At 38.3% G+C, this 144,179-nt stretch overlaps 1 protein-coding gene across 1 annotated transcript; it reads right to left on the reverse strand.

Moving 5' to 3' along the window:
* Positions 1-19,462: 19,462 nt before the first annotated feature.
* Positions 19,463-20,026, reverse strand: LOC133800036 (uncharacterized). Its single transcript, XM_062238015.1, has one exon. It carries the CDS (start codon positions 20,024-20,026, stop codon positions 19,463-19,465), a length of 564 nt encoding a protein of 187 aa, XP_062093999.1.
* Positions 20,027-144,179: the final 124,153 nt, after the last annotated feature.

Below are 144,179 nucleotides of genomic sequence, written 5' to 3' on the forward strand. Positions count from 1 at the left end.
GCAATGCATTGCAATACGTTTAAATAGATATACACAAGCATAATCATAATCATGCGCATTTATAGGGCCAACGCCCAAATCAAGATTGTGTTCAGTATTCGGGCCAAGCCCTAATCATGTACATCATATTCTGGGTGCAGTTTTCTTACCTTTGGTCCAAGTGCAAGCTACAAACAAACAACCCTTGAGTACGATCTCAGATCCGAGCCCTTAGCGATGATCTAGTCACAATCATGATAAAGAATCCCATCATAATGAGTGAATAAAGGCTTTCGGATCAAGTCCTAGCCTCCGGGACATCGAATTCCACTAAACTGGGTAGTAGGATCGATCCCGAGCCCTTAGGGTTGAGTTCCCGCACTTAAAAACCCTCTTGGGGTTCAAAACCCCTTAAGCACTGTGACCCCATGCCCTCACGCCGTGGCCTGCCCTAAGTCAGAGGCTTAGCCCCCCTATTTTACTAAACACACGCCGCGGCGCTGCCTAAGAGGCACCGCGGTGCGCCCTCGCAACAGTGCCTCCCTGGCTCCCTGGGTTCAAGAGGGCCGTGACACCCCAAGAACAGGGTCATGGCCCGACCCCTTTGAACCCATAATTCTTGGGTTTTTCCCTTAGCTGAACCCAATCAAAATCAACCCAATCACACTTAAAACTTTAATTCAATTTCCATAACCAATTTAACACTCTTCCAGCAACAAAACCTAGCTAAATACTTGATTGAAAACCCATCAAAATCCAAAATTCAATCTTCAACCCTCTCACATGCACACTCTAAACTTCCTACAGAAATTAACAGAATTGAAATGGAAATACTAAGTTTAAACCCTTACCTCTGAGATATGCACAACCCTGAATCGAATCCCCAGCTCAGCCAGTCCAATCCTTCACTTTCCTAAGCTTTGTTCCTCCAATTTCTCAAAGTCCTCAATTCACTAAGGAGAGAGAGAGCTATGTGAGAGAGAGATTTTTCCTTCTTTCTTTCTTTCTGAATGGTTCTAAGGTTCCAGCTGCCTAAACCAACATATCTCTTTTTGCCAAAAATCCAAAATGCCCTGATAACTAACTTAGATCCTTTAGTGACCTAAAGGACAATTTTGTCAATTGCCACTTCCCATAAATCCTCGAGTGTTCCTCTAAATCCCCTACTACCTCAAAATAATAATAATTTTATCTCCCATTACCCGATAAATCCCAGTAATGTACTAAATTACCAAAATACCCCTAGGCTCACCCCGAGCGAGGTATTTAATCCCCGTTGTGACTTTTCCGCTAACTTTCTCACCAGGATCGCCTCGCGTCGAGTAACCCAAATATATCCACATAATAATGTGGTCTCAATAACACACACGCATATTTACAATTATACCCTCAACGAGCCAAATTACTAAAATACCCTTCTTATAAGAAACGTGCTCACATGCATATTTAATATTTCTAAACATGCAAGCATAGTTATATTATAATATAATTCACATAATGACATGCTCATACTATATTAGCACATAATTAAAACAATTATTGCCTCCTGGCCCCCCTAATCTAGGTACTAAGTCGTATTAAGGAATTTGGGATGTTATAGTTATTATTGCTAGGCATTCTTATTATGATTTGGTAACATGTTATTAATTACTTATGAGCATGTTTAAGTTTTCTTGCTAAGCCCCGAATCACAGGTGCTATGTGGTGCAGGTAAAGGGAAAAGAAAGCTAGATCATCCTTGAGTTGGAGAGCTTAGGTGACGATGTGTACATATGCGACTGCTTGACCACCACGACCGAGTGTTTAAAGAGGAACTAGGGTCAAACCCTATTTTGCCGCTTAGGTCGGCAGGTTGTAACTCTTTTATTATAATTAACATTTTAAATGTATTTTTGGATCCCATGTATACAGTAAATATTTTAGTGAAACGTTTGTTTCTTTGACCAAAATTTTTAAACGTAAACTGTTAATCACGTTTAGTTACACGATTATGGCCAAATGACTCATTTAGCGAGTTTAGCACTATTTAAAATACACAGTGTAACGATCCCTGGGTAGTAGGGCGTTACAACTTGGTATCAGAGCGTGCCAAGGTTAAGGGTTCCTGAAGACAAGTTGGGCATGTACACTCGTCTCTAAAGACAAGCTCCACTCAGGGTATGGTGATTATTTATGTGGTTATGTGTTTAACTGCTTAAATAAGATATAAATTCTTTACCTGCATACCTTATTAGGAAGCATGAGATTCTGATAAGACCTGGCCCTTGACTATTGATATGATTATGTGATTACCTTTTTAGTGAATATATGAATGTGTTATTTGCATGCTGAAGTTAAGAGCATGATATTTTGTTGGCAAAAGCAGGGGTTATTGATTGATGCATGAATGTTGTGGGCATGCATTTTAGTACCGCAGTAGTATGTGAATGTGGTGATGTGTGATTGTTCCCGTGGGGGAAGGCTTTTGAATGTCCTCATCATGCTTAATGGGTCAAGTTATTGACTGCAGACTAATAAGAGGTTATGTACCCAAGGCAGTTAATGGGACCAGGTGGTGTTTATACTGAGGCTGGGAATTTTAGCCAAGGCCTGAGCCCTCTGCCTGCCCCTCAGAATTGGCAGTAGATGTTTACATACATGCAATTAAGATTGCAGAAGCAAGAGGAAGAGATCAGATGTTTAAAACAACAAGTTCTATTAGGGAACACATCTTCCTTTCCTTTGCTAGTTGTGGCACTAGTATTGGCTGAGCCTAGGGTTGAGAACAGATGGAAATTTCTGTGTGGGAGATTTCAGGAATATTACCCTCCAGTTTTTAAGGGAGACCTAGATCCATTTAGAGCTGAACAATGGATCGATTCCATCCTCGATAGTATGGAGGTAGTAGGTCACGATAGGGTGACCTGTGCTACATATATGTTGCGAGAAGATGCCCAGATGCAGTGGGAAGTGATATCCCAGACACGAGATACAACTGCAATGAACTGGAAAGAGTTTAAGCAGTTGTTTAATGAGAGATATTACTGTGATGCAGTTAAGATTGCTAAGACAAATGAATTTATAAACCTGGTTTAGGGAAATGCAATAATAATAGAGTATCTTAACAAATTCGATGGGTTGGCCAAGTTTGATATTGATATGGTACCCACAGATGTGACTCATAAGGAGTGATTTATCCAGGGATTCAATTCTAGAATTGCTTAGGGAGTTGGAATCACCCTAGTACATGAGATCTCTCCCTATGTGATGCGTGTCGATGCCGTATCAAATTTAAATACATTTATTCCTTATTACTCACTAAATTATTAGTAAAATGGTAGTATTGGTCGAACCCACGAGGACTATTATTCAATTTATCATTCAAAATAAAAACAAGAATTAAATAGGGGATTTTGTTTCAAGATTTAATAACACAAAATAAAGTAATAAACAAAGAACAATGGATAATAAGATTTTAAAGAAACAGTTAAGAATTATTTCCCAGCTTCGACAATCAATCTATCAACAATGACGAATAATATTTCCTATTCCCAATTAAACTATTAACCCTGAAGATAACACTTAAGCAGTCAATTATCTCAATTTTCCTATTATAATTGATTAAATCTATGCACTCTTAATTAACCCTTTTTACCAAGCAATAAACCTATTAAGCATGCGATCTATTTAAACCAGGAAAAATATTGCATTAAATGGAAACAAGTTAATCTAGGCAACAAATTCATTAAGCATGCAATTCATTTAACCTAGGTTCTATTCTTCATCACAATTAAAATACCTGTCACAATACTCTAATTGCAATTTATCACTTTACTTAGAATCCTAAACTATTAGGTGAATAGAAATCCTAAGATGATAGTAGAATAATGCAAAACCCTAATTAGTGGCCATCTAAACAAGATTTTACAAGATTCATAACATTCAAATAGAAAAATATAAGCAATTTAATATAAGGGAATAGAAGGAATAAAATTCATCAATGCATTCAAGATCTCATGTCTAGGGTTTTGAAATAACCCTCAACTACAAAGAAAACTACTCCATAATCACATTCATATTCACAAACATAAATATTCAATGAAAATAAATGAGTTATGAGAAGAAAGAAAAACTAGATTGAAGAATGTAGATGATGATGTCTTTTTTCCTCCTCTGCTGCTCTAGCTTCTAAAATTCGCAATCCAAAGTTGTATTCAAAGTTAACCCTAATCCCTTTTATATCCCACCAAAAATTACATTTAAAAATTAAAATTTAAGGAAAAATCGATCGCCGGCCGCAACCAATGTTTCTTGGCGGCCGCATCCACTAGAAAATGTATTTTCCAGAAAATCAGGCTTCAGCCGCGGCCTGGGAAATTTCTTGCCGTGGCCACTACGTTCTGTCCACCAAGTCGCGGTTGTAGCAATTTTTCTCGTTTTTTGGTTTTCTTCTACTGTAGTGACTGAAAGTATTTTAAGCATAACTTCCTTGATATAACTTGGGATTGGACGATTAAAAAAGATATGGAAAAATAAAAAAAATATCTAAAACTTGTATTTCTAGGTATATTTCCAAAATTGTATTAGAAAATTATCAAAATAAAGTGTAAAGTTTCTAACTTGTAATTCCGAGCTTAACCATTGCTTGTAAAACATCCCAAATTCATTAATTTTCATCCAAATGTCTTGAAAATCCTAAAAACAAAAAACAAACTAATTAAACATATATAAATAAATAATCAAGTGCATAATCATAGAAGAATAATGAATTAAAAATAGATAAATTCGGTACTTATCAAATTCCCCCACACTTGACGTTTGCTCGTCCTCGAGCAAACAAAATAAAAACTAAACACATAAGCAATTGTTTTGTCAAAATCGTTAGTTGTCTCAAAAATTGATCAAACAAATACTTCATAAGAAAAATTCGAATTCCACATTCCTCAAAATTTAAACTCAATGCTTGTTACCACTTAAACTTGATCTCTTATGATTATACACAATCAAACTTACCAAAACACAAACATTCGAATCAATTTATACATGCCAAAGTATGTTTTAAAGTCTCTTACGTATATTAAATATACACAAGCTTGTATATTAAATATTTTCATGAAAAACATCTACTCCATAGACATTAATCAATTATTCTCCACTAATGTAAACACACATAATCAAGAATCAAAAGGTCTTTAAAAGCTTGTAATGTAAGGCTAAGGTTAAAGGCAGATGAAAAATGAATATTTAAGCTTAAATCACACCATAGCCTATATTTTGTCTATTCTCTAGATCTTCCCACAAATTTCCCATACAATTCAAGAAAATACATAATCTTTCCATTTTTTCTTTCCACATTGAACTTACTATTTTCCCCACACTTATACTTTTGCAATACTTTTTTTTTTTTTTCATATTTCTCAGTGCATATTTTTTCTCTGTTTTTTTTTTCTTTTAATTTAACTTCATTGGGAGAAAAAGTAGATAAAACTTCCCCTTCTTACAATACATAACCTAACTCACCAAATCAAACAATCATATAAAACTATGGTGTAATGGGTCACAGAAAAAGATAAAATTTTCAAGCTACAAATGTTTAGATATTGGCTTATAAAAGAAAAAGATTAGTCATTATGGCTCAAAAATGGGAAACTAGGATATTCAATTTCATAAGTAAACTTGAAAGCCTCAAACGATCCAAAGAACATGCCTTAAGCATCTTCCTAATCATGTGTACTTAGGATTTCGCCTCAAACAATTATTCAATGATTTCTAGAGTGGTCGAGACTATATATATAGATGATAGCATGCATAAATATCTCCAAACAATAGTGAAAAAGTAAATCTAATTGTACACACATTTTGTTTAAAAAATTAAGATCAAGCTTAAGTAACAACCACACAAGAGTTAAGCACACAATTCATGCAAAATTCATCAATTTCCTAGGAGTAGTCTAATCTCAATCAGAAGTTTTATCATCGACAAAAGTCTTTCAACACAACGATGGTTATGAAAACCTAAAAAAACTATAAAAAAAAAACTAAAAACAACTAAACAAAACAAACACAAATAACAACTAAAGAAGTGACAAATAAAAATAAAACAGACAGTTTTCCCTTCCCCCATACTTAATTTAAGCATTGCCCTCAAGGCATATACTAAATAAAAAATCAATGCAAAATAAAAAGATAAGGGTAAGAAAAATCCCTCAAGTACGCTTTGTTTAACGTCTTTAGCTTGACTGAATGATGTGGTCATGATTATCATGGTGGGTCATTTAATATTAACTTTCTTCATCTTGTACTTATTTTATTAATAGAATTCAACAAATCAAACTCTATAACTTCACCATCAAATTTCATTGTAAGTACCCATGCTTTGACATCCAACTTTCTACTTGTAATTAGTAGGAATGGCCTCCCAAATTGAACCTGCACCATAACATCTTTAACTACCCTTAGGGGATAAGCATTAGTGCGATCAACTAATCGAATAATAACACTAGTTTATTTTAATAATCCTAGATTTAAAGAAGCAAAAATAGAATAAGATATAACATTAATAGATGCTCCTAAATCTATCATACAATGATCAAACCTGGTTTTACCGATGGTGTATGGATTTGTAAACATCCCAAGGTCTTGACACTAGGGTAGTAACTTCCTTTGGAGAATAGCATAACATCCCCCCCCCCCCCCCCCCCCCCCCCCCTCCCCCCCACACACACACTTATCTTTTTATCACCCTTAAGTTTCCTTTTATTTGTGCACAACTCCTTAAGAAGTTTAACATAACGTGGTACTTGATTACTGGTTTTAAGAAGCAAAATATTGATTTTAAGGATCACCTTATTTTCTTCCTCATTCTTAAATTTTGTCAATCTGCTCGGAAAAGGAGGAGTAGGGACATACGATTTGACAGTTGGTTTGTGTAGCATGTTCTGTGATGATGGACCAACTGACGTGAAAGTTTCAATCTCCGGTGGAGAAGATGCTTCTGAGGTTGAATTGTTGACTTTTTGAGTTAGAATTAGATCAAACGTTATGTTTGGATAAGGTGGCGTGTCAAGTTGTGGACCACTTTGAAGAGTTAGGGTACCATCATTCTTTATTGGATTGCTCTCTAATTCTGCGGGTAATTGTTCAATATTCTCAACCTCAAGATTATTCAATGATGTAGCAATTTGTCCCATAGTACTCTCCAAATTCTTGAGGGACGCTTCTGTACTCTGAAGAATAACTTGGGTCTGTATAGTTGAAGCCACCAAAGTTTTTAGCATATCTGAAATTGATGGTTCCTGATCATGTGACATTCTTGTAGGAGGTTGTTGAGGATGAGACACATAAGCCTGCTCTGACATCTGTTGAAGTAGGAGATTGTTGGCATTGATGAGATCTGTAATTGATGGATCTGAATATTGTGGCGTGAACTCATTATATTCTGATTGATAGTAGTAATTTGGCTCAACATATTGATTTCCACCATAGAAAGTATTAGAATATTCCTCCCATTGTGAATTGTAATTGTTAGAATATGGGTCATATCTATTCATTTGTGGATCATAGCAGTGTTGATGGTATGTTTCCATGTCTCAAACCAAGTTTTATGAAATCCCTGAAAAACATCAACCACAACTAATAGACCAAGTTAGTAAAAAGAAAAATTAAATAAAATAGTCCTTGGCAACGACGCCAAAAATTTGATGCATGTCGTATGCCGTATCATATTGAAATATATTTATTCCTTATTACTCACTAAATTATTAGTAAAATGGTAGTAAGGGTCGAACCCACGAGGACTATTAATCAATTTATCATTCAAAATAAAAACAAGAATTAAATAGGGGATTTTGTTTCAAGATTTAATAACACAAAATATAGTAATAAACAAAGAACAATGGATAATAAGATTTTAAAGAAGCAGTTACGAATTATTCTCCACCTTCAACAATCAATCTATCAACAATGACGAATAATATTTCCTATTCCCAATTAAACTATTAACCCTGAAGATAACACTTAAGCAGTCAATTATCTCAATTTTCCTATTATAATTGATTAAATCTATGCACTCTTAATTAACCCTTTTTACCAAGCAATAAACCTATTAAGCATGCGATCTATTTAACCCAGGAAAGGCATTACATTCAATGGAAACAAGTTAGTCCAGGCAACAAATTCATTAAGCATGCAATTCATTTAACCTAGGTTCTATTCTTCATCACAATTAAAATACCTGTCACAATACTCTAATTACAATTTATCACTCTACTTAGAATCCTAAAGTATTAGGTGAATAGAAATCCTAAGATGATAGTAGAATAATGAAAAACCCTAATTAGTGACCATCTAAACAAGATTTTACAAGATTCATAACATTCAAATAAAAAAATAGAAGCAATTTAATATAAGGAAATAAAAGGAATAAAATTCATCAATGCATTCAAGATCTCATGTCTAGGGTTTTGAAATAACCCTCAACTACAAAGAAAACTACCCCATAATCACATTCATATTCACAAACATAAATATTCAATGAAAATAAATGTGTTTTGAGAAGAAAGAAAAACTAGATTGAAGAATGTAGATGATGATGTCTTTTCTCCTCCTCTACTGATCTAGCTTCTAAAATTCGCAATCCAAAGTTGTATTCAAAGTTAATCCTAATCCCTTTTATATCCCACAAAAAATTACATTTAAAAATTGAAATTTAAGGAAAAATCGATCGCCGACCGCTGCCAGTGTTTCTTGGCGGCCGTGGCCACTAGAAAATGTATTTTCTAGAAAATCAGGCTGGGGCTGCGGCGTGGATCATTGCTGGCCGCGGCCACTACATTCTGTCCACCAGGCCGCGCCCTGGAATAAGGCTGGCCGCGGCTATAACAATTTTTCCCGCTTTTCGATTTTCTTCTGTTGCAGCTACTGAAAGTATTTTAAGGATAACTTCCTCGATATAAATCAGAATTGGATGAATAAATATGATATGTAAAGATAAGAAAAATATATAAAACATGTATTTCTATGTATATTTCTAGAAGAGTAATGGAAAATTATCAAAATCAAGTGTAAAGTTTCAGATTTGTAATTCCGAGCATAACCATTGCTTGTAAAACATCCCAAATTCATTTGTTTTCATCCAAATGTCTTGAAAATCCTAAAAACAAAAAATAAACTAATTAAACATATATAAATAAATAATTAAGTGCATAATTATAGAAGAATAATGAATTAAAAATAGAAAAATTCGGTACTTATCACTATGCTCACGTGGTAGGGAGGGCCCTTGTTGCTGAGGGCACATGGAATGAGATTTGGAGGGAGAGTGCTAGAGAGCGCGGAGCTCAGGCAGTGATACCTCTGTTTATTGGATCAGGCAGGGGCGAAGGCCCCAATGATCAGGAAAGAAGAGTTATCAATGTATTCAGTACCTCTGGACTAGAAAAAGGGGCTCTGAAATGTTCAAATAGGCCATTAGGGCGAGGACGAGGATTGAAAACTAAACCCGAAATGCGCTCGGTGTAAGAGACATCATCTGGGGGAATGCCAAGCAAAAGCATGTTTCTTATGTAGGATGATTGGGCACCTCAAGAGAGATTTCCCGGAGCTAAGGAAGGATGAGCCAAAGGGGGCGGACAACTCGACTCTAACTCGAGTGTTCGCTCTGACGTAGTCAGGGTCAGAGACTGAGACTGGTTCCTCAGTAGTGGTAGGTCATCTTCCTAGTTCTGATTTTTGTATTATGTTGATTGGTTTTGGTGCCATGTTGCTCTTTATTTTGTTGCATTTGAGAGTGATATAGACTTGATATGCAGATTACATGGTTATGTTGTGATGAGAATTTGGTACTCTATTGGTAATTTTAAGAGATGAGTTAAATTATTATGGGAAGGGACTCATCAGTTGACTTGATAGAGTTGGTTATGATCGATTTCGATATGATCCTGGATATGGATTGGTTAGCCAAGTATGGGGCAATGGTAGATTGTAAGGAAAGGATGGTAACCCTTGGGCTAGAGGGTGAGAAACCCTTGTACTTGTTGGCACTGTGCATGGACCCCATATACTTATGACATATGTACTTAGAGCTAGAGATCTATTGCAGGAAGATGCATGGGACTCTTAGCTAGTGTGGTGGATAGCACTCAGGTCGTGCCAGTTGGACTAGGACATACTGGATTAGTCTATGAGTTTCTGGATGTGTTTCCAGGGGTTTGTTAGGGTTACCTCTACACCTAGAGATAGAATGATGTTTATGTGATGCCAGGGATGGAACCAGGTCTAGAGCACTGTATTGAATGACTTCAACAGAGCTGTAAGAACTAAAGGTTCAGTTATTGAGTAAGATGGTATTCTCTAAGGTAGATCTTCGATCTGGTTATTACCAACTGAGGATCCTAGATAGGATCGACTAGGTGACCTATAGATTGGCCTTATCTTCAACACTTTCGGCTGTATACAATGTATTCATATTTCTATGTGGAGGAAACATGTATTAGATGAGACTCATGTGTTGAGTTATGAGGATTTGGAAATGGAAGCAGAGTTATCTTATGAGGAATAGCCAATTCAGATTTTAACAGAAAGAATAGGGTTTTGAGGAACAAAACTATACCTTTGGTTAAGGTATTATACAAAAACAGTAAGGTCGAGGGAGTGACCTGGGAACTGGAATCAGATATGCGGGATCTATATCACGGGCTATTCAGGTAAAATTTCGAGGATGAAATTTCTGTAAGGAGGGGATGGTTGTAACGTCCCAAATTACCTAATAAGGATTGGGCCTTGATTAGGAGGGCAGGATGGCAAATTATGGAAATTATGTGATTTTGTGATATATATGTGTATCAATATGTGATTATGTGAGTTATATTATAATATGACTTGATATGCATGTTTAGGTGTATTAAATATGCATGTGGGCCCATTTTTGATTAAAATGACAATTTTCGTAATTTGGCCCGTTATGGGTATATTTGGCATATATGTGTTATATGTGTGGGACCATATTATTATGTGGATATATTTGGGTTACTCGGCATGAGACAATCCTAGGGACCAAGCTAGTGGGAAAGTCACAACGGGACCCATACTTGACTCGGTGTGAGTCAAGGGGTATATTGGGTATTTAGTACATTACTGGGTATTGGGTAATGGGAATGAGTATTTGATGATATATTGGGAGTTAGTGAGACCAGGAGGGAGTTTTGTGAATTTTGACTATTTTTACTCTCGAGGGAGTTTTTAGGACCCCGAGCATTGGGATTTTTTTGGGGTTAATTAAGCTCGAAGTAACCTGTCCGAAATATAAAAAGAATGTTCAGTACATTCTCTTTCTCTCTCTTGTTATCCCTTTTCATCGTTCGTCGCATTTTAGAAGGAAACTCAAGTTTTAGGACTCAGATTCAATCAAGGATCGAGTCATAACGATTCTAGGAAAGATTAAAAGCTTATTAGCTGGATGATTTAGCGAGAAACGACATAATCAGAGGTAATTTAAACTTTGAATTTCCGAGTTTCTGTTCCTTGAAATTTCTTAAGTTTTGAATTTGGATTTTATGTTTTGAGGAGTTTTTGAATGGTTTGAAGCTTGGGTTTTGATGGTTTTGGGCCATTGAGATGATTGAGAACTTTGTTTTTGAGATTTGGGTATGTTTGGATAGGTTTTTGGAAGGATTTGAAATGAGAAAATGGAGGTTTTTGGGCTGTGTTTGTGGTTGGGCTGCGACCCTTTTCTTGTGTGTCGCGACCTAGGCTTGAAAAAAAAGGAAGAATTGGCTATTGGGAGCACCTTGGACCGCGACACCTTTTAGGCAGACCGCGGCCTGCGACACAGGCAGAGAGGGGTTTAGCCCCTGTTCTTGAGCAGGACGCGACCCAAAAGGGAAGTTTTGGCCGAAATGGGTTTTTAATCATGGGAACTTAAACCTAAGGGCTTGGGATCGATCTTACTACCTGGTTTGGTAGGATTCGACATCTTGGAGGCTAGGACTCAGTTCGGAAGCCTATGTTTACTTGCTTTGATGAGATTCTATATTATGGTTGTGACTAGGTTATCGCTAGGGGCTCAGAATCAGGATCCCGCTCGAGGGTCGTTTATTGGTAACCTGTGCTTGGACCAAAGGTAAGAAAACCGCACCCAGTATATGATACATGTGATTATGGCATGGCCTAAATGTTGAATAAAGAATTGATCAAAGCTTGAGTCTCTGTAAATGTGCATGATTATTATTATGCTTGTGATTCCGAATTGTTGAGCAGGAACATGAATAGGGCATGAACACCTGAGTATGTGCATGATTATGATTATGCTTATGATTTTTGATTAAGCATGTTGAATGCTTTGTATCTGGAAATTTGACATATGATATATGCCTGTTTGCATTATCTTATTGAGAAAGGCTTGAATTATTAGTCAAGGAAGGAAATAGCGCGCTGAGCGCTGATCGTTATGGTTATGCTTAACCAGGAGCGCATCATACGCTTGACCGACCTATTGGTCGGGGAAAACTCAATGCCAGGTACGCAGGATTAGCTCCAAAGATGGTTATACAGAGGATAGGGCTAAGGGACCCGGGGTGACTTATTAGTCTCATATTCTAGCATTGGCTTATTAGTCAAGGACAACATTAGCACAGTGAGTGCTGGTTGTAAAACATTGACTTACTAGTCCAGGATGGCATTAGCACGGGGAGTGCTGGTTGTAAAGCATTGACTTATTAGTCAAGGATGACATTAGCATGCTGAGTGCTGGTCGTAAGGCATTGACTTATTAGTCAAGCATGGAAATAGCACGAAGTGCTGGTACATATGGTTTAACCTAACCAAAAGCGCATCAAACGCTTGACCGATCTATTGGTCGGAGAAAACTTAGCGCGACAGGGCAAAGGACTCCAGGTTGACTCTACGGTCATCTATTCAGGGCAGAGGACCCCAGGTTGACTCTATGGTCATCTATTTAGGGCAGAGGACCCCGGGTTGACTCTATGGTCATCTGATTAGGGCTGCAAGCCCTATAATGATTTCAAAATCATTTATTTGTACCTGTACGCATGCATGAGTAGGGTTATTACTTCTAGGCATGCTTATTATGATTTGATAACATGTTATTAACTGCTTATGAGCATGTTTAAATTTTCTCGTTGAGCCTCGACTCACGGGTGCTATGTGGTCCAGGTAAAGGGAAAATAAAGCTTGACCATCCTTGAGGGTGAGAGCTTAGGTGAAGATGTGTACATATGCAACTGTTCGACCACCACGACCGAGGGATTAAAGAGGAACTAGGGTCAAACCCTATTTTGTCGCTTAGGTCGGAAGGTTGTAACTCTTTTATTGTAATTAACCTTTTAAATGTATTTTTGGATCCCATGTATACAGTAAACATTTTAGTGAAACGTTTGTATCTTTGACCAAAATTTTTAACCTTATACCGTTAATCACGTTTAGTTACACGATTATGGCCAAATGAATCGTTTAACGAGTTTAGCACTATTTAAAATACACAGTGTAATAGTCCCTGGGTAGGAGGGAGTTACAATTTAGCCAGCCAAAAAACATCACTGAGATTGGACGGTGGATGAGCCTTGAATGTTGGCCTTAGTGTTGGCCATGCAATTTATAAGTTTCTTCAAGAATGTGTTTGGGATGAGTGATGTCATTGTCAACGTACGATGGCATCTACGCAGTGGTGCATCAGTTGGCGAGCGTACTCTCCTGCGTCGACGCCTATTCTGGCCCAGTCGCCGACTCAGTCTGCAACTCCGATGATCTACTGGTCTTCGTAAACGAAGTGAGCATCATCTCCAATAATTTCATCTTTACGAATGTAGTGATATTCACAAACCATCTTACGTTAACATTTCTTATGCACTCAAATAACATGAACAAACAATAATCTCCAATATATAATCCAAAACATGTCACTATAAATGCATATATGAGAAATCCTAAATCATAACTCTATAGATCCTTTGCTAGATTGAAGTAGATGAACACAAGAGCAGAAACACTAACCTGAAGCCATTGTTGGTGATGATACAGAGAGGGTTTGATCTTCCAATAAAGCAGTTTCTCTCTGTGATGGGGAAGGAAAGAATAAGAGTTGTATTGTTTCTTGTGGATCACAACCGTATATATTAACTGATATTATTATCAATTTTGCATATTTAGAATTTGACCCCTCATCAAATTATAAATTTAACTTATGGTTTCTACACATTTAATCCATAACATATTAATACCCTATGATACTTATAACATAATTTGTCACTTTATTTTGTATCAAACTTTATAATAGCATCATACATTAATACATATGTGCCCATAATAGGATTTTAATCTAACAATCCTTTTGGCTGCTATCCAATGGTCCATACCAGGGTTGCTCAAATATTTGCCTAACATGCCAACAATATACGCAATATCCGGGCACGTACATACTTGAGCATACATTAGACTCCCAAAAACTGATGCATAGGGAATCTTTTGTATTTCTTGAATTTCAAGGTTACTTTTAGGGCACTGACTAAGACTGAATTTATGTCCTTTAGCAACAGGGGTATCTCCTGGTCTACAATCTTGCATGCCAAACCTTTTGAGTAACTTATCAATATAGCTCTTTTGTGATAATCCAAGAATACCCCGAGAACGATCTCGATGTATCTAAATTCCTAATACAAAAGAGGCGTCACCAAGATCTTTCATTTCAAAATGTTTAGATAAAAATCTATTGGTTTCGTGCAATAAGCCTATATCATTAGTGGCAAGCAATATGTCATTGATATATAGTTCAGGAATATATGCTTACTCCCATTGAACTTGTGATACACACAATCATCAACAACATTCATCTCAAAACCGAATGAGATAATTACTTGATGAAACTTGTGGTACCATTGACGAGAAGCTTGCTTGAGTCCATAGATGGATTTAGTGAGTTTGCAAACCATATTCTTTGGGTCTCCCAACACAAAGTTTTCTAGCTGCACCATATAAATTTTCTCATCAATATCGCCATTAAGAAACGTTGTCTTAACAACGATTTGATGTAACTCAAGGTCAAGATGAGCAAAAAGTGCCATAATTGTCCTAAAAGAGTCTTTCGACGAAACTGGAGAGAAAGTCTCAGTAAAATTGATGCCTTCTTTTTGAGTATAGCCTTTTCCTACAAGACGTGCCTTATACCTCTCCACAGTACCCTTTGCATCCCTCTTGGTTTTAAATATCCATTTACAACCAATTGGTTTTGCACCGTCTGGTAATGGGACAAATTCCCAAACTTTATTGTCTTGCATGGACTTGTACTCCTCATTCATGGCATCCATCCACTTTTGAGAGTTAGAACTTTTCATGGCCTGATGAAAGTTGATTGGGTCATCTTCCATCATTCCATTGTCATCCTCATGTTCTCGGAGATATAATATAATCATCCAAAATAGCACTTCTCCTTTCTCTCGTGGACCTCCTTAATGACACTGGTTCTTGAGGTTGTTGAGTTTGTTCTTCTAAAACAATTGCCTCATTTTGAATAAGGATTGTTCAACATTGTCTTGTTGAGGTTCTTGATTCACTTCTTGATGAGTGATAGGTGTAGGAACCTGAATATTATCAAAAGTGATAGTAGAAATCAGGTTTGAATTCAATTCCTCCTCAAAAGAAATGTCTCTAACCTTATTTCTCTCCCCCCCCCCCCCCCCCCCCAAACTCAACATCCTAAAAGAATGTTGCAGTTCCCATCTAAAAAATATTCCTAAGTGTGGGATCATAAAACTTATAGCCCCTCGATCACTTAGAATAACCAATAAAGTAGCTGTTCACTGTTCTGGAGTCCAATTTATTTTCGTGTGGCCTATAAGGCCTTGCCTCAGCTGGACATCCCCATATGTAGAAGTGCTTTAGACTAGGCTTTCGACCTGTCCAAATCTCATAAGGTGTTTTTTCAGGTGCTTTAGTTGGTACTCTATTGAAAATGTAAGCTATTGTCTTTAAAGCCTCTCCCTAGAGGGGCTCAAGTAAGGTGGAATGAGCAATCATACTCCTTACCATATCCTTAAGAGTCCTATTTTGTCGTTTAGCAACACCATTCAAGCTAGGTGATCCTGGCCATTCCTCTAGGAATTTAGCAAATGGTCCTGGACGTTGTTCACCTGAGCCATCATATCTATCGTAGTACTTGCCACCACGATTAGATTTGACGTTTTTAATCCTTTTGTTGAGTTGATTCTCAACTTTAGCTTTATAAGCTTTGAATACATCCAGTGACTGTGATTTTTCATGAATGAGATATAGGTACCCATAACGTGAGTAATCGTCTACGAATGTTATGAAATATTGTTGACCATTCCAAGATGCCGTAGGGAATGACCCACAAATATCTGTATGAATCAATTCTAAGGCATCTGTAGATCTATTGGCACCTAATATTTTAGTTTTGGTCTGTTTTCCCTTGATGCAATCTACACAGACATCAAAGTCTGTGAAGTCAAGGGACTCTAAAATTCCATCAGACACTAGGCGCTCAACTCTACCTTTTGAGATATGACCTAAGCACTTATGCCATAATGACATTGAATTTTCCTTATTTAATTTACGTCGAGTACCACGTTATTCCACATGCAAGGTTTCATTATAGGATGCAACTTTTTCTAGCAAATAAAGGTTGTCATAAGCATTTAAATATCTAGTTCCAACAACATTTGAATTTAAAGACAAACTAAACTGATTGTTTCCAAATGAACAACAATATCCAAATTTGTCCAACAAAGAAACAAAAACTAAATTCCATCTAAAAGATGGTACAACAAAAGTGTAACGCCTTGGTTAGCCAAGACCGTCACACTGTGTACTTTAAATAGTGCTTAACTCGCTAAATGAGTCATTAGGCCATAAATCTGCATCTAAGTGTTATTAATGGACCAGGGTTAAAATTTCGGTCAAAAGGAATGGATATATTTTATTTAAAACGCTTAACTATTCATGGGATCCCATAAAAGTCTTTACAAAGTATTTTACAATCCAAAATTGTCATTACAATTCAAAAGTTACAATCCGCCGACCTAAGCGGAAAAAATAGGGTTAAACCCTAGTTCCCCTAAGAAACGCCTTGATCGTGGTGATCAAGCGGTCGCATATGTACACGTCACCACCTAAGCTCTCCACTCAAGAATGGGCAAGCTTTTCTTTCCCTTTACCTGCACCACATAGCACTCGTGAAGGAAGGCTCAACAAGAAAACTTATTACTGCATGTATACAAGTATTAATAAATGATCATTCTGGGGCTTGCAACCTTAATAAGATGATGACTATTAAGTCATTCCGGGGTCCTGCGCCATGGATTAATGACTATTAAATCATTCTGGGGTCCTACGTCCTGAATAGATGACTGATAAGACATCCTGGGGCCCTGCGCCCTAAATAGATGACTAATAAGATATCCTGGGGTCCTGCGCCCTAAGCCATGTGACCACCAAGTCACCTGAGCCTTTTAGCCTTGGCTCTGAGTAACTAGCCATAGACTAGCCAAGAGCTTTAATTTTCTTTGACCAATAGGTCAGACGAGTATATAATGCTCTTGTTGATTAGATCTAATCATATCGACCAGCGTTCAATGCGCTATTGCCGCTCTTGACTTATAAGTCAATTCCATAAGACTAGCGCTCAGTACTATTGCTGATCCTGACTGATAAGTCAGAGCTTCACGACCAACACTTAACACCATTGCCGTTTCTGACTGATAAGTGAGTGCGTTGCTCAAATAAACAATGCATTCAAGCATTCATAATGCAATAGATATCCAAATATAGAGCAATCAACATGCTTAAAAAATAATCATGTATGTCACATAATGGGTGCAGTTTTCTTACCTCAGACTTGAGCGTAAAATAAGTTAAGAACGACCCTTGAGAACGATCCTGACCTTAGGCCCTTAGCAGTCACCTAATCATAACCAAATATGAAATCCCATCAATAAAATGAGTAATAAAAGATTCTCGGACCAAGTCCTAGCCACCGAGACCTCGAATCCTACTAAAATGGGTAGTAGATTCGATCTTAAGCCTTAAGGTTTGAAAACCCGCGCTCAAAACTAAGTCTAGCCAAAAACAGACAGGGGGGCCACAACCTGCACCCAAGGGCCACGATGCACCTCCCAGACAGACAACCCCCTATCTGGATGCCAAGGGCGGGCCACAATTTTCCCTTGAGGGTCGCGGCGCGCCTGCTAGACAAAGCCCAGTGAAGGCTCTGGGGTTCACTCAAGTCGCAACACCCATGAACTTGGTCGCGACTTAACCCCGCGAACCCAGCTCCCCTGCATTTTCCTCAATTCAAACTCAGCCAAAAACACAACCCAACAATCCCAATATCAAAACCAAACCCTGACACAACATAACCATCAATTCAACAATAAAAACCAAGCTTAGAAACACTCAAAACACCATCAAATACCCAATTCTAAGATCAAATTCCCAAGATTATAAACAACCTTAAAAGCAGAGTAAAAATCAAGGTTTAAGCTTAGAATCCTTACCTTAGTTATGAATTGAATCCCTTCAGTTGCTGCAACTCAATCCTAAACTCTCAAACCTTAAATCTTCAAGCTTTAATCTTCTAGTTTTGCCTCAAAAATTCAATCGAGTAAGAGAGAAGAAGAAGCGATCGAGAGAGAGAGAAGAGGAAAAACTATGTTTTTCTACCTTGGTTCCTTCTACAGCCAACCTTGGTTAAGTATATCTAAAGTCTAAATGACCAAAAGGCCCCTAGGGCCATTCTACTTCCTCAAAGCCACCCAAGGGAAATTTTTTCATTCCCACCTACTTCGTTAATCATAATTGACATCCTCTAATTCCCGTTACTCCCAATATCCTCAAATAATTATTAAATCATTTCCTATTACCCATTCATTCCCGGTAATGTACTAAGCACCAAATTACCCCTAGGCTCACCCCGAGCTTGGTAATTAACCTCGTTATGACCAAACCGCTAATTTGCTTCCTAGGATCATCTCATGCCGAATAGCTCAAATATATCCACATAATAATGTGGTCTTACCCATATATCACATACATGCAAATAAATATACAAATACAACCATATAATAATACAATGCACATAATCATGCATATAATCACATAATAACACATTAAATCAATTATGACCCTCCTGCCCCCCTAATCCAACCATAATAAGGAATTTGAGACATTACAAAAAGTGTCTTTCAAATCCAAATAAAATCCAGTTCCTAATAACAACCTAAAATGTCCAATTGCTTCCACTTCTACCGATTGTCCATCGCCCACAAAGATGTGTCTTTCACCATCACTTGGCTTTTGGTAGCTCAGATAACACTGCATAGAAACACTTATGTGAGTAGTAGCACCAGAATCTATCCACCAAGTATTTCTAGGTACTGAAGATAAATTAACCTCATAATAGACCAAAGTAAGAAACATACCTTTATTTGCACACCATGTGTGATATTTGGTACATTGTTTCTTCATATGTCCAAGCTTGTCATAAAAGAAACAACCTTCTGATTCCTTCTTTTTGTTTCTTTTGCGTTGGACCCTTAGCAGCTTCATTCTCATATTTCCTTTTATTGTCATTTTCCTTAGAGGCACTGGCCAAGTGAGCACTTTCAGTCTTATCTTGCTTCAACCTTTCTTCCTCTTGCACATAGTGAGAAATGAGCTCATTTAGAGTCGATTTATCCCTTTGACAGTTATAACTAATTTTGAATTGGTTAAGCTGTGCAGGAAGCGATACCAAAACCATAAGAACAAGCGAATCCTCAGAAAGCTCGATCTTAAGTGCCTTAAGTTTTGAAGCAATATAGTACATTTCCATAATGTACTCCCTAACATTTCCTCGAACCTTATACTTCATGGACATTAAGGAAGCCAGAAGTGAAGTCAATTGAGCCTTATCGTTTCTAGAGAAACATTTCTCAATTGCATTGAGGAAATTCTTGGCCTTAGTGATCTCTTTAGATTTTGTGCCTCTGAAGGCTTCTGGAATGCATTGTTGCATGATCATTAGACTCATGCAATTAGAACGACCCCATCTCTCAAACTCCATCTTTTCATCAGGAGTGATTTATGCAGTAAGAGGTGAAAGTTGTTCTTGCCTTAATGCATAGTCTAATTCTATGCAACCAAGGTTTACAAGTAATTTCCCTTTCCAATCCTTGAAATTTGTCCCATTAAGCATGGGAATAGAGTTATTGTTGGCAGTTATTGTGGCAGGATTAGATGAATTAACTGAATATAGAACAAAATAACAAAACAAGCTCACATAAGAATCCATATAAAACAATAAATTCAAATAATGGTTAATCCCATCTCAAGATACCAAACACAACATCAATATCAAGTCTTTGGAAAGTAATATTAACTATAAGCGGTACTCTTGTTGTAGCAATCAAACATTGACAATAAATCATGTTAAACAATATGTCAATCTTTGGATAAACATATTACTCATATGGAATACCTAACAATTGTCACACATTTATCACCACAGGTATACATGAAACCTGACCAATTATTAACTTACCTTTGGGTCAGTTAATAAATGCATGAATAACAGACAATTATCTTGATATTTTAATTAAATTAATTTACACAAAAGAGGTCACTTTGGTGACATATTGTTTCAATTAACTCATTTTAAATAATATTAAACATCCTTAAGAAAATTCCCAAACACCAAAATTTGAATTTAATTGTCACTGCAAAATATATATATAATACCAAATCCATATATATATATATATACCAATGATAACAATTCAATAATGTTACATCCAAATTTCAAGAATAGAAATTTTCATCTTGAAAGTCAGGCTCGTAAAGTGTAAGCTCGAAATATGCAAACTAGCCACGAGGTCAACATTAATGAGAATAAAGTTTGACAGTCTTGTTCAATATTAAAATAACGACGTCGTAGGTGGTAAGCTCAGAACCACATGATCTTGAAGGTTTGAGCCAAGCTCAAAGTTACAGTGACAGGGGTTCAACAATTTATTAATTTTCCTAGTCTGTTTGTATTAGCATCAGTTAAGAAGGTTTGAGCCTGGATATTGCAAGCTCGGAGGGGACGACCTCGATAAAGATACTTAATGAAACTGAGGGAAGCCGAGCTAGAAAACTTGTGATGACTTCCTGATCTCGAAGATATGTAAGTCGAATGTGTGAGATCTATGGCCAAGTGTGGACACGGTTACTGTTTAAAAATCCCTATATCTAAGGGATTTGTTGTAATCTATTAATGAATCCCGAATGTCATGGGACTTATACGCGTATTATATATTCATATGCATTTAATTGTATTTATTTTGAGATTTTAATCATAACTCCCCAAAATGTGAGGGGAGATATTTTGTAAACCAGTCTATAAATAGATTGGAGAAATTCTTTTGTAGACAGACTGAAATGGACATTGGGAATACTCTGTTGAATTGCTTTCTAAAAGCTTTGAGAGAATTCCATAGTTGAATAACATTGACTCGGGGACTACGCAGATTTTAACTGCAGAACCACATAAAAAATTGTGTGTTTCCTATTTATTTTTCTGATTTTGTGTTTAGGGCTTTTCATTTCTAAGTTGACGAAAAACGGCGTCAATAGTTTTGTGCTTTCATTGAGAGCCATTAAACGAGATGTTAGCCGGTTTAATAAGAAAACCTCCTGAATCATCAATGGCCGCCACAAACAGTCCCAGCACTGGTGGGCGACCATTGCCCCAAATACCAGAGGAGCAAACTCCTCGTACCAAAGACTATCCGTGATGACCTGGAAAGCAGCCCATGGCTGACCCAGGCCTGAGGAGAGAAGTGATTCATCCGATTCTCAGGGGCAGCCAGCTCCCAGGCCTGATGAAGTACTACAATCCTGAAAGGTATGTTCCTATCGTGGAACTTGAAAATCGCCAACTGCAAAAGCATTTGGCAGAGGTGACAAAACACAATGAGGAATTAGCCAGGAAGGCTGCGGAAGTCCAGGCACCTCCCCGGAGGCCTAGAGGACGTCCCCGTGGGAGCACAACCGCCAGGAGGGCGAAACAAGTGCCACAGCTGAATCAGCCGAGGCCCCGGAGAATTACACAGACTGAGGCCACTACCAACCCGACTGCAGAATTATCAACAGGAACGGGTAATAACCGAGCCTCTCCAGTGGCTCGGAGCCCGAATCTTGAAGTTGCAAGAAACAACCAGGAGCCTGTCTGGGCAAATTCAGGGCCATCAAGGCCCAACAATGGGAGACAACCGTCATTGCCCATAAAGCATCCACCGTCGCCAATAAGGGATCCCTCACCAGTACGAGAGGTCCCTCGACTTGCACCACGAAGACCATCTCCCAGTGGCAGTCGGGATCGAAACCGACAGGCCAGACCTAGACGAGGAAATGAAAGGGAGGCTACTTGAGAGCATAGAGCTCCTCAACCTTCGGGAAGCCAACTTTCAAGATCACAATCTGCTGGGGTAGGGAGACCGGTTGGGGACCCACCCCATAGTTATCGAGCCTCACAGCCAGAAAGGGCTGCAAGCTACGCAAGCAGGAACTCAGACTACACTCGATCCGTAAGCATTTATAATGCTGAACCTAGGCAAATAGGGAATCGGGGGAATCACCCTGATCTGCGGGATCACCTGAACCATAACCGGGGATGAGATAATCCCCCAAACCCTGATCTGCGAGACCATCTGAATGGTCGTAAGCAGTCGGCACATAACCCTATGCCAAGACCAGGAGCTGGAATTTTTATTAACGAAAACCAGCCTCATCAAGTCCAGGATCGACCCCCAGTGGATCTGGTCAAGGAAAGGATTGGTCAGTTGGAAAGAGCATTCAGGCTCCTGCAAGACGAGCGGAGCAGGGATAAGGCTGAAGAGTCCGACGAGGAGCTCGAGCCTTTTGCCCCACATATTTCTAGCACTTCATTTCTCCAAGGATTCAGAATACCTCATGTAGCACCATTCAATGGAAACTCAGACCTGTACAGTCATTTGAGCACCTTTAATACCATCATGCGAGCCAGCAATGTTGGCTACGAGCTCAGGTGTATGTTGTTCCAGCAACTCTTACGAGACCAGCAAAAAACTGGTTTGAAAATTTTTGGAGACACTCGATCTCGTTCTGAGATCAATTAACAAGAGAATTTAAAAAATGATTCAAGGTTATGGTTGGCGTCAGGCCTCAAGCTTCGGCCTTAACCAATGTTCGATAGCAGCAGGACGAGTCACTAAAGAGTTACCTTACGAGGTTTAATCTAGAAGTGGCTCGAGCCCAATGTCGATGATAGTGGCCACCTGATGGCCGTTAGAGCTTGTATTTTACTAGGGAGTCCCCTTTGGGAAGATTTACAAAGAAAGCCCATTAGGTCACTAACTGAGTTCAATCGAAGGGCCCAGTGGTTTGTCAATGTAGAAGAGGTGAGGATAGCACTGAACCTAACCTCTCAGCCCATAAATACAACGACAAACATTAACTCTGCCTCAACCTCAGCGGCCCCATCAACTTCAAAACCCTCCGGGGATAACCCTTCTAAAAGGAAGAAGAACGAAGGGAATAACCCCAAGGCTGATGGAGGGAAAAAGAAGAAATGAGATAAATATTTCTCCATTTACACAATATATACCGAGCTCAATGAGGCTCGGGAAAAAATATTTTTGACCAATGAAAATTAGGTCCCGTTTAGACGACCTGATCCCATGCGAAATTAGAAGGTGAATAAGGACTCAAACAAATACTGTAGGTTCCACAAAGACATCAGACATACAACTGATGAGTGCCGAAAACTGAAGGACGTGATCGAGGGCTTGATTTCAAGAGGATATCTCAGGCAGTATGTTAGAAACTGAAATTCCAATCAAGCCTCAACAAGTCAGAGGGCAGCAACTGCACAACTTGCCCAAAATCATAACTCCTGAGTTCGGGAGGATGAGTGACCCCCTCCGATTGATGGAGAGGATGTAGTAACCATCTTGGGGGGACCTCATATTGTAGGTTCGGGCAGGAATGCCCAAAAGAGATATGTAAACAAGCTCAAGACCGGAGACGGTTCTCCCTATGAACCCAAACCATGAGCTCCAAAACAGCAGAGGGTTGAGACTCAGCCCATTACATTTACGGAAAAGGACGCGTCACACATCCAATTTCCTCACAACGACCCCCTAGTCATTACTCTCCAGATCATGAACAAGAGAGCACTCCGAGTCCTAATTAATAATGAAAGCTCGGTGAATATCCTTTACAAAGCCACTCTACAAAAGATGGGACTCGCGCTTCATGATTCGAAAGCATGTGCAACAACATTGTACAATTTTTTAGGAGAAGGGATTGCCTATATGGGATCCATTGAACTCCCCGTAACCTTGGGAGACTATCCAGTCTCAGTAACCAAGGTGATGGAGTTTGTAGTGGTGGACCTCCCGTCGGCCTACAACGTACTGCTCTGGATACTTGCCCTGATTGGGCTGGGGGCAGTGTTGTGTGTCAGGCACTTGGCCATCAAGTTCCCAACTTCTAGTGGCATCGGGACATTGAAGGGAGACCAGCTCACGATAAGGGAGTGTTACAACATTTCCATAAGAGGAAAAAATCAAACAAGTGCGCAGACACTGGTAGCTGTTCATGAGACAGATGGGCCCATCTTTGAGATAGATGAGGAAATTGACCCTAGAGTGGATGAAAGGGCCTATCTCGAACCTCTGGAAGAGCTTGAGGAAGTGATGCTCGAGGGAACGGATGCCACAAAGATGGTAAAAGTGGGAAAGAATCTTTCCGAAAAGGCGAAATAGCAATTAATTTGCTTCTGAAAGAAAACCAGGACGTGTTCGTATGGTCACACTTGGACATGGTAGGAATCAATTCAAATGTCATAAGCCATGCATTGAACATTGACAAGAGCTTCCCCCCAAAGCAGCAAAAATGAAGGATCCTGGACGATGACGGAAAGAAAGCCCTCAAAGAAGAAGTCGATAGGTTAAAAGCCAATCGATTTATACGAGATGCCTTTTATTCGGATTGGATCGCCAACCCAGTGTTGGTTCTAAAGCCCAACGAAAAATGGCGAATCTGCGTCGACTACTCAGATCTTAACAAGGCATGCCAAAAAGACTATTTTCCCTTACCTCAGATAGATCAACTCGTAGACACCACTGTAGGTCATGGCATCATGTCATTCATGGATGCTTATTCTGGATATAACTAGACCGCCATGCATGCACCAGATCAGGAACATAAGAGCTTCGTAATTGACAAAGGGTTATACTGCTACAACGTCATGCTTTTCGGGCTAAAAAATGTTGGAGCCACGTACCAAAGGCTGGTGAACAAGATGTTTGCCGAGCAGATAGGAAATAACATGGGAGTTTATGTTGATGACATGTTGGTAGCCATGTGGATGATCTTGCTGAATGTTTTGCTGTGCTTCAGAAATACAACATGAAACTTAACCCACAAAAGTGCTCATTTGGAGTGTCTTCGAGAAAGTTTCTTGGATTCATAGTAAATGCACGGGGAATAGAGGTGAATCCAGACAATATTAAGGCATTAATTGATATGCCTTCACCTCGAAAGCATAAGGATGTCCAGAGCCTAACTGGACGAATGGCGGCTTTAAGTAGATTTATCTCGAAATCTACAGATCGATGCCTCCCATTCTTTAATCTTTTGAGAGGGAGTAAAAAATTCGAATGGACAAGGGAGTGCAAGATCGCGTTTAAGAATCTTAAGAAGAACCTTGTCGAGCCACCAATCTTGTCCAAGCCAATCAAATGAGAGATTTTGTACATATACCTCGCTACAACTGAGCACGCCATTAGTGCAGTACTAGTGCGAGAAGAGAAAAAAGTACAAAAACCTGTGTATTACGATAGCAAAAGATTACTGGGGGCAGAATTGAGATATCCGTTAATGGAAAAACTGGCTCTGAGCCTGATACATGCATCTCGAAAGCTCCGACCTTACTTCCAGGCACACCCTATTCACCGACCAGCCATTGCGACAAGTTTTGTCCAAGCCAGAAGCATTAGGATGATTGTTAAATTGGGCTGTCGAGCTTGGGCAATTCAAGATCACATATCACCCAAGAACAACTATCAAAGGGTAGGCCTTGGCATATTTCATTGAAGAATGTATCGGGATCTCAGATGACGAAGTAGTAACCCCAGCCCACGAGCTGTGGAAAATTTATGTCGATGGATCCTCTAATGAAAATGGATCAGGGGCAGGTATCATCTTAATTACCCTGACGGGAAACCGATTCCACTTGGCCTTAAGGTTTGGCTTCGAAGCATCAAACAACAAGGCTGAATACGAGGCATTGCTAGCAGGACTTCGAATAGCCAGAGAGCTCAAAGCAAAGGCTATACATTGTTATAGTGACTCGTAGCTAGTGGTTAACCAAGTTTTGGGCGAATATCAGGCTTGCGGCATAAAGATGGCTACGTACTTGGAAAAGGCAAAAAATGCACTCGAATAGTTCAAATTCTACGCTATAGAACAGGCTCGCCTCAACTAACGAGGCTGATACACTGAATGTTGTCCCAGTAGAGTTTCTACCAACTCTGAGTATTAGCGATCCTGACGATGAAGACGTATGCATGATTGACTCATAACCAACCTGGATGACCCCAATAATTGACTACCTCAAAACTAGAAGTCTCCGAGCAGACCTGAACGAGGCTAGAAAGTTGATGTATCAGATTCCAAGATACACTATTTTGGAAGGAAAGTTGTATAGAAGAGGGTACTATATGCCATTACTTCGATGTGTCACTCCTCCTGAGGCAAAGAAAATCTTGGAAGAAATCCATGAAGGATTTTGCGGAGACAACATTGGGGGGCATAGTCTGTCCAGAAAGGTGATAAGACAGGGTTCACGGTCAAAGCAAACTCATTCGAATATGTCAAATGATGTGATAAATGCCAATAGTTTGCCATAGTTCCACGAGCCCCACCTATCGAACTAACCATGATGAGCTCCCCATGGCCATTCGTAGAATGGGGAATTGACCTCAAAGGATCATTGCCAACAGGAAAGGGCGGAGTAAGATACGCTGTAGTCGCAGTTGACTACTTCACACAATGGACCGAAGCTGAACCATTGGCCACTATTACCTCGAAAAAAGTCTTAGATTTCATTGTAAAAAACATCATTTGTCGATGTGGGATGCCCAGAAAAATAGTATCAAATAATGGAACCCAGTTAGAAAGTGACCTTTTTACCCATTTCTGTGAGAATAATGGGATAATAAAAAGTTTCTCCTCCGTGGCCCATCCCCAGTCAAACGACCAGGTCGAAGCGGTAAATAAAACCTTAAAGAGCTCCATAAAGAAAAGGTTGGAGGAGGCAAAAGGGAAGTGGCCTGAAGAATTGCCTCAAGTCTTGTGGGCTTATAGAAACACAGCACAAACTTCAATAGGGCATACTCCCTTCTCCCTAGCTTATGGATGCGAGTCCTGTTGCCTATTGAGATCGAAATCCCTACAATACGGAGCCATGCGTATAATCAGGCCTCGAATAAATCTCAGCTCGAAGAAAGTCTAGACCTCATTGAAGAAAGACGGAATGAAGCCTAATTAAAAAATGCTGCATACCAGCAACGAGCTATTAGATACTTTAACAAGAGGGTTTGAGATAGAATTTTTGGATTAGGAGACCTAGTACTAAGGCGTGTATTTCTAGCTACGCGAGATCTGTCTGCAGGGGTACTTGGACCTAACTGGGAAGGACCCTACCAGATTGAATCTATTATTCGACTTGGAGTGTACAAACTGGCAAGGTTAAACGGAGGATCGGTACCGCGAGCTTGGAATGGAGAATATCTACGACCTTATTATCAATAATGTAGGAATGATGTTTTCGTTGTAACCAAGCATTATTATTTTGTTTGCCTTTTATCAATAAAGTTTAAGTTTTGCTCAAAAGGTTGTATTCTCTTTTAATGTTGTATTTTTTGCAAACCCTCTTAATTTAATAACCTATGATCACACTCATAGGATATTAAGGGGGGCATAAGTGGTATATGATCATACCATCGGTTTGAAAAAATAAATAACATAAAATAAAATGTCTAGATCATTAACCCAACATGAAAATTTATAAGTGTACACATGAGCTAAGAATGTCTGGACCATTAACCCTACATGAAAGTTTATAAGTATACACACGAGCTAAAATTGTATGGACTTAACCCGACAATAAAATTTTCAATTGTATGGATCACTAACCAAACAAGAGCTAAATTAGTTTGGAGCAAACCAACCTAAACGACAGACAATAAAAGTTGGAATTTAAAACCAACTACGAATTAAAAGTCGATTCTAAGGTTGGAAAATTTTGCAAGATAAGTGTCGACCTCGTAATCTCGAGGACATACTCGAGGATGAGAAAAAGGGGCTAAAAGAGCAAGATATAACTAAACTACCAAAATTACATGCCAATTATGTACTTTCGAGTACATGGTAAAAGTAAGGTTCGACCTTGACATTAACGAAGTCGTACATGGATGTCTCGAATAAACTGTGCATGAATGCATTGAAATTCGAGCCTAAATCCAATAGATGTATTTGTACAAATAAACAAATATAAAAGAAAGTCTTTAATATAACATGCTCAAAAATTTCCGACCTAGAAATGTAAAGCATATATTAAGGCAAAAAGCTGAAGATAAAATCAAATGCATAAAAGATTTTCGAGCCAAAAAACTGTATGCATAAAGATTAAAGATAATACTTAATAAAAATAGCTCTAAATTGAGCTATATATTGTTTTCACCCCAAGGGCACATATAAAATAAATAATATATTACAAAAATTTAATGGGACGCAACCCATGATCTTGCCCTCACGAGGCAGACGCCTCCCCACCAGCAGCACTGGGTGCCTCCGCCGTCTTCTCAGCCTCGAGCTTGTCCTCCTCTTCCTCCATCCGAGCTTGTCGTTTTTCAATGAACTCGGCCTCTAATTTTTCCAAGAAGCTATTGTCGAGGTCGGGTTTGTTGACCCATATTCGATACATTGCCATATCTACGACGTGATCTTTCTTGGTCTTGAACTCCTCAAGAAGGCGGGATTTTTCACCTTTGATTATCTTGAATGTTGCCTTCTTTTCCTGCTCCAACTTGGCATTTAGCTCCTGAATTTCTTTGATTTTGGAGTCCTTTTCCTTGATCTCGGAATTCTTGGCCTCGACTTCTTTCAAAGCCACTACCATCGTTGACTCGAGGTTAGACACTTTTTGGGCAGACTCCAGGGTAGCCTCCAACTTCGATTGAAGTTCGAAAACCTTCAACATCGCTGCTTTGAGCTCGTTTGCAAGCTTTAACTGGAGGTTCTTGGCTTCTTGAGCATGGGCCTGGCTCGCAAAGACCTCATTGTTCAACTTGAAATTATGTTGAACAAATGAAATGAGTGCATGTACACAAAAACAAATGGGAGTTATCAAACATACATGGTAAGTCTGTATAGCAAGGTTTTAGTACAAAATGACCTACTGAAGTTAGAAGCTCGCTACCCTTGTCGAAGATAGTATTTGTGTCGCGACAGGAGGTGAGGAACTCCCATTGAGGGGTGCCAAGATTGTTGAGACTTTGGCCAACTCAGGATTGGACATCCAAGCCCAGACTGACTCCATGTGACCCCACAACATTATCGAGCACGTACTCAGGGACGTGAGTTGAGATCGACAAAAGAAGTTCCCATGTGGGGACTTGTCTTTTTGGGGCAACATCAGGTTGTTGGGAGACTCGGCTTGAAGAGGGAGACAGGGGATCAATGGGCGCCACTGGCTTGATCTTAGTAGTGAGCTTGATCACAGGGGCAGGGTCGGCGTCCTGGCTCGGGCCCTAAATAGTCGAGACTGGGAGGGCCGCCTCAGATTTCTTGGATACTTTAGAGGGACGCCCCCCTCTTTGAGACGCCCTTGTGCGTTTGCTTCCCTTGGCCACCGAGGGACGGTTGATCACGTTATCGAGGTCAGAGTCCATATTGCCTGTGAAAAAAACAAGTCACTTTAGTGATCAAGCTAAGGTTACTAAAAGAAGCAAGACTAAGGATAAAATAAACCTAACTGGTACTCTTAGCCGAGCTTGAGCTCAGAAACCAAGAGATTCCCCTATCTTCTGAGGATGATGGGGGAGTCCCATCTCTATAAGTAGGAGATAGCCTCGAGGGGTCTCTATAAATGTTGGTTCCGTACTAAATGACAACCCCATCCCAGACCTCATTCAAACTAAACATGGTTTGGTATTGGCCTAACCAGCTATCAAACCTACACACCCTATAATCTACCCAAGACCAAACATAAAAATTATTCCCAGGATCTGGAAAGAGGATCAGTACGTCGGGTTTGTGCTTAAGCAAAGAGGGAGACCACATGGAGGAGCTGAGCACTATTTTACCTCCATCACCCGAGCTTGGTGAGGCTTCGTCTTGGGCTTCATTGCCTGAGGCGGGCTGATCGTGATGGCGGACCACAGGGGCACGAACCCGCGAGCTTGAAGACCTCCACCTGGGAGGAGTTAGTCACCAGGAAGTGGCATGTGGTCCCACCTCAGGTACTTGCGATAAGCCGAGTCATCCGTAGATAGGCCATCCTCTAAGAGGCCGCAAACTTGGAGCCAGTCTTCGTGCAGAAGGTAGGACACGGACCTTCGACCATAGGGCAGTTGGAGCAAGGCTTCCCTATGCTCCACCATCGTTTCTGAGGGGGTGGGGCGATGGTAATTGGATGTAGGAACAAATAAGTATCAATATCCCGAGCCTAATTTTTTTTTTAAAAAACAGAAAAGAAAAGGGGAAGAAAAGGGAGGATAAGTATGGAAAGATACTTACAGATACATTGAAAGGAGTAGAATATGGAAGGGGTGAGGCCGTCTGTCTAGAAGAAGGCGAGCTTGAATTTTGGGGATGGTTTAGCATATCCTTGAAGAGCCTTTTCTCCTTCGGGTAGCTCGTTAAGTAATAAAAGTCATTCCCTACGCGAGCCCGAGATGGGTTTCTTTTAAGGCAAAAGAGATATAGTATCTCTTGAGGCGATGGCCCTTCCCACTTTAGCTCGTGGTAGAGTGACCTAAGGGCTGATAACACCCTGAAAGAATTTTTCTGGAGTTGGAAGGGGGTGAGCCCCACAATATCCTGAAAATCTTTGAAGTACGATTTCAGGGGTAGCAGCACCCCTGCCCTCATATGCTCGCGACTCCATAAGATGAGCCTGATTTTGCATCGAGATTTATGTTTCTAGGGGAGAAGCAGCTTCGATCGTTCGAAGTCGTAGGATGGTACATAAAGGGTGCTAGAAAGCTTGAGTCTATGGTAGGCGACCAGCTCAGATATCTGGCTAGTGGAAGTGAATGAGCTCCAATAATGCTTAGCCTCGAAGAATTCCTCTCTTGAGGTAGGGATGGAAGCGGCTTGAGAGGTGCAAGGATGGTGTGAAAGGTCTTCCATCAGTGAGAAAGAAAGTGCACCAGGCTCGAAGGCGACAGTGACTCTGAGCTTGGGGTCTAGTGGGATTGGTATGATTTTGGGATCCGGATCTGGATAAACTGTGACCTGGATTATTCTTATCTTTCTTTCCTCAACCTCGTCAATTTGACGTCGAAACCGATCTCGGATGTCTTCTTGTTCACACTTTTCTCTATGCTTGCGTATCAGGCGCTGGTTTCGTGTGAAAGGTGATTCAGGACTGGGAGTTAACGGGGAGTAAGGAATAGCGAGCTTGGGCCCCCACCGAGTCTCAGAGTACTGCGACATCTAACAAGAAATAAAAGGGTGAAGGCCCAGTAAAAGGGAAATCACAAAGAAAGCGTAATTTTGGTGATCCATGCTCAAAAGTTCAAGATCACGAATTTACCTCAATCGAGACTGAAGTCTCGAAAGGGTAAGATGAATTTGAAGGTGAGCCCTGAACTATTGTAAAGTTCGGGCTTCAAGCATGTAGGGTGGGAAAGTGGATATCAGTTTTAAAGATCCCGGATTTTCAGGGATAAAGCTGACAGTTACCTAAAAAGGTGTAATTTTTGGGATTTGTGCAGTTAAAACCCTAAATCAATACCCTATTTCTCGGCTTACACGAAACACTATTCATAATCAGAATATTCCCATTTTTACATATTTACACTAGAAATTTTGGGGTCTAAAACAGTGACTATAACTACAACAACATCATTCAGATCAAAAGTTTGCCTAAGCATCGACGTAAAAGCCTAAGTAAAACTTGAAAAAACTAGTAAATGTTTTCTCAGACAGAAAGAAGAAAAAAAATACACATACCAAAGGAAATGATTAAGAACGCAAACTTACACAAAGTTGTTCATGGGAATGATGAAATCATCGATTGGAATGTTGGTAGAAGGAAGGACTTCACAGAATCGAGTGTGTTGGTGGTATATTATTTCTGTGGTTTGGAAAACATGCAAAGAAATCTCTGATTTTTCTTTTTTTTTTCTTTCTCTGGTGTGAGTTTTTTCTGTAAAGAGACTAAAAGTAAAATAAGTAAGACGAAGTGGGCATATTTATTGACCCCAGGGGATGTCAAGGGTCGGGCTAATCTGGTTCGTTGGTTTGATTTGGAGTCTGATCCAATGGTTGGGGTGTAAATATGGTAATGGTGGCAAAAAGGAGATACAAAAAGATGTGGCCAGATGTAAAAGGTACTCAAGTACTCTGACTGCACAATCCTTGGCTGACGTGTGTCCACACTCGAGTGTGGTAGGTGGCTCGATTTTTGAAAGTATCAGTTCAAAAGCTTCCTTCTCTTAGGATTCGAACTAATACTTTTGAGGGGGAAAGATGTTACACCCAAATTTCGAAAATAGAAATTTTCATCTCAAAAGTCAGGCTTGTAAAGTGTAAGCTCGAAATATGCAAACTGGCCATGAGATCAACATTAATGAGAGTCGAGTTTGACAATTTTGTTCAATATTAAAACGACGACGTCGTAGGTGGTAAGCTCGGAACCACATGATCTTGAAGGTTCGACCCAAGCTCGTAGTTACAGTAACAAGGGTTCAACACTTATTTAATTTTCTTGGTCTGTTTGTATTAGCATCAATCAAGAAGGTTCGAGCCTGGATATGGCAAGCTTGGAGGGGACGACCTCGATAAAGATACTTAATGAGATCGAGGGAAGCCAAGCTAGCAAACTCGTGATGATTTGCTGATCTCGAAGATATGTAAGTCGAATGTGTGAGATCAATGGCCAAGTGTGGACGCAGTTCTTGTTTAAAAATCCCTATATCTAAAGGATTTGTTGTAATCTGTTAATGAATCCCGAATGTCATGGGATTTATATGCGTATTATATATTTATATGCATTTAATTGTATTTATTTTGAGATTTGAATCATAACTCCCCGAAATGTGAGGAGAGATATTCTGAAACCAGTCTATAAATAGATTGGGGAAATTCATTTGTAGACAAACTGGAATGGGCATTGGGAATACTCTGTTGAATTTCTTTCTAAAAGCTTTGAGAAAATTCCATAGTTGAATAACATCGACTCATGGACTAGGCAGATTTTAACTGCTGAACCACGTAAAAAATTGTGTGTTTCCTATTTATTTTTCTGATTTTGTGTTTAGTGCTCTTCATTTCTAAGTTGACAAAAAACGACGTCAATAAATAAGAATTCAAAACATGTAAAATTGAAAAACATGCTATTTGGTTAACATGTATATACATATACGACTAAATAAGGAAGAAAACTAAATTGGGCCAAAGCATAAATTGGCCATAAATGACTACAGTAGCAAATATATATCTCTTCTATATAAAAAGTGTGTAGATAACAAAAATTCTTGGTTTTAACAATTTTTTATTTTTCCGTTAATTTTAACGAAATATTCTTATATTTAACAGAATAATCTTCAATTTAATGGTAGATTGTAAACATGACTTAAACTTAAATAAAATTTAATAAATAATAATTAAACAAATTAAAATATGCCATTTTTGAGATATCGACTTAAACTTAAATAAAATTAAAGAAATAAATAATTAAACAAATTAAAATAGGATATTTTTGAGATATTTTACAATGATAATTATCTAAAAATAATAAAACCATATATTTTATAACTTAAATAAAATTTAATTAAATTTAAACTTCACATATTATAATAATATCACATTAAACATATAATATAATATAATATAATGTAACAAACTTAACTTTAAGATTCATGTATAATATTTATATTATATTAAACATATAATATATGATCTCTTATTGTCACTGCCAAATTTAAAAACTAAAACAAACATAAACTTAAACAAAAATTAATTAAAATAGTTGATTCATGTATACTACTATACACTATGACTTTTTATATTCTTATTTTATTTATATTATTAATTTATTTTTAAATATTATTGTAATTTTTATACATATGTCATGTAGCAATGTAAATATATATCTATGTCAATGTTGTATTTAAATGTCATATATATGCGGAGATTATTGATATAAATATTTATATATACTATATAATTATAATTCATTCTATTATATATATATATTTTAAGAAGTGAACCAATTTTTATTAAAATTATAGGCAATATTTTGCCTTAATTTTTTTTAATACATTTATGTGATACATTATATTAAACATCTTTTATTTATTTTTATGATATTATTTATTTATTTAAATTTTATATGATAATTAAAAAATATAATAAAAATAAATGCATATTTGAATAAGTTACAACTTTAAAATTAAGCTATGCTTCTACCAAGTATATATGTATATATATATTTATACACTAGATAAAAGCAACGTGTAATGCACGTTTGCTTAGTTTTATTTATAGAATTTATTAATTATGTTTATTAAATCTGTATCACTGTCATATAATTTTCAAATAAATAAACAATATTATATATATATAAGAATGACATAAACATATTAAATGAAAAATTAAACAAATATTGTTTATGATTTTTATATATATATATAATATGATAATTTTTTAATAAATATTAAGATTTTATATTATGTATTATTATAATGATATTTTATAATATTTAAATTTATATTGATATAAGTATTAAATATCTAGTCTTGTTGTTGACTGTGTTTTTAGCCAACGACGTGAGAACGTCAAAAACAATAAACCTTCAAGAGAATTTAAACGACACAGACAGTTTTATCAAGAAAAGTAAATAACACACAAGATTTTTATAGTGGTTCAGCCCCGATCAGTCGGTAATAGCCTAATCCACTTAGAGTTGTGATTATAGATCTGTACTCAAGATCAGATGGACTGAGCCAACTGAGTTTCTTCAGTACAGATTGCAAAAATACAAGAATCCTTTCAAATACCAGCACTTTCTCTCTCTAGAATACTCAGACCCAAATTTTCCCAAAAGTCCAGAAAGAAGAAGCCGAACCCCTCTCTAATCCCATAAGCTCTCTATTTATAGGCTTAGGGTCATACATCTGATATCCCCTAGAATCGGAATATTTTATTATATTTATTACATTTAAATTACAAAAAACATTCAAAATGTAACAAAACCCCCCATTTGTGGGAAGACTGAGAGATTCCCGCGTATCTTGTTGAAGTTGTTTCTGTGAATCTTGACTTAGTCCTCCTCTAGCTAGTTGATCCACCTCACCTCCACTCTGGTCGATCATACACATGTTGGTCGGACATACACTTGCTGGTAGGACATGCAAGTGCTGGACATGCACTTCTCTCCTCTAACATGACACTCTCCTCTAGCATGCCATTTCTTTATTTGGACAACCATGCACTGGTTGGACATATGCGTAAAGACCAAATTCTTGGTCTCTCCTCGGACCACATCCTTGGGGTCTCCTAGGACCACTCTCTTGGAGTCTCCTAGGATCACTCTCTTGGTTCTCCTCGGACCAAAGTCCCTTGGGCTCTCCTCAGACCACATCCTTGGGATCTCGTAGGATGCACTCTCCTTAGTTCTCCTAGGATGCACTCTCCTTAGCTCTCCTAGGACCACCCCCTTGGGGTCTCCTCGGACCACACCCTTGGGATCTCCTAGGATGCACTCTCCTTAGCTCTCCTAGGACCACCCCCTTGGGGTCTCCTCGGACCACACCCTTGGGATCTCCTAGGATGCACTTAGCTTGGTTATGACATCTTTCAAGCAGTCCAAATTCTTCGTCAGTCTACCGGGTCACTTTATCACAACTCTGAGGAGTCAATGTATTTATTGACTATTAATATGTCTTTTACTGACCATGCACTGCCACTCGTCACCTTTATTGCCACGTCATTGATCTCCAATTTTTGGGGATAACACTTGTATTAAATATTATTATAATATAATATTTTAGAATATTTGAATTCATATAAATATAATTAGTAAAAATTAGGATTAAATATTATTATCATAATAATATTTTATAACATTTAAATATATATTAATATTATTTTTAAATATCTAGTCTTATATTATATATTTGTTGACCCTTGATTTAGCCAACGACACGGAGTCGAAATAACGAAGAACAAAAAGAAATCAAGAAGGGAATCAAATGGGAAGAAAGTGACACAAGCGATTTATAGTGGTTCGTTCCCAACTGTGTGGTAATTACCTACGTCCACTTAGTGTTCTTATTGATATTGAATCATAATGATGTGATCAAAGAACTAGGGTTCTTGAGTTTCACTAGCCTTAGGAGAATTACCACTTTCGGTGGGTAATCACACTATGCTTTTCTCTCAAAAATACAAAGATTAAAAGTCTAAGAGTTCAAAAAGTCCCTTTCTTGAACCTTCTCATTCTTATTTATAGGCTCAAGGAGGTTACATGGGCCGATGGGCCTTAATTATCATTAATATCAGCGTATCAAGGTAATAAAAAGAAAATATAATAAATGTAGTTATTATAAGATTATGTATCTTCAAGGAAGTAAATAGAAGCATGCGACCAGACTGGTCACATCTAAATGCAAGATTTGATGAAGCAATAATCATCTGGTCGATAGGCGAACAACATCCTTCACTTTAGAACTGTCACGTGCCAACCATGTGTAAGAAATTCTTGCCACGTCATCAAGAGCCATTTTTGGGTAAACATTTGCACCCCAAGTTTATTTTACTGCGAGCAGCATAAAGTAAACTTAGGAGACTGACCCTTCGCATGCCCCATCAAATCTATCAGAGTCGTCCACGCCTTCTCGAAAAAGGCAACCAATCATGTCTTTTCAGTTTCCCAAAAGTTGTCTGACGGCTATTGCATTTCCCCATGTCTTGAAAAGTTACCCAAAATGATTACCTAGGTAACTGCTCTTCGGCTAATATAAATAATCCCTCAGAGTCAATTTTCACTTTTTACATTTTACCTTTACCCTCAAGAAAACCGAAGAACAAGGCGCAAAAACTCCAGAAACTCAGGCGGTTCTTGACGATTCACGAAGCCTCTGCCCAGCCAAAGCGTCTCAGAACTCTACTCCATCCTCTCTACAAGTAAGTTCCTCAAACTTTTCAGTTGTTGATATGCCATGCAATATCTATTTTATCTCCATTTTTTATTCTGAGTTTCTGAGTTCTTGAATATTTTTTATTGTTCTTCAAAAAATGCTCTGGGGTACACGGGCACGTAGACTTGAGCTTGAAATAATACTTGGGAGGGGTTAAGGATCAGTTTGGTAGTTAGGATCATGAATTTCAGGCGTAAAATCGAAGTAAAAATTCAATTTTTAAGCTAGTAGAAAAACTGGGGTTTTCCCGCCTCTTCAGAGTCGAAAAAGATTTTCCCGAAATTTTTTTTACTTCTGCTTTTTGATCCGTTTTCCAAACTACTCGTATGTAATTTAGTGTTTTTGCTAGAATGCTGCTGGTTGTATAAAAGCCTAACTTTTATACACGAGCAACGTTATCCTAGCTTTTTTTTACACCTCTTGATCTTTTGGGCCATAGATTCTCATCTCCCCTTCTCTGTTCGCAGATTTTCATGCACGGTTTGTGGGGAGGTGAGAGGCCAATCGACGATGAGTTGCTCGCTCAGCTACTCGAGGACGAAGAACAGTCGTTGTCACTTATTTTGAGTATTCCTTTTTCCCATACCCCATCCAACAGACCTTCGACCAGTCCATCAAACATGGGTAGAGTAAAATCCACCGCCCATAAAAAGAAACCAACCAGACCTTCCGTAAATCAGCATGCTCCTCAGGCTAGAATTCCTTTGACCAGTGGTCGAGCTAAAAATACTCCTGAGCTAGGGATCCAAACACAAGACAAACCCTGAGATGTCCTTCGACCAGACGTCGAGTGGTACGTTGCACCCCTAGAAACATTACTGCTAGGATGCTAACCAATTACCTTAGGAAGTACGGACTTCTTGGGGTGACTTTATTCAAACCCACCATCGACCAGCGGGCAAACCTGCCTGGCGGTGCCTTCAGCGCTTGGTCGAGATACCACATCAAGGTAGGAACAATCTTGCCTCTCCATCCTTTCTACCAGGGAGTGGCCAATTATTTTGGGGTCGCTCCCTTTCAAATAACTCCAAATGGGTATAGAACGCTTTCTGCTCTCTATATCCTCTACAGCCATAAAAAGTGGCATGTTCCCACGCCACATGAGATCAACTACTTGTTTGATCTCAAGTCCAACCTCAACCAAAACAACACGGGGTTCTTTTATTTTTGCCACCAGGAATTGGCTTGCGTCTTCTTGAGTGAAACCTCCTACAAATCCAATGTAGGAAAGTATTTCCAGGAGTACTTTTTAACCATATACCTAGTCGCCAACAACCTGGCCTTTACTGAAGGAGGTAAATTCTTTACTCACTGGTCACTTAAATTCCTCTTAGCATTCCCACACATTTATTAGAACTTTTATGCCATTCAAGACCATGGCTACGACCAGCTCCTACTCCAGAGATGGAGATACGAGCGTCACTCTTGGCCAGCATGACCGACGTGGAAAAAAGCGTCAAAGAGCTGGTCACAGAGGCCAATCTGAGGCTGGTCGGCCTTCTAGCGCCTCACCAGGATATGAGGGAATCCACAGCGGGGAGTGCCACTGGCACAGAAGTCCCTGAAAAACAATAAGATGTGTCACAACCCCCGACCAGGAGGGCAACAGGAGTGACCATCAATGAACCATCTGGCGCCTCGTGACCTGCTGCTGCTTCGGTCCCTTTAGGGAAGGGCAAGAAGAAGGCCTCCGAGCCTATTCTTGAATCATCAGACGAGAACGGTACTGATTTCTCGCTTTTCGATAGTCTGCCTATTCCCTGTCACTTATTTGACAGGGATGACAACTTTAAATACACCTCTTCTTTAAATCCAGACTACTTCAGGCCAGAGAGTGAGTGTAGCACTAGTAAAGTAAATAGTGTAGCGACCAGTAATTATAGCTCGGGTATTATAATTTTAATTTCTTTGCCCTTGTTTCCTTAACTTAGCAAGCTCCTTTTATTATATTGCTGGATTGTTAGTTTTATATCCCTTGTAGACATGCCTGCTGACTGAGCCTTTGACTTGTATGCCAAATCGGCGAGCAAGAAAAAGTCCAGAAAGCGCCAGCCTGGGGAAGGTTGCAGCAACCCCTCCGCGAAGAAGGCTCGAACAGAGGATCATCCTGCACCTACTCCCACAAAAGAGACAACTCCTCCACCAACTCCTACCAAATAGACAACCTCGTCAACTCCAATGAATCAATATCCCTCAGCTCCAGTTGAACAGACTTCTCCTATGGCTCCTGTGGACCTCACTCCTCCAGCTTCCATTGACCTGACGCCTGCTGGTCGCCGAGAAGACCTCACGAGCGCGGTGCTTAATTAAGCCAAAGACAGGCTGAACAAAATAACAAAGCACCGTCGTAGTCGAGAGGCAATCTAAGAGACTAGCTCTATGGCGGTCGACCAGGTCTTCAACCGTGCATTGAACGAAGTGCTTGCTGTAAGTTGCCGTTTTCACCATACTTTACTAATTTTCTTCGTCAATTTGTTCCTACTAACATCTTTACATTTCTCTAATCGTAGGGAGTTCTCACCATGAGTTCCGGCTGGCGGAGCTCGAGGACACTGGCGACTCAGTTCGAGAAGAAGCTTAGCGATCAGCTTGGCATAGCTAAGGCCCAACATGCTGATCATCTTGACACTGCAACTTAGTTCGAGAAGAAGCTTAGCGATCAACTTGGCATAGCTGAGGCCCAACATGCTGAGTAGCTCAAGGCGACTGAAGCCAAGCATGCCGAGTAGCTTAAAACGACTGAAGCTAAACATGCCGAGCAGCTCAAGGAAGTTGAGGCAAAGCATACTGAGGCACTCAAGGAGGCTGAGGCAAAGAACATCGAGGCATTGCAAACGACTGAGGCCAAACTCGCCTCCCTCGAAGAGGAGCTGAAGAAGAAGGAAGCAAGCATTGCCAAGATCCTCACTTCTAAGCAGTAGTACAAGGAGGTCTCGCTCATTAACTACCGGGAAGCCGAAAAGCTCCAAGCAGAGCTAGAGATAAGCCGTAAGGAGACTGCTACTCTTGAGGAGGCGAACGCCCGCAACCTTGAAGACTATGAAGGGGCAGCGTTTGAATGTTTCTATATGTTCTAGAAAAGCAACCCCAACGCCAATTTTTCCTATCTTCCAAATCATATAAGGGAGGCGGAGCTGGCGAGGTGTGCTGCTCACTTGGAAGAAGAAAAGACTCCAGGGTCTCCCGAGATCTCTTTAGCAACTGGCATTGAGGGTGTTCAAGAAGACGCTGGAGTTTCTGTCGACCAGCAGCCACAAGAGCCTCAGCAGGATCCTCCGGCCGCCTCATAATTTGATATGCTTTTTCTTTAACTTTTATTTTTGAGATACACGACCTACGGGTCATGATGTAAAGACAATTTTTATCTTTATTGCTGCATGGGCAGCTTTTTCCTTTTAACAAACAATTACATCCGAGCAGTAACTGCTCGTGGTGTAAAGGATTTCATTTTTGGTATTATATAATATTTGCGTCTTATTATAACACCTGTTCGCGTGATTGAACTTAGCATAGTACTTTGGTTTGATTTAACAAAATAACAAAATTTTGAAAAATACTCTAAGTACCCTAGCATGCTTTCACTTATTTTGCTCGTGTGTTTACATACCTTTTGATATGCTTTGCTTACTAGATACCTTATATGCCCCCAAGTGATTGAGGAGCTTTAGGTCCTTGGTCACTTGCCTTGACTAGGACCTGTTCGAACATTTCTGCTCGTAGCAAAACAAAACACGTAGTGAGAATATAGCAAAACAACACACGTAATGAGCAAATATTTGTAATAAATACAATAGTTTGGCAAGATTGACTGGCTGCGCATAGTCCCTTTTATTTCTCATAATAAATGGACAATCGTGTCTGTACGAGTGATCAACAAAATGATCTTACACTTATAAGCGACCAGTCACAAAAATGACTAACCCTTGTTCATAAACTTGTAAAAAGTAGAATTAATTCAAGCTAATTCTTTAAGAAGAATTGTTTATTGATAGTACTTGCACAGGTGTTCTCCATTCCAATAGCGAGGAATAAGATCTCCATTTAAGCGAGCAAGTTTGTAAGTGCCTGGATGGAGGACTTCTTCGATTTGGTATGGTCCTTCCCAGTTAGGTCTGAGGACGCCAGCGGCCGGATCGCGGGTGCTGAGGAAAACTCTTCTAAGTACTAGATATCCTACATTAAATTTCCTTTCACGTACTTTAGTATTGAAATACCGGGTGACCTATTACTGGTAAGATGCTACTCAGAGTTGGGCTTGCTCGCACTTTTCGTCGACCAAATCTAACGATTCCATCAACAACTGGCTATTAGAGCCTTGATCGTACGTCATTCTCCGATGCGATGGCAGATCTAACTCGACAGGCAACATAGCTTCGTATCCATAGGCTAAGGAGAATGGAGTATGGCCTGTTGCTGTGCGATGGGATGTTCTGTACGACTAAAGGACTTCATGCAATTTCTCCGGCCATGCCCCCTTTGCTTCCTCAAGCCTTTTCTTCAGAGTATCTTTTAGCGTTTTATTGATTGCCTCGACTTGTCCATTTGCCTGAGGGTGAGCAACTGAAGAAAAGCTCTTGATAATTCCATGCCGCTTGCAAAAATCTGTAAACAAATCACTATCGAACTGTGTTCCGTTGTCTGAGATAATTTTTCTTGGAAATCCATAGCGACACACTATGTTTCTGACCACAAAGTCCAACACTTTCTTGGTCGTTATGGTTGCAAGTGGCTCAGCTTCGGCCCACTTTGTAAAGTAATCGACGACAACTATGGCGTACTTGTTGATGCCTTTCACTGTGGGCAAAGATCCGATTAGGTCTATTCCCCAGACTGCGAATGGCCACAGACTTTGCATCTATTTCAGTTCATGAGGGGCTGCTCATGGAATCTTGGAGAATCTCTAGCACTTGTTGTATCTTCACACAAATTCCATCGAGTCTTCATTCATCGTTGGACAGAAGTATGTTTGCCTTAGGATCTTTTTTGATAAACTCTGCCCCCCACTGTGATCTCCGCAGAACCCTTCATGGACCTCTCGCATTAACTCTTTGCCCTTCTCTTTTGAAATACACCTGAGGAGTGGCACCGAGTACCCCTTTCGATATAGAATTCCATCAACTAGGATGAATCTAGTGGCTTGTCGCTGAAGAGTCCTGGCTTTGTTTCTGTTCGTAGGTAACACTCCATGCGTCAGGTACTCTATGAATGGTGCCATCCATGTATCCGCCGCCTGAATCACCAAAGAGGTTTATTCTGCTTGGATGCTTGGTGCAGACATCCATTCAACTGGTACTATATTCAAGGTGTCAACATCCTTGGCACTTGCTAACTTGGCCAAAGCATCAGCGTTTGAATTCTGGTCGTGAGGTACTTGCTGGAGGGTATACTTTTCGAACTGGGCCAACAAATCTTTTGCTTTATTTAGGTAGGCAACCATCTTTAGACCTCGGGCCTGGTATTCTCCAATGATCTGATTGACCACTAACTGAGAGTCACTGTAGATTTCAAGTGACTTTATGTTCATGTCTCTGGCTAATCGTAACCCTGTGAGCAATGCTTCGTACTCTGCTTCGTTGTTGGACGTTGTGAAGTCGAATCTAATTGCGCAGTGAAATCGATGCCCTTCAGGCGTTATCAAAATCACTCTGGCTCCAGCGTGATGCTCATTAGAAGAGCCGTATGTGAACAAATTCCATGAGGGAGCTTGGCTTCAAGGTTCAGGATCTTCTGTCCTTTCTGGCTGCTCGCTGTCTGGGAGCCCAGTGAGTTATGTGACAAAGTCGGCCAGAACTTGTCCTTTCATCGCTGCTTGTGGTAAGTAAGAGGTATCAAACTGCCCAAGTTCGACCGCCCATTTCAATAATCGACCAGCGGCTTCTGGCTTCTGCAGAACTTGCAGTAGAGGTTGGTCGGTCAAAAATGTGATCGAGTGAGCTTGGAAGTATGGCTGCAGCTTTCTGGAGGCTAAGATCAGGCAGTAGGCTAATTTTTCAATAGGAGGATACCTCAGTTTTGCTCCTATTAGCCTTTTGCTTACATAATACACGACTTTTTGCACATTCTCCTCCTCTCTTACGAGAACAGCACTAGCAGCGTATTCTGTGATCGCCAAGTAGATGAACAAAGTCTCTTTATCAACCGGCTTTGATAGAATCGGTGGTTGTGACATGTGCGTCTTTAAAGCTTGAAAAGCCTACTCACACTCCTCCGTCCATTTGAACTTCTTGTTGCCTCTCAGCAGATTAAAAAATGGGACGCATTTGTCCATAGATTTGGATAAATCTACTTAGAGAAACAATCCTTCTGGTTAGACTTTGAACATCCTTGATCTTCATTGGCAATTTCATATCAACCAGGGCTTTGATCTTCTCGGGATTGGCCTCAATTCCCCGCGAGTTTACTATAAATCCCAAGAATTTCCCTGATCCAACTCCGAAGGAACACTTGAGAGGATTCAGCTTCATCTGATATTTATTCAAGACATTGAAGCACTCTTGCAAGTCCCCTATATGTCCGTCTCCCCTTTTCGACTTAACTAGCATGTCATCAACATATACTTCCATGTTTGTACCGATCAGCTCCTTGAACATGTGATTGACCAGTCGCACCAGCGTTTTTCAAACCGAAGGGCATTACTTTGTAACAGTAAAGACCTGTATCAGTCTGAAAGCTAGTGTGATCCTCGTCAGGTGGATGCATACTAATCTGATTGTACTTGGAGTAGGCATCCATGAATGAGAGGATCTCGTGCCCTGCAGTGGCATCGACCAGCTGGTCAATTCTAGGGAGTGGGAAACAATCTTTAGGGCAGGCTTTATTAATGTCTGTGAAATCCATGCATGTTCTCCACTTACCATTCAGCTTGGGAACCAGTACGAGATTAGAGACCCAGGATGGATAAAATGCTACCCTGATGAATCCATTCTCCTTTAGCTTATTGACTTCTTCCTTTAGAGCTTTTGATCTGTCTTTGTCGAGCAGCCTCATTTTCTGTTGTACTGGTGGAAAATTCTTGTCTACGTTCAGGACATGGCTAATGACCGCAGGGTTTATTCCAACCATGTCTTTATGCGACCAGGCAAAGACTTCCTGGTTTTTCCTTAAAAAATTCCACCAGTTCTCGTTTTGTTGTTGTCTCTAAGTTTTTACCGACTTTCACAACCTTGGTCGGATCTGCTTCATTGAGTTGGACCTCTTCAAGGTCCTCGATGGGTCCTATCTCTTCATCAAAATCCCCAAAGCGAGGATCCAAATCCCTGTCCTCACTTTGGGCAACACCTTATTTGGTGACACAATCACCTGATTGGGCTTGTACATCACTGGCCGTTTGCAGCTCCTTCCTGGTAGCTTCCCTCGATACACCTTTCTTCACCTTAGATATTGAGGCGTTGTAGCACTCCCTCGATTCTCGTTGGTTTCCCAACATGCGCAAGGTGCCAAACCGAGGTAATGGCTCGCAGGTCGACCAAAATTGGCCTCCCAATTACAACATTATATGCTGAAGGACAATCAACTACTATGAAAGTAGTGAGTATTTTCCTGTTTGCAGGTGCAGTTCCTGCTATAATTGGGAGCTTAATCAACCCTGTCGGGGCGAGCCCTTCGCTAGAAAAACCATATATGGTTTGGTTGCACGGTTCCAAGTCCTTGACGAACAACTTCATCCTTTCCAGTGAAGACTTATACAAGATGTTGACTGAGATTCTTGTGTTAACCAACACCCTCTTAACCATCATGTTGGCAGTTTGTACGTTAACTACCAGCAAATCGGAGTGTGGGAATCAGACGTGCTGAGCATCGTCTTCAGAGAAGGTTATTAACTCCTCCTCTGTTCGAGCTTTCTTTGGTGCTCGATCCTCCACACTCATAATCTCGATGTCCTGGTCGTGGCGTAAGGTCCGAGCGTATCGCTCCCTTGCTTTCCCATTATCCCCTGCAAGGTGTGAGCCGCCAGAGTGGTGAGTAACGTACCTGCCACAAGAGCTGGCTATAAAGGTGGAGAGCGTAGGCGTGCAGGCGCCTGCTCGTTGCCACATGCGGCTCGTACGTATCTCCTTAGGTGTCCTTGTCTGATCAGGAACTCAATCTCGTCCTTCAACTTGTTACACTCATTGGTGTCATCCGTAGTTGTTGTGAAAATGATAGAATTTTGTTGTATCTCTCTTGGAGATATCCTTCCTTATAGGTGCATGTCGCTTATATGGGACATTAGAGTTGGTCGCCTGGTAAACCTCTGCTCTACCCTCGACAAGGGTCGTATAGTTGGTGAATCTCGGCTCATATCTATTGCCTTTGGGGCGTTTATTTTAAGATGATGATGGCTCATTGCCCACCCTTTTTCCACCATTTTTGCCATTTCCGTTCCCGTTGCCTTTGTCGTTGCCATTGGGTTTATCCGACCCGTTGGTGGCTTTGGCGGGATCTTCCTTTGGTCCCTTGTCTTTCGTAGCGACTTCCCCTCATTGGCGATCGCATCTTTGAGCTTGATGTATCGATCAGCTCGATCTAGAAACTCTTGGGTACTCTTTACCCCATTCTTTCTTAGGTTGTTCCAGAGGGGAGAATGGCGTCTAATCCCAACAGTTAGGGCCATCATCTTTCCCTCGTCGCCCACTATTTTGGCTCCAGCTGCTGCTCGCATAAAGCGCTGGACATACTCCTTTAAGGGCTCTCCCTCTTTTTGGTGTGTCTCCACCAGCTGGTTGGCCTTAGTGGGGTGTACGCGACCTGCGTAGAATTGTCCGTAAAATTTCTTTACGAACATTTCCCACAATACTATACTAGTCGGAGGGAACTTAAAGAACCACTCCTGGGTAGTGTCGGATAGGGTGGCGCGGAATATCCTGCAGCGGGCATCATCCAACACCTTCTGAATATCCATTTGTATCACAAACTTGTTCACATGAGATATTGGGTCCCCGTACCCATCAAAGTTCGGCAGTACTGGAATTTTGAATTTGCTGGGGGTTTCTGCCACATCAATCCTTTGCACAAACAGAGTGCCTCTCCTCTGGTCATACTCTATGTGGGATGTCCGACTCTCAACCAGTTATTGTACCGCCTGCTGCAGAGCATCAATTTGAGCCTGAACCGCGTCTGGGATCGCTGGGGCGACTGGTGCCGGAGGAGCGTACTCATCGTTCCTCTCACGTCTGTCGTTGAGTATGTCCCTCAAGTCATCATCCCTGTGCCTTTATTCACTAGCGCCCAACCGATCAAAGACGTTATGCTGTCGGGGTTGCCCCCCAGCGTTATGGCTTGCAGGCCTATTTTCTCTCAGTGGGGGGTTTCTGTCTCCACCTCCCTCCTCATGCCCACGACCAGCATTCCTCCTGCCGAAATCGGCCTCATTATAGTCATGGCCATCTCTAAACTGCGGCCGACTATGGCGCGGCGGTTGGTCACGTTGTTTCCTCATCTGGCTGGCATCTCCCGAGCGTCAGGGGGAGGCCTACGTTGGTCAGTGGGTCCCCGTGCATTATTATGCAGTGGGGGGCCCCTGGCCGCAGAGCCCGACTCGTTGTGCCTTCTGTTGGTAGAAGGACGCTGCCCTTGCTTGGTGGATTTGGCTCATCGTCCCCTAGGCATCTAGGGTAGCGGGGAGGCTACCCAGCCCTATTCTGCCTCTGGCGCTGGGGATTGCCGCGACCAACTTAAGAGGGTGGCTGTTGCTCAGGATCCCGAATTGGGACCTCATCCTGAGCAATAGGCGGCTGCTCCAGCCTTTGAGGGCTTGCTGGCTGGAGCGGAGGACTTGGATTAGGGGCCCATTGCGGTGGTGCATTTGGTGGCTGATCTGGTTGAGAGGCCGACACAGCTTGTCCTCAAGCTAACTGAATGGCTGCTTCAAGAGCGGCCATGGCATCTCTCTGCCGATGGTCCATGTCCGCTTGCTGCTCATTCAGCTCCTGACGCTGACGCTCAATCTCCCTCCGCTGCAGCGCCGGGGTCTCTGCTGCATTCTCCTGATTGGCCCTCAGATTGGCTAACTCATCTTGCCACATCCTCAGTGTTGCCCTCAGCATCTCAGAATCCATTTCCTCCTCTTCAAAATCCAAGTGAGGTTCATTTTTAGCCACATTTGGAGGAGGAGGTTGAGATGCCGCAGCGCTAGCAGCCTGTCCAGCTCTCTTGGATGTCTTCGCCATTTTATCTTCTTAAAGCTTCTTGAGTTCAACTCTCAATGAAAGCACCAAAATTTTGACCCTTGATTTATCCAACGACACGGAGTCAAAATAACTGTTGGTTTTTATAGATCAAATCATAGATTATACGCAGCAGAAAAACAATCAAATTGTTAATTTAATCCCACAAGATTTCTAGATCTACTTCTTCACATGCATATATATATTGAATCAAAGACATGAACAGAAAATTACCTCAGGTCCTTCCTTGCTGATATCTTTTTGTATGGAAAAATCCTTGAGATCTCACACCAAGATCTTCCAAAATGTTCTCAGCACACAAAGAACGAGTGTGGGCTCGCTATACAAAATAATAGGCAAAATCTATTTATCACATGTTCTCAACAAATGAGATCTGATAAAATTTGGACCTAGGTTTTGTGAAGAACAGTGACTTTTGTTTGTATCACTGTTCTCTTTCTCTAAGAGAGATTTCAAGATATTTTTCTATCCCTGAAAAGTTACGTTCTGAAAAACTGATATCCTATATTGTTGACGCCGTTTTTCGTCAAACAGTGAAAGAAGAGCACATAAACAATGAATGGCAATGGCCAGATGAAATAAAACAAATCAAACACACGATTTTTACGTGGTTCAGCAGTTAAATCTGCCTAGTCCACGAGTCTCTGTTATTAATCTTAAGATTATCTCTGAAAATTCTTAAGCATGAATTCTTCAGAGTTCTCTCTCCAGGATCAGAATTTCGGTCCCTTACAATGGTGCATGGCCTCTCTATTTATAGAGAAGGATGCAGAATACTATCCCACATATTTTGGGTAGTTACTCTTTTGTGAATAAAATAAATGGCTTTAAATGCCTATAATCAGATATAAAAGGAAACGTCCCTGAAGACCAGGAAACGCATAACTGACCAAATAATATCCCACGATTCTAGGGGATTTACATTAATAAATGAGGATTACATCTCATATTTATAATACTTGTAGATATTCAAGGTGGTTATCACATATCTCTAAGACTTTAGCTTCCCAGGTTTCCCGTCGTCGTCCGAGCTAACGACATCTCCCGAGTTCACGTGGCTTTCGAGATCGTACGTACATCGAGCTCGAGACCCCTGATCCGAAGTCGTCCCTGAAGATGAGTGTGATCTCGGAGCTACCTTTCGAGATCGCGATCGTTTCGAGGTCACCATATTCGAGGTCATATATCGTACTTTGCAGGCTCGATATACCATCCTGGAGCATACTCTAATCCTTACGAGACCATTTGTTGCGAATCCAACTTTCGAGGTCACATTTACCATGACTCGAAATCTGGGTATAACATATATTTAATATATCCAATATATTAAAAATAAAATATTAGTTATTTTAAACAATTTGAAAATAACTAATCAGTTATCAGATTTTGTTTAAATAATAATATTTTAATCATATTACAATATCTCATTATTTATTTAATATTTAAATAACTAAAATTGTGGAACCAAGAAACTGCTCAGAGTCTCTTATGCGTGTAGCACAGTGACTGTGCACTGTGCTACACGTGTACCACATGTCAGGGATGGCATGTGATTTTTCCCAATTTTTATTATTATTTAAATACCAAAAATCCCAAAAATAAATTAATTCAAAATTAATTATATTTTTGTTAAATCAAATAATTAATTAATTACACATAATCATACAATAATTATGTTTGATGCATAGAAAAATATTTTACTTATCAAATAAGTCATTTTGCCAATTTTTGTATTTACCTTTGTCAGTGTTTGTTTGAGCCATTTCGGGGACCATGGACCTATAACATTATGCTCCAATAAATTGAAACTAAATAATTAAACTCTTTAATTATAATAGTTAATTTATTAATTCTGATATTTCTCCACTATAAATTCAGAATTGCACTCTTTATGTTATAGATACACTTTTACAGAAATCTTATCTTAAGTCGTCAATTGATATAACCATCTTACAATAGTTCAACCCTCTAATTAATTAGTTCATAAATTAGAATGGAAGAATTACCATTTTACCTTTCTAATTTACTTCTTATTCCTTAAGTACCATTAATTCACTAGTGAATAATTAATCTATAATCTAATTATAGATTTGAGCTCAAAATCATTCAGTTCCAGAATTAACCCTTAAGGGAACTAATATATGATCCATTAGGAAAGATTAGATTCTGTATTGTAGATACGTGTTCCCAGCCATCCATGATATTAAATCTCCAAAACAAAAGTCATTAGCCTCATTCTTTGAAGAGACCTTAACGAGTGAATCAAAAGATTTAATAAACATGAACAGGAGTTCATGAACACTCAGGATTTAGGTTGATCTAAATATAACAATAATAATAAACCATTGTATTTATTTATTCACAGAAAAAACAAATGTCTTTTACATGCTTTTAGGACACACTCCTAAGAATCTCCCACTTGTACTTAAAGCAAGTGAGGCATTTCTCTCAATCCCATATTTTGTACATGACCCTTGAATTGCTTTGCAGGAAACGTCTTCGTGAACGGGTCTGCCAGGTTGTGTTCTTATGCGATTTTCAGAATGGACACATCTCCTCTATGTACTATTTCTCTGACTAAGTGGTATTTGCGCTCTATATGTTTTCCCCTCTTGTGGCTTCTTGGTTCTTTAGAATTAGGCACTACTCCACTGTTGTTACAGTGAAGAACAAGTGGTTTCTCCACTTCTGGAACAACTTTCAGATCGGAGTAGAACTTTTTGAGCCACTCAGCCTCCTTCGCTGCTTCATAAGCCGCTATATACTCGGCTTCCATGGTGGAGTCTGCAATGCTGGTTTTCTTAATGCTTCTCTAGACTAATGCTCCTCCTCCAACAATAAACACTGATCCAGAAGTCGATTTCCGACTATCTCTGTCTGATTGAAGATCAGAATCAGTGTAACCAGTGGGGTTCAGGTCTCCACCTGAATATACAAGCATATAATTTCTAGTATTTCTACGATACTTGAGAATATTCTTCACTGCAATCCAATGACTCAATCCAGGATTAGATTGATAATAGCTGACTATCCCTACTGCATAACAAATGTCAGGTCTTGTACACACATGGCGTACATCAGACTGCCTACTTCTGAGGCATAGGGATACTGTCTCATGTCTTCCTTTTCCTGAGGTGTTTTGGGACACTCCTCCTTGGAAAGGAATACTCTAGAACGGGTTGGCATATCACCCTTTTTGAAGTTTTGCATATTAAAGCATTCTAGCACCTTATCAGTATAAGGTACTTGAGACAGTTCCTAAGTATTTGTTCTGTCTATCTCTAAGAATCTTAATGCCCATAACATACTTGGCTTCTCCCAAATCTTACATTTGGAATTGTTCAGCTAACTAGTTCTTTATGATGTTACGTCATTTCCAATCAGTAATATATCATCAACGTAAAGAATGAGGAATACTACTATACCATCTTTGATTTGTATATAGACACAAGGTTCGTCAACATTTTGTTCAACAACCAAATGTTTTACTTGTGTCATCAAATCTAAGATTCCAAGATCTAGAAGCTTGTTTGAGTCCATGAATGGACCTAAGAAGCTCGCAAACATTTTTCTCTTGACCTTTTAATTTGAACCCTTCTGGTTGAGACATGTAAATGGTTTCGTCAAGGTAGCCATTCAGAAAAGCTGTTTTGACATCCATTTGCCAGATCTCGTAATCCATGCACGCAACTATGGACAAGAGTATACAAATGGATTTTTAGCATAGCTAATGGAGAAAAGGTTTCTTCATAGTCAACCCCTTCTTACAGGATGTAACCTTTGGCTACAAGCCTTGCTTTGAAAGTCTCTACTTTCCCATCCGCTCCTCTTTTATTCTTGAATATCCACTTGCAACCAATGGGTTTGATATTCTCAGGTGGATCTTTAAGAACCCAGACAGAATTGGAATACATCGATTCCATTTCTTGGTTCATGGCTTCTTGCCATTTTTCCTTGTCAGAATCATTCATTGCATCTTCAAATGTCAATGGATCATCTTTGTTTGTGTCAAACACAAGCATTTGAACTTCGTGTTCATAGTGCGTGGGTTACTTACTAACCCTCCCACTACGACAAAGTTCTCTACTATTCTGACTAGAACTAGCAGTTTTCTTTTGTCGTTTTTCATTGGTTATTGCTGGTGACTTTGCAACTTCATTCGAGACCATCTCCTCCAGTACAACCTTACTGCGAGGTTTGTGGTTATTAACATAGTCATATTAAAGAAAAGTTGCATTTGTCAATACAAATGTTTTATTTTCTTTTGGACTATAGAAAATTCCACCTCTAGTCTCTTTGGAATATCCCACAAACATGCACACTTTAGAGCATGATTCCAACTTCCTGGTCTTTCCTTTTAAGTGCGTGTGCAGGACATCCCCAAATTTGAAAATGGTGTAAACTAGGTTTATAACCATTCCAAAATTCTATGGGTGTCTTTTGGATAGACTTATATGGAACATCATTCAATATGTATAGAACACACTGAATCGAATAGCCCTTGAATGACAGTGGTAATGATGAGAAAGTCATCATTCATCTAATCATATCTAATAACGTTTTATTCCGTCTTAGTGAAACACCATTTTACTGTGGCGTTTCAGGTGTAGTGAGTTGGGATTGAATGCCATGCTCACGCAAATGGTCCTCGAATTCAAAATCTAAGTACTCTCCTCCTTGATCAGATCGAAGAGCTTTTAGTGATTTACCTAATTGCTTTTCAGCCTCTGCTTGAAATTCTTTGAACTTTCCAAAAGTTTCAGATTTTCTTTGCATCAAGTATAGGTAATCATATCTTGAATAATCGTCAATGAAAGTGGCGAAATATTCATAACCTCCTTTTGCTTGTACATTAAGTGGATTGCAACATCCGTATGTACTAGCTGAAGTGGTTCTGTGGCTCTTGAACCTTTAGCAGAGAAAGGTCTCTTGGTCATTTTTCCTTCTAGACAGGATTCACAAATAGGGAGAGATCCAATAGATGGTTCTCTTTAAAGGACTATCCTTTACAAGCCTATTTATTTAGTCTAGACCAATATGGCCTAATCTCAAGTGTTACAGATATGTTTCACTATCGGAATCATTTTAATAGATTTAGGATTAGCTGTTTTAAATAATTCAGAATTATAAAAAAATTTCATTCTGATAAGTATGTAAACTTTGTTTATCCCAAAGCATTTGCATAACAAGTAAATAGATAATTTCTTTATATAATAACTACTTTATTAATAAAAGAAATAAATATTATGCAAAAAATTATAAATAAGTTTCCAAACACTAATAATCAAAATTATTAATAATAAACTAGGTTTCTAAGCTGTAGTTTTCTTTGTTTAAAGAAATCTAAAATATCTAAAACAAAATAAAGAAATTTAAATTGTTTAACTAACAATAAAATTACTAAATAAAAACTACTCTCCAACTTCTCCAGCTCTTTACTCGCTACCAAAATCCTCATCAGTCTCTTCCTCCTTTTCAGGGTTCTGATTCTGCAAAAGGAAAAAAAAAAAAATACATTAGTGGCATTTACTATCCAAAAATTTGAATATGATATTCATTGTATTTGAATCTATTATTTAAAGTTGCAAAAATATATGTAAATCTTATATACATTTTTTGTTTGATATAAACGATGACACTCAGCAAAGACTTCCTCTGTCATTGCTCGCCACATCTCATGTGCTGAGTCATAGTGTATATATTTTTCCTTTGTTTCGCCAAGCATGGTTGAAAGCATGCAATAACGTGCCAACCGATCAGATTTCATCCAATTTGCATATTTTTCTTCTGCTTCATAACTAGTAGCCAGAGGTGGTTCTATTGGAGGTTTTTCACAGACTGTTGACATCATCTTCTTATAAGAAAAAATGGTCAACATGCCTCGAAACCAGTGTTGCATATTTTCAGGTTCAAAAACCAAGGATTTGAGAAAAGCATTGGTGTGTAATTCACCAATAGACATTTTTGCTGGCAATAAATAAATACAAATAAATATTATTATATTTAGAAAAATAAATATCAAAGTTTCAGAAATTAAACGTGATGCATGAGCACAATTAAAACACATAAAATAAAGGTTAATTTCCACGATAAAATTTTCTAACAATTAAAGTGCTGCCTTAGGGTCGGTCAAATTAATTTTAGAGAATTTATAAGACATTCTTATCTTTATTGTTTAAAACTTAAAATAACTCTTTATTTTATCTTTTAAACATTAAAGTACCGCTTAGTTTGATCAAGTTATGATTATCCACTGCAAAAGCTTAATCATAGCTTTGTGAGTGTAACCCATTATTTCGGAGTTCATGACTTAACTTAGGACATGCCGCCTTAGGGTTGGTCAAACCTAAAATACATCATTAGTTCCTATCTTTGTAAGAAATACAACCTTGCTATTGATATGTCTAGACACCTTCCTTAGGGGGACAAAAACAAAGTCGTCGCGAGCTATTCATATCTCATGGTGTTATATTAATAATGGAGACCATGGATTATGTTTGAGATATCAACCCTCTCCCACTCACTATTTTGAAATAAGTGTTTTTAACCTAATTAATTCCAAATTAATTATAACATCTTTAAACCTTATGAACATAATTAAAATTGGAAAGAAAGCGAGTTTCTAGGTCCATATCCAATTTTAAATTACCAATTATGTTCATTTAAACTTTACTAAAAAAAAACAATTTTAAAATAAAGTTGGTTTAAAAAAATTAAGTCATAAAGAGTTAAAAATTGGTGTGATATTTTACCAAGTTTTCAAAAATAAAACTAAGTAATTTACATGCAATTGATTTCGCAAAATAATTCATATAAACATATAGGACAATCCTAATAATCATGTTTCTACTAATGAGATGCATGATTATGACTGTGTGAGTTTTTATGTATGGCATAAAATGCATGAACATGTTATCTATCACATCAATCACATGAAAATAATTATTTAAATAAATAAATAAATAAACAATAAATGTTGAACCAGGTGCTTTTGGGTATTTCTACTTTTACAACCACTTTATAAAATTAAAAAAAAAAAAAAAACTGCCTTGATCTCCATCGGGCTTCTTTACTTTACTGTCGGTAGGATATGTGTCGTTGTTGGTCCAGAATAATAATAAGAAAACAATTTTCTAATTATTTTGATTAATTAAAACAAACTTTTAAATAATCATTATTTTTATTTTTATTTTTAATTAAAACAACTTTTAATTAAAATTAGAAACTAAAATATTTAATTAAAATCTGTTATTTTTAAAATTACATTTTGAAATAAGATTTTCAAAAAAGTTTGTTAGGATAACAAAATTATCACATTATTTAAATATCAAATTTCTAATAAATAGGATATTTAACATTTTAAAAATAAAAAAAATAACAGAATAATTTCAGAAAAAAAAAAAAAATTGGACCAGCAGGATGGGGACACATGGCGTCAAACGGGGCTGCCGAGACAGAACTGTACGGAACTGTACGGACCCGTCCGTACGACGTCCCAGCAGCAGCCTCGGAGGAGCGGTGGCTGAATTCTGAATCCCGAGCTCCGTTCTGACTTTTGTGTGATCGGAATTACAATTTTATGGTGTCAAAAACTAAATAAAATTACATAAATCCTATACCCTTTAATGGCTTACACAATGATCTAATCATAAACAAATCCTAACCCAAAAACACCATATAATTAACGATTTAACATTCCCATGCATTCAATTATATTAAGTTATCCATTCATTCGTCAAAATAAATAAATGCCTAAAAGTAAACCCACATAGATTCATTATATATATAAATGTGTGTGAAGATGACTTTGGTACCATTTGTTAGTTTTTATAGATCAAATCAGAGATTATACACAGCGAAACAACAATTAAATTGTTAATTTAATCCCACAAGATTTCTAGATTTACTTGTGGGAGCCCGGAGAGCGTGATGGAGTCTTCACTAGGAATGGCTCTAACGGTAAGCTGGCTTTACATTTTGTACTCTTTGGTTATCATGCATTGCACGTTCTCTTTTTTTTTTTTCTAAGGCAGTCGCCTCTTTGTTTTGTGGGGTGCCTTGGCTATTCACATGAGCATATCCAGGTCCAAGGCTCGGCTCGAGGACATGAGGGGCGAGCATCAGGCTGTTTTGGCCGCCTAGCAGACTACCTTGGCCGCCCTGAAGACCGCCCAAAAGCAGGAACAAGAGGCTAAGGATGCCTTGGCGGCCGCGCAGGCCGAGCTGGACGCGTCCCGCCCCAAGCTGCAAGAGGTCGAGGCTACCAAGGCCGCCCTAGAAGCTGTAACGGCCGAACTCGAGGAGGCCAAGGCTGCCCAGGCCGCGCTAGACTCTGCGAAAACTGAGGCCGAGGAGGCCAAGGCCGCCTTGGCAACGGAGAAGGCAGCTTCCAGCTCCGCCATGGAGGACATGCTATACCACTGCTGGGTTTTCAACCCGGATGGCGACTTCTCCTTTCTAGGAGCGGATGTCTGGGAGTCCTTCCGGGAGGGGTTTAAAGCTCACCTTCAGCAAGAGGCACCCTCTGAGACCAGGGAGACCTCCACAGTGGCCGAGCAGGAGGGCGAGACAACAACCTCAACGGAGCAGCCCGGTGGAGCCTAGGGCCTTTCTTTTTCTTTTTCGAACACACATATATATATATTTTTGTAACTTTTGTATGAGGTTTTTTCACCTCGAGACAATTGGCTTTATCAATTTTTGCTTTTAATTGGTTTATACCCTTTTGCCTCTATGCACTTCGGTAATAATCTTAGTTTGTTTTTCTTTTTGTTGGTGCTATGATTGATGCTTTTATACTTTTCTCAGGAAAAACATGTTAACCAATCTTGACCCAACTTCTAAGATAAGTCCTGGTTGCATCCCGGGCATTGCATTAAAAACTTAGTTCGCGTTAACTTCTTATTGATATCTCGTGCTTTTTAAGAAAAACATCGATCAATCAATTTGAATTAACTTCTAAGTTTTAGGACCTGGTTATGTCCAGGACGTTAGTTTGAAAACTTAGTTCGTGTTAATTCTTGACTAATATCTTGTGCTTTTTAAGAAAAACACCGATTAATCAATTTGAATCAACTTCTAAGTTTTAGGACCTGGTTATATCCAGGACGTTAGTTTGAAAACTTAGTTCGTGTTAATTCTTGACTAATATCTTGTGCTTTTTTAGAAAAACACCGATTAATCAATTTGAATCAACTTCTAAGTTTTAGGACCTGGTTATATCCAGGATAGGACTTAGTTCGCGTTAATCCTTTATCAATATCTCGTGTTTTTTAAGAAAAACATCGATCAATCAATTTGAATCAACTTCTAAGCCTTTAAGGCGACCTGGTTATATCCAGGCACCATATGCCCCCCAAGTAACTAGGAAAGGGTCTTTCGTGGTTACTTGAGATTACACCCACAAATATACACAATAATAAACAAAGATTCAATTCTCATTGCTTAAAAAAAAGGTGGCCTTTAAGCCTTACAAGGGTGCTACTGATAATATTTCTTCAAATGGATGGCGTTCCAAGTTCGTGGGACTGCTTCTCCATTGAGCCGAGCTAATTTGTAAGTTCCTTCCTTAATGACCTCGGTGATTTGATACGGCCCTTCCCAATTCGGTCCCAATACTCCATCTTTGGGATCCTTCCCGGCTAAGAAGACTCTCCTGAGGACCAGGTCGCCAATGCTAAAGGAAATAACGAGTGATTTTTTGCTGGTAATGCGTGAGCTGAAGCTGCGAATCTTCTCATCTTTCATCAATCAGGTCGAGGGAGGCACAAAGTAGTTCGTGGTTGCGGTCCTGGTCATATGCCTGGACTCTATGTGAAGATACCTTAATCTCGATAGGGAGGACTGCCTCACTCCCAAAAGTCAGGGAGAAAGGAGTATGACCCGTAGGAGTTCGATGCGAGGTCTGGTAAGCCCACAGAACCTGGGGGAGCTGTTCTGGCCAGACCCCCTTGGCTTCGTCTAGTCTCTTCTTAAGGCTCGCCTTTAGCATCTTATTGATAGCCTCGACCTAGCCATTTGCCTGGGGATAGGCCACGGATGAGAAGCTTTTCACAATTCCGTACCTTTCACAAAATTCGGTGAAGAGGTCGCTGTCAAACTGAGTCCCGTTGTCGGATACGATTTTCTTTTGCAGCCCGAACCGGCAGATAATTCTCTTGACCACAAAGTCGAGGACTTTCTTGGAAGTTATTGTTGCCAAAGGTTCTGCCTCAGCCCACTTCGTGAAGTAGTCGATAGCCACCACGGCGTAGCGGACCCCGCCCTTTCCAGTAGGGAGGGCACCAACCAAGTCGATTCCCCAGACCGCAAATGGCCATGGGGACGAGATCATCTTCAGCTCGACTGGGGAAGCTCAGGCAACTGTGGCGAATCGCTGGCACTTGTCACATTTATTGACATACGAGATCTAGTCCTTTGATAGAGTGAGCCAGTAATACCCTTGCCTTAAGACTTTTAGGGCCAAGCTTTTCCCCCTAGTGTGATCCCCGCAAAAGCCCTCGTGCACTTCCTGCAAGATGGCCTTTGCCTCGCCTAGCAGAACACATCGTAAGAGGGGTAGGGAATGCCCAAGTCAGTACAGCACCCCATCTACCATCGTATACCTTGGAACCTGGTACAGTACCCGCCGTGCGTCATTACGCCCCTTGGGTAACTTTCCTTCGGTAAGGTACTCGAGGATGGGGGTCATCCAGGTTGGTTTGGCGTCGATCATCTCGACCTCCGCCCCGACCTCTTCTATACTTGGTTTCTCCAGGAACTCTACCGATACTAACCTCAAAGCTTCCGTCTCCCCGGAGGTAGCAAGCTTGGCGAGGGCGTCTGCGTTAGCGTTCTACTCTCGAGGTATCTGCTCGATTGAGCCTCGTTCAAACGCGGACAGTTCGGCTTTTACCTTGGCCAGGTAAGCAGCCATCTTGGCTCCCCGTGCTTGATACTCACCTAGCACCTGGTTTACCATGAGCTGGGAATCGCTTAAGCACTGAACGGAGCTGGCCTTCAGCTCCTGGGCTATCCTTAGCCCGGCCAGCAAAGCTTCGTATTCGACCTCGTTGTTGGAGGCCTTGAATCCGAATCTCAGCGCCGAGTGGAATCTATGCCCTTCTGGGGATATGAAAATGATTCCAGCCCCGGAGCCGTTCTCATTAGATGAGCCATCCACGAAGATCTTCCATGACACCTGGGTCGAGGTGACTTGGGGTGACCCTTCCACAGGATCCTTCCTGAATCCTGTGCACTCTGCCACAAAATCAGCCAGGGCCTGACTCTTTATAGCAGTTCGTGGGGTGTACAAAATCTCGAACTGACTGAGCTCGATAGCCCACCTCAATAGGCGTCCTGATGCTTCAGGTTTTGGCAAAACCTGCCTTAAAGGTTGATCGGTAATGACATGTATTGAGTGGGATTGGAAATACGGCCTGAGCTTTCGGGAGGCCGTGATAAGACAGAACGTCAATTTTTCCATCAACGGGTATCGGGACTCGACTCTGAGAAGTCTCTTGCTGATGTAGTAGACTGGTTTTTGAATCCGGTCTTCTTCACGGACCAATAGGGCATTAGCTGCATCTTCTGTGACAACTAGGTAAAGGAAAAGAGGCTCTCCTGCCTTTGGTTTGGACAATACGGGCGGCTCGCCCAGATGTGCCTTCAGGTTGAGGAAAGCACTCTCGCACTCCTCTGTCCATTCGAACTTCTTATTTCCTCGGAGCAGGTTGTAGAATGGCAGGCACTTGTCGGTGGATTTTGAAATAAACCGATTAAGGGTTGCCACCCTTCCTGTCAGGCCTTGAACGTCCTTACGCGACCTGGGTGAGGGAAGCTCGAGCAATGACTTGATCTGATCGGGGTTCGCCCCGATTCCTCTAGTGTTGACAATGAAACCCAGGAATTTTCCAGACGCGACCCCGAAAGTGCACTTCTGAGGGTTAAGCCTCATGTCGTATTCTCTTAGTATCTCGAAGCATTCTTCCAGGTCGGAAACATGGTTATCGGCAGCCTTTGACTTGACTAGCATGTGATCAACGTACACTTCCATGTTCTTCCCGATCTGGTTGGCAAACATTCTATTCACTAATCTCTGGTATGTAGCACCGGCGTTCTTCAGTCCGAATGGCATGACCTTGTAACAATAGACGTTAGTTAGGGTCATGAAGCTGGTGTACTCCTAGTACGCCGGGTTCATGGCGATCTGATTATAACCTGAGTACGCGTCCATAAAGGACATGAGCTCGTGCCCCGCCGTGGCGTCCACCAATTGGTCAATCCTTGGCAAGGGAAAACAATCTTTGGGGCAGGCTTTATTCAGATCGGAGAAGTTGATGCAGGTCCGCCATTTCCCGTTGGGCTTCGGGACCAGCACAGGATTGGCAACCCAAACCGGAAACTTGGCTTCACGGATAAATCTGCATTTCTTGAGCCGGGCTACTTCTTCTTCTAAAGCCTCAGCCCGAGTTGTTTCTAGGCGCCTTTGTTTCTAGGACTTTGCAGGAACGCTCTTATCCAAATGAAGGGTGTGCATGATGACATTTGGACTGATTCCCACCATGTCCTCATGTGACCATTCGAACACATCCAGGTTCTCCTGCATAAATTTAATCAGCTCCGCCTTCCTCTTACCACAGAGGTTTTTCCCGAGCTTAACCATCCGTGAAGGATTTTATGGATCGATATTTACTTCCTCGAGCTCTTCAATAGCTTGGAGCTCGGACTTGTCCTCGCCTATTCGGGGGTCAATATCCTCACTTAGGACGATACATTCCCCTTCAGCGCTTTGAGGTTTTTCAATCTCAGGATTAGTCAAAGGTTCCTGAGATTCCTCTTCTCCACCTTGGATGACCATTGTTAGCTGCCCGGGTTTCGATTTTCCCTTCATGGAAATGCTGTAGCATTCCCTGGCAGCAAGCTGATCGCCACGGACCGTGCATATCCCTGTGGAAGAAGGGAATTTCAGCGCGAGGTGGCGGACGGAGGTGATGGCTTCAAAAGCTATGAGTGTAGGTCGACCCAAAATGGGATTGTATGCAGCGGGGCAGTCGATGACCACGAAATCAAGGAGTTTTGAGACTGTCTGAGGTCCCTCTCCTAAGGTGATCACCAGCTCGATCGTCCCTATAGTCGCTGATCCTTCTCCCGAGAAACCATACAGCATTATGGAGGTCGCCTTCAGCTCGGCGATAGTCAAACCCATCTTCTCCAGTGTGGACCAGAATAGGAGGTTTACCGAGCTCCCATTATCGATCAGCACTCTCCTAACCCTCTGATTAGCGAGCTGCACTGCTACGACCAGAGGGTCATTATGAGGGAACTGAACGTGGCTTCCATCTTCTTCAGTAAAAATGATTGGTTGCCTTTCCAATCGCTGCTGCTTTGGCAGGTGTTGCTCGGGGACGAACTCTACTCCATTATGAGCTTTGAGTTCGTTGACGTACCTCTTTTGGGCACCTCTGCTCGTTCCAGCCAAATGAAGACCTCCAGAAATTGTGGATATCTATCCTCTTATCATTGGAGGGGGGACGTCTTGATCTACCCGGGACCCGGGCTGGCTGACCGGGACTTCCGGAGCAGGTCGGCTTGCTGGAACCCTGTTCCGCGCATACTGAGCCAAGGGGCCGGCTCTGATGAGAGTCTCGATCTCATCTTTCAGGTGTCTACAATCATCGGTATTGTGGCCAACGTCATTGTGGAAATGGCAAAACTTGGAGGGGTCTCGCTTCCCCTTCTGGTGCTTTAACGGCTCCGGCTTCTTCCAGGGGAGGCGAGCAGAGTTTGCTAGGAAGATGTTCTCCCTAGAGTGGGTGAGCTCCGTATAAGTCACGTAGACCGGCTTAAATTTTTCTACGGACTTATTCTTCTTTGGGCCGTGCTGGTTGCCCTCGCCGTTCCCCTTTCTCTTGCCTCCACCGAACTAGTTATTCTGTGTAATGTTCTGGGTTGCTGTCATGACCTCTGTTCCCACTCCAGCGGGCTGCTCAGGGACCTGGCTGGTTCCTGCAGTTGAGGCTTGGGCCTCCTCCAAGTTGATCCACCCCTGGGCCCTAGTTAGGAATTCGCTTACTGAGCTGACTCCCTTCATTTGTATTGCATTCCAGAGTTCCCCTCCGACGAGGATTCCAGTCCTCAAAGCCATGAGCTTGGAGCTGTCATCTGCGTCTTTGGCCCGAGCAGCGACGTTTTCGAACCTGCTCAGGTAAGCCTTCAGAGGCTCATCGGGTTGTGGCCTCACGTTAGCCAGGGAGTCGACCTTGACACGAGCAGCCTGGGAGGCTCGGAATGCTCTTTTGAAGTCAGCAGAGAAAGTTTTCCAGGAGCTGATAGACTGCTTCTTGCTTTATTTGAACCACTATCTGGGCGGCCTAGTCAGTGTGGAGGAAAATATCAGACACCTCAGCTTGGGGCCAATGTTGTGGGCCATCATCATGGTATTAAACATACCCAGATGATCTGACGGATCTCCGTCTCCGTTGAATTTGGATAGGTGCGGCATACAAAAACCGGGCGGGTATGCTGTTGCTGCTATGCTGGGGGCGAAGAGCTCAAGCTCGTCCCCCGAATCATATTCGTCTTTTTCTTTCTTCGACAGGAGCTTTCTCATTAACTCCTTCATCTAAGCCAGGCGTTCAAGGGTTTTGTCCTGATCTCCTTGGTTATTCCGGGGTTGTTCAACAACTCCGGATCCATTGTATACGTTTGGTGGGTTATTTCCCCTCCTATCTTGAGATAGGTTATTTGGGACATTCCCGCCGTCACGCACCTCGGACAGGTCTCCCCCTGAGCGAACATGGCTGCCACCTCCTACCGGGTCCCCCCTATGAGAGTAAAGGCGATCTCGTAGGTCGCCCTTTGGGGTGGCTTGAGGACTTTGCGCCGAGCTTAGGCGTTGGTGCAGGTCTCCGCCAGAAAGGTCACTCCGGTGACTTCCGGTCCAGTAGCTCCCGTTAGAGAAGCTCGGAGCCCGCCTCTGGGGGTGAGGATCCGGGACTTCTCTGGGCGCCCTGCTACGATGGGAAGGTCCTGCGGAAGGCGGGTTTCTCCTGCTGCTCCCATAAGCTGGAATATCCCAGATAGGCTGAGGAGGAGACGAGTATCTTATTGGTGAAGGAGGATGCCTGACCGGGGATGCAATCCTGGTTCCGTCAGGGTGGATCAGGTTAGGTAAGGGCCTTTCGGCCCTGCCAAATTGCGGGCCTTGCGCCTGGCGATCCGAGCGGGGCGCAGGACGACTGGCTGGGACAGGCTGTCGCTGTGAGCCCTCCCCGGATCTCCTTCGAGAATTCCCTCGAGCCCTCCTGGGCGCGCTCGAGGCTGGCTGTGAGCTGGGAGTTGAAGTTCGGACCGAGCGGCTATATTGTTGCTCGGCCCTGGGTAGTTCTTCGAAGTTTGCCTCTCGGCGGTGCGATGAGGGAGTAGAGTTGGGTGTCAGAGGTCTGGCCGAGTGGCTAAGCCTGGACCGATTACCCCGGCGGGACTTATGAGTCTCGCCTTGCCTTTTTCCGATGTTAGCGTCGGTTGTAAGAGGGGGTAGTTGGGCCAACACCTCCTTAATCTGCTGATTGGCTTTCGCTAGCCGACTCCTCAGCTGAGCATTCTCCATCTCTATCGCCGTGTAAAAATCAGGGTTTGGATTAGGTGGCCGGGGTGCCGAACTTCCAGTGTCATCCTGGCCTATTGGCTGCTTGCCCGGCCGTTGCTGAACTTCAAGGTTTTGCTCACCGGAGATGGCGACATGATGGGCCTCCTGCCCATCATGTTGTTCCGCCTCGTTACTGTGTCTTGATTGAGTTGTTACCATAGTTGGATGTTTGCGATAGCACCAATCTAACTAGCTCTCAACGAAAGCACCAAACTGTTGACGCGGTTCTTCGCCAACAGGTAATTAAGAAAATAAGAGAAAGGGATTAGTGCTGAATAATGAACCGAAACAGATGAATGATCTTAAAATGGACTGATGACACAAATACATTTTTAGGTGGTTCAAAGGTTAAAATCCTTCTACTCCACCAGCCAATATTATTGCTATATTTCTGGTATTCTTTACAGGGTATTTCGTTACACAATCGAATCCAACCCCTTGCAACTCCCAGGGTCTCCATATTTATAGAAGAGGGCACCTGGGAGTTGGTAAGGGGGGTCATCCTGTGACCTTCTTACCCATCATGTCACTTCTGTGACATTCATGATTAATTCCTAAAACCTGACAAATGAAGTGTGGTCTAATCAATAGGTAAGGGGGATAATGGGTCGCACGGCCCAACCCAGTCGTGGGTGCCTGAACACGCACGTTCATGCTGCGTGTCCGAGAATTCAGGGATATATCAGACACGTGATGTCTGATATATGCACGTTTACATTGCGTGGTTGACTTTATAAAGGGTCACAGCTTCCAACTCCAGCTTGGGCCTCGAGCTGGATGCCTTCTTGACCCGCGGTCTTCATATTCCTGACTCGGCCCTTAAATAATCTTGATAAACCTTTGATTACCTTGAGCTAAAGAGGTAGGACCTGACGACAGCAGCTCCGGCCATGTGGTTTCCACGTGGCTGATATAATTATGCCATATCTCAGCTCGCTAATAGCCCGTGGAAAATTAGGGCGTACAAGGTTATTTTGGCTGATTACCCATTTGAACACTTTATTTATAAAATTTAACTTTTAGACCTCGTGTTTTGTCAATAGAGTAAAAATAGAAATTAATAGATTGATTATTTAAGTACTTTATTTTGGCTGATTACCCATTTTGACTCTTTATCTGTAAAAATTAACCTTTGGACTATGTATTTATTCAAAATGTTAAAAATTCTTTATAAAAAGTAAATTATATAAATATATTTATATAATTTATGTAATCTGTAAAGGTTCATAGCATTTTGAACCTCGTATTTTAGCTGATTATCTGTTGGGACTCTTTATTTTTAAAATTAACTTGTAGACCTCAAGTTTTGTCAAAATAGGAATAGATATGTAAGTTATTTGAACACTATATCTTGACCGATCACTCATTTTGATTCTTTAATTTTAAAAATTAACCTTTGGACCATGTATTCATTCAAAAGGTTAAAAATTCTTTGTAAAAAATAAAATATATATTTATATAATTTATGTTTTTGAACCTTGTATTTTAGCCGATTACCTATTTGGATAATTTATTTTTAAAATTAACTTATGGACCTTGTGTTTTGTCAAAATGTTAAAAATATGAATATATAGATAAATTATTTTAACCACGAGTATTTTGGTCGATTACTTGATTTTGGACCCTATATATATTTTTTTAAAATAGGAAAAATAGATAGATAAGTAGATTGTATCATAATTAAATTGCATGAAAATAGTACATTTGCAAAAATAGTTACGAAAATTAAAAGTGACAATATGTAAAATGATTATAGTAGATTTTAAAGCTACTAATTATATATATATGATATTTATCATCTTTATTTTTATTATTAATTAATTATTTAATTAAACTAAAGAAATATTCTTTTATTTTTAATTTTATAATTATTAGAAAATTAATTAAATAGGTATAGATTAGAAAAAAAAGATAGAATAACAAGTGAAAAAATAGATAGAGTGTCACACCACCTCTTTGGAGTCTTCCTTTATATAAATAGATATAGATAAATAGATTTGATTAATAATGTTCTAAATTAAATTATTCTCATGTGTATATATTGATATTTTTAATTGTGAATATAAAATATCAAAATAATAAATAGAAAATATTAAAGATAAATGACAAATATATATGATTTAATTATTATTGTGATTATTTGAAAATTAGTTGTTAATATTTGACTTTGAAATATCAAAATACGGAAAGGATAAACGTGGAATGAATTTTTTTGAAAAGTAAATTTATATTTGATTTATTTATTATTATAATTATTAAAAAATTACTTACTAATATTTGATTTTAAATTTGAAATATCAAAACATAAAATAAAAAGATAAACGTATATGTGGATTGGAAAATTTTGAAGAAAAATGTCAATTTATAAATGATTGATTTATTATTATAATCATTAGAAAATTATGTATTAATAAGTATCTTATTTAAATTCTGTTGATGTCATTTTTCATCAACTTAGAAATGAAGAGCACTAAACACAAAATAATAAAAATAAAGAGGAAAGATGCGATTTTTTTACGTGGTTCAGCAGTTTAAATCTGTCTAGTCCACGAGTCCATGTTATTCACCTATGGAATTCTCTCAAAGCTTTTTTGGTAGCAATTCGGCAGAGTATTCCCAGTGCCAATTTCAATGTCCCTACAAATGAATTTCTCCAATCTATTTATAGACTGGTTTACAGAATATCTCCCCTCACATTTCTGGGGGTTATCATTCAAATCTCCCAATCATTACAATTAAATGCATATAAATATATAATACGTGCATAAATCCCATGACATTCAGGATTTATTAACAGATTACAACAAACCCCTTAGATATAGGAATTTTTTAATAGCAACCGCGTCCACACTAGGCCATTGATCTCACATATTCGACTTACATATCTTCGAGATCAGTAAATCATCACGAGCTTGCTAGCTTGGCTTCCCTCTGTCTCATTAAGTATCTTTATCGAGGTCGTCCCCTCCGCGCTTGCAATATCCAGGCTCGAATCTTCTTCACTGATGCTAATACAAATAGACGAGGAAAATTAAACAAGTGTTGAACCCCTGTCACTGTAACTTTGAGCTTGGCTAGAACATTCGAGATCATGTGGTTCCGAGCTTACCACCTCTGACATCGTTGTTTTAATATTGAACGAGATTGTCAAACTTGATTCTCATTAATTCTGATCTCATGGCCAGTTTGCATATTTCGAGCTTACACTTTACGAGCCTGACTGTCGAGATGAAAATTTTCTATTCTCGAAATTTGGGTGTAACATTTTGCCCCCTCAAAAGTATTAGTTCAAATCCTATGAGAAGGAAACTTTTGAACTGCTTCTTTCTAAAATTGGGCCACCTACTACACTCTAGTGTAAACACGCGTCAGCCATGGATTGCGCAGTCAGTGTACTTGAGTACCTTTTACATCTGCCCACGTCTTTTCGTATCTCCTTTTTGCCGCCATTACCATATTTACACCCCAACCATTGGATCAAGCCCTAAATCAAACCAACGACCTAGATTAACTCGACCCTTAATATCCCCTGGGGTCTATACATATGCCCACTTTGTCTTCCTCATTTTACTTTTGCTCTTTTTACGGAAAAAACTCGCACCAGAGAGAAAAAAGAAAAACCAGAATTTTCTTTGCATGTTTTCCAAACCATAGAAACAATACACCTCCAACACACTCAATTCTATGAAGTCCTTTCTTCTACTAACATTCCATTCGACGATTTCATCATTCCCACGAACAACTTTGTGTAAGTTCACGTTCTTAATCCTTTCCTTTGGTATGTGTATTTTTTTTTCTTTCTGTCTGTGAGAAAACATTTACTGGTTTTTACCAGTTTTACTTAGGCTTTTACGTTGATGCTTAGGCAAACTTTTGATCCGAATGATGTTGTTATAGTCATAGTCACTATTTAGACTCGAAATTTCTAGTATAAACATGTAAAAATGGGGTTATTCTGATTAGAAATAGCGTTTCGTGCAAGACAAGAAATATGGGTTTTGATTTAGGGTTTTAACTGCACAAATCCCAAATATATCACATTTTTAGGTAACTATCAGCTTTATCCTTGAAAATCTGGGATCCTTAAAACTGATATCCACTTCCCCACCCTCTCGTGTGGGTACATGCTCGAAGCCCGAACTTTACAATAGTTCGGGGCTCACCTTTGAATTCATCTTACCCTTTCGAGACTTCAGTCTCGATTGAGGTAAACTCGTGATCTCGAACTTTCGAGCTCGGATCACCAAAATTACGCTTTCTTTGTGATTTCCCTTTTACTGGGCCCCCACCTATTATTACTTGTTAGATGTCTCAGTATTATGAGACTCGGTCGGGGCCCCAGCTTGCCATTCCTTACACCCCATCAACTCCCAGTCCTGAATCACCTTTCACACGGAACCATCGCCTGATACACGAGCATAGAGAAAAGTGCGAACAAGAAGACATCGAGATCGGTTTCGACGTCAAATTAACGAGGTTGAGGAAAGAAAGAGAAGAGTACTCCGGGTCGCGGTTCATCCAGATCTGGACCCCGAAATCAGACCAAGCCCATTAGACCCCAAGCTCAGAGTCATCATCGCCTTCGAGCCTGGTGCACTTTCTTTCTCACTGATGGAAGACCTTTAACACCGTCCTTCCTCCTCCCAAGCCGCTTCCATTCCTACCACGAGAGAGGAATTCTTCGAGTCTGAGCATTGGAGCTTAGTAACTTCCACTAGCCAGATATCTGAGCTGCTCGCCTACCACAGACTCAAGCTTTTTGGCACCCTATTGTGCCATCCTGCGGCTTCAAATGAGCGAAGCTGCTTCACCCCGGGAAATGGAAATCCTGACGGAAAGATCAAGCTCGCCGCGTGGATTCGTGATCATATGAGGGCAGGGGCGCTGTTACCCCTGAAATTGTACTTCAAGGATTTTTTGGATTTTGTGGGGCACGCCCCATTCCAACTCCAGACAAATTCTTTCAGGGTGTTATCAGCCCTTAGGTTGCTCTACCATTGTAAAGAACGCCCTAAACTAATACTTATAAAACATTCGCATAACATAGTTTATAAAAGAATACCACTCATTATCAAAGTCTCAGTGGGGACTTGCTTAAAACCATGCAAGTTGGCGCCATTAGTTTTAAAAGAAAACATAGATTTTTATGCAAAGTTCAAAAGAAATAAAAATTAAATAACTGAGTCCCACTGATAATTAGGAAAAGTCTCTTAAAACAAAACATAATTTAAATGGCGTTCTAAGATGATCGTTTTTCCGTCCATAGGATTACCCCACGCCATACACCCCACGATGATAGAACTCCTCACGTCACCACGCGTGCCATAAAGAAATCCTATTTGCTACCTGGAAGGAAAGTAAGGGGGTGAGCTAAAAGCCCAGTAAGGAAGTACAACAATAAGCAAGTAAAGATACAACAAATACAAACACTTACGTTCATCTAAAACATCATGGCATATCATAACATTTTCATAACATATCATTATAGCATATAATAACGTAATCGTAACATAACATCATATCACATTCATACAGCATACATGATGAGCATTGCCTGCTAGTTGTCCATGTCACCCTAATCATATTCATACAGCATACATGATGAGCATGGCTCGCTAGTTGTCCATGTCACCCTAATCATATTCATACAGCATACATGATGAGCATGGCTCGCTAGTTGTCCATGTCACCCTATGAGGTAAACAAGAGTCTCTGGTCCTTGAATAACCTCGGCGCGTCCGCCCTAGGAGTTACGTCTTTATCTATAGTAACTCGTTGGATGTATCTAACATCCATAAACATATCATATTCAACATATCATCACATTATGGCATTCATAATTCATTAATACAACAATCTTACCATTCATAGCATAAAATCATAGAATCTATCTAACTTCTTTACCTCAGGTCCAAGCTAAGAAATTTTCACAATCTTTCAACGAGCCTATATCACAATCAAAACAACATTTCTTAGGTTCATAAAATTACTATTTTGCCCTCCCATACAACTCATGTGTGCATGGGCCATGCACACATAATAATATTTACACATAACATGCAATTATTCTTAACTACACATAAAGTCATAAAAGAATAATGCTCATTTTACCTATTTTACATGCATGATCTTTTTATAAAAACCATATAGTTGAATAATAAACATAATTTTGGACGTAAAAGTGGATTTGCATGTAACATGCATACGTGGGAACATTGCGTAATTGAGGTGTTTTAAAAACGATAATTCTACATTTCTTACTTTTATCGTTTTAAAATTAATAGACATATATCATGCTTTATTTTTCTTAAAATTTCTAAGTTAATTAAATTTATCAAAACATTATTTTATTTTATAAAATAATTGATTTAGCTTAAAAATAAAATATGTGACAATTTCATTTATTAATCTCAAATTACAAAGAATTAACCAAAAACTTGGAATTAATTAAAATACCTATTTTTAATATGTTTCTTTAGAAATTTTTTTTTTAACATTGGTTAATTGTGTTACATAAATGGTGTGAGAAAATATATTTTTTAAGTGTGGGAAAAATATATTTTTATTTAAATTATTTAAGACTTAGTTTTATGTAACATAAATCCATATGTGGCAATTTAAATAATCATTTTTTTAAACCAAACTTTCAGCCACTATTTAAATTTCTTTAAAAATGACAATAAATAGAATCTAAATATTTTTCTCAATCAAAATAAAAGAAAATCATAACTTATCAAAATATGCATTCATACTAGGGCTGTGCAGAAATTTTTACAACCTGCCCAACCCGAATAATCCGCCCAAACCAACCCGAAAAAATCGCCAAAAAACGCAACCCGAATAAACCGACCAAAATTTAAACCGCCCAATTGTTACATTGGGCTAGTTGAAAATAATTATCAACCCGCCCAATTAAGAATTTATTATTAATTTATTATTTTTAATATATTCAAATAAATATATAAATTAATTAAGTTTTGTTTTAATTTTTTTACTATAAATTTAAAATATTGTTTTAAGCTTAAAAAGATAAACTTCATACTATTAGTACTAATATTTAAAAGAAAAAAATTACAAAAATGTAAAGATAAAAAATACCACTTTTGTTTGGGCGGGTTGACCCGACCAACCCGCCAAAAAAAAATACCATTTCAGTTTGGGCGGGTTAACCCGACCAACCGGCCCAAATTATTGGACGGGTTAAATTTTTTTTTTCTTAATTGGGCAAGTTACGGTTCACTTTTGCTAACCCGATTATGACATTGGACGGGTAAAAATGCATTGTAACCCGACCAACCCGCCCAATGATCAGCCCTAATTCATACCATTTTAAAAATACCATTTTTCAATATTACCATAACTTAGGATAATAATTTGTTCCAAAAACTCATAAAATTTATTTTAGTGAAACACACTTCCCATTTTCTTACAAAAATTCCAGCAACCATTTTATCTTTAAAAAAATCACCATATTCAATATAAAAACCTCATATTTTTCTAAAAATTCAATAAATTATGTAGGAAATTATTTACACACAATATAATTTCAAAGCATAATTAAACTTCACATTAAATTTATTAAAACATCAAAACATTTGCAAACTTTATTTGAGCACTCAAAACATTAATCTCATCATGAACAACGTCATTTTTTGTACAAAAATCAGCAAGCACATTAAATCATAAAATTTATTCCTTTCATTATATTCACAAAATTCATGCTCATATTTGCACAATATTTCAACACAAACCCTAGCATGCTTCTAACCTCTTTATCCATTTTAATCACATCATGAGTATACAATAATTCATCATTCACCTTAGAACTTATTCACAAGTCATGAACAACAACCACCATTGATCTTGTGTTACATATATTCTCAATACATTATTATCATGCAATTATTCCAAAAATCACAATCATCATAACTTCATACAAGATCTTGCCACAACCTATCATGTTTCTAAAATTTTATATTGACATAAAACATAATAAAAATAACAATCATGCTTTTGAATACCCCTTTAGGCCGAAGCACATCCAATAAACAAATAACCTATTCTTTTCATGTATTTCAAATATTCATCATCACTACACATATTCTCATTACACAACCATAAAAAAATCAAACCCAACTACACAAACCCATGCATAAAATTATAAGAAAACACTCCATCATTCCATGAACATCATATCATTAGGGTTATAGATTTGATACCTCTCTTGATTGTAAAATCAAGAATACAAAATGATCAACACCGAAACTTCACACCCCTTGTTCAAGCCTAGGGTTTTTTTGAAAACCACCATGAAGAGGAGAAAGAAATCCAAACACACACAACAAATAAACAAAGTCAAAATCATATAATCAAGAAAAAGAGATTGGACAAACAAAAATACAAGAAAAACATACTCTAGACTTGGTTCCTCTTCTCCTTCTTCTTCTTTCTTCCTTTCTTTCTTCTTCTCCCTCTCTCTCTACACGCCACTCTATCTCTCTCTCTCGCCCTCTAGGTCACGGCAGCCACAAGGAAAATGCTCTCCTCTTCCTTTCCTTTCCCCTTTATTCAACTCTCTCAAGAAAGCCTCACCAACATAAAATGATAAGTTTCCTTTTTCCATTTTATTTCCTCTTAATTTCTTATTATTTTCTTTTATGATAATAGATATAAAAGAATAAAGGGTGATCACATTCCTATCCCAAAATAGCTAGTGTCTTCCAATTTTTTTTTTATTTTATTGCCTTAAAAAAAACAATCCTTTTCCCACTACACACCACACACTACACGTCCACCACTTGCCCTTTTGAATTTTATTTATTTATTTTATTATTTATTAAAATAAAACTACCCAAAAATATCAATAAATTACAATTATAAAATGTGTAGAAAATCCACACATGTGCACCCTATTACCATATACTAGCACACACTAAAACACTAGAGTGCATCACTATCTACCATGCACCTTAGTGCATTCAACCAAAACTCACGTAATTACCTCAATTGTCACACTTATTTAAAATGTAACACTAATAGTAAAAATAAACATGTTACACAATTATTCATTTATTAAATTAATTAACCAAACAAACAATTAACAAATTTAAATTCAAAAGATTATACCAAACAATTCTAACAATTAAATAAAATAATAAACAATCAAATAAAACAAACAACAACTAAATAAAATGAACAACATTTAAATAAAACAATTCATCACACTTAACATTTAAATAAAATAAAACACAAAATTTAAATAATCTAAAATTTTTTTTTGGTGTACTACAACCATGAGCTAAAGTGGGAAGGGCCATCGCCTCAAGAGATATTATATCTCTTTTTTCTTAAAAGCAACCCATCTCGAGCTCATGGCGGGGACAACTTTTATTATCTATCGAGCTACCTAAAGGAGAAAAAGATCTTCGAAGATATGCCGAATCATCCCTCGAGTTTCAAACTCGCCTTCTTCTGGACGGACGGTCTCGCTCCCTCTAGATTTTACTCCTTTCAACGTCTCCGTAAGTACTCTATGACACTTATCCCCCTCTTTCTTTTTTATTAACTAGCTGAGCTCAGAATATTGATACTTAGTTGTTCCTGCAGCCAATTATCACCGCCCACCCCATCAAAAGCGATGGTGGAGTATAGGGCAGCCCTACTCCAACTGTCCTATGGTCAGAGGTCCTTGTCCTACCTTCTCCACGAGGACCGGCTCCGAGCCTGTGGCCTCTTAGAGGAAGGCGAGTCTACGGATGACTCATCCTACCACAAGTACTCGAGGTGGGACCACAAGCCGCTTCCTAGTGACAGACTCCCCCTCAGGCGGAGGTCCTCGAGCTTGTAGGCTTGTGCCTCGGTGGCTCACCGACAGGATCAGTCTTCCTCGGGCAACGTGTTACAAAATTTCTGCTGCGAAAGTATATGCAATCAAACAAATAAGTAATAGTAGTGGAAGTACAGTATCGTTCCGTCAGATAATTGATCCACTAATTACCAAAAGCAAACTTTTATTTCTATTTGACTAATGAAAATTGAATGAAAAATCAACAACTAACAATAAACTAGAAGAGCAAAATTTAATTAACGAAATTTAATATAAAAGAAATATTATAGCATTTTAATTTCATCAACCTTCAATTCTATTCAAACAATAATACCACTAATATGATTCTATAGTTATGATTATAGCAGGTTTACTATTGAAAATTTTATTCTTTCTCAAGATATAAAATATTCGGTTTATCTGTAAATTCTCTACATGTCTGTGATGAATTCTACACATAAACCGCATTAAGAACAAAAACTTAATTCCTACACAAACCAATTTGATACTTTCGTTCTAAATTGAAATCTATGTCTATTGCCTAAAGCTATTCCAATTCTCACTTTTCAGATATTGAATTAAAACCAATAATCATGCAATGGCCAATCAATTACAAGCATTAAACATTAGAACAATAGATAAACATAAATTCAAAGAATCATAGAAATTGCATTAGAGATTAATAGAATATCCAGCGACTACATTAAAACACTCTAAATAAGAAATTAGTTCATAATATTAAACATCATTGCATAAAAATAATCTCAAATTCAAAAGCATAAAAAATTGAAAATAAAACCAATGAACTCTTCTCTGTTCTTTCTCCTCTGTCCAGCCCTCTCTCTATATCCAATCTTCTTTTATTTCCACCAAAAGCAAACCTACAGAATTTCATGAAAAATTCCAAAAATACCCTCGTGCCGATATATCTCCTTCCATGTTGCGATATATCGCATGCCGAATAATCTCGATGAAAACGCATAATAATCTATTGTCGTTTATGCTTCAGCCAAAATCCATATTCCTCAAGTGGCGATATATCGCCTGTGCTAGATTTCCAAATATTAACCAATTTCGACTAATTAAACAGATATTCAATTTAAAAACTCCAAGTTCTCGTACTAATCAGAATTATAACGACACATTGCACAAGTTCACCAAACAGATCAAATACATCATTTCACTTGAGAAAAACAACCAAATCAAACTGAAAAAGCGAAGAATAAGCATATATTTTGTACGCTTATCACACCCCCAAACTTGATTGGTTGCTTGTCCTCAAGCAAACAAAAGAAAGAAGAAGATACAATCCAAAACTAAAAAAAAACTGTTAGATGACTTAACTTCACAGAAAAATTTAAACTTAGACTAGGGGCATAATTTTTCTTAGAAATTCCAATTCTTTTTCAATCGTTCAACCAATGCTTCAGACCATGTGACTAGAATTTCAACATATCAACAATTTCTCTAAATACTGTCATTCATGCAAATACACATTTCATTTAACAAATACCGTACAAAACATAATTTTACAAGTATCAACATTCATTCATACCATAAACCAATCAAAATTCACCATAAGCTTGCTCAATTAACTTGTCTCCGCTAATATTAAATCTATATCAAGTACATCAAAAGGACTTTGATAGGCTCATAACGTTAGGCTTAGGTAAAGGTAGATAAATAGTCATTTAGGCTCATAAATACCATAAGCATATAAACCCCAAAACCAGCCAAATTTCTATTCATCACACCAAAAATCACCCTTTTATACAATTATAGAGAGAATACAACACTTGCATCATTTTTTTTTTCAAATCACACTCCCCGAAACTTAATATTTTTCATAAGTATATTGTTTTTTTTTCAAGGAGTGTGACAATCATAAGCATAATTTTTTTTATATACTCATAAACTTCTCTCTCTCTTCTTTTTGTACAATCATACTACATCCAAATCACACCAAAACTTCACCATTTTCCATTCTTCGTTCCCACAATTTATATGCTCATGATAACAAAGGAAAAAAGAAAAATAATAAAGTTAGGAAATTTAGGCTCAAATAGTACAATCAAGAACAAAAAGCAAAGTTTTAGGCTCAAAAAGGGTAACTAAGGATAAACAATTTATCGGTTAGCTAGAAAGGCTCAAACATTCATAAAAAAATTTCCAAAATCATCTCCACTCAATACTTCATTTGAATTTCCTCTCAACAAATTAACTGAGCAAGTTCTAGCTTATTTCAATATCCACCAAGTATACCAATTCCCACAATACTTATAAACTTATATCATGTAAAGAAAAAATTAAATGAAACACATATAATACAACAAATGACAATACTCATATCAACTATCAACAGGTTAAGCACACAGTCTACATATCCAAAGCATCAATCCAACAACATCAAAGAGTTAGCATAATTCATCATCGAAGCCCCACCTGTCTTAGTCAATAATAATTTCGTACAGTCATCCAACATTAAAAACTAAAATAAGCCCAAGAAAAAAAATAAAATTAAAATTAAAAAGAAAAATAAATGGTCCCCCAAACTAAAATAAACAGTGTCCTCACTGTTGTATGAAATCCCATGGAATGTGACTAAAAGAAGAAAAATAAAAACCTGACAATAGAAACGTTATTCATCATCTTCTAAATCTTGGGGCGGTTGATATGGTTGGCGTAATTCTGCGGGACATTGTGGAAAATCATGAAATCCCGTGTATCGCGCAAATGCCCCACAAAAATCTGCCATGTAGTTGGTCATGTGGAACATACGATCTCGAATATCATCCTGACCATGCAATAACATCTGTTTTTGTCTCTTTAAATCTTCAATGTCTTGCTGCATGCTACTATATTGCCTAGAACTAGAGCCTTCAGTAGCTCTAGAAGCATATGGTTTTCTACCCTTTCGCTTCGGCCTAGTAGAATCAGGTTGTTTAGCTGTAGGTGGCAATTGCAACAGACTCGGGTCTGCAGGTTCATATCCCAAACCCGTTGGCCTAGGAACACCCCCATAATTTTCATCTTGGTGCAACACAGACCGATGACTAATTATAGGAGATTGTTCACAGACTTCATTGATATTCATAGGCACCCCTTGATCTTTACATAAACTTGTAATCAACGAACCATGGCCTTGGCCACCAGATGTGGCCCCTCGAGCAATATAACTAATAATCTCAGTAATAAGCCTCCCTACATTGATGGACTTCCCCGAACATATACAATATAAGAAATATAAGCGTTCAACAGTTACCTACATTTGTTGAGTTGAAGGCATAAGAGAACTTATGACAAACCTATTCCAGAGCCGCCCATATGGACTTAAACATGTGTCCTTGATAGATCGTGGAGTGACCATTTCACTACCCATTTTGTAAGTAGATCCTGGTTTAGTCATTTCTCTTAAAAGCAAATCATAATCCTTGTCATTTATTCCTATCCTTTGTGTTCCCACTGAGGGCGGAAAATTTGTGGTGTACTGTGATGCATCAAAGAACGGCTTCGGATGCGTGTTGATGCAAGAAGGGAAGGTGGTAGCTTATGCTTCCAGACAACTCAAGGATTATGAGCAGCGGTATCCCACTCATGACCTGGAATTGGCAGCAGTAGTGTTCGCACTAAAGATATGGAGACATCACCTGTATGGACAGAAGTGTGAGATATACACCGACCACAAAAGTCTGAAATACTTTTTCACACAAAAGGAACTGAACATGAGGCAGCGAAGGTGGTTGGAATTAGTAAAGGACTATGACTGCGAGATTCTATACCACCCAGGCAAGGCCAATGTAGTTGCCGATGCTTTGAGCAGGCGGGGACATGGGAGTGTCTCAGCATTACATACAATAAAGATGCCTCTTCAGAAAGAGATCATAAATGCTGACATCGAAATTGTGATGGGAAGTTTGGCAAACCTCACATTGCAATCCTCTCTATTAGAACAAATTCGAGAAGGACAGAAATTGGATGAAGCCTTAGTGAAATAAGAGGCTTTGGTACAAGAGGGTGGCAGCAGCAATTTCACAATGTCTAATGGTGGATTACTAAGATACAAGGATAGGATTTGCGTGCCTGACAATGCTGAAATTAAGGAATGTATTATGAAAGAAGTGCACACAACGCCTTATTCCTTGAACCCAGGGTCCATGAAAATGTACCAAGACCTTAAGGCATTATATTGGTAGTATGGAATGAAGAGGGACATTGCTGAGTTTGTTGCTAGATGTTTGACATGCCAGCAAGTCAAAGCGGAACACCAGAGGCCAGTAGGGTTGTTTCAGCCGCTCTACATTCCTGAATGGAAATGGGAGGATATCACAATAGATTTTGTGGTAGGGTTGCCTAGAACTACCAACCAGCATGACTCAGTGTGGGTAATAGTAGATAGACTCACTAAGTCTGCCCATTTTCTGCCAGTTAAGACCACATACTCGGCGGATCAATATGCTAACTTGTATGTTAGTGAGATAGTGAGACTTCATGGGGTGCCAAAGTCGATAATTTCTGATTGAGGGTCAGTTTTCACTTTGAACTTTTGGAAAGGGCTACAGAGAGCTACGGGGTCGAGACTAAAGTTTAGCACTGCATTTCTTCCTCAGACCGATGGCCAGTTTGAGAGGACCATTCAGATTTTAGAGGACATGTTGAGGTGCTGTGCATTGGAATTTTTAGAGTCTTGGAACCGATATCTACCTCTAATGGAGTTCTTGTAAAATAACAGTTACCAGTCTAGCATTGGGATGGCTCCTTATGAGATGCTTTATGGGTGTAAGTGTAGATCTCCTTTGCACTGGGATGAAGTTGGGGAGAAACAGATTTTAGGTCCTGAAGCAGTTAGGGAAGCCAATGAGGTGATTGAGAAGATTCGCCAAAGGATGCTTACTGCGCAGAGTAGGCAAAAGAGCTACGCTGACCTCAAGAGAAGGGACATCGAGTTTTCAATGGGCGAGTTTGTTTTCTTGAAAGTCTTGCTGATGAAAGGTGTGATGCGTTTTGGAAAGAAAGGGAAGTTAAGCCCTAGATATATTGTTCCATTTGAGATATTGGACAGAGTAGGGCAGGTTGCGTACCGTTTGGCACTACCCCCAGTATTAGCTGAAATGCATAACGTCTTTCACATCTTGATGTTGCATAAGTATGTGTCAGACCCCTCTCATGTGTTGAGTTACGAGCCGTTACAGCTGAAGCAGGACCTGAGTTATGATGAACAACCTGAGTGCATTATAGAAAAGGGAATCAAGGAATTGAGATCCAAAAGGATTCCACTAGTTATGGTTCTGTGGAAGAATAGTATGGGACGAGAAGCAACATGGGAGTTGGAGGAAGACATGAAAGCAAGATACCCTGAATTATTTGGTAAGAAAGAATTTCGGGACGAAATTCCTTTTAAGGAGGATATAATGTAGTGCACCAAATTTTTTTTTTTAGATTATTAAAATTTTGTGATTTATTTTATTTAAGTGTTAAGTGTGATGGATTGTTTTATTTAAATGTTGTTTATTTTATTTAGTTGCTGTTTGTTTTACTTGATTGTTTGTCATTTTATTGAATTGTTGTAGAATATTTTTATGAAAATTACTTGTTAAATAATTTGTATTTATTTTATTTAAAAAAAATGTGATTGTGTGAGATTTGGTTGAATACACTAAGGTGCATGGTAGATAGTGATGCACCCTAGTGATTTAGTGTGTGCAAGTACATGGTAATAAGATGCACATGTGTGGATTTTCTACACATTTTAAAATTTCCATATATTAGATTTAATTGGTTAATTTAATTTAAATGAAAGAAAAATAAATAAAATAAAAGAAAGGACAAGTAGGGTGGACGTGTAGCAATTAGTGGGAAATTGATTGATTTTTTCCCATTATTTTTCTAAGGAGAATAATTTTAAATTGGATGAGGATAGTCATTTTGGGAAATCACCATATATCTCCAATCAATTATCATAAAAGGAAAATAAGAAATTAAAAGAAAATAAAGGAAGAAAGGAAACTTACCATTTCATTTTGGAGAGGCTTTATGAGAGGATTAGGTTAAGAAGGGAAGGAAAAATTGGAAGAGTATTTTGTGCTCTTGGCTGCCGTGAGTTGAAGAGAGGAAGAGAGAGAGAGGGTGGCGAGCTAGAGAGAGAGAAGGAAGAAGAAAAAAAAAAAAAGAGAAAGAGAAGAAGAAGAAGAAGAAGAAGAAGAAGAAGAGGGTTTCGAACCCTAGGTATGTTCTATCTATTGGTGTTTTACATATTTGAATTAGAGTCTTGTCCTCTTCTCTAATCTAAGATTTATTTTGTGGTTTCTTTCTTTGGATGTATGGTGTTTGAAAATCCCCTATAGGTGACAAGGTTTTTTCTTGCTAGAGTATTCTTGATTCAACAATCAAGAGAGGTAATGGTTTTTCTTAACCTATATTAGTTTTGATGGGTTTATCCTTGAGGTTGTGTTATGGTGGTGTTTAATGGTTTGATTATTGTAGGTTGGTGATGAGGTGATTATGATTTGTTTAATTTTTTTTCATGAAAAGAATATGTTTTATTAAAAGGGCTCATGGGAATGTTTGAGAGAAAATGGGTTTGATGAGATTTATATGAGGGTTGTATTTTATGTTTATGTTGCTATGATTATTTTAGACCATTGATTTATTTATGTAAAATATGCAAAAATGATGATAGATGCATACTAGGTTTTATGTGAAGGTAGATGATAATTTTTGTGATATTTTATGGTGGATCTTGAGTGTTTAGGCCTAGGGGTAAAAGGTTCAATCATGATTGTTTTCTTGTATGTTTTGAAATAATGGTGATTTTAGAAATATGATAGGATGTATATGATATTATGTATCAATGAATCATGATATGCATGAAAAATGATAGAAACATATTAGGTTTAATATAAAGGCATATATGAATAATGGTGTTTATGAATTAATGTATGTTGTTGTTATTGTTTTGTTGGATATCATGTATAAATTCATTGGAATAGAATAAGGTTTTATAAGATTGCATATGAATATGTGTTAGTGATATTCTTAGAATTATTTGTATAATAAGAGCATGATATGATTTTGGATATGTATGATTTTATGTGAAATTTTTGAGATAAAAGATGAATTTCATGAGTAATTATGCTTGCTGATTTTGTAAATAATTGGGTAAAAAGTTTGATGAAAAAGTGATTTGCATGCATAAGTAATGTCCTTAATACTATGTTGATTTTATGAAATTAAAAAGGATATTTTAAGTCACAATAAAATGATATTTTACTCAAATAAATACCTACAGAATTTTTATTAGATTTTTAGAAAAATATGAGGTTTTTAATTCAATATGGTGATTTTTAATGATATTTTGCTGGAATTTTTGTAAAAAAATGTGAAGTGTGTTTCAATAAAATAAATTTGATGAGTATTTGAAAAAAAAATTAATACCCTAAATTATGGTAATATTAAAAATGGTATTTTAATATGGTATGAATGTATATTTTGATAGTTATGATTTTTCTTTATTTTGATGGAGAAAAATATTGAATTCAATTTATTTGTGATTTTTAAAGAAATTAAATAGTGGCTGAAAGTTTGGTTTAAAAAGTTTAAAATGATTATTTAATTGCCACTTATGAATGTATGTTACATAAAAACCAAGTCTTAAATAATTCATATAAAATATATTTTTCCACACTTAAAATATATTTTTCTCACATCATTTATGTAACACAATTAACCAATATTAATATTGATTTTTCTAAGGAAACATAGTAATCATAGGTATTTTAAATAAATTCCAAGCTTTTGTTAATTCTTTGTAATTTGAGAATAATAAATGAAATTATCACATATTTTTTTAAGGTAAATAAAATAATGTTTTGAGAGATTTAATCAACCTAGAAATTTTAAGAAAATAAAGCATGTTACAAGTCTATTAATTTTAAAACGATAGAAGTAAGACGCGTAGAATTATCATTTTTAAACGTTACAATTACGCAATGTTCCCACGTATGCATATTACATGCAAATCCACTTTTACGTCCAAAATTATGTCTATTATTCAACCATATGGTTTTTATAGAAAAATCATGCATGCAAAGTAGGTAAAATGAGCATTATTCTTTTATGACCTTATGTGTAATTAAGAAAAATTGCATGTTGTGTGTAACTCTTATTATGTGTGCATGGCCCATGCACACATGAGTTGTATAAAAGGGCAAAATAGTAATTTTATGAAACTAAGAAATGTTGTTTTGATTATGGTATAGACTCGTTGAGAGGTTATGAAATTACTTAGCTCGGACCTGAGGTAAGGAAGTTAGATAGAATTTATGTTTGTTTATGCTATGAATGGTAAGACTGTTGTGTGAATGAAATGTTATGAATTATGAATGCCATAGTATGATGATATGTTGGCTTGTATGAATATGTTATTGTTATGAATGGATGTTAGCGTGATGAACGCGACACATCAAAATGGGTTGCTAAGGATAAAGAAGACGTAACCCGAGTTACTAAGGATATGAAGACGTAACTCCATGGGCGGACGTGCCGAGGTTATTCAAGGACTAGAGAGTCTTGTTTACCTCAAAAGGGTGGCATGGACAAGTTAGCGGGTCATGTTCACAAGGAATTTTGTATGAATGTGCTATGATGTTTATGTTATGATGATGTTATGATATGATGATGCTATGATGTTTATGTTATGATGATGTTATGTTATGATGATGTTATGATATGATGATGCTATGGTGTTTATGTTATGATGATGTTATGATGCTACGTTATGATGATGATATGATGTTTGTTACGACGATGCTATGATGTATAAAGATGAACGATAGTGTGTGAATTTGTTGTACCTTACTTGCTTATTGTTTGTACTTCCTTACCGGGCTTTTAGTTCACCCCCCCCCCCCCCCCCCCCCTTACTTTCCCTTCCAGGTAGCAAATAGGTTTCTCTATGGCACGCGTGGTGACGTGAGGAGTTCTATCGTCGTGGGGTGTATGGCGTGGGGTATCCTATGGACGGATAAACGATCACTTTAAGACGCCATTTTAATTATGTTATATTTTAAGAGACTTTCTAAATTATCAATGGGACTTAATTATTGGACTTGTTTTCTTTTGAACTTTACATAAAAACTCATATTTTCTTTTAAAACCACGAGGCCCAACTTGCATTGTTTTAAGCAAGTCCTCACCGAGACTTTTATAATAAGTGGATGTTCTTTTATGAACCAATGAATATGTGAACGTTTTATTTAGCACTAGTCTAGGGTGTTCTTTGCATGCGTGATGGAGGTGATTGGTGATTGAATTGATGATGCAATTGATAGTAAAATGGGAGAAAATAATATTGATGTTTTCAGTTCTGGAAGTGTGGGTCAAAATGGGGTTATAATGAGATAAAATAACTGATAGTGGGGATTCACGTGCTCACCACGTGCAATGATTATTCAAAAAAAATTTGACAGGCGATATATCGCCTACTGATGGCGATATATCTCCATATGCTATATCCCCATGTCGTCTTTTCCCAGAATGGCGATATTTCTCCACTACCATCATCGATATAGCGCCACCCCATTCACATGTGCCGATATATCACCATTTGTTGGCGATATATCTCCTGGGCACCTGAAAAAAATTGTTAGAAAAATACCCAAAACTCCATTTGAATATGTTGTCCAGGTGATGTATCGCCTGGTTTAGGCGATATAACGCCTAAATGCAGTTTAGAATATATATTTTTTTAACATTTTTCACTGTTCAAATAGACTAACAAAAACAATAATAATAATTAAATAAAATAAAAACTATGGGTTGCCTCCCATAAGCGCTTCATTTAACGTCTCTAGCTAGACGTTGCAACTCAATCTTTACTTAATTATCCACCAGTGTAATATTTACCTTCTTCTCAATTTCACCTCCATAGTAATGCTTCAACCGCTATCCATTAACTTTAAACGATGAAGAATCACCTTGTTGAATCTCTAAAGCCCCGTATGAAAAGAATTTTGTAACAATGAATGGCCCCGACCATCGAGACTTTAATTTTCCTGGAAATAACTTGAGACGGGAATTAAATAACAGTACCTTATTGCCCACCTGAAAAGATCGATTGACAATATTGTTGTCATGCCATTCTTTGTCTTCTCCTTGTAGATTCTTGCATTCTCGTAGGAATCATGATGCAATTCATCTAGCTCATTCATTTGAGCTAGCCTTAATGCTTTCGAAACTACCAGATCTAAATTCAACTTTTTTAAGGCCCATTGCGCCGTATGCTCCAGTTCAAATGGCAAGTGACAAGCTTCACCATATACAAGACGGTAAGGAGACGTACCAATTGGCGTTTTAAAAGCTATCCGATAAGCCCATAATGCATCATCAAGCTTATTAGACCAATCCTTTCTATTGACTTGCACCGTCTTCTCTAAAATCAGCTTAATCTCACAATTTGACACTTCCGCTTGCCCATTTGACTGTGGATGATATCCCAATGCCATCTTGTGTTTATTTCCATACTTTTCCATTAAGGAATAGAAAATCTTATTGGCAAAATGAGTCCCTGCATCACTTATAATTGCTTGAGGTGTGCCAAAACGAGAAAAAATGTTCTTTTTTCAGAAACTTGACTACCACCTTAGCATCATTAGTTGAAGTAGCTACTGCTTTAACCCACTTACTTACATAATCCACCACCAACAAGATATACAAATTACCAAACGACGGTGGGTAGGGCCCCATAAAGTCAATGCCCCAAACATCAATTAGAGGCATTTCATGACATCTTGAGATATTACCTACCCTTTGACAACGATCACAATGTTTCACATATTCATAATTGTCTTTATACATAGTAGGCCAATAAAATCCACATTCAAGGATCTTTGCAGCAATCCTTGCTCCCCCAAAATGTCCACTGGTAGGTGATGCATGGCAATGAAACAAGATGTCCTTCATTTCTCTTTCTAGTACACATCTTTTGACAATCAAATCTACACATTGTTTGAACAAGAAAGGATCATCCCAGTAGTAATGCTTCACATCATGATAAAACTTTTTTAATTTCTGCCTTGAAAATTCTAGTGGCACTACGTTGGCTGCCAGATAGTTCACATAATCGGCAAACCACGATACCAACTCATCTTCCACTGCAAATAATTATTCATCTGGGAAACTCTCATTAATCTCCCCTGCAATAGGTTCTGACTCATCCCCAACTCAAGTCTTGATAAGTGATCTGCTACCAAATTCTCTGTACCCTTCTTGTCCCAAAACTCCATATCAAAATCTTGTAAAAGAAGCACCCAACGAATAAGTCTAGGTTTGGCATCTTTCTTAGCAATAAGATGCTTGATTGCTGAATGGTCCGTATACACAATAAACTTGTTTCCCATCAGATAAGGCATGAATTTATCGAATGCATATGCAATTGCAAGAAGTTCTTTCTCAGTGGTGGCATAATTCAACTGAGCACCATTGAGTATTTTGTTGGCGTAATAAATAGTCCGAAATACTTTGTTAACATGCTGCCCCAAAACTGCACCCATTGCAAAATCACTTGCATCACACATTAACTCAAATGGAACTCCCAATCCGGTGAAATAACTATAGGTGCTGACACTAATTTCTGCTTTAGTATCTGAAAGCTTCAAGACACTTTTCATCGAATTCAAATGGAACCCCATACATCAACAATGCTGAGAGTAGCTTAGAAATCTTGGTGAAGTCCTTAATAAATCTTCTGTAGAAACCCGCATGACCAAGGAAACTTCTCACCCCTTTCACTGAAACTAGAGGTGGTAAGTTTTCAATAGTGGCAATCTTTGCCCTGTCAACCTCAATACCATTTTTAGACACCTTGTGCCCAAGCACTATGCCTTCATTTACCATGAAATGACATTTTTCCCAATTCAAGACTAAATTAGCCTCTTGACATCTTTTCAGCACAACCTCCAAATTCAATAAACAATCGTCAAAAGAAGACCCCATAACAGAAAAATCATCCATAAAAATCTCAATGCCTCGTTCCACCATATCAGAGAAAATTGCCATCATACACCTTTGAATAGTTGCTAGAGCATTACACAGACCAAAAGGCATACGACGGAATGCAAATGTACCATATGGACAAGTGAAAGTCATCTTCTCTTGATCCTCAGGAGCAATGGCTATTTGATGGTACCCTGAATAGCCATCCAGATAGCAGTAATATTGGTGTCCAGCCAACCTATCTAACATCTGATCAATGAAAGGCAATGGGAAGTGATCTTTTCTGGTTGCTTTGTTCAATTTACGATAATCAATACAAATCCTCCAACCAGTCACTGTACGCGTTGGGATAAGCTCATTATTGTCATTCTTTATCACTGTAATCCCTCTTTTTTTAGGGACTACCTGAACTGGACTTACCCAACTACTATCTGAAATGGGATAGATCACCCCAGCATCTAACCACTTCAAGATCTCCTTTCTTACTACCTTTTTCATTGCTGGATTCAGTCGACATTATGCTTCAATGGATGGCTTACTATCATCTTCCATCAAGATCTTGTGCATAACTGTTGATGGACTTATTCCTTGAATATCTGCCAACGTCCATCCAATTGCCAACTTATGGGTTCTCAAAACCTATAACAGTTTTTCCATCTCCTCAGTAGAAAGAGAAGAAGACACAATGACTGGTAAAGTCTCCTTCTCACCCAAAAAAGCATATTGAAGATGTGCCGGCAATGATTTCAATTCCAACTCTTGAGGTTTCTGAACTGATGGTAATGGTCTTTCAGGTCTCTGACCCAATTCTTCATATTTCCGATTGTAAATTGGCCCTTTAGAATTCATCCACTGTACACACTCTTGGACCTCTCTGTCTGACTCAACATCTACATCATCAGTCGTCAAACTTTTCTGAAGAGAATCCTCTGTGATGTTAATGGTTGCCATTGCTTTCTCCACCATATCAACTCTGAAACAGTTGTCATTTACATTCGCAAACTTTAAAGCTTTAAACACATTAAATTCCACTTCTTCACCCTAAACTCGGAGTGTCAGTTCACCTTTCTGAACATCAATTAGAGCCTGCCCAGTAGCTAAAAATGACATTCCTAGAATGATTGGGAGATTTTCATCTTTTTCCATATCCAATACTATGAAATCTGCTGGAAAAATGAATTTGTCCACTTTAACAAGAACATCCTTTATGATTCCTCTGGGATGTTTAACTGAACGATCTACTAGCTGCAATGTGACTGTAGTAGGACTAGCCTCCCCCAAACTAAGTCTTCTGAACACAGACAAAGGCATTAGATTTATACTCACCCCCAAATCACACAAAGCATGCTTACACTCAAATTTCCCTTTTGTGCAAGGTATAGTAAAGCTCCTCGGATCTCTCAACTTTTGGGGCAACTTCCTCTGCAATATTGCCTGCATTCTTTAGTGAGCGCTACCGTCTCATAGTCCTCCATCTTCCTCTTCTTGGAAAAAATCTCTTTCATGAACTTCACATAGTTGGGCATCTACTCTAAAGCCTCAGCAAAAGGGTGTTCGTGTGCAACTTTTTGAATACCTCTAGAAAATTAGAAAACTATTTATCGAGTGTAGTTTTTCTAAGCCTCTGAAGATATGGAACCTGAACTGGCTGGTCAACAACAACTGGAGGGCTCTTTTCTGAACTCTGGTAGTATTCAGTAACCCCTTTCTCAATTGTATCAGATTTCTCACCCAACTCTTCATTCTGAACTGCTGACTGTTGTACACTAGACTGCTCCACTTGCTTACCACTCCTCAACATAATTTCCTGATAGTTCTCCTTAGGATTTACCACAATGTTGCTAGGCAAATTCCCTTAAGGTATGTTATTAAGCATGTTGGCCAACTGACCCACTTGTATCTCAAGGTTTCGAATATAGGATTTGGTCTCAGTCATGAATTGAGTCTGAGTATTAGTGAGAGATAACAAAGCTGCTTGCAATTCATTGGGCTTTTCTGGTTGATCCTGTGGCCTTGGCTGTTGTAAAGATGAAGCTTGATTCATAGGCTGTTGTGACATATTCTGCTGGTATTGGCCTTGAAACTATGACTGTTGGCCCTAATTGTCTCTCCATGAGAAATTTGGGTGATTTCTCCACCCAGGATTGTAAGTGTTGGAAAATGGGTTGTGATATGGCCTCTGAAAATTACCAACTGCCTGTACCTGGGCCTGATCAACTGGCATATTGCTATACATGTTGGCAACTGTACACTGTTCATACAAATGAGGCCCTCCACACAATTCACACCCTGATTGCATCTGTATAGCCTGGGCTTAAGCTAAGATCTTATTTTGTTGCAACTGCTTTGTCAATGAAGCAACCTGAGCAGTTAAAGTAGTAATAGCATCTAATTCATGTACCCCAGCTACTTTTCTCTGTGAGGTGTCTCGTTCTGCAGGCCACTGATAATTATTCATAGCCATCTCCTCTAACAATTCAAAGGCCTCATCAGCCCCTTTACTCATGAAAGCACCACCTGCTGCGACATCTATGATAGTGCGAGTAGTACCGCACAACCCATTATAAAAATTATGGACTAACATCCACTTCTCAATACCGTGATGAGGGCATTTCCTGAGCAGGTCTTTGAATCTTTCCCAAGCATCGTACAATGACTCTCCCTCATTATGATAGAAGTTATTGATTTCCCCCCTCAACTTGGCAGCTTTTGCAGGAGGAAAGAACTTGGAGAGAAACTTCTGAGCTAGTTCCTCCCATGTATTAATTGAGTTGGCTTGTAGAGAAATAAGCCAACTTTTTGCCCTGTCCCTGAGTGAGAAAGGGAACAGTCTCAATCTTATTGCATCATCGCTCACCCCATTAAACTTGAATGTGGCACATAGCTCAAGGAAGTTCACTATGTGCAAGTTAGGATCCTCATTGGGGAGACCATCGAACTAGATAGAAGTCTAGACCATTTGTATCATCGCCGGCTTAATCTCAAAGTTATTGGCAGTAACAGTCGACGGTCTAATGCACGAGTGCACTCCTGTGACAGCAGGGAGCACATAATCTCTTAATGCTCGCACATTTTGATCCTGAGAGATGTTATTTTGGCCATCATTGTTGTTAGCCCCATCTCTTTGGTTGGCAGCCATTGATGCTTCTAACCTCTTACTCCTTCTATTTAGTCTACAAGATCTTTCAATTTCAGGATTAACAGGCAAAAGGTTGGTAGACCCTTCACATCGCATACAAAATATTCACCTGAAATAGCGAAGTGCGACAACTTAGATTAGTACAAAGAAATAAAAACAGCCAAATTAGAATAAAAATTAACTATTTTGATATTAATATAATATCAAGTCCCCGACAACGACGCCAAAAACTTGTTGTGAAATTTCTGTTGCGCAAGTATACGTAATCAAACAAATAAGTAATAGTATTGGAAGTACAATATCGTTTCGTCAGAGAATTGATCCACTAATTACCAAAAGCAAACTTTTATTTCTATTTGACTAATAAAAATTGAATGACAAATGAACAACTAACAATAAACTAGAAGAGCAAAATTTAATTAACGAAATTTAATATAAAAGAAATATTAAAGCATTTTAATTTCATCAACCTTCAATTCTATAAAAACAATAATACCACTAATATGATTCTTATACTTATGATTATAGCAGGTTTACTATTGACAATTCTATTCTTTCTCAAGATATAAAATATTCAGTTTACCTGTAAATTCTCTACATGTCTGCGATGAATTCTACACATAAACCGCATTAAGAACAAAAACCTAATTTCTACACAAACCAATTTGATACTTTCGTTCTAAATTGAAATCTATGTCTATTGCCTAAAGCTATTCCAATTCTCACTTTTCAGATATTGAATTAAAACCAATAATCATGCAAAAGATGGCCAATCAATTACAAGCATTAAACATAAGAACAATAGATAAACATAAATTCAAAGAATCATAGAAATTGCATTAGAGATGAATAGAATATCCAGCAACTACATTAAAACACTCTAAATAAGAAATTAGTTCATAATATTAAACATCATTGCATAAAAGTAATCTCAAATTCAAAAGCATAAAAAATTGAAAATAAAACTAATGAACTCTTCTCTATTCTTTCTCCGTTGTCCATCCCTCTCTCTATATCCAATCTTCTTTTATTTCCACCAAAAACAAACCTATAGAATTTCATGAAAAATTCCAAAAATACCCTCGTACTGATATATCGCTTTCCATGTTGCGATATATCGCATGTCGAATAATCTCGATGAAAACGCATAATATATGTTGTCATTTCTGCTTCAGCCAAAATCCATATTCCTCAAATGGCGATATATTGCCTGTGCTAGATTTTTGAATATTAACCAATTTCGACAAATTAAACAGATATTTAATTAAAAAACTCAAAGTTTTTGTACTAATCAGAATTATAACGACACACTGCACAAGTTCACCAAACAGATCAAATACATCATTTCACTTGAGAAAAACAACCAAATCAAACCGAAAAAGCTATGAATAAGCGTATATTTTGTACACTTATCACAAGGAAGCCCAAGAGGAAGCCTCACTGAACTCGGATGATGGAGGTAAAGTCGTGCTCAAATCCTCTATGTGGTCTCCTTCCATGCTTAAGCACAAACTTGATGTACTGACCCTCTTCCTTGATTCTAGGGATAATTTTCATGTGTGGTCATGGGTAGATTATAGAGTATGTAGGTTTGATAGCTGGTTAGGTCAGTATCAATCCATGTATAGTCTGAACGAGGTCTGGGATGAGGTTGCCGTTCAGTACGAAACAAACATGTATAGAGATCTTTTGAGGCTATCTACCACATATAGAGATGGGACTCCCCCAACATCCATAGAAGATAGGGGAATTTCCTGGTCACCGAGTTCAAGCTCGGTTGAGTGTACCTGTAACGCCCTACTCCCTTAGATTCGTTACTAAGTGAGTTCAAAATGTGCTAATCACTCGCTAATCGAGGTTTTAGGTCAAAAGTGTAGCTAAACTGTGCTGAAGATCGTTTCAAGGCATTAAATAAAAAAATGTGGTCATTCATTGAAAACACTAAAAGTTAAACATTGGGATCCCAAAATATTGTGTAGAAAATATTTACAACTCAAAATACATTAAGGGTCGACTAGGTGACAAAATTCAGGTTAATACATAACATCTCCCAAAAATACCCTTGGCCGTGGCAGCCAGGTAGGCCGAACATGTACACGTTGCTTCACGCTCTCCGTACTCATGGTTGGTCGACCATTTCTTTGCTTTACCTGCACCATAGAGCACCCGTGAGCCGAAGCCCAGCGAGAAAATGCAACACAAACAATCAACATATGCATACATATCAATTAGCATATAATTCAAAACAGCCAACAGGCTAAACACATAGCGGCCATGTCGTCCCAGGAAATTTACCAGGCCCTGAGTTTGCGATCTTCACCGTGAGGATGACTCCTGCATTCGAGAGGGGTCTCGCCCTAACAGCTCGCACTCTGCATGCTCAACGCCTCTCCAGGCCCCTTGCCGTACTCGGCTTTGCACTCCGCGTGCTAGTGCCATTCTCGGTCCCTTGCCGTATTCGGCTTCCTGCTGTTCTTAGACTTCACCATTCCTGGCCTTCGCCGTTCATTCACAAATATGCAATACATAGCATAATATCAAAAATAAATAAACATATACTAAACACAGCAATAGGGCTATGCCCTGCAACTTAATCACAAATGGCCATGCCCTGCAATACAAACAATAGGGCCATGCCCTGCTCTACAGGTACAACAATTTTCTTACCTGTGTCCCAAACTTCTTGAGCACCGAAATCCCAAGCACAGTCCTCTAACCCAAGCCTCGCTGAAAAGCTAGTCACAACACATCAAAAATAGCCATCCATCAAGCTCTAATCCATTAAATTACTTTGGGATATAATTCTAGGCTTCGGCACCTTGGATTCTACCAATCTGGTTGGTAAAATCCTTCCCGAGCCTTAACTTTTGGGTTCCTGAGCCAAAATCCTTCAATCAGCCAATACTTGAATTAGGGCCACGACCTAGCCCCTTAAGGGCCACGACATGCCCCAAAACAGAGGCAAAATGACTCCCTGCTGTGAGACACGTGCCGCGGCATACCCTTCCTAGGGCTGCGGCTCGCCCGGCAGGCAGAGGCTTCCAGCCTCTTTGACACACACGGGCCGTGGCCCTGTTAACCCAGAAAATTACCATTTTTCCTGCATTTTCTTCGAGCCTAAACCCCGATTATCATAATTCAAACATCATTTAAACCCATAATTAAGCTTGGACTCCCCTTCCACACAATCTAGGCTCCGTAACAAATCTATAAATAATCACATAAACTCAGCCAACATCCATAATTAAACTTAAAATCCACTTCCATGCAAGCTTTAAAGTTCTAACAAAAATTCAATGGAGTTTAATAGATTCAATGGCTAAAATTCCTTACCTTCCTGATATGTTTACCCTTGAGCTAATCCCCAACCACATCCAGCTTCCAATTCCTCAAAGAGCTCAGTCTAAAATCCTCCAACTGATCCAAAGCCTTCAAACACCAAGAAGAGAAAGGGAGGACCGAAGGAGAGAGAGACTTGAGAGCTTCTGCCTTATTCTTCACTTAGTTCTAGTGGTTTATCAGGCTATCTAAATGTATATCCAGCCTTCTCTAAACCATGCATATCCTTACCAAAAGAATAGATTGCCCCTTAAGTCATCTAAGTCCTCAAATATCATCAAGGGCAATTTCATCATTTGCCGTGTCCCGCTAACTCCTCGAGTGTTCCGATAAATTCCCATTTAATCCCGACATATCCAAATCATTACTAATTTACCACACATTACTTAATAAATCCCAAACTCATATTATATACCCAAAATACCCCTAGGCTCCTTCCGAGCCGGGTATTCGACCCCGTTGTGACTTTCTAGCTAAACTGCTCTCTAGGATTGTCTCGGATCGTGCATCACAAATATATCACCACTCACACGTGTTATCAATCACAATATACACAAATATTTCATTTCAGCCCTCAGTGGGCTAAAATTACAAACATGCCCCATAATAACCAAATGGGGCACACATGTATATTTACTTCACGTAAACATGCATTTCTAATCACATGCTCATCAAATTCACATATTAACATAATAAATCAATTATTTCCCTCCGGGAACACTAATCAAGGCCCTAAGCCTTATTAGAAAATTTGAGACGCTACAGTACCTTTAGGTTTCTCTTATCCTTGGTCTTGTTCCTTTTATTAATCTTAGCTCGATCACTAAAGTGTGACTTGTGTATTTTGCAGGTGTCATGGATTCTGATCTCGACAACGTACTTAGTCATCCCTCGGTGGCCGAGGCAAGCAAACGCCAAAGGGCGTCTCAAAGAGGGGGGCGTCGCTCTAAAGTACTCAAAAGACCCGAGGTGGTCCTTCCAGCCTCGGCTGCTCAAAGCTCGACCTTGGCCACCTTATCTACTCTCGAGGCTAGGGTAACAATTGAAGTTCTCGAGGTGAAGGTAACTATTGAAGTTGAGCCAGTGGCGCCCCCAAACCCCCTGTCTCTTCCTCCGGCTCGAGTCTCCAATCGAGCTCTCGCTGCCCAAAAAAAGAGCTCCCACACGAGAACGAATATGGATGATCTCCACCCACGTCCCAGAATACATGGTCGACAATGTTGCTGGGTCGCATGGAGTATATCTGGGCTTGGACGTCTTGTCCTGCATGGGCCAAAGTCTCAGCAAGCTCGGCGCCCCCCAGTGGGAGTTCTTCACCTCCTGCCACGATGCCAACACTGTCTTTGACAAAGGCAACGAGCTCCTTTCCTCGGTAATTCATTTTTATTATAACCTTTTTGCATTATACTGACTTATAATGTCCTTCTTTAAGAATTCGTGTTTATTCTTGTGTACAGGCACTTGCTTCTTTTGTTCAACACAACTTTAAGTTGAACAATGAGTGGCAACGAGCAGGGCACATGCTCAAGAGGCCAGGGATGCCCAGCTAAAGCTTGCGAATGAGCTCAAAGTAGCAAGGCTAGAGGCAGTGACGGGGGAGGTAGCCATTCTGAAGGTGTCTGAGCTAGAGCTGAAGTTGAAGGCTGCCTTATAGACTACCCAGAAGGTGTCTGACCTTGAGTCAACTATGATAGTAACCTTGAAAGAAGTTGAGGCCAAAAATTCTGAGATCCAGGAAAAATACTCCAAGATTAAGGGACTTCAAGAGTTAAACACCAAGTTGGAGGAGGAAAAGAAGGCGACCTTCGAGATAATCGAAGGTGAGAAGGCCCGCATTCTTAAGGAGTTCAAGACTAAGAAAGATCACGCTGTAGACATGGTGATGTATTGGATCTGGGTGAACAATCCTGGCCTCGATACCAGCTTCTTGGCCAACTTAGAGGCTGAATTTGTTGACAAGTGGCAAGCTCGACTTGAAGAAGAGGAGGTCAAACTCAAGGCTGAGGAGACGGCGGAGACACCAGACACTGCTAGTGGGGAGGCGTGAAGGCGAGATCATGGGTTGTGTCCCATTATAATTTTTTTAATAATAATTTTTTTATATGAATTCCCCCGGGGCGAAGACAATATGTAGCTCGATCAAGAGCTACTTTTATTAAATACTAACTTTAACCTTTATGGACATAATTTTCTGGCTCGAAAATATTTTATGCACTTGATTTTTCTTTTAGCTTTTTGCCTCAATATTATGCTTTACATTTCAGGGTCGAAATATTTCGAGCATACTATATTAAAGACTTTCTTTTATACTTGTTTATTTGTACAAATACATCTATTGGATTTAAGCTCGAATTTCAATGCATTCATGCACAGTTTATTCGAAATATCCATGTTCGACTTCGTTAATGTCAAGGTCGAACCTTACTTTTACCATGCACTCGAAAGTACTTAATTGGAATTTAATTTTGGTAGTTTAGTTATATCTTGCTCTTTTAGTCCCTTTTCCTCATCCTCGAGTATGTCCTCAAGGTTACGAGGTCGAGACTTATCCTGCAAAACTTTCCAACCTTGGGATCGACTTCAGTTCACAGTTGGTTTCAAATTCAAACTTCTTTTATCTGTCACTTAGGTTGGTTTGTTCCAAACTAATGTAGCTTGTGTTTGGTTAGTGATCCATACACTTGAAAATTTTATGTCGGGTTAAGTGTCTAGACATTTTTAGCTCATGCGTACACTTATAAATTTTCATGTCGGGTTAATGATCCTGACATTTTATTTTATGTTATTTATTTTTTCAAACCTATGGTACCACTTATGCCCCCATTAATGTAACGACCCAAATTCGCTATTAAGGCTTTAGGGCCTTGAGTAGTGTGCCTGGAGGGCATAATGGGATTCTGTGTGTGACTTTAATGAGTTTAATGCATGATTATGATTTAATGCACGTTATATGACTATTTGATTATTTGTGATGCATGACTATGTGAATTAGTATGCATGTAGACCTGATTGAGCATATCCGTAATTTGGCCATTTTGGGCATGACTGTGTTGATATCTGTGATCTATGACTCGAGACGATCCTAGAATGAGCGGGTTAGCGGAAAAGTCAAAGCGGGAATCTGTACCCGGCTTGAGTTAAGCCTGGGGAGTTTAAATGAGAATTTGGAAATATATTGAGGTTAATCTTGATGATGAGGAATGTATATTTGATGATTAATCAGGTATTGGGTAGCGAGCGGGAATTATTAGGAACACTTGAGGAATTAGTGGGAATTTGGGTAATATGACTAAAATGCCCCTTTATGGACATAAAGGTTTAGAATTATTAAGGGAGGGCATTTTGGTCTTTAGGCTTGTAAGAGATGAATTAAAAGGGGGCTTTATACTTAGTGGGTTTTGTAGAAAAGAGTTATAGGCTGAAAAAGAAAGAAAGAAGGAAGAGAAAAGAAAAGAGGGAAAACAGAAGGGTTTGGCTTTTATGAACGGTTTGTGGCTCTCCCAACCATTCTCCTTCATTTTTCTTGGAGTTAAGCTCAGTGGAGAGCTAGGGTAGGCTGAGCATCAAGGATCCTAAGCTAAACTTGAGGATTGGCAAGGGGTTAGCAAGATCACATCAGAAAGTTGAGGTAAGTTCTTGGGGATTTCTTTTTTAGGGCTTGACTGGTTTGAACTGTGTTTTTGAGCTAAATGGATGGGGTTTTTGGGGAAAACAGGTCAAGGTTGTGAAGGTGCAAGCTAAGGAGGTCTAGGGTTCAATTCAAGGTCGAAATTCCACCCACGGTATGATTTCTAAGACCCTATCTTTGTTGTTTGAGTGAATTTCTGGTTTTTGGGTTCATTGTGTTAGATTTTGAGTTTTGGGTTGCTTGAGCTTGGGATTGAGTTCATGGGATGCTTGGGATGAGTGTGAGGTGTGGATATGTGTGTTTTTGGCTTTGGAAAAGGTTTGGACAAGTTTGGGGTTGAAATGGCAGAAGGAAATCGCAAGATGCGATTTTGGGTTTGGTCTGGCTGCAACTAGCGCTACAGCGCTAGTCAGGGGGCGCTGTAGCGCTAGCCCCTGTTTCTGATAGGGTGGTTCTGCTTGTAGCGCTACAGCGCCCTCTTTAGAGCGCTGTAGCGCTGCACTGTTCACAGAGGGGATTTTTGGGCTTTTGTGAAGGGATTTTGACCTAGGGTTCGGGGCTCGATTCCGTCACTTTGTTTTGGGGATCTAGGACTCCCCGGGGGCTCGGGATTGGTCCCGAGGCTAGGTTTTGGACTCGAGATTTGGTAATGACTTTGACTTATGGATTTTGCTTAGGTAAGCACTAGGGCTCGAGTAGGATCGTGCTCAAGGAGTCAGGTTGATCAAGGCCATCGAATTTAAAGGTAAGAAAACCGTAACACCCGAGATTAGGGCATGGGCCCACAGTGTTATTGCAGGGCATGGCCCTAGATTGTTTTACTTGCACATGTATGACCTTGAATGAATTATTATACGTTTGGATGATTATTTCGAAATGTATTATGCGTGCAATTATAATGAAATAAACGGCTGAGGCCGAGAGCGGCAAAGGCCGGGTACGACCTTGGGGCCGGAAGTAACACTCAGCACATGGGATGCTATAGCCAGGGTGGGACCCAAGGGATACATGAGTTATCCTTACGGTGAGGACCGAGACCCCAGGCTTTGGTAAGGGCTCTGGGGCGGCATGGCCGTGCTTGTTTAGTCTGATGGTTTCTCTGTTTAGCAGTGGATTATGTCAGATATATTAATTGCATATGTTATGTACTATTTGGGTATTCTTGCTGGGCTTCGGCTCACGGGTGCTCTGTGTGGCAGGTAAAAGCAAGGAGTCAGTCAACCGGCCATGAGTATGGAGAGCGTGGGGGTGGCGCGTACATGTTCGGCCTGCCCGACTGCTTTGGTTGGGGGCATTTTGTATATGGCTGTATTAACTCATTCTTTTGATAGTTAACCTGGTGTAAATCCATTTTTGAGTTGTAAATATTTTGTAAACCTTATTTTGGGATCCCAGATGTTTGATACTTAACGTTTTCAATGAAACTAAACATTTTCAAAGAGTACAGCCTTAGATTCTGGTTTATTCACACTTTTGGTTTTAGAAACCGCGTAGAGTCAGTCCAAAAGCACGATTTCTATTTTAAACTCACTAAGTAATGGCTCTAAGGTAGTAGGGCGTTACACTTAATATCCTATGAGTGCGATCATAGGTTATTAAATTAAGAGAGTTTGTAAAAAAAATACAACACTAGAGGAGGATACAACTTTTTTGGACAAAACTTGAAATTTATCGATAAAAACCAGACAAAATAATCCTGCTTGGTTACAATGAAAACATCATTCCTACATTATTGATAATAAGGTCGTAGATGTTCGCCATTCCAAGCTCATGGAACCAACACTCCATTTAACCTTGCCAGTTTGTACACTCCAGGTCGAACGATAGACTCGATTTGATAAGGTCCTTCCCAATTAGGTCCAAGTACCTCGGCGGATGGGTCTCATGTAGCTAAAAAATACACGCCTTAGCACCAGGTCTCCCAATCCAAATTTTCTATCTCAAACCTTCTTGTTGAAGTATCTAGTAGCTCATTGCTGGTATGCAACATTTTTTAATTGCGCTCCATCTCATCTTTCTTCAATAAGGTCTAGACTTTCTTCGAGCTGGGATTAGTTCGAGGCTTGATTTCATGCATGGCTCCGTATTGTAGGGATTTTGACCTCAACAGGAAACATGGCCTCGCATCCATAAGCTAGGGAGAAGGGAGTATGTCTCGTTGAAGTCCGTGTTGTGGTTCTATAAGCCCATAAGATTTGAGGAAACTCTTCGGGCCACTTCCCTTTTGCCTCCTCTAACCTTTTCTTTATGGATCTCTTTAAGGTTTTATTGACCGCTTCGACCTGGCCATTTGACTGGGGATGGGCCAAAAAGGAGAAACTTTTTATTATCCCATTTTTCTCACGGAAATGGGTAAAAAGATCCTTGTCGAACTGGGTTCCATTATCTGATACTATTTTTCTGGGCATCCCACATCGATAGACGATGTTTTTTACGAAAAAGTCTAAGATGTTTTTCGAGGTAATAGTGGCCAATGGTTCCGCTTTGGTCCATTTTGTGAAATAGTCGACCGCAACCACATCGTATCGTACTCCGCCCTTTCCAGTTGGCAATGATCCTATGAGGTCTATTCCCCATACTGTGAATGGACATGGGGAGCTCATCATGGTGAGTTTGGTAGGTGGAGCTCGTTGAACTGAGGCAAACCGTTGACATTTATCACATCGTTTGACATATTCGAACGAGTATGCCATGACTGTGGGCCAGAAATACCCCTGTCTTATCACATTTTTGTATAGACTGTGCCCCCCAGTGTGTTCTCTACAAAATCCTTTATGGATTTCTTCCAAAATTTTCTTTGCCTCGGGTGGAGTGACACATCTAAGTAAGGGCATAGAGTATCATCTTCTATACAACCTTTCTTCCACAATAGTGTATCTTGGGATCTAATACATCAACTTTCTAGCCTCATTCCAGTTTGCTGGGAGACTTCTTGTTTCGAGGTAGTCAACTATTGGGGTCACCCAGGTTGGTTGTGAGTCAATCATGCATACGTCTTTTTTGTCAGGCTCGTTAATACTCGGGGTTAGAAGAAACTCCACTGGGACCACATTCAGTGTATCGGCTTCGTTAGTTGTGGCGAGCCTGGCCAATGCGTCTGCATTTGAATTTTTTTCTCAAGGGACCTGCTCTACAGCGTAGAATTCAAACTGTCTGAGTGTAGCTTTCGCTTTCTCTAGGTACGCGACCATTTTGATGCCACGAGCCTAATATTAATCCAAGACTTGGTTAACCACCAGCTGTGAGTCACCATAGCAATGTATAGCCTTTGCTTTGAGCTCTCTGTCCTCTCAAAGTCCTGCTAGTAAAGCCTCGTATCCAGCCTCGTTGTTTGATGCTTCGAAGCCGAACCTTAAAGCTGAGTGGAATCAATTTCCTGTTTGGGTAATTAATATGATACCCGCCCTGGATCCATTTTCATTAGAAGATTCATTGGCGTAAAGTTTCCACAGCTCTTGGTCTGGGGTTACAACTTTGTCATTTGAGATCCTGGTACACTCTACAATGAAATCTGCCAGGGCCTGCCCTTTGATAGTTGTTCTTGGGTGATATGTGATTTCAAATTGCCCGAGTTCAACAACCCACTTTAACAATCTTCCGGACGCTTCTAGCCTGGACAAAACTTGTCCCAGTGGCTAGTCAGTCAACATGTGAATAGGGTGTGCCTGGAAGTAAGGTCGAAGCTTTTGAGATGCGTGTATTAGGCTCAGAGCCAATTTTTTCCATTAATGGATATCTCAATTCTGCCCCCAGTAATCTTTTGTTGACGTAATACACAGGTCTTTGTACTTTTTCCTCTTTTCGCACTAGTAACGCACTAATGGCGTGCTCGGTTGTAGTGAGGTATATATACAAAATCTCTCCTGTGATTGGCTTGGACAAGATTGGTGGCTCGGCGAGGTTCTTCTTAATATTCTTAAACGCCAGATTAAAGAATGGGAGGCATCGATCTGTAGATTTTGAGATAAACCTACTTAAATTAGCCATTCGTCCAGTTAGGCTCTGGACATCCTTATGCTTATGAGGTGAAGGCATATCAATTAATGCCTTAATCTTGTCAGGATTCACCTCTATTCCCCATGCGTTTACTATGAATCCAAGAAACTTTCCTGAAGACACTCCAAATGAGCACTTTTGTGGGTTAAGTTTCATGTTGTATTTCCGAAGCACAACAAAACATTATGCAAGATCATCCACATGGTTGTGCTATGTTTAGACTTGACCAACATGTCGTCAACATAAAATTCCATGTTATTTCCTATCTGCTCGGCAAACATCATGTTCACCAGCCTTTGGTACGTGGCTCCAGCGTTTTTGAGCCGAAAGGCATGACATTGTAGCAGTATAACCCTTTGTCAGTTACGAATCTCGTATGTTCCTGATTTGGCGCCTGCATGGAGATCTAGTTATATCCATGATAACTCTACAAAATAGATTAATTTTAGTAAATTTTTTATGTTAATTGTTATTTTTTAAGTAAATTATTAAGTTTTTAAGTAATTTTTAATTTATTAGTCTTATTGTAATTTGTTATATTTTCATATGTTTTTATAGATATTTAATTATAATATGTTGTAGTTTAATTATTTGTAATTAATATTGTTAAGTTAGAAGCAAAAAGATGCAATTTTGAGCTTAAATGTTTAAGTAAATTAAGTTTTAATTAATATTTTCATGGAACTTATGTTGTATATTTTATTATTGAAAATATTTAGTTTTAATTTAATTTATGTTTATTTTTGTAGAGAATTTGTTGCACTTTTGCTCTTGAAAAGCAAGAAAAATGAAGGAGAAATTGGCATTTCAAGGAAAAGAAAGGAAGAAATTGGCATTGTTAAAAAGCCTAGGCCAAGCCTCTCCCAGCCTTTGGGCCCCCCGCCCCTTTAGAAGCCCAGGCCCAGCCTAAGTTTCTAGCTGCCTCCAGCCGTGGCCCAAGCTTCCAGCTGCCCCAACTGAAGCTCCTCAGCTGCCAGCAGGCCCGGGCCTCCAACCCACCTCCTTTGGGCCCGATCCCAGCAACAGGCCCAACGCCAGCCCCTGCCCAGCCTTTTGCCCCAACCCGTGCGACCCACCTGCCACCAGCAGCCACTTTCTACCCTCCCATTTCCCTCCTTGAGCCCATCAAATGCACCTTGTCCCCTTGTCCCTAAAATTCCATTTATACCCAATTTTCTACAACTTTTTACCCAAAAATCATCATCACTCCTACAATTTACCCCTATTTGCTATATTATAATTAATTTAATTAATCTAATAAATTTAATTAGTTTTAAATTTATTATTTTAATAATCTCATTTTGGCTATAAATATGGAATTTCAAGACCATTTTTGGGGTGCTTAATTTTTTGTTACCATCTTCTTTTCTACCATTCTCTCTTCCATTTTGGTGTTTTTCAAGAGCATTTTTCAAGTATGTATTTTATTTATTTTTTTAATTTCTATTCTAATTATGTGCTTTTAATATTTTTTTATAAGATTATTAAGATCTTGATGAAGCAACCTGTAACTAGATAATATTTATGTTGTATGTTGATTTCCCTTGTAATGCAACAAATTTTATGGATTTTTCTTCTTCATATATGTCTTTCATCTTTAATATCTCATATTTTGGATTGTTAGATAATATTGCACTTTGTTATTCATTTTGCAAAACATAATATTCTTTGTGTAAGATGTGTCATTAAATTGTGCACATCCAATGCTTAGAACAAAAATATTATCTTTGGCCTAATAAATAATGTTATTTGATTTTTTGTTGTTTCATTAGGTTGATTCACATTAAATACTTTGAAATTATACTTTTCTGAAAAGTGAAGAAAAATCCTATCTTTTTAGAAATAATTTGTTCTTAAATGTATAAATTTATTTGGAAAATGATAGTTTGACTTATTTTAACTATCACTAAAACTTGGGAATCAATATACTAATAAGTATTGTTAAACTTACATTTTGTGGATTCTAGTATCTTAATAATATTTCCTTTTAACACTTATTTTCAAATCATTATTGGTTTATTTTTATTCTCTTAAATAGTTGTATTTTAAATCTTTTATTTTATGCTCATGACATTAAATTTCATCAATCTTTGGAGCTAGGTTAGAATTTAATAATTTTGGTTTAAAATAGTTTTCTTTTTGATTTTAAACAACTCCTTTAAGTTCGATCTCATGCTTACACGAACATTATACTTCATATACGATTCGTGCGCTTGCGAGTTATAAATATTTAAAACATACACGTTTTGGGTCCATCAATCCAGAATAAGCGTCCATGAATGACATGATGCCATGGTCTGCAGTGGCGTCTATGAGTTGATCTATCCGAGGTAAGGGATGTTGGTTTTTATTTATCAAATCAGAGATTATGCGTAGTGGAACAACAATCAAATTGTTAGATTAATCCCATAAGATTTCTAGATCTACTTCTTCACATGCATATATATATTGAATCAAGGACATGAACAAAAAAATTACCTCAGGTCCTTCCTTGCTGCTATCTTTTTGTATGGCTGAATCCTTGAGATCTCACACCAAGATCTTCCAAAATGTTCTCAGGCACACAAAGAATGAGTGTGGGCTCGCTATACAAATAATAGGCAATAAACTATTTATCAGATGTTCTCAACACATGAGATCTGATAAAGTTTGGACCTAGGTTTTGAGAAGAACAATGACTTTAGTTTTTGTCACTGTTCTCTTTCTCTGAGAGAGATTCCTAGATATTTTTCTATCCCTGAAAAGTTACAATCTGTGGAAAAACTGATATCCAATATTTAATAAATATCCAATATATTAAAATATTTGTTATTTTAAAAAAATTCAAAATAATTGATCAGTTATCATATTTTTGTTTAAATAATAATATTTTAATCATATTAAAATATCTCATTATTTATTTAATATTTAAATAACTAAAATTGTGGAATCAAGAGACTGAGTACATCTCTTATGCGTGTAGCACAGTGCCTGTGCACTGTGCCACACGTGTACCACATGCCTGTGATGGCATGTGATTTTTCTCAATTTTTATTATTATTTAAATACCAAAAATCTCAAAAATAAATTAATTCAAAATTAATTATATTTTTGTTAAATCAAATAATTAATTAATTAATTACACATAATTAAACAATAATTATGTTTGATACATAGAAAAATATTTTACTTATCACATAAGTCCTTTTTGCCCATTTTTTTTGTATTTGCCTTTGACAGTGATTGTTTGAGCCATTTCGGGGACCATGGACCTATAACATTAAGCTCCAATAAATTGAAACTAAATAATTAAACTCTTTAATTATAATAGTTAATTTATTAATTATGATATTACTCCATTATAAATTCAGAATTGCACTCTTTATGTTATAGATATACTTTTACAGAAATCTTTTTCTTAAGTCGTCCATTGATATAACCATCTTTCAATAGTTCAACCCTATAATTAATTAGTTCATAAATTAGAATGGAAGATTTACCATTTAACCTTTCTAATTTACTTCTTACTCCTTAAGTACCATTAATTCACTAGTGAATAATTAATCTATAATCTAATTATAGATTTGAGCTCAAAATCATTCAGTTCCAGAATTAACCCTTAAGGGAACTAATATACGATCCGTTAGGAAAGATTAGATTCCGTATTGTTGATACATGTTCCCAGCCATCCATGATATTAAATCTCCAAAACAAAAGTCATTAGCCTCATTCTTTGAAGAGACCTTAACGAATGAATCAAAAGATTTAATAAACATGAACAGGAGTTCATGAACACTCAGGATTTAGGTTGATCTATAAATGATCATCAGTTATGATACGAATTACAAGTCTTTATTATTAAATGGTTTTTGGATAAAGACTCTAATTCATATCTGTCCATGTCATATATAATCATATTATATAAAGCACATTTACCGAGATGTCTTTCCACATCAATAATCCGAATCTAGATTATTTGTATCATTATGATACTCAGTAAACCGTACTTACAACTCCAATTAAAGAATTCCATAACTTTAATTTGTTGTTGTTGACTATTTTTATTCATTCATGTGATCTTAATTCTCTCATACTAATACAAGATCACATCCTCAATAATGAATATGGAATTTTTCTGATATTTTCAAAATTATTCAAACAATAATTTAACAATCTAAATATAACAATAATAATAAACTATTGTATTTATTTATTCATTGAAAATCAAATGTCTTTACATGCTTTTAGGACACACTCCTAACAAGGGAAAACAGTCTTTTGGGCATGCCTTGTTAAGATTTGAGTAGTCGATGCAAGTTCGCCATTTGTCGTTGGGCTTTGGGACCAACACTGGGTTGGCAATCCAATCCGGATAAAAGGCATCTCGTATAAATTGATTTACTTTTAACCTATTGAATTCTTCTTTGAGGGCTTTCTTTCAGTCATCGTTCAGGAGCCTTCGTTTTTCCTGCTTTGGGGGGAAGCTCTTGTCAATGTTCAATGGACGACTTATGCCATTTGGACTGATTCGTACCATGTCCGAGTGTGACCATGCAAACACGTCCTGGTTTTCTTTCAAGAAGAAAATTAATTGCTATTTCGCCTTTTCATAAAGATTCTTCCCCACTTTTACCATATTTGTGGCATCCATTCCCTCAAGCGTCACTTCCTTGAGCTCTTCCAAAGGTTCAAGATCGACCCTTTCGTCCACTCTGGGGCCGATTTCCTCATCTATCTTGAAGGGCGGGCCCCTAAACAACTACCAGTGTCTGTGCACTCATTTGATTTTTTCCTTTTATGGAAATGCTGTAGCACTCCCTTCCTGCGAGCTGGTCTCCCTTCAACGTCCCAATGCCACTAGAAGTCGGGAACATGATGGCCAAGTGTCTGACAAACGACACTGCCCCCAGCCCAATCAGGGTGGGTCTCCCGAGCAGTACATTGTAGGATGACCAAAAGTCCACCACTACAAACTCCACCATCTTGGTTACTGAGACTGGATAGTGTTCCAAGGTTACGGGGAGTTGAATGGATCCCATACAGGCAATCCCTTCTCTTGAAAAATTGTGCAATGTTGTTGCACATGCTTTCAAATTGCGAAGCGCGAGTCCCATCTTTTCTAGAGTGGCTTTGTAAAGGATATTCACTGAGCTCCCGTTATCAATCAGGACTCGGCGTACCCTCTTGTTCGTGAGCTGGAGAGTAATGACCAGGGGGTCATTGTGAGGAAATTGGATGTGTGACGCGTCCTCTTTAGTAAATGTAATAGGTTGAGTCTCAACCCTCTGCCATTTTGGAGCTTGTGGTTCGGGTTCGTAGAGAGTATTGTCTCCGGTCTTGAACTCGTTTACATATCTCTTTTGGGAATTCCTGCCCAAACCTGCAATATGAGGTCCCCTCGAGATGGTTACTACATCCTCTCCATCAATCGGAGGGGGTCGCTCATCCTCCTAAACTCGGGAGTTATGTATAGCTGTTGCCCTCTGACTTGTTGATGCTTGATTGGAATTTTGGTTTCTAACATATTTCCCGAGATATCCTTTTGAAATCAAGCCCTCGATTTCTTCCTTCAGTTGTCGGCACTCATTAGTTGTATGTACGATATCTTTGTCAAACCTACAGTATTTATTTGAGTCCCTTTTTTGCCATTTAATTTTGCACGGGATCAGATCGTCTGAACGGGACCTAATTTTCATTGGTCAAAAATATTTTTTCCCGAGCCTCGTTGAGCTCGGTATAAACTGTGTAAATGAATAAATATTTGTCTCCTCTCTTCTTTTTCCCTCCATCAGCCTCGAGGTTATTCCCTTCGTTCTTCTTCCTTGTAGAAGGGTTATCCCCAGAGGGTTTCGAAGTCGATGGGGCCGCCGAGGTCGAGGTAGAGTTAACATTTGTTGTAGTTATGGGTTAAATGGTCAGGTTTAATGCTAACCTTGCCTCTTCTACATTTACAAACCTCTGGGCCCTCTGATTGAACTCGATTAGTGACCTGATGGGTTTTCTCTGCAAATCTTCCCAAAGGGGACTTCCTGGTAAAATACCAGCTCTAACGGCCATCAAGTGGCCACTATCATCAACATTTTGGGCTTGAGCCACTTCTATGTTAAACCTCGTTAGGTAACTCTTTAGTGACTCCTCTTGTTGTTGTCTGACATTGGTCAGGGCTGAGGCTTCGGGCCTAATACCAACCATAGCCTTGAATTTCTTTTTAAATTCTCTTGCTAATTGATCCTAAGATGAGATCGAATGTCTTTGAAACATTTCAAAGTAGTTTTTTTCTGGTCCTGTTAGAGTAGATAGAAACAACTTACACTTGAGCTCGTAGCCAACATTACTGGCTCGCATGATGGTATAAAAGGTGCTCAGATGACTGTACAGATCTGAGTTTCCATCAAATGGTGCTACGTGAGGTATTCTAAATCCTTGTGGAAATGGGGTTTTGGAAATGTGTGGGGCAAAAGGCTCGAGCCCCTCATCGGGCTCTTCAGCCTGATCTCTGCTCTTCTCATCTTATAGGAGCCTGAATGCCCTTTCCAATTGATCAATCCTTTCCTGGACCAGATCCACTGGGGGTCAAGCCTGAGCTTGAGCTTGAGCTTGAGGGAGTTGGTTATCATTAAGAACAACCATAGTCCCTTGTCTTGGCATAGGGTTATATGCCGACTGTTTACGACCATTCAGATGGTCTCGCAAATCAGGGTTCGAGGGATCAACTCGTTTTTGGTTATGGTTCAGGTGATCCCGCAAACACGATGATTCCCCCGATTTCCTGTATGTTTAGGCTCTGTATTATAAATGCTTACGGACCGAGTGTAGTCCAAGCTCCTGCTTGCGTTGATTGCAGCCCTTTCTGGCTGTTAGGCTCGATAATTACGGGGTGGGTCCCTGGTCGGTCTCCCTAACCCAGCATATTGTGATCTTGAAATTTGGCTTCCCGAAGGTTGAGGAGCTCTATGCTCTCAGGTAGCCTCCCTTTCATTTCCTCATCTAGGTCTGGCCTGTCGGTTTCCATCCCGACTGCCATTGCGAAACAGTCTTCGTGGTGCAGGTTAGGGGACCTCTTGGACTGGTGAGGGGTGCCTTATTGGTGACGGTGGATGCCTTATGGGCGATGGTGGCTGTCTCCCATTGTTGGGCCTCGATGGCTCAGAGGTTTTCTGGACAGGTTCCGGGCTGTTTCTTACAGCTTCAGGATTCGGGTTCTGAGCCAATGGAGGGGCTCGGTTATTACCCATTCCAGTTGACAATTCTGCAATCGGGTTGTCAGTGGCCCCATCTCGAGTGTTTCTCCGGGGCCTTGGCTGATGCTGTTGCGATGCTTGTTTCGCCCTCCTGGCGGCCATGCTCCCACGGGGACGTCCTCTCGGCCTTCAGGGAGGTACCTGGGCTGCAGGAGCCTACCTGGCTGATTCCTCATTGTGCTTTGTCGCCTCCGCCAACTGTTTACGCAATTGGCGATTTTCAAGTTCCATGATAGGGACATACCTTTCAGGATTTTAGTACAGATCCTCATTAGGCCTGGGAGCAGGTGGCCCCTGAGAATCGAATGAATCACTTCTTTCTTCAGGGCCTGGGTCAGCCATGGGCTGCTTTCCAGGTCGTCGGGGATAGTCTTTGATTTTAGGAGTTTGCTCTTCTGGTGTTCGGGGCAATGGTCGCCCACCAGTGTTGGGATTGTTTGCGGCGGCCATTGATTACTCGGGAGGTCTTCTGATTAAAAAGGTTAACGTCTTGTTCAATGGCTCTCAATGAAAGCACCAAACTGTTGATGCTATTTTCATCAACTTAGAAAGAAGAGCACTAAACACAAAATCAGAAAAATAAAGAGGAAACACGCGATTTTTTATGTGGTTCAGCAGTTAAAATATGCCCAGTCCACAAGTCGATGTTATTCACCTATGAAATTCTCTCAAAGCGTTTTTGGTAGCAATTCAGCAGAGTATTCCCAGTGCCAATTTCAATGTCCCTACAAATGAATTTCTCCAATCTATTTATAGACTGGTTTACATAATATTTTCCTTCACATTTCTGGGGGGTTATCATTCAAATATCCCAATTAATACAATTTAATGGATATAATATATAATACGCGCATAAATCCCATGACATTCATGATTTATTAACAGATTACAACAAATCCCTTAGATATAGGGATTTTTATACAGCAACTGCGTCCCTACTAGGCCATCAATCTCACACATTCGACTTACATATCTTCGAGATCAGCAAATCATCACGAGCTTGCTAGCTCGGGTTCCCTCCGTCTCATTAAGTATCTTTACGAGGTCGTCCCCTCCGAGCTTGCAATATCCAGGCTCGAACCTTCTTGATTGATGCAAATACAAACAGACCAGGAAAATTAAACAAGTGTTGAACCCCTATCACTGTAACTTTGAGCTTCGCTCAAACCTTCGAGATCATGTGGTTCCGAGCTTACCACCTACGATGTCATCATTTTAATATTGAACAAGACTGTCAAACTCAATTCTCATTAATGTTGATCTCATGGCCAGTTTGCATATTTCGAGCTTACACTTTACGAGCCTGATTTTGAGATGAAAATTTTCTATTCTCGAAATTTGGGTGTAACAAATTCAAATAAATATTTAAATTAGAAGAAGTAATTATAATTATTATAGATGTTTTAGACATTTTTTAAAATTTAATTAATTAATAATCATAATTTAACAAAGTAGTAGAAAAAAAAAGTGAAGAAAGCATATCTTGAACACAAAATCGTGTTTATTGTACCTGACAATAAAAATTGTGTTACTTGTTTAACGTATATCTTATCATATTCCATTAGAAATTTGTGTTTCTAGTTAAAAAGTTTACAACCCAACATTGTATTATCCAAAGAAAACACAAATAAAAGAGCTAAATGAAAAACCGAAGAGAAAAAACAACTACTAACAATTTTTAGTAAAATACTGCTACAAATTTATACAAGACCTAAATTGAAATTCGGTCATATATCAATTTACATGCATAATTCTCACAGACACAATTACCAATTTGTTAGAAGTGTATATTAAAATTGTTATTATACTTGACCCCTTTGCCCAAAAAATGAGAAAAAAAAAGTATTAATCTCATATGATCACTTATTTACAAATGATGCATGAATGTGATCAAAACGTCTCAAGCATGATTTTTGTATAAGGACTCAACATCCCAATCATAAGTTGTGCATGCAAGCCCTTGATCGATATCTTCACGACTTCAACCTTACAAATACTTAGATAATATCAACAAAGATATTAGTTAGATAAATTGAAACTACAACGACTACCCAATGAACAAATAAAGAAAGAGAATAATAATGATCAAAAGAAATCAAGTAAATGAAAAAACTATAAGAAAAAATAAAACCCTAGAAGACATGAATGACATGAACTCAAATAAAAAGAATGAATTTAGAAGAAAATAATTTTGGTCAAATTTAAATTCAAATTATATATAAAGATCGTAATTATATACAGATATTTAGAATTTAAAATAGATATTTAGAATTTAAATATCTCTCATTTAAAATAATTAATTAATTTTTTATTATTATAAAAAATAAAAATAGCTTATCATAACTATATATATATAGATATTTAAAATTTAAATATCTCTCATTTCAATTAATGAATTAATTTAATTCAAATTATATATGAATTAGATATATATTTTTATTTTCTTAATCATAAAATTTTAAAAGAAGAATAAAAAAAAGTGGAAAAAATAAAAATAGGTTATCGTAACTACATATGTAGATATTTAGAATTTAAATATTTCTCATTTCAATTAATGAATTAATTTAATTCAAATTATATATGTATTAGATAGATATTTTGTATTTTTTAATCATAAATTTTTAAAAGAAGAATAAAAAAAAGTGAAAATGAGAAAATAAAAAGAATGCTTTGGAGCAATTTTAGAGTGCCACATTATCTCCTTGGTACTCTCTCCATTATATAAATATATAGATTTAATTCAAATTATAGGTATTTAGAATTTAAATATCTCTCATTTAAAATAAATAAATAATTTTTATTATTATAAAAAATAAAAATAGATTATCGTTACTATATATAGATACTTAGAATTTAAATATCTCTTGTTTCAATTAATTAATTAATTTAATTTAAATTATATATGAATTATATAGATATTTTTATTTTTTAATCATAAATTTTTAAAAGAAAGAATAAAAAAAGTGAAAATGAGAAAATAGAAAGAATGCTTTGGAGCAATTTTAGAGTGCCACATCATCTCCTTGGTGCTCTCCTTTATATAAATACTAGAAAAAATAACCGCGCTTCATGCAATCTTTTGTAATTATTAAAAAATATACATATTTTAAATTATTTTTTGGGAGATTGTAGGGTAGGAATTCTTTTTCACCTTACTCGTACAACATGCTCTTTATATGGACACGTGAGGGCGTCTTGACCACAATTTTTTTTTCATAATAGTGTTCATTTTATAGGAAAGCTCTTACATGTTTTTTGAAAAATTCTGAAAAATTAAAGTGCTGAAAACAAAGTTTAAAAAGCTTGATGTACGTGTGCTTTTATTTTTTATTATTATTATCATTATTATACGCTTTCTGTGATTTTTTTTTATTAAAAAGTCTAAATTATGTATAAGAAAATTTTTGTTTTGTGTAAGACTTATTTTAGCCGCTCACCCATTTGAACCCTTTATTTTCAAAAATTAACTTTTAGACCTTGTGTTTTGTCAAAAGGTTAAATATAGGAATGGATAGATCGATTATTTGGATATTGTATTTTAGCCGATTACCCGTTTTGACCATCTATTTTTAAAAATTAACCTTTGGATCATATATTTATTCAAAATGCTCAAAATTCTTTATAAAAATTAAATTATATATATATATAATGTATGTTTTCTGTAAGGGTTCACACCATTTTGAACCTTGTATTTTAGCCGATTACCCGTTGGGACCTTTATTTTTAAAAATTAAGTTATGGACCTCAAGTTTTGTCAAAATGTTATAAATAGGAATAGATAGATCGATTATTTGAAAACTATATTTTGGTCGATTGCTCGTTTTGACTCTTTATTTTTTAAAATTAACCTTTGGACCATGTATTTATTCAAAGTTTTAAAAATTCTTTATAAAAAGTAATTTTACAAATATATATAATTTATATTTTCTATAATTGTTCACACCATTTTGAACTTTGTATTTTAGCCCATTACCCGTTTGGACCATTTATTTTTTAAAATTAACTTGTGGACCATGCGTTTTGTCAAAAGATTGATTACCTGTTTGGATCCTTTATTGTTAAAAATTAACATTTGGGTCCCGTGTTTTGTCAAAAGGTTCAAAATACAAATAGATAGATCATTTATTTATTATCATATATAGATATTTTTAGTTGATATCTAATATTATTATTAAAATAAAAATGAGAAAAAATAATGATTATTTATATTCATAATTTAATTAAACAGGTATCGTAATTAAATATCTAATCAAATTTGAATTCAAATTAAAAAAATGTGAAAAAAGAAGAAAATAGAAAGGGTACTTTGGAGCAATTTTAGAGTGCCACGTCATATAAATATATTAGAAAATATACCCGCCTTCGAGTAATTTTGTTTGTAATAATTTTAAATATATATTTAAGGTAATTTTATATTTGTTTGATAAATATTATAATTTGAACTTATACATTTTGCGTTGACACCGTTTTTCGTCAACTTAAGAAATGAGAGAAATTAAACAAAAATATACCAGAGGAAGTGAATAAAAAGGAATGAAAACAAGATCTTTTTAAGTGGTTCAGCGGTTAAAATCTGCCTAGTCCACAAGTCTATATTATTAGCTCTTTGGAGATTTCTGAAAACTTTTAGAGAATAATTGCCCAGAGTTTTCTCTCCAAATATCAATTTTTCGGTCCTCTACAAATGAATTATCCATCTCTATTTATAGAAAGGGTTTCAGAATTGCTTCCCACATATTTTGGGAAGATATTTCGTAAATCAATTAATATAATACCAATAAATGCAATAGTTACTACGCACGCGGTAACATCCCATAAAATGTGGGATTGAGTAACAAATTACATCAGATCCCTTAAACATAGGGAATTTATAACAATAAATACATTCCCATAGGATCGACGAGCTTAGACACCAGATCCGTGCACCTTCGAGACCATTTGCCTATTGCGAGCTTATCGTCTTACTTTGCCTATGTTCCCACCAGGCAATCATTGACAAAGTGGTCACCTTCGAGCTTACAGCCCTTGAGCTCGAAGCATCTGGTCTGAAAGCAAGAGATGCATCAAGAAGTTTATACAAGTGTTGAATCCTTGCTATCGTGAGTTGCGAGCCTTTTTATAAGCTCGGAGCATCTTCGAGGCTATATACTGCTCGAGCTTATGAGGTTGTCATTTATAGCAAAACTGTCTGACTGGAGGATCACATGATGACTGTGCTTATTTCGAACTCAAACCTTACGAACTTGAATTTTGAGATCAAGATTTCCATCCTCGAAATCTGGGTGTAACATTTTGCCCCCTCAAAAGTATTAGTTCGAATCCTATGAGAAGGAAACTTTTGAACTGCCACTTTCAAAAACTGAGCTACCTACCACACTCGAGTGTGGACACGCGTTAGCCACGGGTTGCTCAATCAGAGTACTTAAGTACTTTTTCAACACACCACGTCCTTTCACGCTTCATCTTTTTGTCGCCATTGCTACATTCGCACCTAACCATTGGATCAAATACCAAATCCAGCCAAAGGCCCAAATTAGCTCGACCCTTGACCTCCTTTTGGGACACACATATATATATATAATTGTATCATCTTCCTCCTCTTCACTTTTATGTTTTAAGTTTCAGAGAGAAAGAAAAAATCAGAGCCGAAAATTCTTTTTTCCTCTTTGCATGTTCTCTAAACCGAGAAGACAAAACAACCTTGGCCTTTTTTATTCTATGAGATCATTCTTGCAACCGCTCCTCTAGTCGTCGCTTTCATTGTATCCGCAAGCCTCTATTCTTGACCCTCGTACTTTTATTTCTTCATGCATTTTTATGTTCCTTTTACACCGTAAGCATATTTACTAGATTTTCACTAGTTTCATAAGGATATTGATGTTAACTAGCAACCTTAGCCATATTGTTTGGCTGATACCGTATAAAATCTGGATTGAAAATTCTCTGAAATCGTGGATTTTAAACCCAGATTTTTGTGCAAAAAGCATAGATGTCCCCCCCCCTCCCCCCCTTTTATATGGACTACAGAAGATATGTTGTGTAGACTAAGAAAAGGGGTACTGAATTAGGGTTTTAAATTGCACGTTTCCCCAAATTATCACCTTTTTGAGTAATTGTCAACTTTATCCCTGAAAATCCAGGATTCTTAAAATGAATCCACACGTTCCTTCCCTCGCATCAAATACACTCTCAAAGCCCATACCTCACAATAATTCAAGTTTCCTTCTCAAATTCGACTAGTTCTTTCAAGACTTTGGTCTCAATTGAGCTTAATCCGTGATCTCGAGCCTTCAAGCTCGAGTCACTTAAAATTTTATTCTGATTTCTTGTATGCCTGGCTGTCACCCTTTTCTTTCTTGCTAGATGTCACTTAAATCTGAGAAACGGTGGGGGTCAGTGCTTGAAATTCCTTATTCTCCAACAGCTCCAAGTCCAGAATCACCCTTCACCCAAAATTAGCAGCTAATCCTCGAATACAAGGTGAGGCATGAACAGGAAGACATTCGAGCTCACTTCCATCGTCAAATCGACGAGGTCGAGAAAAGAAAAAGGAGGAAACTTCAAGTCGTAGTCTATCCAGACCCAGACCCTGAGCTCAGACCTATCCCTCTCGATCCCGCACTTAAAGTAACTGTTGCTTACAAGCCTGGTGATCTTGTATTCTCGCTAATGGAAGACTCATCAAATCGTCCATCCACCTCGCAATCAACTGTCATTCCTACCTCCAGAGAGGAATTCTTCGAGGCCGAGCACTATTAGAGCTCGGTCACTTCATTGGGACAAATCTCTGACATCCTTGCTCGCCACGACCTAGGATTGTCTAGCTCGCTGAGGTGTCGAGCTCTTACCTCAAACGAACGGAGCTGCTACGCCCTGGGTGATGGTCGACCCGACAATGAACTTAAGCTTGCGGCCTGGAGTCACGAGCATATGAAGGCATGGGCTCTACTGCCCTTGAAATCCTTTTTTAAGGATTTTCTGGATTTTTTTGGGCTCACGCCCTTCCAACTCTAGACCAACTCATACAGGGTCTTGTCAGCCCTGAGGTCGCTATACCACGAATTACAATGGGAAGGAACTTTGCCAAGAGAGATCCTATATCTCTTTTGCCTGAAAGAAACCCCTCCCGAGCTCGGGGAGGAAATGGCTTCTACTACCTGTCGAGTTATCCCAAGGAGAAGAAATTTTTTGAAGACATGCCCAACCACCCCCCCAACTTCAAGCTGGCCTTCTTCTGGACAGATGGCCTGGCTCCTTCAAAATTCTATTTGTTCCAACGAATTCATAAGTACATACCTTCCTTTCTTTTCTTACTCGATTAATGTTTAGGCTTGAACAAATTGACATGTATCCACTTCTTCACCCAACTATCATCATCCCACTCCCACAGACACGATGAAAGAGCACAAGAAAGATTTTCTCTAGCTACCGTATGGCAGACATTCTCTCTCTTATCTTCTTCATGAAGATAAGCTTCGAGCCTACGGCCTCCTGGAGCATGATCAGTCGACGGACGACGTTGCTTATTGCAAATATACCATGTGGGAGCACGTGCTACTCCCTACTAATAAGCTTCCTCCAAGGCAGAGGTTAACAAGCTCGAGGGTACGTTCCCTAGTTCGTCGCCACAAGAGTCCATGATCGAGAGACGAAGCAAATGACGAGGCTTCTAGCTCGAGTGACAGAGGTAAAGTCATCCTCAGCTCGGCCTTGTGGTTTCCTTCCCTACTTAAACATAAACCTGACACCCTGATCCTATTTCCGGATTCCAGGGATAATTTCCATGTATGGACTTGGGTAGATGAGAGGGTTCATAAATTTGATAGTTTGCTAGGGAAATACCAGACTATGTATAGTTTAAATGAAGTCTAGGATGGGATAGCTATTCAATACATAAAAAATGACTATAGGGACCTTTTGAGGTTGACTTCCACATATAGGGAAGGGATTCCCCCAGCCTCTTCTGAAGAAAGGGGAATTACTTGGTTGCCGAGCACAAGCTCGGGGGAGAGTTCCAGTTAGGTTTCTTGTCACTTGAATCTTTGTTTCTTTTTAGTATTTCAAGCTCGTTAACTAACATGTAGCTCGTTTATGCAGGCGATATGGACTCTGACCTCAATAATGTGCTCAATCGTCGTTTGGGAGCCAAACAAAGAGAACGCCCGAGGGCGTCACAAAAGGCAGGATGACCCTCTAAGGTCCCTAAAAGGACTGAGATGACCCCTCCTCCTCTGAGCTCCCAGGGCCCGAGCCAAGTTTTTGATGCAGACCCCAAGGTCAGGGTACCTACCGAAGTCATTCTCCTTCTACCTCGTGTTATTCAAGCCTCCCAGGAAAACACGCCAGCTCCAAAGAAGCTGGTTCCAACTCGTGAGCGTCTGCTGTCATTTTTTACTCACTCTAGTGAGTACATTATCGACAATGCCACTGGGACCCATGGAGCCACCCTTGGCTCGGATGTTTTGTCACGGGTAGGCCAAAATATCAGCAATCTCGGTGCTCCTCATTGGCAGTTCCTAAACAACTGCCGGGACACCAACACTCTTTACAACAAGGGTAGCGAGCTCATCTCCTCGGTAATTTTCTCTTTTTACATTGTCATGTTGTCTGTTTGAGTTTATTTGGTATATATTCTAACTCAATTTTGCTTGTGTGCAGGCTTTTGCGGCATTTTCTCAGCTAAACTACAAGCTGTACAATGAGGTCCATTCGAGCATATCTTATGCTCAGGAGTCGAAGAATCTCCAACTCAAGCTTGCTGACGAGTTTAAAGGTGCCAAGTCAAAGCTGGAGGTTGAGCTTGAAGAGAAGAACTTGAGAATCAAGGAGTTTGAGGAGCTAAATGCCAAGCTCGAAGTGGAGAAAAAGGCCACCTTCAACATAATCGAGGGTGAAAAGGCTCGCCTCCTTAAAGAATTTAAGCAAAAAAAAAACCACGCAGTTGACATGGCCATGTACCGAATCTGGGCCAATAACACTGATCTTGACACAAGCTTTCTTGATTCTTTCGAAGACAAGTCCTGGCAAGGTGGCAAGCTCGACTTGAAAAGGAGGAAGCCGAGGAGGAGGAAGCCGAGGAGGAGGAGGCCAAAAAAGCTAAGGAGAAGTCGGATGCCGCCGGGGGGATGCTCCTGCTTCTTAGAAGCGAGGCTACAGGCTGCGTCCCAAGAATGTTTTTGTAATATTTTTTTTATGCCCCTGGAGTAAAAACAATTTACAGCTCGTGTAAGAGCTATTTTTTGTTTGCTCAAACTTTCACATTTGATATCTTTAATTTTATGCTCGACTTTTACTTTAAAAAAATTTCTCCACATTTCTAGGTCGAAATATTTTGAGCATTTTATATTAATTTTTTGCCTTTATGTTTGTTTATTCATACAAACAGTTGTTGGATTTAAGCTCGAGTTTTAATGCATTCATGCACAGTTTGCTCGATGTATCCATGTCCGATCTCGTTATTTGTCAAGGTCGGACCTTACTTTTACCATGTACTCGAAAATACTTATATGGCATGTAAGATATGTAGTTTAGTTATATCTTGCTTTTCTAGTCACTTTTCCTCTTCCTTGAGTAGCTCCTTAAGGTTGTGAGGTCGAAACAAAATATTCCAGCCTTGATCTCGACTTAGCTCGAAGTAGGTTTATTTGTGTTCCAACTTTTGTCGATTAGTTTTAGCTGGTTTGTTCCAAACCTATTTAGGTCGTGTTTGGTTTGTAATCCATACACTTGTAATTTTTTAATAATCTGGTTGTGTCCAGATCATCTTAGTTCGAGTATCTGGTTATATCCAGACACTTATATCGTTAATACTCTGGTTACATCCAGATCATCTTAGCTCGCGCCTCTGGTTGTATCCAGATTGTTTAGGCTCGCGTATACACTTATAACCTCTATGTCAGGTTAATGATCCAAACATTTTTGCTAGTTTTCGTGTACGCAACATTTTTATGTTGGGTTAATCATCCAGACATATTTTATTTTATGCTATTTATTTTTTCAAACTTATGGTATTATTATATACCCCTGATGCCCCCTTAATATCCTATGAGTGTGACCATAGGTTATTGAATTAAGAGAGTTTGCAAAAAATACAACATTTTTTAAAAAGAGAATGATTTATGATCAAAATCGAACATTTATTAATAAAAATTATGTAAAAACAAACATGCTTGGTTACAATGAAACATCATTCCTACACTATTGATAGTAAGGTCGTAGATGTTTTCCATTCCAAGCTCGCGTTACCAATTCTTCGTTTAATCTGGCCAATTTATATACTCCAGGTCGAATAATAGACTCGATTTGGTAAGGTCCTTCCCAATTAGGTCCGAGTACTCCAGCAGATGGGTCCCTTGTAGCTAGGAAGACATGTCTTAATACTAAGTCTCCCAATCCAAAATTTCTATCCCGAACCTTTTTATTGAAGTATCGGGTAGCTCGCTGCTGATATGTCGCATTCTTCAGTTGAGCTTCATCTCGCCTTTTTTCAATAAGGTCCAGACTTAATTTGAGCTGGGATTGGTTCGAGGCTTGATCGTAAGCATGGCTTTGATTGTAGGTATTTCGACCTCAATCGGCAACATGGCCTCGCATCCATATGCCAGGGAAAAAGGGGTATGCCTTGTTGAAGTGCGAGCTGTGGTTCGGTAAGCCATAAAACCTAGGGTAACTCCTCGGGCCATTTTCCTTTAGCCTCCTCCAACCTGGCCTGTTGAAGTGCGAGCTGTGGTTCGGTAAGCCATAAAACCTAGGGTAACTCCTCGGGCCATTTTCCTTTAGCCTCCTCCAACCTCTTTTTCAGGGATCCCTTAAGGGTTTTATTTACCGCTTTGACCTGGCCATTTGCTTGGGGATGAGCAACAGAAGAGAAGCTTTTTATTATTCCATTTTTTCACAAAAATGGGTAAATAATTCGCTGTCGAATTGGGTACCGTTACCTGACACTATTTTTCTAGGCATTCCGTATCGGCACATGATGTTTTTTTACCACAAAGTCTAGAACTTTTTTCGAGGTAATTGTTGCCAGGGGTTCGGCCTCGGTCCATTTTGTAAAATAATCAACTGCTACCACAACATACTTTACTCCACCTTTTTCGGTTGGTAATGAGCCTCTGAGATCGATTCCCCAAACTGCAAATGGCCATGGGGAGGTCATCATGGTTAGCTCGGATGGTGGAGCTCATGAAATTGTAGCGAATCACTGGCATTTATCACATCTCTTGACATATTCAAATGCATCTTCTTTGACAGTGGGCCAGAAGTATCCTTGTCTTATAAATTTCTTCGATAGACTATGCCCCCCAGTGTGGTCTCCACACAATCCTTCATGAATTTCTTCCAGAATTTTCTTTGCCTCGGATGGAGTCACTCATCAGAGTAGTGGCATAGAATATCCTCTTCGATATAACCGTCCTTCCATAATAGTGTACCTCAGAATCTGATACATCAATTTCCGAGCCTCGTTTCGTTCTGTTGGGAGAATGCCAGTTTCGAGGTAATCAACTATTGGGGTCATCCAGGTTGGTTCAGAGTCAATCATGCGCACGTATTCCTCTTTAGGCTCACTAATGCTGGGGGTCAAGAGAAATTCTATTGGGACCACGGTAAGTGTGTTGGCCTCGTTGGTCGTAGCGAGCCTGGCTAAGGCGTCCCCATTTGAATTTTGTTCTCGGGGAACCTGCTCTATGGCGTAGAACTCGAATTGTCCGAGTGCAGCCTTGGATTTTTCTAAATACGCAGCCATCCTTATGCCACGAGCCTGATATTCCCCTAAAATTTGGTTGACTACCAACTGCAAATCACTATAGCAGTGTATTGCCTTTTCCTTGAGTTCCTTGGCTATTCGAAGTCCTGCCAATAATGCTTCGTATTTAGCCTCGTTATTAGATGCATCGAAGCTGAACCTCAAGGCTAAATGAAAATGATTTCCTGCTGGAGTGATTAGTATGATTCCTGCCTCCGATCCATTTTCGTTGGAAGGTTCGTTGACATAAAGTTTCCACAGCTCGCGGGTTGGGGTTATAACCTCGTCGTCAGACACTCTCGTACATTCTACGATGAAATCTGCCAGGGCTTGTCCCTTTATGGTCGCTCTCGGGTGATAAGTGATTTCGAACTGTCCGAGTTCGACTGCCTATTTTAATAATCTACCAGAGGCCTTTGGTTTGGACAAAACTTGTCGCAGTGGTTGGTCAGTCAACACATGGATAGGGTGTGCTTGGAAGTAAGGTCGGAGATTTTGAGATGAGTGGATCAGGCTGAGAGCCAGTTTTTCCATTATAGGGTATCTCGATTCTGCCCCCAGTAACCTTTTGTTGACATAATACTGGTTTTTGTACCTTCTTGTCTTCTCGGATGAGCACAACACTGATGGCGTGCTTGGTAGTAGCGAGATACAAGTATAAGACTTCTCCTGTGATAGGCTATGATAAGATCAGAGGTTCCACGAGATATTTCTTTAAATCTTGGAATGCAAGCTCGCATTCCTCTGTCCACTCGAACTTTTTGCCTCCTCTCAAAAGGTTGAAGAATGGAAGACAACAGTCTACAGATTTTGAAACAAATCTACTTAATGCCGCCATCCATCTAGTTAAACTCTGGACATCTTTATGCTTTCGAGGTGAGGGCATATCGATCAATGCCTGGATCTTGTCAGGATTAACCTCTATCCCTCGCGCTTTTACTATAAAACCTAGAAACTTTCCCAAAGATACTTCGAAAGAGCCTTTTTGTGGGTTGATTTTCATGTTGTATTTCCATAATACTGCAAAGCATTCTTCTAGCTCATCCACATGGTTATCGTTATGTTTAGACTTGACTAGCATGCCATCAACATAAACTTCCATGTTATTACCTATCTTCTCAGAGAACATTCTATTCATAAGTCTTTGGTATGTTCCTCCAGCATTTTTAAGCCCAAAAGGCATAACATTGTAGCAGTATAGTCCTTTATCTGTTACAAAGCTCGTATGCTCTTGGTCCGGTGCGTGCATGGCGATTTGGTTATATCTAGAATAGGCGTCCATGAACGACATGAGACAGTGTCCCGCTGTGGCATCTACAAGCAGATCAATCCGAGGTAGGGGAAAACAATCCTTAGGACATGCCTTGTTGAGGTCAGAGTAATCGATGCAAGTTCACCACAGTCCGTTGGGCTTCGGAACCAACACTAGATTGGCGATCCAATCAGGATAGAAGGCATCTCGTATGACCTGATTTTCCCTTAACTTGTCGACTTCTTTCTTTAGGGCTTTCTTTTTATCATTGTCCAGGAGTCTTCGCTTTTTCTGCTTCGAGGGGAAGCTCTTGTCAATATTAAGTGCGCAACTTATTACATTTGAAATTATTCCCACCATGTTCGAATGCAACCATGAAAAGACATCCTGGTTCTTTTTTAAGAAGCGAATTAATTGCTACTTCACTTTTTCAGAAAGGTTTTCACCCACCTTCGCAGTTTTTGCGGGATTGACTTCTTCGAGCTTGACCTCTTCAAGCTCTTCTAAAGGTTCGAGGTCAGTTCTTTCCTCTATTCTGGGGTCGATTTCTTCATCTATCTCGAAGATCGTCCCGTCCTTGTTCTGAATTATAACAAGTGCATGTGCACTTGTTTGTTTCTTCCCTGTAATGGAAATGCTATAGCATTCCCTTCCCACAAGCTGGTCCTCTTTCAAAGTCCCGACGCCACCAGAAGTCGGGAACTTGATGGCCAAATGCCTAATAGATGAAACTGCCCCTAGCCCCACTAGGGTGGGTCTCCCGAGCAGTACATTTGTAATGCCCCAAAATCCCTAATGTGATTTAATGGTTGGATTAGTAGGCCGGGAGGGCCATAATTGTTTTATTATGCCATTAAACTATTATATGCATGTTTATGTGAATTATATTATAATATGATGTTAAATGCATGCATGTGGGTCCACATTTCATCACAGGGGTATTTTGGTAATTTGGCTCGTTGAGGGCATAATTGTGTATTTTCATGCATGTTGGTGAGCTAATGTTGAGGTCACATAATAATGTGGATTTTTTTGAGCCATTCGACATGAGACGGTCTTTGAATTTAAATTATCGGTTTGGTCATAACAGGTTTGAATTCGGGGCTCGGGGTGAGTCTCGGGGTGATTTTATGATTAGAGCATTGCCGGGAATTAAAAGGAAATAGGATATGATTTTATTGGTATTTGAGAATAGCGAGAATTGGAGAGTGTTAATTATGATTAACGAGATAGGTGTAAAAGGACGGTTTCGCCCTTGGGGCGTGTTAAGAGATGAATTAAGCTTGGAGGGTATTTTGGTCTTTTGACCTAGGCTATATAACGTAAAGGCTGTAGAAAATAGAGCATTTGGTTTCTCCCCTCCCCTCCCCTCCCATTCATCTTTTCTCTTCCTTTCTCCTTTGAAATTTTGAAGTAAGTTTGAGGATTCAATCTTGGAGATTGAAGCTTAAGATCTTAGACTAGTGTTCAGCCATTGAAGATGATTCAAATCAAGCTTAAGGTAAGGTTCTAGTTCCATTTTATAGTACCTTGCTCTGTTTTTGTGCTGGTTTTAAGGTTTGGAGTTTTGATCATTGAATGGGGAATTTGATGAAGTTTTGATTGGTGCAAGGCTTAGGTTTTGATGCTTGTGTGGTGGATAAGTTGTGGTAATAGTTGGTGGCTTTGTTTTGTGATTTTGGGAGATTTTTAATGAGGTTTTCAAATGAGTTCAAAGGGGAAAAACAGGGGTTGTTGGCTGAGTTTCAGGAGGGGTCGTGGCTCTGTTCTAGAGTGCGCGACCCAAGCTTGAGGAAAAGGAAGGGAGAAGTTGTTGGGCCGTTGAGCCACGGCATGGAGAAGGAGAGCCGCGACCCTTGCTAGGGAAAGGTTGTATGGCCGCTTCTAGTTGAGGAGGCGGGCCGTGGCATGGTGAGGGAGGGTCGTGGCCCTTAGTGGCATTTTGGCCAAAAGTAGGTTTTTGGCTTGGGGATTCAAACCCTAGGCCTCGGGATCGATCCTACTACCCGGTTTAGTAGGATTCGATGTCTCGGAGGCTAGGTTTTGGTCTGGGAACCTTTTGTGATTCATTTTATTGATGGAATCCCATAATTGGTTATGACCAGGTGACCGTCAAGGAACTAAAGGTTGACCGTTCTCAAGGGTCGTTCTTTTACTAATTCTCACTCGAACCAGAGGTAAGAAAACTGCACCCTATATATATGACATGCGTGGTTATTATTGAGGCATGTTGAGTGTTTCAATGTGGACACCGATTGCATATTAAATGCTTAGCAAATCTTGCTTACTTGTGAATGGCACTGACTTACTAATCAGAATCGACAATGGTGTCAGAACTAGCTGTGAAGCTGTGACTTACTAGTCAAGTTCGACAGTAGTTTTGAGCACTGGTCGTATGTTACTGACCTAAGAGTCAGGAGCGGCATAAGCGTCATGAACACAGAGCCAATGAAAGATTAGATCTAATTGATATCTGCATTGAATGACTCATCATGAGCATTAATGCCGGACTGACCCCAAGTTCGATGAAAATTAAATGCGCTTGCCTAGTTCTATGACTAGTTACTCAGAGCCAGGGCCAGAAGGCCCAGGTGACCCCATCGTCACATGGCTAAGGGTACAGAACCCACAATAGTGACTCCATGGTCACTCAGTTGGTTTACATTGGTGACTTGCTCATCAGTCACTTAACCTGTTTAAGCTAGTGACTCAATCACTCACTTGTAAAGGGTGTGGAACCCATGTTAGTGACTTATACATCTATCACTCATTAGTTTAGGACTATAAGTCCTGGATGATTATCATGATCATCGTTTGATATTATTTATATGCAGTATTGAGTTTTCTTGCTGGGCTTTGGCTCATGGGTGCTATGTGGTGCAGGTAAAGGGAAAGAAAAGCTCACCCAGCCTTGAGTGGAGAGCTTAGGTAGCAATGTGTACATATGCGGCCGCTTGACCACCATAGCCAAGGAGTTTCTCAGAGGAAATAGGGGCTTTACCCTATTTTTTCTGCTTAGGTTGGCGAGTTGTAAATTTTAAACTGTAATGACCATTTTGGATTGTAAATAACTTGTAAATGTTTTTATGGGCCCATGAATAGTTTTATGTTTAAAATAAAATATATCATTTCTTTGTGATTGGTTTTTCACCTTATCCTATTAATGGCACATAGATGCACATTTATAACCAAAGAACTCAATTAGCGAGTTAATCACGGTTCAAAGATCACAGTAATGGTCTTGGAATAACCAGGGCGTTACAACTTGGTATCAGAGCGTGCCAAGGTTTAGGGTTCCTGTAGACTGGCTGTGCATATACACTCGTCACTGAAGTCAAGCTCGACTCATGGTTTGGTAACTATTTATGTGGTTATATATTTAACTGCCTAAATATATTATAAATGCTTTACATGTCTACATGAGACACCATGTTCAGGCTGTACCTTGAATACTGCGTTATTAGGAAGAACGTACTTACTAGTACTGATATTGCTAGAGCATGTTTAATAGTATTGTTTATTGTGAACTATTATTTGATACATGTTAAATGCTAAATGCTATAATCATGTATCTATCTGTATGTTTGTATAACTGTGGAATATGAGAGTTATCTGCTTGTTCTTGGACCGTGAGGCGGCAAGAGGTTTAGTTATCACTGCCTGACTAGCCATATTGACTATTGCAGCAAGGTTTAAGTTGATATGAATGATTCCAAGATAGACAGATTCATCAGCTGGCCAAGGTGATCAAGGCCAGAATAATAGTCAGGGTTAGAAGAATGACCAGAGCCAGATTCCACAGCCAGCTCCCGAGAACTGCCAGCAATTATTTAATGAGCTACAGGCTACAGTATTGAGGCAGGGAGAAGAACTCCGCCTCCTGAGACAACAACAGGTTCCTACAGTAGCCAGTTTATCTGAGGCACCTCCTGTATTGGTGCCAGCCGCCGAGCAGCTGCCTGAGGTTTGTAATAAATGGGAGCCTCTCTATGAAAGGTTAAGAAATCAACAACCTACAGCTTTTGAAGGATTTGCAAATCCTGCTAAAGCTGAGCAGTGGATGAGCATGATTACCACCATCCTGGACTTCATATGGGTGACTGGTAATGAGAGGGTGGCTTGTGCCACATATATGTTTTGAGAGGATGCCCAAATTTGGTGGGAAGTTATATCCTAGACCAGAAACATCAATGCGTTGAGTTGGGAAGAGTTTCAGACTCTATTCAACGAGAAGTACTACAACAATGCCATCAGGGCAGCAAAAGCTGAGGAATATATCAGGTTACTTCAGGGGAGTTTGTCAGTGACTGAGTATGCCTTCAAGTTTGATCGATTGGCAAAGTTTTCCATGGAGCTGGTGCCCACTGATGGGACCATAAGGGAGAGGTTTCTCCAGGGGCTACAGCCTAGACTAGCCCGAGATGTTCGCATTACCACTATGGGAATGGTTACTACCTATGTATAGGTGGTTGAGAAGGCACTCACAGCTGAGAGTGCAGAGAACAAGATCTGGCAAGATAATGCAGCCAGAAAAGAGTATAGGAGAACAGGTTCTCCATTTATGGGTTCTGGTAGGGGTGGAGGCCCTAGTGATCAGAAGAGGAAGGTTCCTGACATCATCCCAACTCCAGGTCCTAACAGGCGACCCCGTGGTATTTCAATGGGTCGCCAGAGTGGTAGTGAGGCCTGGAAGACTTATCCTGAATGCCCTAGATGTAAGAGGCGTTATTTGGGAGAGTGCATGGCAAGGGCCTGCTTTTTATGTTGAGTAGTGGGCCATCTCAAGAAAAGATTTCCCTAAGGCAAGAAAAGAAGAACCCAGGAAGGCGGACAGCTCGGCCCCAGCTCGAGTGTTCACGTTGACACAAGCAGAAGTTGAGGCTTCTCCCTCAGTAGTTACAGGTCAGCTTCTTAGTGCTGGAACCCCTTATAATGTTTTTATTGACTCTGGTGCTACACATTCTTTTGTTGCTAGTAGAATTATTGATAGACTGTGTAGACTCTGTGATTTTTATGCTGTGGGGTTTGGAACTTTATTACCCACTAGGGAGTTTGTAGTATCCAGGAGATGGGTCAGATCTTTGCTAGTGACAGTGGAGGGCAGAGAGTTGTCAGTGGATTTGATAGAGTTGGTTATGACTGACTTCAACATGATTCTGGGTATGGACTGGTTAGTGAAGTATGGGGCAACCATTGACTGCAGAAGGAAGATGGTCACCTTTGAACCTGAAGGTGAGGATTCTTTTGTGTTTGTTGGTACTATGCATGGACCTTGCATACCTATGGTTTCTGTATTGAGACCAGAGGAGAGCAGATTAGTTTGTGAATTCCTGGATGTGTTTCCAGAAGATTTGCCAGGGTTGCCACCACACAAAGAGATTGAGTTCGTTCTACAAGAGCCTGAATGCTCTCTTTAACTGTTCAATCCTTTCTTGGACTCGATCTATGGGAGGCCTGGCTTGGACCTGAGGGGGCTGATTATCGTTGATAACAACTCCAGCACCCTGTCTCATGCAGGATTGTAGATCGGCTGCTTGCGGCCGATGATCTCGCAGATTTGGGTTCGAGGGATTATCACATCCCCGATTATGGTTTAAGTGTTCCAGTATATTAGGGTGATCTCCTAGATTCCCGACATTCCTTGGCTCCATGGCATAAATGCTCACAGACCTAGTGTAATCCGAGCTTTCACTCACATAGCTTACTGCTCGGTTATTACGAGGTGGGTACCCTGCTAGCCTCCTTGTCCCAGCAGCTTGTGATCGTGACATTTGGCTTCTAGTAGGTTGAGGAGCCCTATGATCTCGAGCAGCTTCTCCTTCATTTCTTTGTCCGTGTCTATCCTGTCGATCTCTATTTTGATGGGCAGGTCGCAGAATTTCCTGGATTGGTGAGGGATGCCTAATTGGTGATGGCGGGTGCCTTATGGGAGATGGTGGTTGTCTCCCATTGTTGGGCCTGGACGGTCCCGAATTTTCCCGGTCAGGTTCCTGGATGTTTTATGTAGCACCAAGATTTAGGGTCCGAGCCACTGAGGGGGCTTGGTTATTCCCCATTCTCGTTTGTGCTTCTTCAATTGGGTTGGAAGTAGCCTCAGCCCGGTTGCCCCTCCGGGGTCTCGGCTGAACAGGATGGTACATTGGTGGCAGCGCTTGTTCCACTCTCTTGGCGGTCGTATTCTTACGAGGGCGTCCCCTAGGCCTACGAGGTGGGGTCTGTGTCTCGAGGAGGCGCCTGTGCTTCAGCAGCTAGTCTGGCTAGCTCCTCATTGCGTTTTGTTGCTTCTGGCAACTGTTTGCGCAGTTAGCGATTCTCAAGTTCCACAATTGGAACATATCTCTTAGGATTATAATACATGTCCTCGTCGGCCCTGGGGGCAGGTGGTCCTCATGAATTGGATGAGTCACTCCTTTCGTCGAGATCGGGATCCACCATAGGCTGCTTTCTAGGCCTTCTGGGGTACTCTTCATCATGAGGAATTTCCTCCTCAGGCATATTGGGGTTGCTTGCCGCGACCATTGCTGATTCGAGAGGCTCTCTGACTAAACATGCTCACGTCTTCGTTTAATAGCTCTCAATGAAAGCACCAAATTGTTGACGTCGCTTTTCGTCAACTTAAGAAAGAAGAGCAATTAAACAAAAATATACCAGAGGAAGTGAATAAAAAAGAATGAAAACAAAATCTGTTTACGTGGTTCAGCAGTTAAAATCTGCCTAGTCCACGATTCTATATTATTAGCTATTTCGAGTTTTCTAGAAAATTTCAGAGAATAATTGCCCAGAGTTTTCTCTCCAAATATCAATATTTCGATCCTCTACAAATGAATTATCCATCTCTATTTATAGAGAGGGTTTCATAATTGCTTCCCACATATTTCGGGAAGATATTTCGTAAATCAATTAATATAATGTCAATAACTACGTACGCAGTAACATCCCATAAAATGTGGGATTGAGTAACAAATTACATCAGATCCCTTAAACATAGGGAATTTATAACAATAAATACATTCACATACGATCGACGAGCTTAGACACCAAATCCGTGCGCCTTTGAGACAATTTTCCTATTGCGAGCTTATCATCTTACTTTGCCTATGTTCCCACCAGGCAATCATTGACAAAGTGGTCGCCTTCGAGCTTACAACCCTCGAGCTCGAAGCATCTGGTCTAGAAGCAAGAGATGCATCAAGAAGTTTATACAAGTGTTGAACCCTTGCTATCGTGAGTTACGAGCCTTTTTTATAAGCTCGGAGCATCTTCAAGGCTATATACTGCTCCAGCTTATGAGGTCGTCATTTACAGCAAAACTGTCTGACTGGAGGATCACATGATGACTGTGCTTATTTCGAATTCAAACCTTACGAACCTGAATTTCGAGATCAAGATTTCCATCCTGGAAATCTGGGTGTAACATTTTGTAATTCAACTATGTATATTTAACATAATTCTATATTTGTTTGATTAATTTTATAATTTGTATAGTGTGAGTGAGAAATTTATACCATTTGTAATTCCTCTATTTTTTTAAGTTATGCTCTAATAGTAAAATTGTATTAATAGTATCTAATTAATCCATTATTTGTTTCTCTCCTTTCAAGAAATTAATAGAATGTATAATAGCATTTGAAAAGCAAAAGATGTGAAAAAATTAAGCTAACAAACAATATTAACATAAATTGTCATAATTATATACTTTTTAATTCATAATATGTTCCTTGTTTCTAAAAAAATATTTTTTGTACTTCACATCAACACCCTCATCTTTTGTTGCTTCTGGAATGTCTACTAAATTACAATCTATAAAAGATTTATTTACTATAATGAAAACAAATCACAAATCCAAACAATACCATTAGTAATATTGTTTTGTTACAAGCTTGAAAAAAATATCAAATGAGATAAAAATACAATTATTAATATTGATAATTGACAACAATAATTATAATATTTTGTACAACTATTCACTTTTGAATAAAAAATATAATTATATTACAATAAGAAAATAGATATATAGGGAACCAAAATTCAAACAATACTAATACCAATACTTGGTTAGCTAATTAAATTTGAAGATACAAATATAGTTTTTTCAGTACATATAGTAAATGGTATCATGGCACCATGATACACGTTCAATTTCTTCTCCTTCCAAAAATATAAGAAAAATATCAAAATCTATAAATAAACCATAAATAAATGTACATATATTGCACAATCGGCGAGTTCTTTCTACATTTTTCAGGTGCACAAAACTTAATTGAAAATACTTTTTGAGATATATTGCAGTGTCAACATAGTTTGATATTCGTGTGTGTGTGGAAATATGCATAGTATACATTGAAAGTTATGTACGTGTGTATGATACACGAAAAACTTAAGGAAATGCTGGTATACTTGGAAATGATACTTATAGGATATACACAAACCAACAATTTTAGATATACAATTTTTATATGTATACACATATATATTCATTTCTATATATAGAGAGATAAATATATTTTTTACCTTGAAACTGGAATTATTGGTTACTACAGTTTTGAGAGCCAAGTCATGAAGCTAACTGTAACGCCCTAATTTCCTATAAATTTTTTAGAACACAACGTTGGATCATAAACATAAAAATTTCTCTTTTATTGAATGAAAATTTAAAATAAGTAAATGGATCCATGGTTTTACAAAATTAAAATAATTGTCTTTAACATACTAAAATGAGCAACATTAAATAAAACTTTAAAAGAAACATACTTTAATAAAAATAGGCCTGCTTGATCTTCCTCGACTATATAATTTTTTCCAGCCTAGTCTTACTCCCTTCTTGTTGCTACATCATCTCCAAGTATGCCACATAGTCTCCATTTGGTTCAAACTTTAGTCAAAGTCCAAACTACTATTCTAAATCTCGTAACTCTGGACCCTTCTGTAGTAAAATTAACCTAAATGGAGTTATAGAAGTTCGATTTAAACCATTTTTATACCGTTGGAAAGCTAATTAAATTATCTACAACTTTGTAGGAATACTATTTTTCCAAAATCATAATATAACTGGGTCAAAACTTAGTCCGAAGTTACAGCACCCTAAAGTTACGAAAACTTCATTTTCTTATCTAACTCTTAGTTCAACAATCACACTACTATCTCTACTTAGTTATTTGAATACTTAAATTAAATCTTTTAAATCCTCATTTATCTAACTCTTCTTGACATATAGTCACTTAATTCAAATAGATCTAGTCTTGCCTTTTTTTAAAATTTAAAAACAGTCAAATCCTTCCTATTTTTTGTGCCAAACCTAAGACTACGCTATTTTGGTTTTCATTTTAACTCTAATACTTGGACTTAGTTTAATGCCACATGTTCACTTCTTAACCCATCAAATAACATGTGCATTTAATACTTAATTAAACTATATACTAATTTACTCATATGCTAAAATAATTATAATTACCCAAACTATAATTATTTCTAAGTCATAAAATCATAACTTATATAATTTAAACTTAAAGTAATCTTTATTCCACAACTCAAGTCATAACTAAATCTAACCTAAGATCATATTTAAGGAGTTAAGAAGAAAATAATAACATTGGTAATTACAATCTTCCCCCCTTAAAAAAATTTCGTCCTCGAAATTTTACTTACCAAAAACCTCGGGATACTGCTCCCTTATATCTTCTTCTAATTCCCATGTTGCCTCTCTTTCATTACTATATTGCTCCACAAGATTTTAACTATAGGGATACTTTTGGACCTTAACTTCTTAGTTCCCCGCTCTAGAACGCATACTGGCTGTTCTTCATAACCGAAATCTTGCTTTAACTCTAGAGCCTTGTAATCGAACACATGGGATAGATCTGATACATATTTTCTCAACATCGATACATGAAAAACGTTATCCGTTTCATCTAATGATGACAGTAAGGACAACCGATATGATACTTGCCCTACTTTGTCCAATATCTCAAATGGACTTATAAACCTCAGGCTTAACTTTCCTTTCTTTCTAAAACATATAATTCCCTTCATTGGAAATACTCTAAGAAAAGCTTGATCGCCTATTGTGAATTCAACGTCTCATCTTTTAGCATTGGCATAATTTTTTTGGTGACATTGAGCAACAACTATTCTATGTTTTATCTTTTCTACCGCTTATGTTGCTTCTCTTATAGCTTTCGGTCCTAAATATTGTTTTTCACCGACATCATCCCAATGAAGTGGTGATTGATACTTTTGTTCATATAACATCTCATAAGGTGCCATGCCTATTGTAGCCTGATAATTGTTGTTGTAAGAAAACTCTATTAAGGGTAGATACTTGCTCCACGATCCTGAGAAGTCTAATGCACACGCCCTCAACTTATCTTCTAAATTTTGAATGGCATGTTCTGACTGACCATTGGTTTGAGGGTGAAATGTCATACTTAGCTTTAACTCAGTGCCCACGGCATGCTGTAGGCTTCCCAGAACTTTGATGTGAATACCAATCCTCTGTCAGAGACTATCGTCTTTGGAATTCCATGCAGTCTCACTATCTTCGTGTAGTGCACCAAAATTTTTTTTTTTAGATTATTAAAATTTTGTGATTTATTTTATTTAAATGTTAAGTGTGATGAATTGTTTTATTTAAGTGTTGTTATTTTTATTTGGATAATTATTTGTTTTATTTGATTGTTTATTATTTTATTTAATTGTTAGAATTGTTTGGTTAATTAATTTAATAAGTGAATAATTGTGTAACATGTTTATTTTACTATTAGTGTTACATTTTAATTAAGTGTGACAATTGAGGTAATTATGTGAGCTATGGTGGAATGCACTAAGGTGCATGATAGATAGTAATGCACCCTAGTGATTTAGTGTGTGCTAGTGCATGGTAGCATGGTGCACATGTGTAGATTTTCTACACATTTTATATTTCCTTATTTTAGATTTTATTTGAGTTAATTTATTTATTTATAAAAAAAAAAAGGGGGGAAGAAGAGTGTTTGGGCGTGTGACCTAGTGGGAAAGGAATGATTTCTTTTAAGTAATAAAAATAAAAAATTGAAGACAATAGTTATTTTGGGGATAGGCATGATCATTTTTTATTCCTTTATATCTATTTAAATAAAGAGAAATTAAGAGAAAATAAATGGAAAAAGGAAACTTACCTTATTGTGTTGGGGAGGCTTTATGAGAGGATTATGATAAAGGGGAAATGAAAGAGGAGAAGAGCCATTTGCTCTTGTGTGACTGCCGTGACCTAGAGAGAGAGAAAGAGAGAGAAAGTGGCGTGTAGAGAGAGAGAGAGAGAGGAAGAAAGAAAGAAAGAAAGAAGGAAGGAGAAGGTGAAGAGGAACCCCTCTTAGAGTATGTCCTCTTGTTTTTCTTATTTGTATAATCTCTTTTATTGATAATATGTTATTGACTTGTGTTATTGTTGTGTGTTTGGGTTCTTTCTTCTCCTCATGGTGGTTTTCCAATAAAAACCCTAGGCTTGAACAAGGGTGTGGAGTTTGGGTATTGATCTTATTGTGTTCTTGATTTTACAATCAAGAGAGGTAATGGTCTTTTCTTAGCCTTTATATTGTTTTTGGTGGGTTGTCTATGAGGTTTTGATGATGATGCTAATGGTTGATTTTTGGTAGGATTGGTGTATATGATTTGTATATTGTGAGAGTATGATTTGTGTTAAAAGGGTTGTGATGTTGATTTTGCTATGCATAAAAAAATTGTGATAATCTATGAATGCATGCATGGAGATTTCGGCCTAGGCATACCTAAGTATGTTCTTGATATTTTTGTGATGTTGAGTGAATTTCAATATAGTAGATCCATGTTTTAGGACCTATGTGATATGGGTAAGATAATAATTGACAATCTTGATATTTTGATCCATGAAATTTTGATAGATGCATGTTATATTGTGAATGATTAAATTATAAGATGCATGAAAATCATGATAGAAACATGTTAGGATAATATAAGGTATATGTGAATATGGTGCTTATGAGTTATTATATGTTATTGTCATTGTTAGTGTTTTGTTGGTTTTCAATGGAATAGAAAAAAATGGTTTTAAAAGAATTCATGTGAATATGTTAGTGATATTAGAATCATGCATATTATAAGAGTATGATGAGATTTTAAACATGTATGATTTTATGTAATTTTTGGGACAAAAGTTGAGTTTTATGAGGAATTAAGCTTGCTGTTTTTTTGTAAATAATTGGGTAAAAGTTGATAAAAAGATGAGTTGCATGCATAAGTAATGTTCTTGATGTTATGTTAATTTTTATGAAATTAAAAAGGGGATTTTAAGTCTCATGTTATGATATTTTACTCAATTAATTACCTACAGAATTTTTATTGATTTTTTTAGAAAATATGAGCTTTTAAATTGATTATGGTGATTTTTAATGATAAAAACAATTGCTGGAATTTTTGTAATAAAATATGAAGTAAATGTCACTAAAATGAATTTGATGAGTTTTTGGAATAAATTATTTTTCCTAAGTTATGGTAATATTGAAAAATGATATTTTAATGGTATGAATACATATTTTGATAAGTAATGATTTTTCCTTTATTTTTATTGAGAAAAATATTTAGATTTTATTTAATTGTGACTTTTGAAGAAAATAAATGGTGGCTGAAAGTTTGTTTTAAAAAAAAAGGTTAAAATTGTTATTAAATTTGTCACATAGGGATTTTGCTACATAAAAACTAAGTCTTAAATAATTTAAATCAAAATGTATTTTTCCACACTAAAAATATATTTTTCACATCATTTATGTAACACAATGATAAAATATATCTTTAAAAGGGACATATTAAAAATAGGCATTTTAATTAAATCCAAACTTTTTGGTTAATTCTTTGTAATTTGAGATTAATTAATGGAGATGTCACATATTTTATTTTTGAGCTAAAATAAAATAATTTTATAAAATAAAATAAAGTTTTGAGAAGTTTAATCAACTTAGAAATTTATAAGAAAAATAAAGCATGTAATATGTCTATTGATTTTCAAACAATAAAAGTAAGAAATGTAGAATTATCGTTTTTGAAAACGTTTTTATTACGCAACGTTCCCATGTATGCATGTTACATGCAAATCAACTTTTACGTCCAAAATCATGATTATTATTCAACTATGTGATTTTTATAAAACAATCATGTTAGTAAAATGGGTAGAACGAGCATTATTCTTTTTGGCGATAATTGCATGTTTAGTGTAACTGTTATCATGAGTGCATGGCCCATGCACACATGAGTTGCATGGAAGGGAAAAATAGTAATTTTATGAACCTAAGAAATGTTATTTTGATTATGATATAGGCTCGTTGAAAGATTGTGAAATTCTTAGCTTGGACCTGAGGTAAGGAAGTTAGATAGATTCTATGATTTTATGCTATGAATGGTAAGATTGTTGTGTGAATAAATTGTTATGAATTATGAATGCCTTAATGTGATGATATGTTGAATGTGATATGTGTATGGATGTTAGATACATCAAACCAGTTACGATGTCAGATACATCAAACAGATTACGATGTTAGATACATCAAACAGATTACGATGTCAGATACATCGCACGAGTTACTAAGGACATTGAGACGTAACTCCTAGGGCGGACGCGCCGAGGTTATTCAAGGACCAGTGATCTCCTGTTTACCTCATAGGGTGACATGGACAACTAGCGTTCCATGCTCATCATGTATGCTGTATGTTTGTGATATGATGATATGTCACATTTATGTTATGATATGATGATATGTTACGTTATGTTATGATATGATGATATGTTACGTTATGTTATGATATGATGATATGTACGATTATGTTATGATATGATGATATGTACGATTATGTTATGATATGATGATATGTTACGATTACGTTATGACGTACCATGATGTCTTAGATGAATGTTAGTGTTTGGTTTTTGTTCTTTTCTTACTTGCTTATTTGTTTGTACTTCCTTACTGGGCTTTTAGCTCACCCCCCTTACTTTCCTTCCAGGTAGCAAATAGGATTTCTCTATGGCACGCGTGGTGACGTTAGGAGTTCTTTCATCATGGGGTGTATGGCGTGGGGTAATCCTATGGACGATAAAACGATCAACGTAGAACGCCATTTAAATTATGTTTTGTTTTTAAGGGACTTTCCTAAATTATCAGTGGGACTCTGTTATTTTAATTTATTTGGTTTCTTTGAACTTTGCATAAAAACCTATGTTTTATTTTAAACTTGTGGCGCCAACTTGCATGGTTTTAAATAAGTCCCCCTGAGACTTTAATAATGGATGGTATTCTTTTATAAACTATGTTATGCGAATGTTTTGTAAGTATTAGTCTAGGGCGTTCTTTACACTTCGCCACATAAAGCTCTGCATACTGCTATGCGTTGTAAGCTATTCTTACTGGTAAGAATTGAGCGGACTTTGTAAGTTTGTCTACTATCATCCAAATAGAGTCATGCTGCTTGGTGGTCCTTGGTAATCCCGTCACGAAGTCCATAGTTATATCTTCCCATTTCCATTCAGGAATTTCTAATAGTTTTAATGTTCGAGCTAGTCTCTGATGTTCTGCCTTAACTTATTGACATGTAAGGCATTTTAATACAAATTATACTATGTCTTTCTTCATTCCCGACCACCAGTACATTGTTTTGACATCGTTGTACATCTTGGTCGATCCTGGGTGAAGTGAATATGGAGTAGTGTGAATTTCCTTCATAATACTTTCTCTTAATTCACAACTTTCTGGCATACATACTCGGTTCCTATATTGTAGCATGCCTTCCTTTGTCAAGGAGAAATCAACATTCTCTGAGCTTTGTAGTGTTGCCTTCTTCTGTTGATTCTCCTTTATTTCCTCCATTAGTGTTGACTTGATCGTGAGGTTAGCTAGTTGTCCAGTTGTCAGCTCGATTTAGGATTTCTTAATATCATCTTGTAAGGGTTTTGCAATGCCCTTAAGCATCGATATGCTACCATAGCTTCACCTACTAAGCGTGTTTTCCACGACATTAGCCTTTCTTGGATGATACAAAATATCACAATCGTAGTCATTTATTAACGCCAACCACCTTCGTTGCCTCATATTGAGCTCCTTTTGGATAAAGAAGTACTTTGGACTTTTGTGGTCCATATAGATTTCGCACTTTTCTCCATACAGATAGTACCTCCAAATCTTTAGAGTGAAAACCACTGCTGCTAATTCTAGGTCATGGGTTAGGTACCTTTATTCGTACTCCTTTAGCTGTCTCGAGGCATATGTGACCACCTTTCCATCTGGCATCAAAATGCATCCAAGTCCTTGTTTTAAAACGTTGCAATATACTACATACTTTCCCTTGTCATCTGGGATGCATAGAACTGGGGGTGTTATGAGATTGTCCTTTAGCATTTGGAAGCTTTCTGCGCACTTTTCCGTCCATACAAATCTCTGCTACTTCCTTGTCAAATTTGTTAAGGGGGTAGCTATTTTGGAGAACCCTTCAAAAAATCATATGAAAACTTCTCACCTCTGTGGCACTCTTGGTTTTGGGCCAGTTCTTCACTGCTTCGATCTTTGCTGATTCTACTTCTACGCCATTTTTGGATATGATGTGTCCTAAAAATTCCACCTTCTCTAGCCAGAATTCACATTTCTTAAACTTGGCGTAGAATTGGTGTTTCTTGAGCCTTTCTAACATCAGTCGCATGTGCCCTTCATGTTCGGCTTCTGTCTTTGAGTAGACTAGTATGTCGTCAATGAATACCACCACAAACTTATCCAAGTAATCCTTAAATACTCGGTTCAGAAGGTCTGTGAACGCGACTGATGCGTTTGTCAATCCAAATGAAGTTACTAAGAATTCGTAATGTCCATATCGAGTCCTGAAGCCGTCTTTGGGATATCCTCCTCTCGTACTCTTAGTTGGTGATATTCTGACCGTAGATCTATCTTCGAGAACACCTTGGATCCTTGCAATTGATCAAAAAGATTTTCTATTCGAGGTAAAGGATACTTGTTCTTGATTGTCACTTTGTTTAGCTTTCAATAATCAATGCACATCCTCATGCTCCCATCATTCTTAACAAAAATCACTGGTGCACCCCAAGGCGAAAAGCTTGGTCTAATGAAACCCTTTTCTAAAAGCTCTTGCAGTTGTATCTTTAATTCCTTAAGCTCCGTCGGTGCCATCCTATATGGAGTTTTTGATATTGGTATCGTTTCCGGTGCCAACTGAACTCGATCTCCCTACTCGGAGGTAATCCCAGTAGATCTTCTAGAAATACCTCAGAAAATTCGCATACTATATGCACATTCTTTGGTTCGAGTTACGTCTGTTGTGACTTGTCTACTATGTTGTCTAGAAACGCTTAGAAACCGCTAATGATTAAACATTGAACTTTGAGAGTTGAGACTATCGTATGCGAGTTCTAGAAATTACTCCTATTTAAGTGAACTTCTCGCCATCTTCTGTTTGAAAATTGACTGTCTTACCCCTTACAGTCAATTGTTGCCCCATATTTTGCTAATCAATCCATTCCTAATATCATATCATAGTCCTTAAGGTCTAATTCGATCAAATCTATTGGTAATTCTCTGTTAGAGAATATGTATTTATACTCAATGGAAACATGGAAAAACCAAAATACAACTCTATGCAAAAAATACAATAGACAAGGTAATTGATTAAATAAACATTACAACTCAATTGCTCAAAATACAAGTAAATATAATGTGGTAGAAGAAGAAGATTACAAACTCAAAACAATAATAATACAAGTAATTAAGATCAACAAGATCAAAAGAATGAAAATAAAATCAATAAAAAGAACAAACTCTCACACAACCAAAGTGTAGAGTAGTGGGGATCACCAACTTGAACAAGGTTCAAAACCTTTGTCCAAAAGCATATTTCCCCCTATTCTCTAAGCACTAAGGGATCTTTCTAGGAAATAGCTCTCTGGAATTTTCAAGCCTCTATGGTGTATTTTCCATCCAAGTGCTTTGTGGATGGAAAATGGTGTATCTTACAAGTGAGCATCAGGCTCTTATTTATAGAGTTTTGAGACACCCTTTGAATTTCAAATTCCACCAACCCCAATGGCTGTTACGATTAATTGGATGTTTATGAAATTAAAATAGAGATTTGTGAATTACTTGGCTGTTGGAAACGTTCAAAATTGGATAAACCGAAGTTTGGAAAATGCTGTCAGCCGCGGCCCAAGACGTTTTTTCAACAACCAATTTTCCAAATTTGCCAAAACGTTCCAAATTCATTCCCACTTGATTTTGTAAGTTCCATACACATTATGGGAGTTAAAATCACATCTCTAACAGTCATATCTCTTATGGCTTTAAGAAATTCAAATCAAAATGTGTAATCTAAAATCTACACATTATTGGGTAATATTTGGGAGTTACAAGTTTGTAATTGTTTTTGTAACTCCAAAATATGTCACATTTGCCACACACATGTGTCCAAATTTTGTGACTCTCAATAATATGTTACAAGGTGTGACAAATCACATTTTGTCACATTATTTAATCTAATATTATATTATATGAAATAATATAACATTCCCCCACTAGATTAAATAATCACTTTTTGTAACACTTATTTAATCAATCAAACATTATATTAAAATATAATATTCCCCCACTTGATTAAACAATCACTCTCTATTGAAACCTTTGCATTGGTGCATAAAGTAAAATGTCTATCGACTTGAATTTTACCTTAGTGTAATTATCACAAAGTTTGTTGAAATTTTGGTTGCCGAAGCATTGAACCACTATCCCTTGATAACAAACCGGTGATAACACACACACACCTTTGCTATGTTCACTTGAGACCTCAATGTCTCACTTTTGCACCGTTAATGGTCATGTGCACATTCCATTCATAGACTTTTATTGAGAATGACTCCTAATTCTCATGAGGGGCGGCACAACCCCTAGGTCTATATAGGTAGAACTCTTATAGTATTTTGTTACCCTAAAATACTTGTCTTTTCAAGACTGGGTTCTATTAAAAAACCTTTCGGTTTTAACCCTCATTTTGGTAACACACTAGTACTCATATCTCAGATGGGACAAAATTTGAGTACTATTACTATTCACTTGATTGACTTGTTATTACTTATTGAACCCAATACAAGTTTGGTTACTAGTATTAAGATAGGTTACCATCAACCGTGAATCTCTTTAGGGAGTCCAAGTCCCATCCCTTGAGATGTAGAAATGATCCCATTTGAGTCATTTCTTTTCTCATGCATGCATCCTTAAACACTCTCATTATTTTATAGTTTAATATCCAAGATAAACATTTGAACATTAATTCTAGAAACCTATTTGTTTCTAAAATTCTCCTTTATGTTTTAAATTGATTCCTTCTTGAATCAAAACAGTACAAATACAATAACTTTAAACACCAAACATGTCTAGATTTGTCCACATATAGCCAATGTGATTTAGAATGTGGAATTCCAAATCACCTATTTGATAGGATGACCAAATTAATCAATTATTATCAACAAAATAATTTGATTAACTTTGGAGCATCACCCCAACATTTCTTACATAATGATAATCATTTTAAAATAGAAATTTCTTCATTTCTATTAAGTCCTTTATCCTGCAAGATAAATCTAGACTTATAATTCTCAAAGTTCATCATGAGTCTTCTAAGACACATGATAAACTCTCAATAGATCAAGATAAAAACCTCAATGTTTATCTTGATTTATTTACTTGCTAAAGCAAGGCATATTTCTTTCAAAGCATCTTTCATTTAGTTTCTTTCTTTTATATATTTCACAAAATAAAATATGTGAATACATATGTCATGTGAAAATTTCTCAAACAAATAATCACTAATTTTCACTTTTAGTTGTCTAAATAATCTCAAAATGACTTAAACATCTTTTGTGTATTTCTTAAGAGTCTCTTTGAGATTCTTTGAAAACACCAATTTTACATCCATTGATTTTCTCATCAAAATCAATTTGAAGATGTCAATTTTTTTAAACACTTTAAATAAAAAAAACAAACCATTATTGATTTATTTAAACACTTTAATTTCTTATGTTTTAGTTTAAAATTATCTCCTCATTGAGATTAATTTAAACATATCACCATCTTTAACTAAAATGAATAAAGTTCTCTTTTATTCACCATTGGTGTAAAGATTCAAAATTGCTTCTCCAATTTTGAAATGTCTCCTCATTGAGACATTAAATATTTAAGAATTATTATTACTAAATAATTCTTAAATATATTTCGTTTGACCACACTTTAGACTCTAAGTCTATTGGACAATGTGCTATCTCAAGTTTTGGATCCACCTTAATCCATTTTTCTTGCAATAGCAAAACACAACCATTAAAAGATGTAACCCCCTTAGGTTCATCTTGTCTTATCTCATAAAATGAGATGCTCATCTTTTAAATGAGAAAATTTTAAATTCTCAAATAATTCTTTTATTCACAAATCACATACTAACAATAATATATGATAAAATCTATTAACATCTCACAAATATTTGCATGATTATAATTTCACATAGTTGTCAACATATATGACTTATATCATACTCACATGACTCTTTATTAATATGTAAACATTAATTACAAATATCATACACATATGATTTCATATTTTTTATTGGTTCACAAAATCAATATAGTTATGCATGTCATATAAAACTCATAAAATTGTTATTCTAATAATTTATCATTATCACATAATAAGACAATTCTATAACATGCTATCATATTACCCAATACTCTACTAGATTATTTACACATTAATCACATATAACAAAAACTCAAGATATTAAATTATCTTCTAATCTAACCACTATATTTGAAAAAACAAAGGAGATTAGAAAACAATGAACCTCATTTATAAAATTTTCTTCTTCTCATTTCTATCACTATATGAAAACCATTAGATCTTCTAAGAAAACTAAAGAGGAACATTACCTTATCTTACCATCTTTTCAAAGTTGGATCCTCACAAGATCTCTATGGTTTCTCCTTCCATTGAAAAGGAAAAATAAGCTTTTGATTGTTAGAGAATATATATTTATACTCAATGGAAACATGGAAAAATCAAAATACAACTCTATGCAAAAAATACAATAGACAATGTAATTGATTAAATAAACATTACAACTCAATTCCTCAAAATACAAGTAAATATATAGAGGTAGAAGAAGAAGATTACAAACTCAAAACAATAATAATACAAGTAAATAAGATCAACAAGATAAAAAGAATGAAAATAAAATCAATAAAAAGAACAAACTCTCACACAACCAAAGTGTAGAGTAGTGGGGATCACCAACTTGAACAAGGTTCAAAAACCTTTGTCCAAAAGCATATTTCCCCCTATTCTCTAAGCACTAAGGGATCTCTCTAGCAAATAGCTCTCTGGAATTATCAAGCCTCTATGGTGTATTTTCCAGCCAAGTGCTTTGTGGATGGAAAATGGTGTGTCTTACAAGTGAGCATTAGGCTCCTATTTATAGAGTTTTAAGACACCCTTTGAATTTCAAATTCCACCAACCCCCATGGCTGTTACCAATGATTAATTGGATGTTTATGAAATTAAAATAGAGATTTAGGAGTTACTTGGCTGTTGGAAACGTTCAAAATTGGATAAACCGAAGTTTGGAAAATGCTGTCAGCCGCTCAGGCCGCGACCCAAGACGTTTTTTCAACAACAAATTTTCCAAATTTGCCAAAACGTTCCAAATTCATTCCCACTTGATTTTGTAACTTCCATACACATTATAGGAGTTAAAATAACATCTCTAACAGTCATATCTCTTATGGCTTTAAGAAATTCAAATCAAAATGTGCAATATCAAATCTACACATTATTGGGTAATATTTGGGAGTTACAAGTTTGTAATTGTTTTTGTAACTCCAAAATATGTCACATTTTCCACACACATGTGTCCAAATTTTGTGACTCTCAATAATATGTTACAAGGTGTGACAAATCACATTTTGTCACATCATTTAATCTAACATTATATTATATGAAATAATATAACATTCTCTTCCTTCGATTTTAACTACAATGCTACACACCCCTCTACAAGATAGCATTTTCCCCCTAAGGGTAATTCCGTGACAAACTTATCTCTAAAAAGTTTGCATGACTTATCTAAGCTATCAATCATATTCATAGAGACAAAGGAATGTGACATTCCTGAATCGAATAAAACATTGAATTGCTTGCCAGAGATTGTGATCTGACTTGATACAACTGTATTGCTAGTTTCCGCCTCACCTTATGTAAGAGTGAAAACTCTAGCTGGTATTAGCTTTTAGTCCTTCTTTTGGTCTCTCAATTTTGGGCAATCTTTCTTGAGATGACCTTCATCTCTACAATTGAAGCAACCTCTAGTCTCATATCAATATTCTCCTGATTTTTTTTTTCTCTATAGATTGGGCAATGAGGATATTCTATGTAAGGCTTCTTATTCCCATTGCCTTCTGACGTAGTTTTCCCTTTCTTGTCCACCTTTTGGTTATGACCACCATCGTGTTTCCTTTTGTGGTCGTTTTTTTTCGTGATTGCTTTTCTTGGCGTCCATCCTGGTCGTTCCTTCTTTCCAGATTTTATCCTCCGCCTGCTCGACTTCCCGAGCTATTTCCAACGTTTCTGCGTATTTGGTTATTCCCCGAACCAACTTTACGTCTCGAGATATCATTGGCTTCAGCTCTTTTACGAATCTTTGAATTCGTAACGTCTCAATGGGTACCGTATCCACTGCGAACTTAGCCAGTAGGTTGAATTTTATGGCGTATTTTGTCATAGTCGAATTCCCTTGAGTTAACGTAATGAATTTGTCCACCGTTGTTGCTAGAATCGCAAGGTTGTAGTATTTCTTATGGAATACTTGGACAAACTCTTCCCAAGTCACGACATTGAGATCTCGGGTCTTCTTCACTATATCCCACCAGATACGGGCGATTTTCTTGAGTAAGCTTAAGGCAAAAGAGATTCGACCCTTGTTTCCTAAGCGCATATGTTCCAATATGGATTCTATTAAACAAATCCATTCTTTGGCTTCTTCCTTTTCCTCTTTCCTGATTGATTTCTTGTTCGTTCAGTCTTTCAGATCTTCTTAGTTCCTGCTCCATTTTCTTTTCTCTTACCTCTGAAAGAGAAAATTGTAAAAACTAAGACAAACAAACAAAAATTATAACCTAGCCCATTGTACTATTGTCTTTTAGGTCCATCTATCTATTAAAACTATCCCGTTACAATTAAGTCCAACTCGGGTAAATGGGCCTTAACAATTGAATCTTCCATGCAAGAGATCTGGGTTCAGTATAACGTACCCACTACTAAGGCCCCCCAACTTCCACTTGGACCCAAAAGACAGGAATTTCAACCCTTTCCTTATTAATTGTTATTCATTTTAATTAGATCCAATCTAATAATGCAAAGAAAATGGGCCTTCAAAAATAGGCTAACCCATAAGAGAGGAATTTAAACCTTGCACTTTCAATTGAATCCAAAATTCTTAACATTTACTAACAATATAAGTAAAAGGAAAGAAAATAACATGTTTGATTAAAATAAGAAATTAGTTAGAAACTAGTGAAAAACTTCTAAAAAGAATAACATAAAATTAAACTTAACGATGTGTCCTTATATTCCTCTAATCCTCCACATCGGATCTTTCTTGTAGCATATCTTTAGTGAAGTCCTCATAATCCTCTTGGGTGTAGATAAATCTTGAAGTGAAAGGAACTTGACTTAGAAATCCTTCCCTAAGGTTCTCTGGTAATTGATGAACCCTTTCTCCTATTTCTCTATTTGGTAGGATTATATCTTCAAATATTCTAAAATTTCGTGCAAACCTATCCATAAATGTATCATACTTATCTTCAATATGTACACTATGATCAAACAAAACCTCATTCCATGCTGTCTACAAGCTTGGCTCTACTAATGGTAATTTAAGTGCATAAGAACAAAAAAATGTCATGTGCTTTATTCTTAAAAATACTCTTTCGAACTCTGATACATCTTCAGGGTCTTTGATTCTCCTTATCGCCTTAACTTTCCTAATAACGTTAGGGTTCATGGTGCTAAGTTCTGGAAATGAGTCATAAAGAAAACCATTATTTCACATAACAAACATATTTCGTAAATCATTATAGAGTCCCAGAATTTTACTTAGCTAGATAGTAGTAGTAGTAGTAGGGATTTAGTTGGAAACTCGTAGAAATAGTAGGAATTTAGTTGGAAACTCGTAGAAATAGTTATGGGTTTTATAAGTTTAACCTATGGTTTAAAAATATTAATTTTAACATAAGGTTTGATTAATATAACTAATCCTCGAAATATTATTTATTATAACCTAAGGTTTAGATAGAATAATTAAGAACATGACACTTGTCACATGTATGATTATAAAGGATTTAAGCATTTTGGATGAATAATTTAATAAAGGATAGATCTAGAATGTCCATAATCTTCCCTCATCTATTAGGATCACGTTTTACTCAGTCAAGGTTGCTTTAACAAACTTTAAGTGTGCTAAAAGTGTGCAAAAATGTGTTTAAAATTTCAACGTATGCCGATATATCGCAGCTATAGGGGTCGATATATCGCCTATGATTGATACGGAAAGCATGTCGACTTCGCACGAACGAAACCACGGACCTTCGGGATTATGGTGTAGGCGATATATCACCTATAAGAGGCGATATATAGGGTCTAGTGGCCATTTTTGAATTTTCATAGAATTCAGTACTAGAAACCACCCTCAACAACTTTGACTCGTTCCTTAATGTTTTTGACTGAGTTCTGGGCCTTTGTTGAGCGAAAAATTTATTTTTAATCATTTATTTAATCATTGAAATGGGAGTTACTTTCACTCCTTGAACTCTATAAATAGGACCCTTCACTCAGCCATTCTCTTCTTCATTCAAGCACATTTCAGAGTCTCCAAGCTGCTAAGTTCATTCTAGAGAGAAAAACTAGGGTTTTGGGGTTGAAAGCTTTTCTAAACACTTGGGAAGTAAGTTTTTGTGTGATTTTGGTATTTGAGGTATAGATCGAAGCTCTAAGCTATCTAAGGTACCGTTAAATCTTTAGGTTTAGTTCATTTCCATTCTTCTTATTCTTTCATTTTCTTCAAATCCTAACTCATTATAATGACTTTTGGTTAGGTGTTAAATTTCTTTGAGACATACTGTTTTCGGTAAGTTCTTATCTCGATGGTTTAGATCTTCTCTTTATCTTATTTTTCTTTAGGAAACTTATGGTTTCTTTATGTTTGGTTTTAGGAGTTTCAATCCCGCTCTTGTCTCCAATATTCCAATTTTTGGTAAGGAAAATTAGGTAGTTTAGTTGATGATTTAGTTTGTGTTTTGTATGACCTAAAATTTCAAGTACAATAAAGGGGTAAGTGTGTCTGGACCTAAGGTGTCCAATGATGTATGACAGACTTATGTCTAGTATGCTTCGTTGCCACAATTTTATGACGGACCTAAGTTGATGTTCGGTGTATGACGAACTTATGTCCGGGGATTAATTTCCACTCCCTGTATAAGCACTTATATTTTTATTATATCTGACATGTTATTATGATCTATGACCTATAGTTACGATTATGACTTATGATTATGATTATGACTTAGATTATAATTTATGATTATGATTTAGGCTATGATATGACCTATGGTTTTGTGATGTGATATGATTAGTATAAATAATTTTTTGTATGACTCTTGTGTAATTTAGGATCTGTTGATTAAATGATTATATGACTAACTCTTGTTTATATTCTCCTTACTGGGCTTAGAAGCTCACCCCTTA

The sequence above is a fragment of the Humulus lupulus genome, chromosome 9, assembly GCF_963169125.1.
Source record: "Humulus lupulus chromosome 9, drHumLupu1.1, whole genome shotgun sequence".
In the NCBI taxonomy this organism is placed as follows: Eukaryota; Viridiplantae; Streptophyta; class Magnoliopsida; order Rosales; family Cannabaceae; genus Humulus; species Humulus lupulus.

Excerpts from the sequence above, each read along its gene's own strand:
- LOC133800036 (XM_062238015.1), bottom strand. The coding sequence starts at position 20,026 with ATGGAGTTTGAGAGATGGGGTCGTTCTAATTGCATGAGTCTAATGATC.